Below are 144,179 nucleotides of genomic sequence, written 5' to 3' on the forward strand. Positions count from 1 at the left end.
TCACCCAATAATACACCACCTGTCTCGCTCACGTCACAGTTGATCAGCAGAATTTTAATCATTTTGTTTTGTATGGGGAAAGGCATTTTCCATGTTAATTCTCATCTTGTTAAAAATGAGGATTGACTAAGGGGCACTCCGATGGAGGTACGCCAAGGGCGCCATGAAGTCACGCTACGGCTTTGGCAGTATACTGTCCATAATGGAGAAGTGTCCCATATGGAAAAGTAAGCATTTAGAAAACACCGTTCAAAGTTTGAAGGGTGTTTTCTCATACAACCGCGCAGGTACAGTTATGTTCAGAATACAGTCGACTTTCCACATCTCGATATCGAAAGGACCATCGAGATAGTGAGAGATTCCATTCCGTTACCAGGAAAATTAAAAAAAATAAATAGACGTAATTTCGTATTAGGAAATTATTTTAAATCACTAAAATCTAGTCTAGTAACCTTTGATAATAGGCATATCGACATACGAAGAGATAATCTGGAATGCAAATCACATCGAGATGTGGAGATATCGAGATATGGAGAATATCGAAATATGAAGAGTGAAAATGTATGCATAATGAAGGGACCGGGTAAATAATCGACATAGGAAGAGATATGTTATGCTTTTATGGGCAGTGCACGCAGCCATCAAAAACAGCAGAAAACAATAGTTAGGGTAAAAGCACCGCTTTGGCCAGCACGGAGAAAACGTTTTTTCAAACTCAAAATTAAGTAGACAGTGGAACTCAAGAAATGGGTGATTTCCATTCTGCAAATACGTAAATTTAATCCAACTTTTGAATTGGCTCATGGATTCTTCCCATTTCTTATGGAAGTAACTAATGGGTAGTATCCACTTCGTAAGTACTGTGCAAAAGGATAGGACAAGTAATACTTCAGCTGTCCAAATTCGCGATGACGGAGGCAATTACCACAGTTGACCCTATGCGTGAAGCTCCGATTTCTTTACATGGCAAAGCATAGGAAGTCAATTTTCAAATGCTCCTAAAAATTTCAAAACTAAATTTAATTAAATACTGTTAAGTGTACGGGGTTAGATATATGATAAGCTATAGATTCCGCAGAATATTGAGGAAAAAATATAAAAATCAAAATAATGTGTCTATAATGTAGCCCATCAATAGTCTATCAACATGTACTGAAAAGAATTTAAATAGCTATTGTGGTTAATTTTATATAAGCATTTGAAATTTCACTTCCTATACCTTGCCGGGTTAAATTTTCGACGCTTCACGCATAGAGTAAACTTTTTCCAGATGGCAGCACCGTACCTACGTTAGAGCGGATTACTTGAGCTGTATCCAGTTGACAAGTAGAGCGAATGTTCGTAACGTTTCATAACGCCTGCCGTGCAAATCAAATAGAGCTGTCATTTTTCCGTACGGAAGAATGTTCCGCTCAATTATTCCGCAAGGAAAATAGTGACAGTTCGCTCATACTGGATCGACTGTCAAAATTACTTTGGTAATTGGCAACAAATTGTACTTGACCGCTCTACTTAGGATGTGGATACCAGACTTAAATTGGGAATACGCTGGCTAAATTAGGTATATGAGAGCTTCAATTTTATAAAAACAAACTTATTTTTATTAATGGATCATTAAAATAACCAAAACGGCCTTTATGGAAAGCATAGATAGCGCCACCGTAGCCTTGCGTGTTTGACAGAACAGCAATCATGTCACAATGTTAAATCCAATATACAGTGGCGCCTTTGTTTTGATGCGGTGAAAAACACTACATTCAATGATCCATTTTTGGATTTTTGACGTTGGATAACGTCTTACGGCAACATACTGGGGTACAATTTCGAAAAACGAAAAATCGCTCGCGTCACGAAAAGTAATTAGATTTTGACTGTTAATAACTTACTAATGCCCGGATAGATTTTCTAGATTCTTGCACCAATCGATTGGAAATTTTTCTACGAATCTACTCCAACAATGAAAACTATTGATTCTCATGGCTAAACTATTGGAAAATTGAGAAATATCGAAGCATGTCTTATTTTTCAAAGAAAAGCACATTTTTCCTGTGTATTCCTGACACAGACATCATTGAGAGATATCTTAGCCACTTTCGTCATTCGAAGGGAAACGCCCCTTTCGGTCTTCTTCTTACTTCTCTTTATTATCTCGTGTTCAGTCAAAGCCAATCAAATTCCACTTCACGCGCACGCGCACGACCGCATTTTAATTCAATCGTCTTCGGTAATCTTTTGGTGTGTTTCTGTCTAAGAATGGAATGAAAACCCAGTTCGATCGATTGTGACTACCACCAACCGTCCTTATCAGGACGACAATTTAATTTTGAAAGAGAGTTATGAGAATTTTACACCGTGAAGAGCGACATTACTGGTGAATGGATGTGATGGATTCATATTTCGGTCAGTCATTTGCCACATGCATGCCAAAGCAATCAGTATAAACTTGTCGAATTGAAAGCTAAAACTTATCAGCAACAGCTTTGTTGATGATTTGATTTGGTAAGAAATTGTCGATCGAAACCAAATAAGCGCACAGAGAAAACTGCAATAATGCTACCGCCGCCCGACGGGAACCTAGGTAAAACTTTGTTTGCCGTTGGAAAACTAATCATCCGAAATTTAAATTGGCAATTAAATAAATTAATTAATTAATAATAGGTGAAATATCTTAAGCCGTAACTCTTTTACGTGGAATACATTGTTGTGGCTCTGAAAAGGGCCGTTTTGCTTGAAATTGCGTCCTAATTCAATTCAAACTCGTTCGCCACGGATATGACGAGCCAGCTAGAAGGCCTTCGGCATGATGGTGACACGGACCAGGCGCTGGAAATACAAGTTGTCGATCAGCAGCTCCGTAGAATTCTGGTAGCGACGGATCTCACGCAGAGCGACCGTTCCTGGCCGATAGCGATACGGCTTCTTGACTCCTCCGGTGGCTGGGGCGCTCTTGCGAGCGACTTTCGTGACCGGCTGCTTGCGAGGGGCTGCTTTCCAGCCATTGTCGTAGTAGTGTTCTCTGGACGGATTGAAACAAACGAATGATTGAATTTGCGCGGCTGCCGGTCCCTTTTATGACCTTCTCTTGCGAGCGAGCGAGACGAACAGTGAACAGCGAGCGAGCAAGAAGAATTCATCCATCGCGTACAGCATAAAAGCAGCCGAGCCGGCGGCCGAGCATCAGTTTTGTTACAATCGTTGCCGAAGTTAGACCGGCCTCGGAAAAGGAAGCTCCAAGCGTGACAACATCCATTGCATCATCACCAAGCCCGCCATCCGCCGTCTGGCTCGCCGTGGCGACGTCAATCGTACCTCCGGTCTCATCTACGAGGAAACCCGCGGTGTGCTGAAGTCATCCAGAATTCTGTCGGCTACGCTCTGAAGTGGCAGGGCCATACGCTGTACAGATTTGGAGGCTAAATCGTCCCCATCACCGACAGCAAAACTACCACTGAATTCACAAAACCTGAGCATGAAATGGCGAACCGTCCTTTTCAGGACGACAATTTAATTTTGAAAGAGTTTCGAAAATATTTCACGCAACATTATTGGCAATAGTCACAGCAACAGAACTGTCGGTGAATCAAAAATAATAGTTTTGGTGAAATTTTTAGTGATTTGCGGTAAACATTTTACCAAAATCAGTAAAATTCCAACAATATCTACAAATTTTGTTTACCGAATGTTCCGCTGCTGAGTTATTATCAAAATTCGTAACTCACCCTTAGTGTGTGGACAAGAAAACCAGCATCAATAATTTACAAGTGAATGAATGTCCGCGTTACTCGATTCTCACAGTTCAATCGGCCCTTTTCAGTGCCAACAAATGTGTCCTAAAGAGTTATTTGTGTAATATTTGCTAATGTGTTTACCATATTCTTACATTTATTCATCTCGTAGCATCATACAATATCTGATTAGTTATGAATAATAATTATTGACAAAACAACAAATCGAGAATGTTTCCGAGTCGTGCTGTCGGAATGCAATAAATATATTTTCTATTGTTAAGGAATGATTCAAATATTACATAACCCAAAATGTGCCAGTTCTAGACCCCCTCCTTCCCCACGTAACAACTTTTGTATGGAAGATTTAAATTGTGTATAAGGGCTGTAACACTATGGAAGACCCTCTCCCTCCCTCTGTGACGGAACGATATATTTGAACGATAAGGCCTGATGTCGTCACTGCGTTCGCATGTTTTCCAATCTCCGTTGTGATGCGCCGTCATTGCCAAAGCCAAGATAAAATTTTCCTCAGTACCGCCAGATGCAATTTCTTCTTAGCAGACGCAAAAGTTATCTTCATTTGACGTTGGATAACGTCTTACGGCAACATACTGGGGTACAATTTCGAAAAACGAAAAATCGCTCGCGTCACGAAAAGTGGTTAGATTTTGACTGTTAATAACTTACTAACGCCCGGATAGATTTTCAAGATTCTTGCACCAATCGATTGGAAATCTTTCTATGAATCTACTCAAACAATGAAAACTATTGATTATCATGACTAAACTATTGATAAATTGGGAAATATCGAAGCATGTCTTATTTTTCATAGAAAAGCACATTTTTCTTGTGTATTCCTGACACAGACATCATTGCGCGATATCTTAGCCACTTTCGTCATTCGAAGGTAAACGCCCCTTTCGGTCTTCTTCTTACTTCTCTTTATTATCTCGTGTTCAGTCGAAGCCAACCAAACTCGACTTCACGCGCGCATCAGTCAATCGTTGACCAGCAACCGGAGAAGGACTCATATCGGAATAAAATTTACACGTTCGTCGCTGCTGCTTCTGTTTATTCCCAAGCTGCGGGTTCCATGTAATCGCTCATCGTGGCCCTTGGCATCCAGCTAGCCCATCGAATTCGTGGAGAATGCGTCCAGAAACCTTGATAATTACCGTCGGAGGAGTGAGCAAACCATCGAATACAAGGATGGACAAGAAAGCACAAAATTACCGACCGCATTTTAATTTAATCGTCTTCGGTGATCTTTTGGTGTGTTTCTGTCTAACAATGGAATGAAAACCCAGTTTGATCGACGGTGACTACCACCAACCGTCCTTTTCAGGACGACAATTTCATTTTAAAAGAGTTGTGAGAATTTTCCACCGTGAAGAGCGACATTACTGATGATTGGATGTGATTGATTCAGATTTTGGTCAGTCATTTGCACGCAACCATAAAGGTCAAAAATGGCATGCAACAAATAGTGTGAAAATTGATTAGAAGAGCACTTATTTTCGACCTACAAGAATTCTGTGCCCATTTTCGGATTTTAATACAGAATAGGCCAAAACCGTATCGAAAATCGGTCGAAAATTAGTGTTGGGTCGAAAATTGGTGCTGTTCTCTCAGAAATCTTTCATAAGTTCGTGACGGTCTCAAGCCAGGAAATAGAAGATGCTAATGTTATCCAACGTCACTTTGGCGGTCGTATCTCGGAAACAACCTCTTACTTTTTTTCTATGGAATCTATGTAGCAGATTTATGATGTGAATATGGTCCATTAAGGACACATCCCCATGAGCACCAAAATGGCCTCTAATATGGCACCTTACTTCCCCCTTCACTTTCCGCTCCCTCCTCCCACGCTTCTCACAGTGTTTTCGAGAGCGATCACAAAAAAATGATTATTTGAAGTTACTAACCTTATTGTAGAGGAGTGGTTTCTTAACCGAAAGCATTCCATAATATGTTTTTCACAAATCACCAGTTTTTGAATGCAAATACGTAGTTATTGCTGTGATTTGTGTTGTAAAATACCACGCACTTCCGAATCACTTCTTCACGCACCGAGATATTGTTTGCTGGCTTTTCGGTGCCCGTTCTAAAACTCACTTTTAATCGTATTTCTACACACCGTAGCAATTCAAAATTGTAATGCGATACGTAAAACATTTTAATTTTTCTCGCGCCGTGCTCCTGGGAGCAATAAATCACTCAAATTTATCGATTTGTGCTCGAAAAACTACACCGGAACGCGAATTCATTGAGCTAACATTGTTTTTGAATCGGATGCGCAGCTCTCACTGACTGGAAGTGATGTCAGTTTTTATGTTTGGAACTAAAATTGTTTGGATATTGATACACTTGCTACAACCACGTATTTTACAATAGACCATTTCCGTCAGACCTTACCCCCTGTTTTTATATTTTTCTTCGAAAGACGATTATTTTTAATGATTATTGTCGCTTTCAAATCTAATTTATATGCACTCCCGATTTTATTATGATTTTTTGAAAACTTGAGAATTCACCACATTTTGAGTAGTGCGGCACAGTTGTTTCAACCCTGTGGGTGAACAAAGTGGAGATTTTTCCACAACTTTCAATCTCACCCCTGTGTTGAGTGTTTGTAGACATAACGAAATGTCAATGTCTAATCAAGCACGTGACGACCAAAGTTCTGGATTTACTCAGGTGGCACAGATCATTGATGCGTGCCACTCGTTCTCTCTTTTACACTCCCGCTGTTCTTTTGCAGAGCAAATAGTGACGTCACTATTTGCGCTGCATAAGAACAGCGGGAGAATAAAAGAGAGAACTAGTGGCACGCATCAATGATCTGTGCCATCTGAGTAAGATCAATAACATTGCACGACAAAACGGAGAAACCTTACACAACGGATAGGGATGGTACACAAATTATGTCACGCTAAATTTCAAAATTTTCGACTCCCTCTCCCCCCTTTGTCACACTTTTTGTATGAGTCCTCTGAAAATTTTGCAAGACTTGTCACGCTTGGCTCGACACCTCCCCCCCCCCCCTTGGAGCGTGACGTAATTTGTGCATGACCCCATAGCAAATGAGCCTCTGTACGTGCCATCAATTCTTTTGTTCTTATGACTTTTACTATGCGCCGTGTGTTGGTGCTGTCTCACTCTCTCTCACGGGCAACTTGAACACAGGGCGCACAGTAAAACTCAAACGTTTTATGGCATGCATAGGCTCATACCGTTTGCTGCTTGTATCGTCTAACTGTTCCGACACCATATGGCCAATGGAGTATACATGCTTCACCCTTTCACTACTCTAATAAATCTCCCCAGAAAATCCTCCACGACCACCACAAATATCCCCTTCATCTTCCCGCCGGAAGCCTCTGCCGTGCTCTGCTATAGTCTTCGAAAAAGGTTCTGCTCCCGGTGGCAAACCCGCCGTTGTCGTGAAAGATTTCTTCGTACTGCACGGTTAAAAAATATTATACTGGAACGATTAAAGGTCATACTAAAACCATATTCGGTCTATTCACTCATCGGAGTGAATATCTTAGCAATATGCCTTCAAAGTATAAACAGCTTTTAATAATCATAATGCTTATTACGATCATATTTTTTATGCAGCCGATACAGTTTTGTTTACCTCGAAATCAGAACCAGAATTATCAGAAAAATGCAACCATAATCGAAGACAAAATGAGCAACAAAACCGTTATTCTGTTTATTTTATCCACATGTCTACCATAAATACAGCATATTATTTAATTGCATCACAATCAAGATCATCAATAACTCTTGCTATTCGATCCCAATGTTGAACCGCAATGCTCCGTTTGGTCGCTCATAGTACATGCCCCTGCTTGGTCACTTCCCATTCTTCCGGCAGAGCTTCAGGATCTTTTCCAAAGCCGTAAAGTGTTCCGTTGTGTAGTATTGTTGAAGTCTCGTTTGGTGTTCGCTCCTCGAAGGCAGATTTGTCGAACGAGGTTGAATCGGGTGCTGTGCAGACAAAATCTCCTGAAAAAGTTCAACCAGAAAAGTTTTTGGTATTCGATCGGAAAACATATCATCGAACTTACCTTAGATCTGGTTGTTATTCAGATTTTATATTCGGTTGATTTCTCGCGCGCTCGTGGTTACATTTACACGGAGAAAAACGAATATACTAGTTAGTGTACGTTATATTATTTTCTCAATATTATCCGTTTTTAATCTTTGAGAAGCTTATTATTTTATACCTTGCCAAGCTTATCCGTGATTTATTTTTCGTCGTGCTTATATAGTGAAATACGCTAATCTTGGGACTTTTCAAAATATAATTTCATTTTGTTCGGTTCGGTATCGAAATCACATTGTGTTATGAAGCTTTTTTTTCGAATGATACGCGCTAAAGCAATATATTTTGCAATCCAATTTTTATTTAAATACAGTTTTCTGTGTCTTGAAGTGATGCCTAAAAAGAATAACTAATATATGGAGAAGAAAATGCCCGAAGCCATAAAAATAGTTTTCAGCAGTTGTGGCGTGCTCAGCCCTCATCAGAGGACGCCATCATCAAGGGACATTTGTCTCAGGGAGCTTACCGCAGGAGGAGATTAGAAGTTACGAATTTGGTGAAATTGGATTAAATAATTACGATAAGGTTAGTTCATTTCATCATAATCATATCGGTATTTCATCATCATTCAAACTTTTCCAGATTATATTGTGGGAGAGTATCAATCCGGTCGTCGTGAGCGATTCGTAAACAACTGCTTCAAGTATGTAGGAAGATTATTGTGATCAACGCTGGACAGATTGGAAGAAACCTTAACCATGAGTAGCAGACACATACACCACATATTAATGAAATGGAAATAAATGCGTTGCTTTAAAAAATCAACTTTCTTACATTTTCATTTCGTTTGTTTACAGAAATTGAAAAAAAATGGCTTATTTTATTCATTGTAAATGATTTTAAAACTTTAAGCATTATATGCATAATTTTCGAAAAATCATTTACTGATATAAAATTTGTTCATACTAAGCAATGCTTAAATCATTGAAATGCATTTGAATGAGTGAATAGACCGAATATGGTTTTAGAATGGTATTTAAGCAATCTAGTATATATATTTTTAAGCGTGTAGAACTCTTTTCTTCACATATTAACAGATGTTTCTCACTTTCAGATCCGCGGCCATTATGGAATTAGCAAAATTTGCACTGAGCAGCACAAATGCACAGGAAATAATAATTCCTAAATATGCGTGGCTTAGTATAAATTTATATCATTTGCAAATATTAAACACCTCAAATGAATTGCAAGCAATAAATAGCAATCTAATTAGTATTTTTCATTTTCACCGTGTGGATCTCTTCTACATATTAAAATACCGGTGGTGGAACCGCAGTTAAAAACATTGCCGACCAGCAGCAGCACCAAGATGGTTTCCGGGATGGTTTTGATGATTTCAGCCATCGTGGAAGTGGCGGATGAAAACATAAATAAAGGGAACTGTCATGATTGATTAGAAACAGCTGATCAAATATTCACCACAACGTGGAGACAAAAATCATAGGAGAAAAAGGGGTCCGATAAGAATCGGAGAGAAATAAATTGTAGGGAACCGTGGGGTGTACTGTCGTGCCGCCAGTTTTTCATTGTTTTTCAATAGTTAGAGTCTTCAAAACACATGGGTTCCTTGGGAAAGTTTGTTCAGTAAATTAATAGAAAGCATATGAGCCATTAAAAAAATTTCACGGAAATGGTCTATTTCATAACACTCAAAAGGTGTACAATGTCACAAATGTTGCAAAACATTTTTATGCTTGAGAAAAACAATGTACGACGCAATTTAACAGCAAAAGTGAATATAAGATATTATACAGTACAACTGACTGTAGAATTCAAATGCATACTGATGGCAACTTTCTCCGTCCGTGAGAAGCGAGAGTAGAGAGGAGAAAACTGCCAAAAAAAAGTAAACAACACACGCATGGTGTGAAAAATGCTTATAATTTTGGTCAAAAAACATGTTTTTACTACCAAATGAAATAAATTGTGATTTTGAGCTTTTACGAAGTTGCTGATGAATTCATATCGACAATAATACCTTTGTATGGAACGTGTGCAAGTAATACTGCCTACATAATTCTGTGGGTGGAGGTATACATGGAATATGATGATTTATATTTGACCGACGCTATAACATTGTGCTCCGCCTTGTTGGGTGGCTCGAGAGGGTGATTAAGCGGGTGGCTTGAGTGGGTGGCAACATTATGTTTACGTGCGCAATGAACTTTCACTTTAAAAACGAAATGATTTATGCTGATTTCCTTCATTGAATTGCGTCTAATCCACTGTGGCAACTGCCGGTGCAATGGCTAAAACCAGTATTTCTACTATATCAGCGTGTTTATGAGTATCATTGCAGCCAATCGACGATGCTTCGTGTGGATCAGTAATGATTTGAGCCTGTACGGAGTTCAGATTTTGACAATCACTGGAAAAAAGTGCATCACATGGCGTGGTGATTACTGCGAAAGCACGTGGCATTTGTACTGCGGGTAAATTTTGACCATCTTAGGCTGTGCACCGTTTCACCAGTTCGTTTAACTATTAGTTAAAATTTGACATTTCGATAGTTATTTTCCCCTCAAATGGTTAAATTGAACTTCGCAGTCGACCCATTTGAGCTTTGACAGTCGAGTAGTTATTTCAGAACAAAGTTGACAGATGGTTTTTATTCTCAAATTCACGGGAGCAGAAAATAACTTTCGCACTGTCAAGTTTAACCATGCTCCAGAGCAGGGTTATTTATAACCGGAGGGGAAATAACCATCGAGCTGTCAAATATAAACTAAAAGTTAAACGAATCGGTGAAACGGTTCACAGCCTTAGGGAACTCTGGAAGAAAGTTACATTAATAATTCTAGAAAGATTCGCGAATCAGGCGAAACTGACAAAATGTACACAATTTAAGAAAATATAGCGTTGAAATTGTAGCTCGATTGTCTATTCACTGCACTTGAACTTTTCCCCTATCGATAATTTAACTATTCAAAAAACGCAAATTTGTAGAAGACGAAACTTCACCTCATGCCAAACCACACACTTTATTGATTACGCCTGTGTTTTTGTTTAACAAAGTGATGGGCGCATCTGAAATCGAAATCAAAACACGGCGAGAGTAAACGGCGACACTGCAAACAAAAAATAAACAAGGCGTACATGGTGGGCTTACTTGGAACCAGAAGGTAAACACGGCGCAAAAGTAATGGGCGACACTGAAAATAATATCGATTACAGGCTCATAACATTGGGCGATACTGGAATTCTCGAGTACGTTTTAGGCGAAACCTTTAAAGATATTTTGAGTACGAAATAGCTAGGGGAATTGTAGGAGATGTGTGTGGTATTAATGAGGATTTTAAAACTAGGTTTATGAAATGTGTATTAAAGTGAAAAGGTTAAAGTTTGAGTATATTTTATCCAATTGGGATTTGAAATTGCACATGAGAATTTCATTGATCATTTTCTCATTGTTATTGATTTGTCAGATAGGCCCTTATCGCGAATCCCTCTCGAATTCATGAAATTCTCATTAAATTTCTTGTTTCCAATCCCTGAATCTTTCTTCTTTCTATCGTCAACGCAACGACTGGCGAACACAAGAAACCTGCATTTTTGCCCCTTCTCCTGTTTGACTGTTCATGCGCACGGCACATGTGTCAAATATTTTGTTTTGATTAAATCAAAAATTTTGCGGTGAGTGTTGGTGCTGGATCAATCAAGCGCAGCAAACAGCTGATTGTGATAAAACTGCAGTACAAATTGTCGAAAGTTTGTTTTATTTGTGTCGGAAATAAAGTTTTGAATTACATATTGATATTTATCTCGTCCACTCAGAGGCTTCGCAATCCACATGTCCAGTGCCGCACACAAGATGAAAGTGTTGTCCCTCTACAAGCAGCTGCTGCGTGAATCGCAAAAATTCAGCTCCTACAATTTCCGGTATGGTGCATTCGATGGCTATCCTTTTTACATTGGTATGTTGTATTCATGTATGCATTTATTTTTTTCAGCAACTATGCACTTCGGCGGGTGCGGGACGCTTTCCGTGAGAATAAGGCACTCACCGATTCGTCCAAGATTCAATCCGAGATGGATTATGCCCGGAAGAATTTGGAAATCATCAAGCGGCAGGTAAGAACACGAAAGCCATGCTTGTGGTGAGCTCTGTTTACTTATGATGTAATCCACGGTTATCTAGGTGTAATGTATGTAGTTCACACTCAGAGTATATCGTCCCCTTAATGCTACAACTGGATAACTCGAAAATCGAGGTTTGAACTTTGAAAATTTGACCATTTTTCAAGTACATGGCTCTCCGTTCCTAAGTGTATTTCAGTTTGTATGTCATGAAGTATACGTTAATTAACAACAAATTAACTCATTCTCTTTCCTATTGTGTGCAAATTTAAGCTTTAGTATTGTTTTGAACCGAGAAAAAAATCATTATTTGAAAAAAGTTGCCTAGTTGTAGCATGCACTATCATTCAACAATCTCTATATATTTCGAGATACCTAGTTTAAGCCAATGTATAAAAATAACTCAAATGCTACATAATTGTTAGTTTTTTATGATTTGCAATACTAGAATGTTTACTATTATTAAAAGAAATATTTATACACACCGGATACCTTCCTGTATCAAGCAATGTTTAAACATATTTTTTTAATGTGCTGAATTAGAAAAAAATGTTTTAATGAGCATCGTTTGCGTGGAATAACACATATTTAAACTGTGCACGAATTTTCAAAATACAAAGGTTTGGAATTGTGGAACATTGACATTATGTCATATTTTTATACATAAATAGCAATATTCACGTTCAAAATTGATTTGAATCAAAAATAATCAAAATTTGGTAAAATGAATGTGTTTTGCAGCTTATTTAAAATGAATGTGGGAAAAATATGGTTTAAGTCTTGCTTGATATGTGCTCAAGTCCATGTTTTAATGATATAATGCAGGAAATCATACTTAATTTCATACTAGTGTCCAAAAATGCTCCAAATTTTCTTTGTTTTAGAAGATTATACCATCATACATGCAATGAAATAGAAATATTGATCGTTAAGAACAGCACGCAAATTACCCGCGAGCATGTTAAAAGCGCTAAACTTCACATGTAGAAAAGCCTGAAAAAAATATTATTTCTTCGATACACTTCTAGACTGTGTACGGAATTGAAGGTTATTTTTCAAAATTGCTTTATTCTGTTTTACAAGAGATTTTCAAAATGCAATTAAAAAAAGTTCTTATCAATACTTTCAAATCTATTTTAGTATGAATAGACATGATTGTACTTCTCATAAATGAGTGATAAGCTATTAATAAATTAAGAAACGTCAAATAGAAATGTGTTCACTGTATTCTATTCAACAACTGAAAATATTTTTTTAATGCTGACACAAAAATATTAGAAGAAATCCAGGATACTTGAATCACCTCCAAAATAAGTCATCCTAAGTTCATCCTCAATTTTATGCTAAACTTTAAAAAATATTATTTATGAGAAATTTTAACAATATACAAAAAAATGTTTCATTGAATCTTCAAACTTGTTATATTCACCAGCTGGAGGTGACCAATCGATTAGGTTTTCAGCTCAAACGGATGTTTGGTTTTCCAGATCCGTGCACTTGAAAATTTGAAATTTGGCTTCGATTCATCTTCACTTTAAGATTCGGCAGAAAACTGGAGCAGGATTTAGAGGCAGAAATATAAAGAAATTTCGCGTTACTTGCCTGCAGTTGCAGGTTGAGAGACTCCTAGTCCCTCTCCAACCATGCTACCACGACGACGGATGACTATGATGAATGCACTTCCGATGCAGATGCGGAGATGAGTTGGTGTAGGTTGAAGTGAGTAGGGGCTCTCAAAGTGCCGGCTCACACTATTGTTCATTATTAGAGGAGCGACAGATTGCAGCGGATTTTCGAAAAAGGAATTTGGCGAGTTTGTTCTGACCAGAAGCGCATAATCACAATGCATAAATACTAAGCATTTGTCGGCCAGAACGTCTACCGAACGTATCCTATGGCACTACCCTTTCCATCAACAATCCACAACATTCCGTAACACCTATGAGAGGTCGTACAGTTCTCTGCATCTTTCTTAAGTAGGTGTTCAATCAATCATCCTTTCCCATTCCCCAGCTTTCGCAAGGACGTGGCCAGGACAGCTCTCGATTATTGGAGGATGCGTCAATCTTGTCTAAGAGTTAGAGGTTAGTCCCAAATCTCTGACTTTGGTAACGGACGGGAAGGAGAATAAAAATATTAGATTTAGAACGCTAGAGGCGCTGTTAATTCCATACATGGCTGTGATGGGGATGAATCAGCCATAGTAGCCTTGATTTTCTTCAAATGAGAGGGAAAGGTGGAGTGAACCGATACTACACACGAAATATAAGACAACGTTATTTTGAACTGCAAGATAACTCCAGCTTACCAACAACAATCAAGGCAGGCTTCGAGAAAATCGGTAGTTTCCTTTTGTTGTGCACCTTCGATCTTTCCTGACAAACATGAAAAAAGGGCCACAGTTTTCTATGCACTAAATATTCATTTTCATTGGAAAAAGTAGAACGATGCATTTTTCAACGCTTTATGTTCAATCAGATTAAATGGTGCTCACGTGACATTACTTGCGTTGTGTGCATGAATTGATTTTCATTCGATTTTTATCACTTGAAGAAATACGAAAATGTGTTTTAATCAGTTACGCGCTTTTTTCATGTTAGTCCAATGTTTGAGATCTGGGCTCACAGTGACAGTTCGTGACAGCGGAATCTCGGCTCACTATGACGTACAGAAATTTTGTATTGGTTTCTCCCTCCCAGATAAAGATTAGAGTCGCTGTCCGACATGCTGCATCCGGAATGGGCCTTACATGGAACCTTTGAGTTACTCATCGATGTTATGAAATAGTCTTGGAAATACTAATATGAAACGAGTAAAACCTTTTTTATAATGAGTGGTATGAAGTCGTAAATTGTATATGGAAGATTGGAAATTTCAATAAAATTACGTTTATTTCTCATTGTGCTCAAAACATACTTCCAATGATTCTTAAAACGATTTGAATTTTTCCCGGTCAGCTACAGGTCAATTCAGTTGAATCACTTGAATTCCGTGTCAATGCAGTCACATTATATTTGCAATTCCATAACATATTATGACATGGCATGAAGACCTGTAGAAAGAATTATGAAAAGCTGTTTAGAATATGATGCAATCAATGAACAATAAGAAGCTATTTACTGATTCCGATTATGAACACCTTTCAACTTCATGGTTTCTATTTACGTCGAAGTTCCAAGTTTCCTCAAACACGGTTGAACCGCTATTCTGAAATCGTTTTCTACTAATATCTTGATGAAAGGTACTGGGAACAAAAGCTTCAAATTTATTTCATATTTTGGAAAGCACACCATCCCTTTTGAGGCCACCACTCCATGTATTTGTATGGTCATCTATACAAATAAAGTTCATTTTTGGAACACCATACCTAGTCGGCACCTGGGAGGGAGGCACAGATACTACACACGAAATATGACACAACACTTTTCCAAATTGCAAGATAATTCCCGACCACCAACGACAATCAAGGCAGGCTTGCGAAGAATCGCTAGTTTTCTTTTGTTGTGTACCTTCGATCTTTCTGGACAAACTTGGGAAAAGAGCCATTGTTTTATGTGCATCCAATTTTAATTTTGATTGGAAAAGCGTGTTTCAATACTTTATATTCGATCAAATTAAAAGGTGCTATCGTGGCATTGGTTTAAGGTGTGCAGGAATTACTTTTCAATCAATTGTTGTCAACTTTGTTGAAATGCAAAAATATGTTTTGATCAATTACGCGCTTTTCTCATGTTTGTCCATTCTTTAAGATCTGGGCTCACAGTGATAGTTAGTGACAGCAGAATCTCGGCTCACTATGACGTACATAAATTTTGTATCGGTTTCTCCCTCCCAGGTCGGCATAATTTTTTGCATGTACAGTAGAAGCTCTTCAAAGTCCATTGCTTAAACAGAACAGACCTCGCGCTCGCGATGGCAGGAATGTGGCAGAGTGAATGTTTTGATATTGAAAGCTGGTTACTATGGTTACATTTGACACTTTGTGTACCGCCTCCAAAATGCGCGTACTAGATGTTGGTCACACAATTAGCAGCGACATTAGCGGTCTAATTTCTTATACGTCTATTGGAAGGAGGCAACCCTCATACAATGGTCTAGGACTGTAACACCCACGAATTTGTGCGAAATGCTTAATGCTAATGCTAATGCTAATATTATTCAAAAAGGTATTTCCACGAAATTTTTACTGAAAATCGCGAAAAAAAATATTGTTATGGGGGTTTAGGTAGAAAATTACAATTTTAGCACCAAATGAAAGGGCTCACCCCTTCTAGCCTTTATTTGGTGTGAGTTTCAAGGAGGCGTATTTTTAAAAATTATGTTTTCTCCCTTGAAGAATTAAAAAAAATCTGGGTAAACTCATGATAGATATACTGGAGCTTTTGAAGCATTTTTGTATTGGAATCTTAGTGCTAATCCCTAGAGAAATGCGTCGAGTAATCCCTGAATGAACCTGTGGAGGGTTTCTTGGATAAATGTTAAGGGAAAACTATGTATAATTTTTCTCAAGTTTTGGGAAAAAATCCCGCAGGATTTTTTGAAGTTATCTCTCGATTCCCTAACCTCAAATCTACCTGTTCTACGAATAGAAATTGTTAGCGCAAATGGTTTAAATAGTTGAATCTAATCATTTTTATTCAACACCAGTGGTCCCGGCAAACTTTGTCTTACCATGAAGTAGGCTGTTGAAAAACGCTATGGATCATCCCATACAAAATGACAGTTTCGTTCGCGCTTGATTTTCCGACGTTCCCAGTGAATATTCTGGGGTTTTTTACACACAAACACGTCGAAACCCTTGACTAACAAAACGGAGAAAGAATCATTCAAATCTGTTGACCCGTTCATGAGCCATTTCGTGACATACAAACACCATTCCATTTTAGTCCATAAATTAGTCAAAATATCAATCTCTAATAAAGTTGAAACGGGCAGAAAGTGAGGTTGTGAGTCGCCCCTGCTTTGGACAAGTTCTTGCAGAAATCACAAAAAAAATTGATGCAGTTCTACAAGAAATTCCTCGATGAAAATATTGAAGCATCCTCTTAATATTCTGGAAAAAATTCTTTGGAGAGTTCGTGACTTTTTTGTGAAGCTTTTCATAAAGATATTACCCGAGGAACCCCTGAACAATTTATCGGAGAAGGTTTTAGGGATACGCTTGTTGAAATTATTGATGAATTCCTTGTGAAACTGCTGAAGGAATTTCTGGAATCATTTCTTGGAGAATTCTTCCAGGAATCTTTTGGGGAATTTTTGAAGGACATAATTATGGAATCTTTGTAGGATTTCATGGATTACAAACTAGAAATTGGAATAATTATAAAATCATGGTGGAAACCAAGTAATCATTTCTGGAGGATTATTATTCATTTATTCGCGGAAACGAAAACTAGGCGAATCCCTTCTAGAATTTCTAGACATTACTGAATGTGAATATTAAAAACGAATTCAGTATGTAGGCTCAATGCCATTTAAAATCATATATAGAAATGAAAGCTCGCTGCAAATTTGCCGAGGGATGACTCAAAAGTAATTCTCATACAAATATCAAACACATTGGAAAAGAAGTATCAGGACAGGATACCAACAATTTTGAAAACTTGTATTCTTATTAGTTGCTCAACGTTAAATCATGACCTGTAAAAAAAACTAAAAACAAATAAAAAAGCGAGCAAAATAGAAACCGTGGATCCTTATGGCTCAAAATGGCGAGAAAATCATTTGAATCTGAGAGAGTTTTTCAAAACACAGATAGTAATCGATAACCCACTTTTTATCTTATTTTTACTTTCAGGCCCTTATCAGTCAGATGTTCCGAGCGGATAAACTTGTCATTGAAAAATGAATCACAAAGCTCTTTTTGCTTTCGGAGCCACGGAGATGCGAACGCTTAGTTAAGCAATTCGGGATATGCAGTTAAAATCACATGATTTAGTGTTAGTTTTGCAACAGCAAGAATTTGTGTGTTCTTCTCTTGTTTGGATGTATGGAAGGCGGCAAATTGCAAGTTTTGTATTCAGTATGTGAGGGACAATAGCATGTACATACCGACTGTCACAGGATGTAAAGACATAGAAAAATAAACGCCAAGTTGCACAAGGTACAATATAACTGGAATATTTATTCATCGCTGGTTAATTTTTCAAATTGGAATGTAGAATGCTCAAACCATCAGTTAGATATCACTTTATAGGGATTAAGAATGCCGTTGGGATCCATAAAGGCCTTTATCTGCTGCATCAATCGTATTGATTCGTTTGTTTTGGAATACTTCAGATATTTGGGTTTCAAAAGACCAATTCCGTGTTCGGCACTAACGCTTCCTCTGAGTTTTGACGTGAACTCGTAAACGTAAGGATCCACGAGCTGTCGAATTTCGGGTGTTAATTCGTCTCCAGCAATGTTGAGATGGATGTTAGAATCGCCTGAAAGGGAAGAGTTTAAAACATCTTTCGTATACTTTCATTCCTAATCGTTACCTATATGTCCAAAGCCGCAGACCACTTTTACCAAATGTCCAACGCGTGTTTTCATTGCCGGCACAATATCGTAGAAGTTACCCAGGGGCAGCGACAAGTCATACGTGAGGCAAAAGTTATTACTGAATGTTCCGTCCGGTATACGTTCCCTCAGTTGCCAAAGATCCTAGAGAATATGAGCAGACGAGGTCAGCCAAATACACTTAGAATATTTCGATGACTTCGGTGATGTTCTACCAACAAAAAAACAAAATTGAATCTGCTGAGTGGTCAGAAATTATGTTTACCATATTTTGTTTAATTGACAGAACTATTATTTAAGTCAATGTGAGTATACGGACTGGACTAGCGAATTCGAACTCGGCGCGTGGAAAAGCAAATCTCAAGTGCATCGGAAATATGTGCATACTCTGCAAAGTACTAAAGGTCAACAGAATCGAAATTGTAAGTTTGCAAGAGGTGTGTTATACACAGAGGCGACTGGTTATACAAGATCAATGGTGCGAACGTTTAGAAGAAGTTTGGGACGAATGACCTTCGGGTTAAAGTCCCTCTCGAACAACAACATTTAGAAGAAATTGTATCATCTATCGAAGCTTCGGGCACATATTTGAGCTTTGATTGTGATGGACAATACGCAGAGGAGTGTGATCGATTGGCGGCTGACGTGGAAAGGCAGGTTCAACGGCTGAGCACGATTTTCAACAGATCCAGTCAATTTGTTTGCTTCGCGGATAATATGGACATTGTCTGCCGAACAATCGAATTGGCGGCAGATTGTAACCCGGCTCAAACACGAGGCAGCAAAAGTCGGACTGATGGTGAATGTCTCAAAAACAAATTACACGCTAGCACACACACTTAATATTTAACGGATTCCTGTAAAATCTCAACAGCTGAACAGTTCGGTGAAAAAATTAACGGAGTACGGTAAATTTTTACAGTATTCCGTGAAAAATCACCGGAATCCCTAAAATTTCGACGGAATTACGGTGTTTTATTTCACCGAACTGTTCAGCTGTTGTGATTACGGTGAAATTCACCGTATGAGCTTAGTGTGCAGTAATTATTCTGCCGATTTCGTGATCCAAATAGAATAGCGTCTAAAACGTTGATTCAAAGAAGTTTCTTGATTTGTAAAAGTGTTTCTTCTGGCACTTCATCATTTCATATGAGGCAATTAGCATTTGATACGTTACGCTAATATTTAGTATTTTTTTTTATTTATTTCCTCATCTACGTAAAGCATATTGTATGGAAATGTGTGTTGTTTTTATTTTTGTTTGATAGATAGAAATTTTGTCTCTTAGACGAAGTGTCTTGAATTAAAATGTGCTACAACTCTGCTGAAGACACAAATCGTCTATAGCAAACAAGTGATTTTTTTTTATCTCACTGTAAGTGATTTAATCACCTGGCCGCTAGTGTCAAAAGAAGCGCTTTTACAAATAAAGAAACATCTCTGAGCAAACTTTTCCCCTAAAATCAATGGTGTAAGCCTGATTTGCTGCTGAAAAATATTTCCTTGGCCTATCATAATACATGGGAAATTCCTGCAAATAATCGATCAAGAAAACGCTTTTTTCTGATCGCATGACGCATTTGAAATATCAGTTCAAACGAGAATCGCTATAAAAAAAAATCTGCAAGAAATCGGCGGTAAATTTCTTTAGCGATTCCTTTTCAGCAACAAATCAGGCTTTAAGACTGAGCTTTCTTGATCGATTTCTTGGAGGAATTTCCCATGCATCGAGAGAGGTCAAGAAATTACTTTTCAACAGAGAACCAGGCTTTAGACGCTACATATTCCATTTCGATCACGAAATCGGCAAAAAAAAATCATTGTGGCTAGTAGGCGGAGACGAGGTGGTCGATGCGTTCCTTGCTAGCATGCTTCACGTCAATCCAAAGATGGCCGTCACAATTGCCGACTTGTGACCCTACTCGCGTTTTGCAACAAGTGTTCCACCCCCCGGAAAAAGCCCATTTTTTTTATGAATCTTAGGTATCGCTTCACGTTATATGTCTCATATTTCCCTTGGAACACATAGCAAACCTAGTGGCATCGTATAGGGCCCATTCAAAAATTTCATAACGCTGGAGGGGGTGGGTGAGTGTCTTCGAAATGTTACATCTCATAGAAAATTTATAGAACATTCATGCAAAAAAAAAAACGTTACGAGGGGGGTTGGTGAGTGTCAGAAATAGCTATTTTCAGTGTTATGAAATTTGTAAACAAACCTATAGAGGAAGGATATAACTTTAATCTGACATTTAACAAGATTTTGCAGCCATTTTGAATTTGACCGCCATCTTGAATTTTATTAGAAAAACCGTTCTTTCACCATTTACCGCACCGTTCGTTTAGAATTCTGAGGTCACCATCTGAAAGCTGAGAAAAACTGAGTAAGATAGGCTACAAAAAACAGGTGAGCAATTGTATTTACCCTATGAAATAAACAATTTTCTAAATCATGTTTTACGATTTTGACGTATATGGCGAGTGCAATCAATGAGAACATTTTTTTTTTGTACAACAAAGAAACAAGTTTTCAATCGTTGGTGTTTTCTTCGAGTCGAGTGGAGAAAAAGAGTATTAAGTGAAACATTATGGTGGCCATCTTGGATTTTGACGCCATCTTGATTTAAAGAAGTAGAATGAGTTTTTTATTTTTACTCTTAGGGAAATCTGCACGTAAAGAAACACCTGAGATTTATCAAAAAAATGGGCTTTTTCGCAAATTGTTTAGCTGACGTACGAAGGGTCCACCAATTTGAGACCCTTTAATTTTAGCATATACTAGCAATCAGTGACATAAAATTGGAATTCTAACGATGGGTGACGATGGTGGCCTGGTTTCAGCGAGAATTGCTCAGCACTGGAGATGATGCTGCAGCAATGTACCCGTCAAAATGTGGAACGATACAAACAAGAGCAGAGGCAGCCTGCTAGAGTTGGAGTGAGAAGCGATGGAACAGCTGTATCGTTCTCAGGATACGCGTAAGTTCTACAAGAAGCTCAATGCGGGACGCATGCTTTGTGCCGGGGCATGGGGATATCTTGACGGACAAACGTGAGGTGATTGAAAGGTGGAAGCAGCACTACGATGAACACCTGAATGACGCAGAGGCGGAAGACCAAGGCAGCATGAGGAATGGCTTCATGGGTACGGCGTATGGCGGATGAGGGAGTTGTGCCAACTCCCACAATAAGTATCGGCAAAGAGAGACATTTTTTTTAGAGGACTCATACAAAAAGCGTGAAAAAGAGAAGAGGAGATGTTCGAAATTAGCGTGACATAATTTGTGTACCATCTCTTATAACATTAAGGACATTATAAAGCGAAGCCAAATATGGCGCCTGACATGGCACCTACTGCACCTCTTCCCACTTTCACCCCCTTTGCCACGCAACTGGCTAGGGCGATCGAATGCAAAGATATTATGCGAATTAAATCCTCATTACCTACCTGGTTGTGGCGTAAATTGATTTCAGCTGGCCCGTGCGTATATATTGTATCTGCCAAAGCTCCTTTTTTCGCGAGATTTCATTAGAAACACTAAACTCGTGCATTTTTATCATCCTGCAAAAATATGTTTCTTCCAACTTCTGTTTTTATTCTTCTTCGCACAACTAGCGCAACATATTTTTACACGGCACATTCCCACTCTTCACAAAACATTCACTAACAAAAATATATTCACTTGAATCGTGGATTTATCAATTTTCCGTAACTACAGTTAAACTCACTATTTAATGTTTAAAACCACGAGGAAGTGCTTAAATATTTTCGCTTCCAATTTTACTCCTACGAAATGTAAACAATCATGACGGCAACCATTTGCTATCGTGTTGTTTTGTAGTATTGGTGGCATCTTTAGTAGAGACAGTTTGGTTTTACGATTGTATTTATGATATGCTTTCTCCCTCACAAACACTATCACTGTTTGAAAAAATTGGTAGTTTAACAAATACTGATGCAGTATTTTATTTGGCTTCCTTTTATAATGTCCTTAATACTTATTGTTGTAGGTACTTCAAATATTTAAAGAAGATCTTTTTTATATCGTTCAAATCACTCCCGGCCACTCCCTACGGAGATTTACTGCTTCGCGTCGAAAAATGGGTTAACTTTCATCGTGGGCATCATGGGCACTATTGAGAATCAAGTTGCGATGCGGCAAAGTTGGTTAAACATCAAACTTCGCACGTTGGTTAACCCGTTTTTCAACGCGAAGCAGTATATCTTGCTCAAACGCGCGTTTAAGACTAAGGAATCGATTGAAGAAAAATCGTCTTGCCTAAGTTTGCCTAAACGTTAGTTGTCAGAAAAAGTTGAGAGCTAAAAAACGTATGAAAAATAGCATTTTTGTTAGAATTTTGTTCTATGAGAACCAAAAAATTTTACCTATGCCCAAATTAGAGTCTTCAACCCTAAATCATGTTCCAAGACACTTGTAGTTGCTAAAATATGATTTTTTTTTAAACTGGACCACTGTGCGACGGTACTTAGGGTATTTAACAATGGAAATGATATGGAAATTCAAGAAACGTTTACAATCATTATATAAACTAGTGTAAAATTGATCTGCTTGGCAGAATGTATCAACTGTTTGGAGTTTGGAATTGGAAAACTCTTGAATCATTAATGTGAAAGCGATTGGAAACACCAAGAAGGCTCTATTCCGATTTGGTCGTAAGGCCAAACAGAAAAAGAAGCATATAAGGAGATTTATATTCAGTTCTGTGCGAACAATCATGCTATTCAAGGCGTCACACGACAACTGCACAAGAAGTGCCAAAAGTGGCCATTCGAAGCCTTGTCGGAACCTGTCACCGGAAGTCGGAAAACGATCAGAACCACTTCATAATTCATGACAAGCTATTTATTCACTTCCGGGAAGACCAGAATAATCTCCAAATTGAAACAGGTGATACATTCTGTCCAGTAAATCAATGTTATATTGATTGTTTAAAGTTTTTAACCTTCGGGCTGTCGCGCTGTTGTTGTTGTACCAAACCAAAATGTATTCCTCAAGAATCTTCTTAAGAACAATACTCGACAGTTTTTATTTACAGTATGACCCTTTATAATACGGTAAAATCAACAATTGTACCTGGAAGTCGCATAATAATAAACGCACTATATACGGTTCAAGCAGGTCCGTCCCACTCGGGCTCAGATTGGGTACCACTTCTAGTACTGCATTTGGTCCCTCGGTAGTGCAAAAGGTACCCAAATTTGACAGATCGCAGTACACTTTTCACGGCATTCTAGATTACCTTATGAGCCATAAAATTTTGGGCAACTTCAAGGGACATGGGGGTCTTTAATTTGTCTTTGGTTCAAGGAAACCACAGTTCCCAATCGTTATATCTCAAATCCAGATAATATAGAAACTTGGGGTCTTTTGTAAAGTTGTTCTGCAGTTGAAGCGCTATTTGATGGTACCTCATTTAATTCGGAATTTGACCGCTAGGTGGCACTAGAGGGCATGGAAGTTTTACTTTTGTTTTGCAGATATCTCAGGAGCCAGTCCATTTAGAAAGATGATGTCTTCGGCAAAGTTGTTTAGTTTGTTAAGGACTATCATTGTTCAAGCTAGTTAATTCAAAATGTTGCCACTAGGCGGCACTAGTGAGCATGAAACTTTTGTTTGCAGACATCTCAGGAACCTGACCACTTAGAAAGATAGTGTCTTCGGCAAAATAGTTCAGTGGCTCAAAGGCTATCATTATTTGAACCAAAAAATAGGATATTTTGCCACCAGGCGGCGCTAGTTAGTATGAAATTTTTGTTTTACGGATACTGCAGGATCTTGACAAGCACCTTCGGCAAAGTTGTACAGAAGCTCATGGATTATCTTTATTTTACAAAATCTCGAACTTTAAGGATCAATTAAAGAAATAATTTGAGCTACTGAACAACTCTGCCGAAGACGCCATCTTTCTAAGTGATCAGGCTCCTGAGATATTTGCGAAACAAATAGTTTATGCGCACTAGCACTGCCTGGTGGCGAAATTTTGAATCAATTAGCTCAAACAATGATAGTCCTTGAGTTACCGAACAACTTTGAAGAAGACGCCATCTTTCTAAGTGGTCAGGATCCTGAGATCTGAGAAACAAAAGTTTCATGCTCACTAGCGCCGCCTAGCGGCAAAATCCCGAATTTCATGGCTCAAATAATGATAGCCCTTGAGTTACTGAATAATTTTGCCGAAGACGTCATCTTTCTAAGTGTTCATACTCCTGGGATGTTCGCAAAACCAAGGGTGTTGTACAAAGTACAACGCGCGACTACTCGCGTTACAAAAATTCGCGCGACGACCGAAAGGTTAACAAGGATTCATGTTTTTTTTCATTATGAAATATCCTAGGTACTCCAACAATTTGGACCTTATCCCAAAACCATCACCAAATTCAAAACTTTCAATGCTTGAATCAAACATATAACTCATTTGTGATTTTCCCTGAAAATTGCATCAAGAAAGGTCGAACTATTATGAAGTTACAGTGTTTTGAATCTTTGGAGATAAAGTCCCAAATAGTTGTGACGTGGATGTCGTACTAATACTCTTTACTGTTGCATTCGTATAGCTAAACTGATATACATAAATTTAGATAATTCGTTTATTATATTGTTGGTTTTCCACTATCAAAGTTATCCGCATTATTAAATATTTCTCGATTCACGGTATCATAAAACGATTAATCCTTACCTTTACTTTCGAAGGCTCATTCGCAACAACTCCATCCGCAACGATTCCAGAAGATAAAACTTGCTTCAGAAAATCATTCACCTTCTGCTCATCGTGTTCAACATTCCGACCCGTGGTTTCAATTAGCATATAGAAAGGATATTCTTCTATCGGTGATGATCGCTTCAAATGCTCTATACAACACTGCAACGCATCCTTATCGATCAGTTCACACGAGGTTAAAATTTCCCCAAGTCGTTTTTTACATTCGATGAAAGTTTTCAGTACCGATTCGTAGTTCTGGACGCCCAAAAATAGCACGTTCTGTGTGGTTGGGGCTGGCGGGCAAGCAATTGCAACTCGTGTCATCACACCCAAGGTTCCTTCCGATCCGATGAATATGTTCTTCAAATGATACCCCGTGTTATCCTTACGGAAACGAGACATCAAATCCAATACCGTCCCATCCGCTTTGACTGCTTCCAATCCGAGAACTGACCCTTGTAAATTACCGTATCGCATCAGACGTATTCCACCAGCATTGGTAGCCACGTTGCCTCCGATGTGGCAGGAATTTTTCGAACCCAGATCAAGTGGCATGATCAATCCCTTCTGGCTAAGCTTCTCCTCCAACACCCCTAGAATGCATCCCGCTTCGCATTGTAAAACCCCGGAATACTCATCAATGGATTCTATGCCGTTCATTAGCTCCATCGATAGAACTATTTCATCGAAAACTGGTATCGATCCGCCACAAACGCCCGTATTGCCACCGTACACCGAAACAGCCAATTTGCGACGGTTGCAGTGCTGCAAAATGGCACTCACCTGGGCGGTAGTTCGCGGTCTCAGAACCACTTCGCCCAATCCTAGTACGTAATTGAAGTAGTCTCGATTGTAGCCGGCTGTTTCATCTAATCCCAGTAAAATTTGATTTCCGTTTGGCAGTATATTTTCAAAGTGTTTGATGTCTGCATCTCCTACAGTTGCGTATGAGCCTCGTTTGATTTGGAAGTTATCCTATAGAAGTGATAAATTTTATTTTCTATGTTGGAGAAAATAATATAGGTACACAGCAAAAAACATCATTGCGATATCACATCGGTTTTCGCTGCACATCATTCGCATCTTGATTATTGCGTAAAATTGCATTCCAATAGAGGGAAATCTTCCATTACCGGACATCCAAGCAGTGGCGTAGCTAGAGTTTACGGGACCCGGTGCGAAGTTAAATATGGAGGCCACCAAAAAAGGGTAGACCCCCGAGTTACTAGTTTATCATTCGACCTAAATTTTACATTGTCATTCGTGAAGCTCTTTCAATCAAAATAATAACAAGTAGTCATTAAGCTATTCGAATTTGCAGGGACGGTCAAGTTGATTCTCTTTGGTCAGCTCATAAGCTGCAGTAGGATAACGCCAGAAGTCTCTTATAAATGATTGCGAAGTCCTGATGTGTAAAGTAAGGCAAGTTGATTGAAAATTTTCGAGAAAAATGCATAAAATTATTCATGAAAGTTAGATTTTATTTTAAGTTTGCTGTCGACAGCTCTCTCTCTTCTTGGCATTAACGTCCTCACTGGGACAGAACCTGCTTCTCAGCTTAGTATTCTTATGAGCATTTCCACAGTTATTAACTGAGAGCTTTCTTTGCCAAAGTTGCCATTTTCGCATTCGTATATCGTGTGGCTGGTACGATTATACTCTATGCCCAGGGAAGTCAAGGAAATTTCCATTACGAAAAGATCCTGGACCGACTGGGAATCGAACCCAGACACCTTCAGCATGGCTTAGCTTTGTAGCCGCGGACTCTAACCACTCGGCTAAGGAAGGCCTGCTGTCGACAGCTATAATTCGTAAATAGATTCGAATTGATATTCCAAACAATTTGAGAACTTTAGAAATTTCACATGTAATGTTATAATGCATTAGAGTAGAGACATGTCCCTACTTTTGATGAATTTATTCTAAACCTCTTAACATTCTTAAGAATAAAAAATTTGTAATATTCAATAACACTCTTCTAGTATAACCACAGACAAACAAACGTATAGTAATTTCAGATGAAGGTGAAGATGAATCGAAGCCAAACCTCAAATTTTCAAGAGCACAAATCTGGAGAACCAAACATCCGATTAAACTGAAAACTTAATCGATTGGTCACTAACTGGTTGAGGTTTGGCTTCGATTCATCTTCACCTTAACCCTCTAATACCCAAATTTTTATTATCAATCTAAATATCATTTTTAGTTATCTAAAATCGTTCTAAACACGTTTTGGGCAATGATTTATTTTTATTCGCAAATCTATGAATTTTTGGTTTTTGATTTTCATAATTTTTATTTTTGAACATCCATATCCTTTTTCATTTTTTCTTGAAGCCTCTTCTGGTTACTGATTTTTGGCAATAATAAAAAATCAAGTTTTCACAGTACTTTAACAGTGTAATTAACGGAAAAACAGGTTTGAAATTATTTTAATACCACCAAGCTCTTCTTCTGTGATAGGTTGATTGTAGAAAAATATAAAAGGTACGATTTTTCATATAACACGTTAAATGAACCCCAGGCATTTGTAGGTTATATAAGAATACAATTTTTCAAACCATTTTTTAAAAATACAAAAACGTTTTAAAAGTCATAAAAAACTGTTCTTATATGCGTGTTATGAGTCAAGGTTTAAACCAAAAATAAAATCATTTTGATTTTCGAGCTGCGAAAAAATACACAAAATTCCAAAGTGTACCCCGTCTAAAGGCGGGGTTGGGTATTAGAGGGTTAATATGCAAAATATAACACCTGTTTAATCACATGCTCACAAGGCATATTGCCGAGAACAGGCCTCATTTGTTAATGAAAGTCGGTTCCTCGTGGTGTCGCATTACGCTGGAATGAGTCACTTGTTATCATGTATTTAGTTTTTTGGCATTGTCAACTTTATAGAAAACAGTCCAGAAAAAAAACCTGAAAAATGATCTACTTGATGTTATGACATTCATTTTGAAACTTTACCATACATACGGTAAATAAAAGCAGTTGCATTTCGTAACGCGAAATCATCGCTGAAATGCACTTTTCCAAATATTACTATATAATCGCCTATAGCTGCTCTGCTATAATTCTTACAATCCGGCGGGTTTGTTCTAGGCAATCCTTCTCTGTATTGATAAGAACCAGAGTGTGACTTCAAACTGGAAGGAAATATTAAACAATTACAGAATCTCATTGATTTCATTTAATGAGCGCCGCGTTACGTTTATATTTCAACAGGGTTCTGTAAATGGTGTCGTGTTACGTCAAATCACAATTTTAATTTTATTTGACCAAATCGATAATGTTGCTTTTAGGGGCCCTATTTTATAAGTCGAGTCGACCAAAATAACTCAACTGGAGTCGCTGTCGACCAAAACAATTCGCTCGACTCGGCTATGTCACTCGAGTTTATCGACAGTTGTTGGAAAGAGAAGGGTGCGATAGCCTTATGTGATTGGATTAGCTACTGTTGGAGTCGACCGATGACATCTAAAATATCCATGCTCACTTTGATCGACAGTGAATACAAACGAGTCACATGAATCTGCTCGATTTACAAAATAGACCCATAGGTTTCGGAAAAAAGTATATATAGTATAGTTTTTTTTGTTTAATACTTCAATGCTTCACAGTGGAGTAATTTGATTTAATACTGGCCAAAATAATTAACTGTTTCCGTGAAGATTGTCGTGCTTAGCAATAGCGCAAATGGCGCTTGGTGTCACCATAGAAATGTGATTTAATAGTAGAGTAGATCGTAGAGTAGAGTGATCGAATTTGATTGTAGAATAAAATTAGTAAACCTTTCAACAATGTACTTTGAAAAGTATACTTTCGGCCAAGACGACATGCAGACGTTTATGGTTGTCAGAACTCCCAGGTCAGAACCTGAGGGGTCTATTTCATAAACCGAGCAGATTCATGTGATTCGCCTGTGGTCACTGTCGATCAAAGCAAGCAGCCATATTTTAGATGTCACCTGTCGACTCCCATGAACTAATTTACAATGACGTCACGCTGCTTCTTCCACCGGGAAGAACACCTTTTACTGCGGGCCGTGTTTACAAAAAATGAACGATTTCGTTGTGCATTCATCCACTTCATGTTCATCGGGTGAACATTCGTCGTCCGGATGTTGGTCCGGATGTCATTTTATGTAAACATTGCCCGCATTTAGAGCAGAAAGAAAAAGAAAATTGATGATAAAAGAAGACCGTGGATAAGTCCATAGTAATCCAGTCACATAGAGGGACAACTGTCGAAAAACTCGAGTGACAGAGCTGAGTCGAGTGATTTTTTTGGTCGACAGTGACTCCAGTTGAGTCATTTTGATCGACTCGACTTATAAAATAGGGCCCTGAGACGAGACTCGCGAATACGGTCTTCTTTTTCTGTGATTGCTGAGTTTTTTCTTATTCCACTCTGTGTTTTCATCAATCATGCGCAAGCCGTTCAAACTCTCACATGAACAGCTCAGCAAAAACATATTGCGTTTGCTTCACACCGAAGCATAAATAGCCTTTTGAGTGGAATTTCATGCCAGAACACGTAGCAGACATTAGAAATAACAAGCCTTGTGAATAGATTTGTCTGCATCTTTGGAAATACTGCTCGGCTGACTGAGGATTTTAATAACAGTTTATTTTGAATACAATACTTTCGACTTTTTAGCCATGAAAACGACGGGCTGCATTTGACGTTTCGTGACAGCGGAATCTGGGCTGCATATGACGTTGATATTTTTCCTCTTCGCGAGTCTCTCTCGGGTCAGAACTATCCAAAATTCAATAACAAAGTGGAGCTAATGGATCTGAAAAATTGGTAGAATTATTCAAAAGATTATATAAAGTATTTTAAGAATATTGTTTCAGAAATTTGTAGAAAACCATAATAGTTTCAAAATGGTGGATCGAAAAATCTGTAGAGCTGTTGTACAGTGGGGTAATTGCATTTAGTTTTAGGGTTAAATTTGTTAACCGTCCCTTTGATAATTTTGAAGGTGATGTTTCTGACTACGTTATAGAGAACATTTAGAGTGTAGGTGTTTAGGATCTAAATGATACACTGAAATGAATTTTATTGTAGACTACTGAATTCATGGTAAAATTAAAAACTGCATCAACGATTTTCAACCGACTACATTAATCTGTTAACTCTACCAAACCATAGTCAACATCACTACACGGAGAAACATGAAAATACTAGTTAGAGTGATATTTGTTACTTCTACCACATTTGTGATTTTTAATCCTTGCAAATCATATTACTTTATACTTTCTTTGGCATTTTCGTAAATTATTTCTGACGGTGCATTTACGTTGACTGATGCTGCTTTTGTAGATCACCTGCCACCGCCATTGTATCATTCTATCAGCGAGTGTATTGTATATCCAGCTCTTGTCTGAAAGAACTTTATTGGAAGAATTTTAATCCCAGGGAAGCAGAAATAACAAAATATGAAATAATTGGTGAAAAATGGATGCGATAAGGTAAGCTCGTTTTAGTATTCATATCGATTTTTCATCATGTATAACTTTTTCAGTTCATTTTGCTAGAGGAGCACCATTTCAAACAGCGTGAGCAAATCGGAAGTAACTGCGGCAAGGACTTGGATAACAGATCTTAATCGATGCGGGAAAGGATCGGAAGAAGCATTAACAATAGGCGGCAAAGGAACCTTGTTAAGAATTATATACAACATTGATTTCAAATGAAAATAAACACTTAACATGCGGTTTCACTTCCTCACGTTTTCCTTGCTTTTGTTTACAGTTATTTAATTAAAATGATTGATTCTATGCAATTTTATTCAATATAAAGAATTAAAGATTTTTATGCCTTGAATACATAATATCAAAAAAATCATTCATCGATATAAAACCCGTTTATACTAGCCAATGCTTAATGCGCAAAAATGCATCGCAATGAGTGAATAGACCGAATATGGTTTTAGTATGATATTTAAGCAATCTAGTGTAACATTTTTTAAGCGTGTACCCAAGAAAATACACAGCTAAAAATATGTTGTAAATTTAAGTTTATTTTCATGCACATATTTGGATCATCAACATAAACGTAAATTTCAACGACCAATCCATTATGTTTCAATTGAATTCACTTTAAATTTATGTAATATTCAACCATTTTTAGTTGAATATCAACATATTTATATTATTATACATTCAATATTCAACTAAAAATGGTTGAATATTACATAAATTTAAAGTGAATTCAATTGAAACATAATGGATTGGTCGTTGAAATTTACGTTTATGTTGATGCTCCAAATATGTGCATGAAAATAAACTTAAATTTACAACATATTTTTAGCTGTGTATTTTCTTGGGTAGTGATGTTAACTATGGTTTAGTAGAGTTAACAGATTAATGTAGTCGGTTGAAAATCGTTGATATTCAACTAAGTACATGATACTCTAATAACACACGAATTTGGTTTATTTTTACAGTAGACTTCAGTTTACATCACACTGAAATTAAATATTTTTTTCTGTGATCTTCGGTTTATTTAACCACAGTTGCAGTATTTATGATTAGAAACATTCTAAATCTGACCAGTTTGGGTGTCGCGGATTGAAATACAATGCTTTGTAGTGCATACTACTATGGACATGGTCACATTTACTGCACTGCTCAGTGATTAGTACCAGATTATAGTAAACTTAACAGATTTTTGTAGTCGGTTGAAAATTGTTGGTGCAGTTCTTAATTCTAGCATGGATTCGATAGATTATACAACAACATTTGTTTGCGTGTACAGAATTTTGCCGCACATGGGTGTAATTAAACCTGGTATTAGGCCAACAATTTTTTAATTTTTTAGAACGTGAATTATTTTTTACTTATTAAGTGAAGTGCAGACTTTATAGAAAAAATCACTTTCAAAAGTGTTTTCAGTCAAAACAAAGACGACAAATACCATTATGTAGGGTGTCCTAGAAGGTTTAGATCTGAAAAAATATATTTATCATTTCCGATACGATGAATGATCGGACTATCACATATTTTATTAGAAACTATAAACTTAAATATCCGAAATGTTAATAGAAACTAAAAATTAGATTTCAGCTGTGGTCGATTTTTAAAAGGGTCAAAACCAAGTCAAAGGAATCCAATAAAACATGTGGAAATCTAAAATTTTTGTTGCCTATCCAAAAGTATAGATATTTGACATGAGTAAATTTGAAATAAGGATTTTGTCGTGCCCATAAATCCTTCGATGTGCTGAGCTCAAGTAGTTTGTATGTAAGACGTCCTACAAGAATTTTTGTTTAAAATCTTATTTGGCTTTGCTAGAAAACATTTGAAAAAATGATAAAATTCTAAAAAATCGCTTGTTTCTCTCTCCACATACGATAACTTCACGAAATTTTAGCTTTCCAGGTATTTTCAATATAAATAAAATTTTCTTAATTCAAATTTACTCATGTCAAATATCTATACTTTTGAATATGCAACAAAAATTTTAGATTTTCACATGTTTTATTGGATTCCTTTGACTTGGTTTTGACCCTTTTAAATATCGACCACAGCTGAAATCGAATTTTTAGTTTCTATAAACATTTCGGATATTTAAGTTTATAGTTTCCAATAAAATAAGTGATAGTCCGATCATTCATCGTATCGGCAAAAATAAATATATTTTTTCAGATCTAAATTGTACGTACTTTATGACCCAGCACAAATTTCTTACAACAAAGTTGCTCAGAAATAACGCGATTTGTACAAAACTGATAACAAGAGCTTACAGAAACGTAATGTCATCAACAAACAGGTAGTGAAAATATTGCTCAAGATTCAAACTCTTGATAAGTTAAAGAATAAAATGTGTGAAAATCATATTTGTATCTGCATTAGTCTTGAAATGACAGTATGTTAAAGTCGTGCCAATACTTTCTAGGAGACCCTATAATTTGATGATAATTTGTACAAAATTATATGTTTATAAATCAATTAAAAATTCTGTTTCAACATTAAATTAACCATAAATCTTTTGTTTTTGAAAAATAAATTAGTATATTTCGAATTAAATTGAATGGATTATGTTAAGCATATAGAGCGTTGCATACCTCTAGGTGTTTAACGTTATATACAAATTTATGACTTTGACTACAAAAATGGATCCATATTGAAATCTCAGATTTTCTTACGGATATCTCAAAATAAATTTCTAAATATTTAAATTTATGTAGCAGAGACAAAACTGTTTACCCTGCACGCGTTCAGCTGGGCAGTGTTTCGTTAAAGCCCAAGCAGAAGATAAAGATGTATCGAAGCCGGATCTCAAGTTGCCAGGAGCACGGGTCTGGAGAGCCGGCCAGCGGATTGGGCTGAGGGCGTGATTGAATGATCACTCGTTAGTGGTACCAATCAATCAGGTTTTCAGCTTGAACCGCTGTCTGGTTCTCTAGATTGGAGCGTTTTAGTTTGCACGCGATCTGAGTGCAATCGAATTCAGATTCTCTCGTCGCCGGAGTGACATTTTGCTTTTAGCTCAATTTGATGAGCTCGTTTCATGCTTTTATGTTAAATGTGCAATATATTATGAGAACTATTTTTATCATGACATCGGTCTTACTTAAATGAATTGATTTAACAAAATATGAATAGTTCGTCACTGTAAGTTGTAGTATTATAGAGTAAATTAGAAAATAAAAATAATTCTATCGTAAGGAAACAAAATTATTAAGTTTGTCGCTAAAAGAAAACTTTGCATATTTCAATCTCTAGAACATTTCGTTCAGTGTAATCGTAAGTTTTGCATTCGCTTCCAGCGCAAGTGAACAGAACACGAGAATGTATGCGAACGATGCGAAGAACGAGAACGGAAGCGGAGAGTCTCCGCTCCGAGACAGAGGGGTTGAGCTGAATGGATGCGGAAGAGAAATACGTCGATTGACACTATGACTGGCACTGGTACTGAATGGAATGGAATGATGCGAAGTGAAGGAGGAAAAGAGACAGGGGTGTGTGACGCAGTAAGACTGATCGATGTCGTTGCGCATGCTCCTCAGTCTAATAACGATTTTTGACGCGGACGGTTGAGTACAGTTCGCGCGAGGTGAAAAAAAAATAATTTGGAAAAAATACATATATTACTTGGTGACGCCATGAAAAAAGTGTTTGATTTTGAAAGAATACGACATGGCGCAGTCGTTAGTGTTGTTTGTGACTAACTTCAATCGGCAATATAATTGTGCACTATTTTATTGATTATTGTGTGAATTTCAAATGTGATTATTTTTCTACGATAGGAATGCTATAAGACGGATGTGAAAAAAGCAGAGGAGTAGATCGGATACATGGCGTTTGAAATGTTGAGGTAGGATGTTTAGTGAGAACGGTGGAGAAGTATTTGGTAATCAAAGGTAAAAGTGAACATGGCGGTTGAAATTTCGAGGTAAGATTTTCAGTGGGAACAATGGAGAAGTATCAAGAAATCGAAGGTAAAATTGCAAAAATTTTGCAAATTGATTTTTATTTACGAAATTTAAAATCTAAATTTTTACATAGTTAAAGGATATTCGGGGTGGTCATGCCGCAGCTGAAACGGAAGCAAGATAAAATATTATTCTGCTTGTTCTTATATTTCTGCTGAAAAGACGGATTTGAATGTCATGAATCGTGATATATTTTATGAGAATACTCCTTTATAATCGTAAAAAAAATATATAAATATATATCAAAAAATACCAATCATAAGCTGCCTATCGCCTTTGAATTCTTTGCATTATGTGAAAGGGCAGAACTATCATTGACGAAGAATACTTCAGCAATTTTTTTGAGAATGTCTTTGAGAAAACACTGTAAAAAAAAGTAATTTGTTAGAGAGCGAGAGTTGGAATAAATAATTGAATCAGCAGAGCGAGTGGGCTACTGCTAGCACTGCAGATGAGCGGATTCCTGCATGATGCTTAATAATAGAGCGAAAGTTGGAATAAATAATTGAATCAGCAGAGCGAGTGGGCTACTGCTAGCGCTGCAGATGAGCGGATTCCTGCATGATGCTTAATAATAGAGCGAGAGTTTTAATAAATAATTGAATCAGCAGAGCGAGTGGGCTACTGCTAGCCAGGGTTGCCAGTACATTTTGGAAAATGTCTGGCGAGCTCAAAATAAAAAGTCTTGCAAAATCTGGCAGACACCTTTTTTTCAGAAATTCTAGTAGATGAAAAATTACCACGAAACAAAAATAATACGCCATTAACTGAAAATGAACTAAAAGTTACCCTAATTTCACTTCAATCAGAATTTTAGTGAAGAAAACACTGAAACTTGAGCTTGGCCTTTTTTTAAATACATAAGGCTGTATTGGAAAACATTCTAGTATATAACCTTTGGTATTTATCAAATGAGTCCTTTATGTTTGATTTAGATACTGGTACTTGGATTCTCATGATTGTAAAAGTTTAGATCAAACGATGGAACCATCAAAAAGTTTCGCCATGCGTCTGTTTACAAAAATCTTAATCGCTTTATGAATGAGAACTGCGCTCCAAAATTTATCTGAAAATAGTTCGAACTACTAACCGTCAAGTTGTGAATGAGCAGTAGTGTGTACAAAAAAATGAGTTTTAAATGCCAATATATCAACGTATAATAATGAAAAGCAGCTAAATTAAACAAAAATACAAATCTTATTGAATATTGCTGTTCGTTTACAATACCAGCATATTTATTTCCTAGTTTGTACACCGCTCTTGTAAGTGTTTAGAGTGCCATATTTTTCAGGATATTCCTAAAAAAATGTTTACTGCTTCAAAGTCTGGCTTCATTGGGAAAGGTCTGGCAAATTGAGCAGTTTGTCTTTTTGTCTTTTCCTCGATGAAAAGTCTGGCAGTGCCAGATTAATCTGGCATATTGGCAACCCAGCTGCTAGCGCTGCAGATGAGCGGATTCCTGCATGATGCTTAATAAGGCAGCGAGAGAGTTAAAATAAAGAATTGAATCAGCAAAGCGAGTAGGCTACTGTTAACATTTCAAATTAGGTGATTTCTGTATATGCTAGACGAAAAAAAATGAGATTTGAAGGAAATAATTAAAATGCAAAGCGAGTGGGCTACTGCCACCAAGAAGTAGATTTGAAGCGTTTGTAAATATAACTATGAATGAAGAGAGAGGTTAAGACTCAAAAGAAAAAATGCGTGGGACTTTATTTTTTCAACTTGCTGTTGTTTATTATATGGTGTCCTGCAAGAAAAACTACAGATAAATGAATTGCGCGTTACCGTAGGGCGTAGACCATGTTACACTTGTTTGTTTTAAAAGTTGATTGGAAAGTTTCTGGTTTTGCATTATAGATTTTCAAGAGTATGGTTAACCGTATCAAAGAGAAGTGCTAGAAATCAGATAGTATGGCTTGATGAGAGATAGAACATGCTAAATTCGTTTGTTGAGATATTGATTTGGAAGTTTTCTGATTTTGTTGACGGATCTAAGAGAAGTGATGAAAAACAGCTTGGATTATTTATTGAAAATTTTGAAATTGTTTTATTTTACGTAAATTGATTGTAACTTCTCTGGTTTTGTTACTTGACGGGTTTTTCAAAATCCTGGTCAGCTCCATAAAAGAGAAGTGATCAAAATCAGCTAGTATTATTTATTGAGATATAGGACATGTAAAATTTGTTCGTTGAAAAAAAAACAGGTAATTGGAAGTTTACTAGTTTTGTAACTTGACGGTATTTTTCAGAGGTCTGGTCAGCTCCATCCAAGAGAAGTGATCAAAATCAGCTAGTATTACTTATATAGAACATATAAAATCCGTTTGTTGAGAAAATTGATTGAAAGTTTCCTGGTTTTGTTACTTAACGAATTTATTCAGGAGCCTGGTCAGCTCCATTCAAAAGAAGTGATGGAAATCGATATTTCTTTTGAAAAATAGAACTTAAAATTTCGTTTGCTGCTAGATAGATTTTTCAGGTGTCCGGTCAGCTTCACACAAGAGAATTGATGAAAACCACCCAGTATTGCATATTAAAATATAGAACATGTAAAATTCGTTTGTTGAAAAAATGATTAGAATTTTGTTCTGTTTTTTTTTCAGGAGCCTGGTAAGCTCCATCCAAAGGAAGTGTTGAAAACCAGCTAGTATTTCCTATTTAAATATAGAACATGTAAAATTGGTTGTTGAGAAAACTGATCAAAAAAACTTTTTGGTTTTATTACTTGGCGGAATTTTTCAGGAGCCTGGTGAGCTCCATCCAAAAGAAGTGATGAAAACCAGTAAGTATTACCTTTTTAAATGTATAACATGTAAAATTTGTTTGTTGAGACAACTGATTAGAAATTTTCTGGTTTTGTTACTTGACGGAATTTCTCAGAAGCCTGGTCAGCTCCATCCAGAGAAGTGATGAAAACCAGCTAGTATTACCTATTAAAATATAGAGCATGTAAAATCGTTTGTTGAGAAAACTAATCAAAAACATTTTTGGTTTTATTACTTGACGGAATTTTTCAGGAGCCTGGTCAGCTCCATCAAAAAAAAAGTGATGAAAACCAGATAGTATTACCTTTTTAAATGTATAACATGTAAAATTCGTTTGTTGAGACAACTGATTAGACATTTTTTGGTTTTGTTACTTGACGGAATTTCTCAGAAGCCTGGTCAGCTCCATCCAGAGAAGTGATGAAAACCAGCTAGTATTACCTATTTAAATATAGAACATGTAAAATCGTTTGTTGAGAAAACTGATCAAAAAAACTTTTTTGGTTTTATTACTTGACGGAATTTTTCAGGAGCCTGGTCAGCTCCATCCAAAAAGAAGTGATAAAAACCAGAGAGTATAACCTTTTGAATGTATAACATGTAAAATTCGTTTGTTGAGACAACTGATTAGAAATTGTTTGGTTTTGTTACTTGACGGAATTTCTCAGGAGCCTGGTCAGCTCCATCCAAAAGAAGTGATGAAAATCAGATAGTATTACCTTTTTAAATGTATAACATGTAAAATTCGTTTGTTGAGACAACTGATTAGAAATTTTCTGGTTTTGTTACTTGACGGAATTTTTCAGGAGCCTGGTCAGCTCCATCCAGAGAAGTGATGAAAACCAGCTAGTATTACCTATTTAAATATAGAACATGTAAAATCGTTTATTGAGAAAACTGATCAAAAAAACTTTTTTGGTTTTATTACTTGACGGAATTTTTCAGGAGCCTGGTCAGCTCCATCCAAAAAGAAGTGATGAAAACCAGAGAGTATTACCTTTTGAATGTATAACATGTAAAATTCGTTTGTTGAGACAACTGATTAGAATTTTTTTGGTTTTGTTACTTGGCGGAATTTCTCAGGAGCCTGGTCAGCTCCATCCAAAAGAAGTGATGAAAACCAGATAGTATTACCTTTTTAAATGTATAACATGTAAAATTTGTTTGTTGAGACAACTGTTTAGAAATTTTCTGGTTTTGTTACTTGACGGAATTTCTCAGGAGCCTGGTCAGTCCCATCCAAGAGAAGTGATGAAAACCAGCTAGTATTACCTATTTAAACATAGAACATGTAAAATCGTTTGTTAAGAAAACTGATCAAAAACTTTTTTGGTTTTATTACCTGATGGAATTTTCCAGGAGCCTGGTCAGCTCCATCCAGAGAAGTTATGAAAACCAGCTAGTATTAACTATTAAAATATTGAACATGTAAAATTTGTTTGGTGAATAAAAATGATCATTTTTTTTTTTTTTTGGTTTTATTACTTGACGGAATTTTTCAAGAGCCTGGTCAGCTCCATCTAAGAGAAGTGATGAAAACCAGCTAGTATTACTTATTGAGGTATAGAACATGTAACATATGTTTGTTGAGAAAGTTGATTGCAGGTTGTCTGGCTGTGTAACTGGATGGATTTTTAGGAGCCTGGTTAGCTGCATCCAAAAGAAGTGATCAAAATCAAACAGAACCTATTGAGAAATAGAACATAAAAAAAACCTTTTATCTAGAAAATTGATAAGAATTTGAAAAAAATTGAAATTTTTTCAAAAATTTCGTCAGTAAAAAAAAAAAATATGAAAACCAGCTAGTATTACCTCGAAATGTAGAACATGGAAAATTCGTTTGTTGTGAAACTAGGTTCGAAGTTTTCTGGTTATGTTACTTGATGGATATTTCGGGAGTCTGGTCAGCTCCATTCGAAAGAAGTAATGAAAATCAGCTAGTTTGTGAGATTTAGAACATTTAAAACTCATTTGTCGCGAAAATTTATCATAAGTCAAGAGTAGTGATGAAAATCAGTTAGTAATACTTATTTGTATTTTGAACCTGTAAAATTTGTTGTTCTGGTTTGGTTACTAGACGGATTTTCAGGAGCGTGGTCAGCTCCATCTAAGAGAAGTGATGAAAACTAGCTAGTATTGTGATATAGAAAATGTAAAATTTGTATAAATTTGAAAGTAAATTAACTGTTTTTACTGGATAGATTTTTCAGGGGCTTCTTAAGATATAGAACATGAAAATTCATTCAATGAGTAGGTTATTGGAAATTATCTGGCTTATTATTCGTAAATTTGATAAATATTATTAAAAAAATATATGACAAGAAATATGATACATATTATAAGAACAGAAAATGTATTATGGAAATGAAGGGTGGGAAACTCTTAAATGTTTAATGTGCAAAAAAAAAATGGTTTTTGAACTTCTTCGGAAATCACAGTAATATTGAATAGCAAAAAAAAAAAACGGATGTTTTAAAATTCGAAGGTGATACATTTAAGTGCTCAAAATTCATAAAGTGAATAAACTACTCCGATAATAATGTACCAGTGTTCGTTTAACAAAAACAAATGATTCCTCGAGGTTTAATCTGAGTTTGAAACATATTATTACGATGTATAGAAATGTTGGTAAAAAAGTTGTCTTCATAAAAAAAACACTAAAGAAATTCTCATTAAAATATGTTATTGAAAACGTTCATTGTTAAGAATATTGAGATGAATCGAATTATGTAATAATCTAGTATTTATTGTGAAAATATTATCAAAGGTTAATTTGAAAAATAAAAAATATACGAAGCATTAAAAACAACTCTATATATAAATACCTACATAGAAAATAAATCATGAATTTTTGATCTTGTCTTTTCTTTTATCAAAACTAAAGGTCAATGTTTACTACAGAGTTAAAACATTATACTGAACAATATTATATTTTGTATTTAAAAATTGAATAGTTATATTTATGCAGTTAATTTCAGTTAAGTTACACAGGTACGAAAAAAAAGCCACAGTTGTTTTCACGAAAATAGGAACTTGACCAAAATTGTAAGATAAAAAAAATAAAACATTAAAAAAAGCAAAACAGTGTTGTGTAACATAATATTAAATTGTTTTAAATTGTATTTAAATTGTATTTCAATGATTTTCAGTCGATGAAAGATTGATTAAATTTGATTGTAGCAAAATGTGAAAATAATAAAAAAAAAAACACGGAAATCACAATATAATGCGGAAGACGATATTATTTTGGCAATAATGGTTTTATAAGATGAACTAATGATGATACTTTTCGATGAGTATGTTTTGTTTAGTTGAATTTATATAATAACAAATAAAAGTCTGATATAAATAGGACAGTTTTGCTGATGCATATTATGATGATCATGTTTCTCATAGTATTTTCATCAAATATTCGAATAAATAATTATTAATGTAATCGATTTTTGCAGTTAAATAAATTATGAAACATAGTAATAAGGTATTACAATTGAATTAAATAAGTTCACGTAAGGACAGTTTCAAACATCAATAATGTCTATAAAATTACCAAATCTTGACAATAATAAAAGTCAAAGATGCAACAATTGACAAGATAAAACGAAGAGTTTAAGACTTATAATAGATACAAATAATTAGAATGAATGAATTTCAAATTTTATGTTCTGATTGTACACGATTGAACAATTATTATCGTTCACGCAATTTTTCTTGAAAATAGTTAAATCCATATGTATCCACATGTATTTATGTATATATTTGGAGCAAGATTTTGTAACAAAACGTTGGGATACTGCATGCGTTTCATTCGTATAGAATGATTGTTTTGTTAATTATTGTTTAAATCAAATAATAAGTTTAAAATGAAGGAGATATATAAAAAACATATATATTAACACTTTTGTAGCAGAGATATATGACAGCAGTTTATGTATCAATCATATGAAGAGTATAGAAGAGAGCGAATGTAGTATTATAGAGTAAATTAGAAAATAAAAATAATTCTATCGTAAGGAAACAAAATTATTAAGTTTGTCGCTAAAAGAAAACTTTGCATATTTCAATCTCTAGAACATTTCGTTCAGTGTAATCGTAAGTTTTGCATTCGCTTTCAGCGCAAGTGAACAGAACACGAGAATGTATGCGAACGATGCGAAGAACGAGAACGGAAGCGGAGAGTCTCCGCTCCGAGACAGAGGGGTTGAGCTGAATGGATGCGGAAGAGAAATACGTCGATTGACACTATGACTGGCACTGGTACTGAATGGAATGGAATGATGCGAAGTGAAGGAGGAAAAGAGACAGGGGTGTGTGACGCAGTAAGACTGATCGATGTCGTTGCGCATGCTCCTCAGTCTAATAACGATTTTTGACGCGGACGCTTGAGTACAGTTCGCGCGAGGTGAAAAAAAAAAATAATTTGGAAAAAATACATATATTACTTGGTGACGCCATGAAAAAAGTGTTTGATTTTGAAAGAATACGACATAAGTGTCGACATAGACTCTTGTACATTAACATTCAAAACCCCATACCTTTCCTTTTACCTGATTTTTATCATTTTAATAAATAACCTTTGAACCTATGTTCACGTTGTCTTTAGAGTACTGTTAGGTGATTTTTTGCACTGAGGTTGCATAAATCGCGTCACTTACCAAGGTGAATCCTGATCATGCAGCTATGATCCCTCCCCACGAACAAAACTCCTTCCCATGACAACCATGGAGATGCAGAGGTGATCTCGGTCTCTAGTAACAATGGATGTCACACTTACATTCCATCCCTTCCCCGATGGCCGTATGGACGTGGCCGGCGCCGTTATTGACTTTTTAATATATGGAGTCCTCGAAAGTGTATATTGAAGATGGAAAGCTACAAGCAAACTACATCTCTTGATTCCCTGTGCAACTTCGATTATTCTGGTCAATCACAGAGTAGCAATTACGAATTGCACGGTCATCAATGCTCATGCTTATGACTATTTTTGCTCTCAACTCAAATATAATTCACTCTCGACAAAATCTCAACGTAAATTATTCTTTAATTTCTAATAATTTACTCTTGAATTATTTTTGACTGATTATCGATTAATTTTAACTCAATTTTTGTTAAATTCTGTCCATTTTGCATTTCTTCGAAATCGTTTTGAAGCACGTCTAACTTAAAGTTGAAACTCCTTTGGTAACTTAGTCAACGCGCATCTATAAAACAAGACCATACAGAATGCGACTGGGTTCGAATTCCGTCCCAGTTAAGGATCTTTTTGAGTTGTGTATTTTCTCGACCATCCTAACAATAAAGCATCATTGTGTCATACATTAACACAGGATATACAAAAAAATGGAACAACTTTCAGATTCAAACAGTGAAAATATTCATAAATCATTATATCTTCCTATTATACCTTGTCCATTGGGAGTTTAATGTCAAGAATAAGAAAAATATTTCATTTTCAATTCGCTCTCGAGTAGTTCTTGACTATTTCTCTTAGCTTCTTCCTCTAAACACTTTTATTTTGCACTTAAATTAACATTTTCATTTTCCACCGTTCCCTACATGTTTTTACTAACATTTGAATGCATTTTAGGCAATAATTACGACGTAAGTTATGTGCAGTGAAAACGACGTGATTTTAAAATGTATTTTATTGTGTTCGATATTGTGCAATAAGTCATAATGCGTTTTGTATAATATTTTTAGGAGTATTACTGTTTCAAATATTTTTAATTGCCTGATTCATAATAAGATTCACAAATCAACGTTTTTTACAAGGATTCTGGTATGGGTTTTTTTTATTAGTACAGTAATTTGTATCTTACCTTCGAATATGGAATTACGGTACGAATCGTCCTTATGCGTCTGGCAGTAATATCAAAATGATGAAAACTTTTCATTCCTAATATTCGCAGCATTTTACAACTTCTCTGAAACTGAAAGTTATTTGAAAAATATAGTTTTACCTAACAATTACCATCAGTGCACCAGTATCCACTCATGTCCCTATTTCCGCTCACTAGTGTAAAAATTGATGTTTTGTGTTCAAAACCAACATTGTTCGCTCGGATATATTCTGGCAATATTAACAACATTCATATGACGTCGTCTGACATTATTTTCATTTGATAAAACAATTATTTATCCAGCTTTTTACGAGCACTATAGGCCGCCACAATTCAGGCTCGCTTTCTAGCAGGGATCAAACGATCTGACATTTGGGTAGGGTCGTTTGACAGCTAATCGATAAGTTTATGATCGATCTTATCGATGTGCTATCAAACGACCCAAGCCAAATGTCAGATCGCCTAGTCCGTACAAGAAAGCGAGCTTCTTTGTGGCGGCCATTAGCGCTCGTAAAAAGCTGGATATTGAAAGCACAAGACCTCGTGAGCGGCTATTGGATCACTCGGTATTTTTGTGTGCTCCAATAACCGCTTATGTAAAAAAATTGAGAAAATTTTAAAGAAATGTCGATATTAGTATACAGATCCCTTTATTGCAGTATTAGCTATGGTTTGACCATAAACATATCAGGATAAATAAGGACATTCGAGATAATACATATTTTGTAAGTTCGTCATGAAATCTGTTTATCGTTAGCGGAAATAGGAACACTTAGATGCATTAACAAATGCAATCAAATATTGTTTTATGAAAGTTTTTCGATTTCCTTTTATTTTGCCGCTGATCAACTATACTTGAAGCTACATTGTGTTATAAAAATAGTATTGATCAAAACAATAGTTATTTTATAATAAACATTTGAACTCATAACTTGAGTGGAATGTGGTGCACTAATGGTATGTACTTAGTTTATGCATATTGCTTCAGGGGTTCATGCGGGAAGTATGTCACGCACGTGGGAGGAGGAGAAGAAAGGGAAGAGTACCCAAGTAATTAAGCCTGAATAATAAGCTTTATATTAGTATAACAGCATAAGCTATAGCATTTACATGACATATAAACATCACAAGGGAACGTTACTTACACTAGACAACGAATACAAACAACACCCAGTGGAATACGGAGAATTTGTCCTATGTAGAAAACAAATTATAAATAATTTCTTAGACATTTGTTCCAATGATTCGACATCGGATATTCTGTGTAATTCATCAGTACTATACCAAGGAGTGAGCTCCAAAATAATTTTCAAAATTTTATTTTGAATCCGCTGCAGGAATTTCTGGTCTGGTATTACAACAGCTAGTCCATATTGGTACAGCATACAACATGGCTGGCTTGAAAATTTGTTTAAAGAGCAAAAGCTTGCTCTAGAGACAAAGTTTCAATTTTCTAGTTATAAGTGGATACATACAGGGGCCCAGATAGCCGTAGCGGTAAACGCGCAGCTATTCAGCAAGACCAAGCTGAGGGTCGTGGGTTCGAATCCCACCAGTCGAGGATCTTTTCGGGTTGGAAATTTTCTCGACTTCCCAGGGCATAGAGTATCTTCGTACCTGCCACACGATATACGCATGCAAAAATGGTCATTGGCACAGTAAGCTCTCAGTTAATAACTGTGGAAGTGCTCATAAGAACACAGCTGAGAAGCAGGCTTTGTCCCAGTGGGGACGTAACGCCAGAAAGAAGAAGAAGTGGATACAGACATTTTATATAATTGTTACATTTGGTTTGAATGCCTTCAATGGAATTAAAAGTTAAATTAATGTTAAATTTTTATCTACCATAAGTCCTAAATATTTAACATCTGACTAATCGTCACAAAATGTTTCATTGGGGGTTTCAAACAAAGAGTTTTCGGCATATGCGATGAACTTGCTGCCCAGAGTATGGCAAAGGCAAATAGACAGCTATGCATGAATATTTACCAAGCTACGTTTCAACAGAAGCACCCAAAGTGATTCTATACCATTACCCGGAAAAACCATTTACCGGAATGTACCATTTACCGGAATACACCATTACCCGGAAAGCCACCTCTTCCATTTTCGACGACCTTTCGTTGATGCGCAGCACAAATTATGTCACGCTAACCATGGGACATTCTCGACTCCCTCGGTTGCCATAAACACTATTTCAAAAGACATCTCCAAACAGCTATGGACCAAATATGTTGTTCTTCTTGCCGGCGTTACGGCTCAACTGGGACAAAACCTGCTTCTCAGCTGTTCTAAGAGTATTTCTACAGTTAATAGCTGAGAGCCTATGTCAACCGACAGTTTTTGCATTCGTTCATAGTTTGACAAGTATGTAAGTACTCTAGCTCTAAACGTTGTCAAATTTTCATCCAGAAATAATTTTGAACCGGCGGTATTCAATTCTACCAACCTCAGCTTGATCTTTCTGAATAACTTCACTTTGCCGCAACGTAAGATTTAAACTGTGAACGAATATCACGATACCAATATTTGATTGAACATGTAATTTTATTGGCGACCTAATAAGAAAAAAATCGCCTGATATTGATCGAAAAACTATGTCTTCAATTTTAGGCTGTAAAACTAAATATTACAGGCAAGGATAGAAAGAATGATAAGAATTATTGATTTTCTTTTATATCCGAGACCACTTGGAAGGTACCATCATTATAAATCGAAATCGAAAAAAGCATAACAAATAAGTTAGGTTGCATTTGAGTAAATTGAACATCTCAGCATTTAAAAATGTTTGGAGTTATCATGGTTTTCTTATTCCTCTACGTTAAAACAGATCATAATCCAATTTTAAAATTGTATCAAAATATAAAAAAAAACACTTATCTTGCGAGGGAAGCAACATACATCAGTTCAATTCTCATGTCAGCTTTGTGGTTTGGGGAAAGCTAAAAAAATCAAGTCGAAAACTTAGAGTGCCTTGGTGATTGAGAGTAGGGACACTATTCGCCATTGTAACGTCCATCTTTGGAACTTCAATAGATCTACTTTTCCTTTGAATTTGATTGATTGTGCTATTTTTCTCCGAATGTCATTATTCTGAATGTCGGTACCCCGAATTCAATTCTTCTTCTTGACATTAACGTCCCCACTGGGACAGAGCCGGCTACTCAGCTTAGTGTTCTTATGAGCACTTCCACAGTTATTAACTGAGAGCTTTCTTTGCCAAAGTTGTCATTTTCGCATTCGTATATCGTGTGGCAGGTACGATGATACTCTAGTCCCAGGGAAGTCAAGGAAAATTCCATTACAAAAAGATCCTGGACCGACCGGGAATCGAACCCAGACACCTTCAGCATGGCTTTGCTTAGTAGCCGCGGACTCTAACCACTCGGCTAAGGAAGGCCCCTTACCCCGAATTCAATGCCAGTGTAATAAACTAGAAAGAACAATAGGCAATCAAAATAATAAGATATTTGGTCATTTTTTACTAAACACATTTTGCCAAAAATGCCGAGATCGGTGGAACTCGAAAGAACCGCCAACTAAATAAAGAAGGGTGAATATCAGATGATCCGAAATGGGTTATTCTAGAAAAAGGAAAATACGGGGTATTTAAAATCGATTGATTGTCGTTTGCGGAAACGGCATTCGGCGAATTGACACTCGGCGAAAAGCATTAAAAATTCTAATCTTTGCTAATTAATTAACATTTGGACGCTTGGAGAATCGACGGTCGAATATTAAACGTAAAGTTACATAGTTGTAGTCAAATTAAGACAAGCTGAAAAGATAAGTTGAAAGAACAGCTTATTTTTAAAAGAAGGGTGAATCATTTATGAAATGCAAATATATGAAGATGGTGCATACTGACATGATCAAGAATAAAGATATATTAGACCTCTCTGGTGCTTATGTATTTTGAACTAAGAATCTTAAACTTGGTGGTCATTTTAAATATTGTTAAGTCAACACACTGACATGAATGACCATAAAACGGTTTAAAGGACGTTAATGAAAAATGTCGAGAAATGGAGATATATTTTTCCGGTAAATGGTCCTTCCGGGTAATGGTTTTCCGGTAAATGGTTCATTCCGGTAAATGGTTTTCCGGGTAATGGTCTTCCGGTTAATTGCATTCCGGGTAATGGTTTTCCGGGTAATGTCGGAGAACCCCCAAAGTTTCAGAAATTTTGGTTTCAAATGTATAAAAGGTGATTTTTATGTGCTTATAATTGTTGATAGTAACTTCACCACATTCTCCATCCAGGGGATCATTTCGATTAACAAAAAAGTTTGAATATCTTTCAATTTTGATTGAGGTTTCAAATAAGCTTTAGTAATAACTGCTACCGTGATGCTTCTTATTGCCGGACATGGACATGTTTCGAAAGCCAGACTCCAGTTTTTTATCACGGTGATTTTGGACTAAGTTTCGATTTTTTTCGTTCCAGATGTCGAGTTGTCTAAATAATATATGTTGGGTCTTGGAAATTGAAATCTACACGGAGTTATTGTTTCGATGTGAAATTTCTCTTGTTAAGATATAAGCAAAAAATAAAAACAAAAGGGTAAAAAAGATAAACACATAGATATTACTCCAAAACAAATATATTTATGCATAGAAAATTACACTCTCCAGACAAACATTAAACCTGAGGTAAGACTTTATACGGATTCAAAATTCCATTGGGATCCATCAATTGCTTCATCTGTTGCATCAACATCAGCGATTCCGGCCGCTTCGAATATTTTAAATATTTCGTCTTCAGAAACCCTATTCCATGCTCGGCGCTGACACTGCCCCGGACGTTACTCGTGTATTCGTACACGAACGGTTCCAACAGCTTGTAGATCTCTGGAGTGAACTTCGCACAGGAGACGTTCAAATGCAGATTAGAATCACCTATGTGTCCATAGCCGGTTACTTTGGTTGCCAGGGGCCCTACGCGATCCCGCACTGCCAGCACAATGTCGTAAAAGTTGTCCAACGGAAGCGAGATATCGTACTTGAAGCAGTAACCATCATTGATCAGACTGTCGGCAATCAGCTCACGCAGTTTCCAGATGTTCTGAAAATAGAATTGATGTTTACGCACGTGACGCATGAGATAGGTAGCAGTTGGGCTTACTCTCATTTTAGTTGGTTCGTTGGTAACGGTTCCATCCAGTACGAGCCCGTTTTCCATAGAACTTTCCAAAAAGTTTGTGAGTTTCTCCTCGTCATGCGCCATATTGCTTCCAGAAGTTTCTATTAGCATATAAAATGGATATTTCTCAATTGGAGACCTGAAAAGAATAAGCTTTTATGGTAGATTTCTTCAGTACATATAACTTGTAACCTTTGCGTACCCTAAGACTGATTTTAAGGATCTCCAAATCTTTAATTAACTGTTGAAAACTAATTTTCTACCCGATTTGTTCATAGTAAATTGCTTCTAATCCAATCTGTTTACCAATTTTCAAGGGTCACATTATCGGTTCTGGATTCCGTTGAAGTCAACCTGCTATGTGCCAAATCATTTTACTTATTGACTTATTATCCTCGATATTTTTTGTTAATGAAACGTTCTCTACGTGTACAATACTCTAAAATTAAGTATATGTGACTCGATAATTCGATCTTTTGCACCGAGAACTACGGGTGGTCTTTCTTACAATGCTATGAAATATATCTGTTTGACATCTCCAAATTAATTATTCATCAGAAAATGAAAGGATGCTCAATAGGACGTCCCTTATTTTTTATAGGTTTTTACTTATTTTTCAAATAAGCGAAATGTTATAAGTTCGTCATTGTAAAGTGCTCGTTTTGGTAAAAATTTGAAATCCGTACGTGGGCGCTAAGTGGTCCCCCAACGGCCCTGAAGGTATTAGGCGCAGATGACCCCGTGCGGAAAATCGAGCTCGCTGCTCTAGTGCACGCAGCATGAGTACGAATGTCACCAGTAACAAATTCATAATCAGCATAGAATTTTAAGTAAAATAATACAGTTAACTCTCCCTTACTCGATGTTCCGTATCTCGATATCGAGTTAGAGAACCATAGTAAAAGTTGGTTTTCATAGCTCGATGGCCCCTTAGATCGCAGTTGCACTGGTTTTGTGTTCTGTAACTCGATACCTCCCTAACTCAATGGTCCCTTCAATATCGAGTAAGAGAAAGTTGACTGTATTTTATCTTCTTCTATCTGGCGTTACGTCCCAACTGGGACAAAGCCTGCTTCTCAGCTTAGTGTTCTTATGAGCACTTCCACAGTTATTAACTGAGAGATTTCTATGCCAATTGACCATTTTTGCATGTGTATATCGTGTGGCAGGTACGAAGATACTCTATGCCCTGGGAATCGAGAAAATTTCCTTTACGAAAAGATCCTCGACCAGCGGGATTCGAACCCACGACCCTCAGCATGGTCATGCTGAATAGCTGCGCGTTTACCGCTACGGCTATCTGGGCCCCTGACTGTATTTTATACTGTGGATATTTTCATAACACTGCAAATATAATGCTCAACCAAAGACGAAATAAACACCTCCATGTTCCTTGCAGTTGCCCAAAAGTTTATGGCACATAAGATAATAGATCAAAAACTATAATGCCGTGTAAAGTGTACTGCAATCTATCAAACTTGGGTACCTTTTGCAGTACCAAAAGATCAAATGCAGTACTAGAAGTGATACCCATTCTATGTACTACTATGTCTTTTTTCGTCTCTGGTTCAACGTGCTTTCAGGATTAACCAGTTACATCGGATATATTCCAAATACCCCGGTGGAAGTGGAATGCTTTAGAAATCATCCATGCAATGCATTAAGCTTCATGATTTGTTGAAACAAGAATGGAAATAGGTTTTTTGTAGCTTAATGAACATTCAGAACCAACCTTAGCTCACTTATAATTTTTCAAAATCATTCGTGTGGCACTTCAAACTTCATGATTCGACAAGTAATGAGTAGAAATGGCCATTACAAAGTCTAACAATTGTCTTCGAATGATGCCGATCTACCGTTATGTGCATATTTATCTCACGGTATTTTTCTTCCCTTTTGGCTGCTTGCCGTTAAACAATTTACTTTTACGTATAGTTTTAGAAAATATTTACAGGAAATTACCTTATTTCAAACATTTCACTAAAAGCAAACCAAGTCAATCATTGATGATTTTCCACGCATAACCGTTCCGCTGGTATATTTCTACGTATAACTGACACACTATGTAACTCAAAGCGCTAATATCGAACAAATTATGTGGTAAGGTACCCCGGGGCAAGTGAGAATCCGGGGTAAGTGGGGCGTTTTGTCATAGCTCAACTAGGAAAAGTTTTTCATGGGGGTATTCTTCTAGAAAGTTGAAGATACAATGACAAGGAATGTATTTAGTACTAAACATATTGTTATTTTTATAACCATGTGGTTCATGTAGCAGTTGTCAGTTCAGCGCCATTTTCAACTTGCATGACAAATTGTGACACGTTTCACGTCTTGCATTGACTCGCAAAAAATAAATGTGTTTTAAATCGAATTTCCACCAGTAAGCTATAATTTTTAGTATTTTAACAAGCCGCTAACGATAAACCAGTATTTTATTTTCATTTCATATGAAATTTTCGATGGTCTATCTTACCCCAAAATATATTTGTACCTGGGGTAAGTGGGACCTATCAAAACAAAAACCAGAATCAAAACTTTTCGTACACGTTTCATACATTTTGCTAGAGAGTAGCACTAAAACATTCAAACAAATGATTTTTATCAAAAAAGATCAACCTCAAATTACGTAATTGCATAAGAGGGAGAAGAAAAGTGTTATTATTCTTTATTTTTTAATTAATTTTTTATTTTTGAAATACGACTTCAAAGTTGAACAAACACACAGCTGAAATTTGAAATGCATCATGAGAACGATTGCTTTTCTATGTCATTTGAACTTTATTTGTTATTTCTACCAAATTAAGTAGTGGTGGAAAACAATTCCATCCCATAAGGTGGATTTTTGCCATGCATATAAATAATAACAACACATATTGATAATTTCGTTAATTATTGATTGTTTATGTGCTACATTTTAATTAACAACTTATAAATTATATATTTTGAACATGTTTAATTCCTCTTTACGCTTTTTTGAGGAATTTTCAGTTAATATTATATGTGAGGTGACATACTATTAAATAAAGGGTTTCTTCCTAAAACGTAACGTATTTTATGGTTGATCCCTTATGTACATCAAATATCTACTTAAAATTAAAAGTCTATGACTTATCAATCCTATTATTGTAATGGTTGACTTACTGATGTGGATTAACGCATGAAACTGGATGTGTCCTACTTGCCCCGCTTAGCAAGGTAACTGCGTCCATTGGCTTATTCTAAAAATTTCTTCCAAGGTTTTCACAATTTCGAAATTATTCGATTAGTTTCATGCACACACCAGCAAATATGTTGCCAAAACGTGATTGTGTTGTTGGATTTGAAAAATATTGACATTTGAAAATTTCATTGAACAATTTGTTTGAACTATTGTTTTTTTTCGTTCCCACTTGCCCCGCGGTACCTTACGCCGTTTTTATAGTTCGTGACTTAGGAAAAATCATTATGGAAATCTTCTTCTCACCTTGATTTTACACTCCATAGAACATAATCTGTTCTACGTGTATACTATGGGGGTATTTAGGTACGTACCCTAACGTCAAATTTGATTGAAATTTCTAATATAATAATTTTATTTCTAATTCATATTTCATCGAATTTCCGTCAAATTTTGAAGGCCGATAGCAGAATTATTCTGGTTTTTGGAACCTCGATGCGAATCGATGCGAAATCCACAGTAGTTTCAAATTTATCTCTGAGGTAACCCACTGTGACTTGAAGATTCATTAATCATTTTTATCGAGTCCCAAACATGGCTTGCGGAGTTTCTCAAACTGGCGAAAAACGCTCAGTAATAGTAAATTGCAATAGCAAACAACACTTTTGTTGTTTACTTGACAGTGGCGCAACCAGGGGGAAGATTTGGGGGTTAAAAAGAGCTAGAGCCCAGACTGATTAGACTGATTCGCGCAACGTTGGAAGGATCGAAATCAAGTATACGGGTTGCGGATGAGATTCCAACATCCTTCGTAACCTTAGACGGATTGAAGCAGGGCGATGCACTTTCAAACCTATTGTTCAACATAGCGTTAGAAGGAGCAATAAGGAGAGCTTGCGTGCATAGGAATGGCACTTTTATCACACGTTCGTATATGCTCTTTGGTTTTGCGGACGATACCGACATAATCGGGATTGACCGCCGAGCCGTGGAAGAGGCATACGTACCTTTTGAAAGGGAGACAACGCGAATTATTAATTATTAATACCACAAAGATAAAGTACATGGTCGCTGGTAGACATCGTGGGCCCATAGGTGATGTTGGTAGTGAGGTGGTGATATTTTTGAAGTAGTTGAAGAATTTGTGTACCTTGGAACTCTAGTGACTTGCGATAATGATGTTATTGATATTGTCAAGCGTATAAAACACGGCAGGCTGCGGTGGGCTGGGCATGTAGCTCGCATGTCGGAGGAATTTTAAGCTAAACAAATATTCAGCAGAGAACCAGGGAGAGGCCGTCGCCTCCGTGGAAGGCCGCGCACCAGATGGCTTTTTGCAGTTTAGGAGGATTTAAGGTCGCTTAACGTTCAGGGCGACTGGAAGCGATTGGCCCTGGACCGGGTCCAATGTAGAAGGCTTCTTCATTCAGCGTAGATTCAACGTAATAGCAAGAAATTGTTGCCCATCAAGTAAGTAAGTTCTAAGGAGAAATTTTGAAAAATGTTCCAAACACGTTAGTACTGGAATGTATGTACAAATTTATCATCCCATAGTAAAAACTCATTCAACTTCAAACCATAATAAAAAAATGCTGAAGAGAGCAATTTAATCCGACGGATAGGAGAAGATATATTCATGATTTCGTTTGCTATTATTTAGCTTGATATTGCAAACATCTACATAAATCCCAAACAAAATTAGTTCAAAAGGTATCTGTTTCTTCAGCAACATATAAATAAATGCACTGAATTATGCACACTGAAAAAGATAATGGCCAATCCCAGTAAAATTTCTAGTTGATTCTTTGTGCATCTTCACTGGCTTCGGTCAATATTGACTACACATATCTAAGCTAAGCTAGCTAAGCTAAGCTCTCTCTTTGGGGCTCTCGTTTACTGCTCCTGCTTATCAGACTAGTTACAACTTGCGATACATTGTCGATCATGGACCACAACAGATAGGATGTTTTCTTCGCTCGCTTCGATCGTGCTTCAAAATCAAATGAAGGCGAATTCTGTAACGTCTGGCTATACTTAATTTTTTGTTGGTTTTCAAACATCTCTACTTTTCCCAAAAGGCGTGCATATTACAAGGAGGTGTTATTCTGCACAAACACTGGTCTAATAGCATTCTTTTCTTTCAGTACACCATCTTAGTTGGACCACGATTTCTCTATTTTTGACGATGACCGATATTAGGTGCTATCCGATACTGGGGCGATCTCCCCTATAACATTTCCCAAATTTCACTTCAATTTGTCCATCTAATCCAATTGCAAAATATATGTGATGTTTAGTTTAACGGTAGTTGTTCGAACTTCCACTCGGCTGGTTAGCCGTAAACGATAAATCATAATTAAAAAGCATAGATACCCACTTGATTTTCAAAAGCTGACCAAAGATTTGAGTACGCAAAGGTTAACACAATCACTTACTGTAGATTGAAATGGTACGTGCTGCTCTCCAGAGAAGCCTCATCGATCATTTCGCACGATGAAAGAATTTCTCCCAATCCTCTTTTGGCTGCCAGGAACGTATTCTTAACAGCATCGTAGCTTTCTAAACCCAGAAAGGCTACGTTCACTGATTTTGAAGCTGTGGGGCAGAAAATTGACAGTTTCGTAATGATTCCCAAAGTTCCTTCAGACCCTATGAAGAGGTGCTTAAGATGGTATCCTGTATTGTCTTTTTTGAAGTTGGACATCAGATCCATGACTCGGCCTTCTGCTGTAACCTGAAAAATGATAGTTCTTTGTCAATCTAGTTTGAGCAGATTATCAAATTAATCTTACAGCTTCAACGCCGAGCACTGATCCATGCAGGTTTCCATAGCGCACCAATCGCAATCCACCGGCATTCGTTGAAACGTTTCCTCCGATATGGCAAGAGCCCTTAGCGCCCAAATCCAGCGGCATCACCAATCCCTTTTCATTGACCTTCTCCTCCAAAGTGCCCAAAACGCATCCAGATTGGCAAACCAGAATCCCAGAGTACTCGTCTATCTGCTCAATTTTGTCCATCAGTTGCAGCGATAGGACGACTTCATCGAACACCGGTACCGATCCTCCAACCAGACCAGTATTTCCTCCCTGGGGACACACCGCCAGTTTCCTTTCGTTACAGTACTTCATAATATCCGCCACTTCTTCGGTGCTTTTCGGCTTGAGCACAACTCTGCTGTATCCACGAACACTGCCCAGATAGTCGATGTTGTATCCCTGAGTGTCCTCTGCCTGTGTCAAAACCCGACTGCTTCCACCGAGGATCGATTCGAATTTTGTCACATCCCTATCGGTAACTTCGGAATATTGACCTCGTTTCACCGGGTAGCGTTCTTTGGTGAGAGCGGGAATTTCGCGATGACTGGAAGCCAACCGGCGGCATAAATTTGGAAGAACGTTTTTCTGGGAAAGCGATGCCTTGAGGGGCATTGACCGAAGAAGGAACATTTTCGCGGATTAACCAATTCTGGAGGAAAGATATGAGAATGTTTTCTAATTACTCGGGCATAATTTGGGTAGTGAGGTAATAATGATTATTTGTATATACTATTTTTAAATTTAGTTTATGACTAATCCAAGTTCTGTTTTGCAAATTTCAACGGATAATAACCGTAGTCGGTTCACATATTTTACAAATCAAAGCCAAAGCCGCTTAAAATCCAAGTCATGTTAATGAAAAAAAACTTTTTAAATTTCACTTCCACGTTAATGGTTACTACCCGGGTAAAAAAGTGAATTTCTGGGTGCAAGAATAAAATGGATAATGTTGAAATACTTATTTATGCGACAAGTTGCAAAACCATTATTTTTTCAGCACGAGGCTCGCCAACATTTTTTGCAAAAACGAAAAATGCCTTTAAAGTCGGATTATTTTCTGGGGATATCACAAGAAAATACAAATGGGCATTAGGGCGATTCCAATCTGACTCGATTCGGTTCGTCAAATGTATCATAGAAACCATGAGCCTCTGCATGCTATAAAACGTTTGACTTTTACTGTGCGCCCTGTTTTCAAGTTGTCCATGAGATAGAGCGAGGCAGCACCAACACACGGCGCACAGTAAAAGTCATGAGAACAAAATAATTTAAGGCACGTACAGAGGCTCATTGTATATACACTCAAGTTTCAAATGAAGCATTTCAGGTTTTTTAATGCATTTTCAATAGAAACACATCAATTTCAAGTTGACCAATTTTCACGCGTTTCTATCTTTATAGTTTTTATATGAAAAATAATCTACGCCTTCGGATTGTTGCTTTTTTACTTTTCACGTCATATTTAAAGCACATTAGAGAAAAATATTAGAATTTCCAGAAAATCTCTCAAAGCACAAAGAATTAAATTAAATTACCGATCGAAATACATGTGGAGAAAAAAGTTCAATTTTTTTTTAAATCGGTGAATATGCGTATATGTTTTTGAAAGAAAAAGTTTTTACAATAAAACATGGTAATGTATGTAGTTGAAAACATGCAACACCACCAATTGAAGTATTTTTAGGAAATAAATTGTGCAGAAGCGTAAAATTGTAAGGGATTTGGGCGTAATCTTAGAATTCAAACTCACTTTTGTAGAACATTAAAATTCCATAATAAACAAAGCAAACAGCATGCTTGGCTTCATTAAGAGGTTCAGTAACAACTTTCAAGACCCATATACTATTAAACTAATGTATTAGAGTGTCCATTTCCCGTCCAATTGGTTCGTCCCGGGATTCGGGACCAAAATCGAAGCTTTTCCCGGGAAATCCCGGGATCCCAGGTTTTCTCAGATTTTCAATAAATAAATTGGAGGCAAAGAATCAGTAATACAATGTTTTTACTGTGAATAAAAAAACAGAGAATGTGAGTTTCCAAGATGAAATGTTACTCATAACATAGTATTTTAGATATGTCTTTTTTTATTCTGAGTAAGTAATTCAACAAAAATTGCCATTTCTTCACACGAACACATCGGAACGCTTGACGAACGAAACGGAGAAAGAATCATTCAAATTCGTTTACCCGTTCCTAAAAGTTAATTACTGAAAATTATCGACTTAATTATAGGTGTACTTTCAGATTGGCTTTCTCAGCTTAGGCTTATAAAAACGGCTTATGATGAAGATGAAAGCAATACATAACCTTTGCAACTAGACGCATTGAAATATACTTTACTTATTTGGTGATTTTGTATTTTAATGACAATAATTACGTATTTATTCTGTTTTCTCCATGATGCCTTTCTATGTGAACGAATTTTCAATTTAGGATCATCAAACTAACCGAACAAGAATAGAGTCTGAGAAAAAATGTCATTGTTTTACATTGAAACTATTTGGTTTTCATCAAATTTTACGTTAATTTCGGGAATCCCGGGATTCCCGGGACGTCACAATTTAAATCCCGGGGAACGGGAAATCCCTAAATTTGTCTAATCCCAGGATTTTTTGTCCCGGGATGTTCCGGGATGGACACTCTATAATGTAAGACCAATTCTGGAATACTGTTACTTAGTATGGAACCCGTGCCATGTCTTGCACGAAGAACGCATATAATCAATATAGAAGCAATTCCTTTTATACGCCCTTCGGAAATTGAGTTGGACTGCACTACCACTTCCGTCATATGAAACACGCTGCATGCTCATCAACTTGGAAACACTTAAGCAACGCCGGGAATTCGCAATGATTCTCTTCATCAACAACATTATTTCGAACCGTGTAGACACAGTTGCACTTATTTCTCAATTAAATTTCTACACACCTTCTCGGCATTTAAAAACAAGAAAATTATTTGCAGAAAACTATACAGAACGAATTATGCTCAAAACGAACCAATTAACCGTATGATGCGTTACCATAATGCACATTGCGAATTCATTGGCATTACTATGCCCAAACAGCAGCTTAAAAAACGACTTAAGGACAATAGCAGTAATCCATAGTATGTAAGAAATTTTTGTAATTATTGTATATAGTCTATTAATGCTTGACGAAATAAATAAATAAATAAATAAATAAAACGACCATAAAGAGTATAATTTACTTTTTAGAATGAGCCTTTGTATGTGCCATAAATTCTTTTGTTCTTTGACTTTTACTGTGCGCCGTGTGTTGGTGCTCTCTCGCTCACTCTCACGGGCAACTTGAAAACAGGGCGCACAGTAAAAGGCAAACCTTTTATAGCATGCATTGGCTCATGCGCTTTAAACTCATGATTTAGATCTCAATTATACAAATATAGTTTCTTTAGTAATCTTTACTAATTTTGAATACGCTTTTGACTCTAATATTTTGCTAGGAATGAAAGGATGGTATTTCAGCGAATTTGGACATAAACGGATAAATCAGTAGAGTGACCTAGTGCCAAACAGAGACTTTGTTTATATAGAGAAGCGCGAATTCTGAAACCAAAGGTTTCAATTGAACCGTCAAACGTGGTTTCAATCGAGCAAATTCAATGAGACTCAAAAAGATGTTACGCAAAAGAGACGATGTATTTGTGTTAGTGAAAAGCGATGCGTAAGTGACGTCATTGATAAGCTTGGTTTCCAATTGTGCCTGACAGGATGACACACACTCTAAAATATTGTTTGAATGACCTAGATTATTGATAGTCATTGCAAATGTTGTTTATAAATAAAGTCTCCGCGTTTCTCTAGTATAATCATATTCTCTGGTGCCAAAGAATCTGCGGTTTTAAAGCTTCAGTCGAATAGCAAAGGATAACAATTTACAGTTTATTTGTGAAAATAAGTGTATTTGTAATTCTAAAAATTACGTATATTTTTGAACAATTGTTTTTTTAAGAGTTCATGAAAAAACTATTTTGTGCCTCAGCAATATATTTTCAAAACATTGTAGAACAGTAGTTGAACGATGCACATAAAACTGATTATAATTAAAACAGATATAGCGTGAAAAAGTTGTCTACCGTATAAAATTCTTTGTTGATAGGCTGACCATAAGCTAATCGGATAAAAAGGGGACAATCATAAAAGACGAAGATAATGCTCACCTAGAAAAATTCCTTCATGATTCATTAAAAAATATATATTATGGAAACTGTTTAGAAATATGTTGAATGATTTCTGGAAAATATATATCTTTTTAAGTTTAACTTTAGAATTCGTTATAATTTTCAATACCAATTATTGTTCTAATACAGTGGTTCTCAACCTTTTTATAGATGCGACCCCCTTAGAAGTTTTACAAACATCCTGCGGACCCCAAAAATGGATCTTCTTCAAATCAATGTTTATGCAATTTTTTTTTAAAGAAATACTTGCCACTAGGTAGGTACACTAAAAATAACGTTTTTAGTCAACCGTAACATGCAAAAATCTGCTATATTTCTCTATAGAAGTTTTTGTTTGGGCTTTAAATTAAGAGTTCTCCAAATATCTTTCCAATAATCCGGAATCAATTTTTTGAAAGGATCGTGTTTAAATCATACAAAAAGTGATGCAGATATGGACGTAGAAAAAAGCACTAACATGGGGGATTAGCTCGGAACAATTACCTAAAAGCCTTCCTTAAAATGCACAGAAAAATGTGTTGCAAAACATAAGTCTAGTAACTTTCAGAAAACCTTCCGCTGAAGTGAGTTCAAAGTGCTGGGAAAAAAATACATCTCTGTGATTGGAAACACTCCAACAAAAAATCGCACTAGTAATTGGACAAAAATATTCATAAGGATTAATCAACGATTTCCTGGAGATTTTTACATACAAATTTTCACAAGATTTAGAGGTATCCCGAAGAATGCGAAATCCACGAAAAATTTGCCCAACAATTTGTATTGTAAGGAATCTACCAAGCACCACTTTTAGATGCTTTAGACCAGCTATCGGTCTTGGGAAAAAATCTTTTGAATTTCTCCAGGAACTCTTAGAAAATTTTATTATATATCCGTCAAGAATTTTTGCAGAAATTCGCAGAAGATAACAATAGAGATCAGTTTGCTTTCATCTGCTGTCGCGAACGGTTGCAGCAAAACAAGCCTCTCTTTGCCGCTGTTCAAAGTGTGCTTCGATATGGTCGAAGTCAAGAACACTATGAGGTTTGCATTTCCTCCGGGATCTGCACGGCCATCATATGAAGAGATCGCCAAATTTATGAAATCTTTGGATGTCAGTATCGTCGAAATGGATACGCTGTATAGACGAGCAGAAAATCACAGCGTTTACCTGAAATTAGGTCCTAAAATTTTTAATGAAATGTTGTTTTTATTTAATAACACGAAAAAGCATGTTACTGTAACTACTTTAGCAATTTTTCTCGCTCAAATAATGGCTATATCACGTTTAAACTTTAATTTAAAAATTTGGTCCATAAATGAACCTTGACACTTAAGATCATATTTGAAGTTCGCTTAGTCGACAAAAACACCACAGGGGTTTTAGTTCGACCACTGGGGTTGTTCCTATCTGACATTTCGTAAGGGACACGGAAAACAAAATACACCCAAAATTTGAGTTCAAGAAGTGAAACGAATTGTACGAGAGAAGTTCCCTGTTGGTCTTGGGTTGGATATATTCAACGGCGTTCGTGGAGTGTATATGAACGTGAAGCATGAGATACCACCGGCGCTTTATTTCCTTAATTGGAGAGGTAATGTCTTTTACATTGGGAATAAGGAAAAATGTTTTATTTGTGCCCAAGAAGGACACAAAATGAGCGACTGTCCCAGGAAAAAGATTCAACGCCCTAATATGGATGAGGAAAGGACCTATGCTGGAGTGGTGAAGCTGAATACAACGGTGGATAAGGAAAATGAAACGGAACTTTTGGAGATCGAGGTATTAGAAACGGAAAGCATTCAATCGGAAGAAGTATGTTCGGAAATGCAGGAAGCTGCGGAAGTAGTGGATCCCAAGCCTGAACCGGTACCGATAAGATTTTGGAGGTCCAATGGAAAAACATATACGCAGTATGCAGGGATTGCAAAGATTAGAGTGGAAGACGAAACGACACCGCAGAAAAAACGGGACTTGGAGGCCAAGGCATCAAGGAGTTCAACACCATCCAAAGAAAAAAAGCAGAGAAGTTCTTCCCGACTATCTTCTATCGGTTCAAAGTCCGATATATCTGATTAGCTCACCTGTTAGTTTTATTATAGTTTTTTTTTTATTAAATTGTATAAAAACAATATAATTGAAAAGACAATTGGCTCCGTAAACAGGGTGTCGACTACCTGGAAAAACCTGGAAAGTCAGGGAATGTCAGGGAATTCAATTTTTAACCTGGAAAGTCAGGGAAAGTCAGGGAATTTCACTTGAGGTCAGGGAAAAAATATAAATACTATAACATCGAACGAGGTGATTGTCTGAAAATTTATTGTTCAGGCTAAGTTAGCAATACGATATATGAAATAAATAGATTAATCAATCTTTAAAAATAGCAGTTAACCATTGAGGAAATGCTCTTATGCATAATAGAGTAAACTTTACTCTACTGCTTGTATTTATCCTCAAAATTTCTGAATTAAAAAGCATCAACAGTACTCTCCGAACAACTTCTTCGAAATTTTCGTAGATCGCTTAAAAAATATTTTGTTGTTAAGTTTCCTACAGCAACTCATTGCCTAGTTTGGCGCATTTTGCTCAAAATCTTAAAGCACTCCATCATATTACGTCAATCCTTACAAGTTTGCTCAAAATATCCAAGTAGAAGTGGTGAAACTAAGTATAGAGAAAAACCAATAAGGATTCTCGTATTTAAGTGATGATGAATAGAAACCGTATCTCAAAATTCCAAGAGCATAAATCTGGTGAATCAAACAATAACTTATTAAAAAAAAATTCAGCTCCTAACACTGTTTGGTTTACTAGATTTGCGCTCCTGATGATGGTATAATTTTTCGATTTAATGTTCTGAACAGTTTTACTCTTATTATATTTGATGCAAAATTGCAGCATGAGAAAATCAATAATAAAATAAAATGTTGTCGAAAATACGTATGTTTCAGATATCAGGATATGGACAGGATATTTCTTGTTCTTTTAAGTTGTTTCTGAAAATAGTTTGTTCAGATAATACCGCCTTTCTTCAGGATTTTTATCATCAGCTTTCTTGTAGATATGACCATTTTTTTTTTTTTTGAATATACCCAGGACATTCTCCAGAAACTCTGAGGATGCCTCTCAAAATTTATCGATTCATTTTAATCCAGAACATTATTGAAAAGCAGAAATTTCAGGAGTTTTGTTTGAAATATGCTATTCAATAAGCTGTTGACATTTTGTGAGATTACTTGGAGATACTCATAAAAGATTTCTTAGAGGAGTTCCTCGGACCGTTGCTGTAGGCACAACAAATTCAAGAGGAGCATCAGAGCACTTATTATAGCGCATAATTCAATCCTGGAATGCATTCCGTTAAGATGATTATAATACAGTAATCTCTCCCTTACTCGATATTGAAGGGACCATCGAGTTAGGGAGGTAACGAGTTACAGAACACAAAACCAATGCAACTACGATCCAAGGGACCATCGAGTTAGCAATGAAAACAAACCTTTACTATGGTTCTTTAACTCGATATCGAGATACGGAATATCGAGTAAGGAAGAGTTAACTGTACGAAGCCATACCTCGAAATTTCAAGAGCACTAGTCTAGAGAACCAAACAGCGCTCTGAATTGGAAATTTGATCGTTTGATCATTCCAGAATGCAATCAACCCATCAAATTTTCAATGCGAACGGTTGTCAGGTTCTCTATATCTGTGAGCTTGAAAATTCGAAATTTGGCGTTGTTTATAATCACCTTAAATTGAAGATACAACGAAGCCGCACCTCAAGTTTTCAAGAGCATAAATCTAGTGAACCAAGTAATATTTCGCTCTGAGAATTAGATCGATCGATCATCATCAGCGTATGACCAATCGATCAAGTTTGGAGCATGAACAGTTATTTGGTTCTCTAGATTTGTGCTTTTGAATATTTTAGGCGTGGTTTCGTTGCAGCTTCATCTTAAGAATATTTAAATAAACTCCTTGAGGAGAAAACCTAGGCGTTATTCATATCGGAATCCTAAATATTAACTAAAATAAATTACCTGTAACTAATCACCGTGAAGCATTTTTGAAAATATTCTAAGAAAAAACAAATGAAAATATTTTGGGAAAAACTCTATGCGATTTCTGACAATTATCTTTAGACGTATTCTTGAAATAATCCTAAAAAATCAAAATTCTATTCTCGCAGAAATTCAAGATTGAAAGAAATACTCTAACAATTTTTAGAAAACCCTGGAGATAAGGAGCTTTTAGGGGAAAACGTCAAGGAGAAGTGTTGAAGGAATATCTGTAATAATATGTTTAAGAATTTTAAGAGGAATTTCTAAGAAATCTATGTGGAATTTCTTCGGCAATGGCTAGAATTTCACCTAGAAAAAGTAATAGCCGAATTTCAGGATAAATTTTTTACACTTAAAAAGCATTGTGGATGATCGTAATAGTGTTGCTTCTTATTTAAAAAAGTTGTAGTCAGGTATAATCATGAAGGGGTCCAAAATTGTCGTTTATGCCTGAAATTTGTGAAATTATATTTGAGGTAGTTCAGTGGCCGAGCACATATTTGTTCAATTACTCAGTTTTATTATATAAACTTGAATAAACGCTATAAAATGATATCTGCCAAATATATTTCAGTAAAGTAATAGCTTTTGTTCGGTTGATTCATACGACCTATAGCATAAACTTTACATCATGCAAATTATATATTTCGTTTCAAATTAGTCAATTGAGTGGCCTGGATTTTTTCTGGAAAACGACTGGAAGGTCAGGGAAAGTCAGGGAATTTTATTTTCAAAATTGAGTCGACACCCTGGTTGGTGTTATACACGTATGAGCCCAATAAATAAACAATTAGAAAAAAACAATAGAGATAGATTGCAGAAGATTCCGCGAGTGGTTTTGATGGGAACACTGATGGGAATTTCAAATTTCTCTAATCCTGCTGATAACTGACAGGGTCACAAAGCATTTTTTTTTAAGATTTTGTAAGAAAGCTGGCAAGATTTCAACTGCAAATGGCAGTTTGTGAAAAAAAGTGTCTATTTCGGAAATGAAACGGTTAATTCTGCACGCGCTCTGCTGGGCAGTGTTTTGTCAAAGCCCACGCAGAAGGTAAAGATGCATAGAAGCCGAACCTTAAGTTTTCAGGAGCACCGGTCTGGAGAGCGGATCGGGCTGAGGACTTGATCGAATGGTCACTCGCTGGTGGTTACCAATCGTTAAGATTTTCAGCTTAAACTACTGACAACCAGACGTTTGTGCTCTTGAGTGTTTGAGATTTAGCTCCCCCCACTAACAAAACTCCTTCCCATGACAACCATGGAGATGCAGATGTGATCCCGGTCCATTATTTCCCTTCCCCGATGACCGTAAGTAAATACGTGGCCGGCGCCGTTATTGACTTTTTAATGTTTGGAGTTCTCGAAAGAATACATTGAAGATTGAAAGCTACATCTCTTAGTTCCTTGTGCAACTTCGATTATTCTGGTCAATTATGGAGTAGCAACTACAAATTGTACGGTCATCAATACTTATACTACATAAAATCTGACAAGAATTCAACCGCAAATATTCCAAACTTTCCTATGGATGTCTCTAAAAATAATTTCAAAAATATAGAGATAAAGATATTTCATATACATAGCAAAAGTTTGTAAAGGTTGAAAAAAGCTCTCTTGTAACAAACTGACTAGGAGATTCCTCACATTCATTCATTATCAAGAAAAAACAAATTCTAGTTCTCAATGGCTTCGCGGACCCCCTAGAGAGTTGTCACGGCCCCCAGGGGTCCGCGGACCACCGGTTGAGAAACCCTGTTCTAATAGTTCATGATGTGATTTAAAAAATACACTTTTTTTAAATAATTGCATTTCAATGTTAAAAGTATCTCTACATGATTTATAAAAAATAAATTGCTTCAAATATCCAAAATTATCAGTAGTAACTTCGACTAGGATGCGCTAATTACCCTTCTAGAACAGCGCTACATTCGCAATTTAATATTTGCGTTAGGTCACGAAAAGGTATTACACTAAACAAATCAAAGATTGATTATCTTAAAAGTTTGTTACAGTTTTCACTGCAAAAAAAAATGATTCTGGGTTAGTAGAGTTTGCTTGTTTAGGTGTATCCAGTTTTTTACATATTCTGAATCTATCTGAACAACAAACCAAAGTTTCAAATTTGTCCATGCCCTGGAACTATTTCTTGAATGGTTTTGTTTTTTTTTTTCAATTAGTATGCCCGTCACTTTTGAATCATCCCTAGACAAATTTTACTAAATGATGAGCTGTCATTGTGTGAATTGAAATGTCATTGAGTCTACAGATTGAAATTTGTTTCAATCATTTATGATATTAAACTTAAAATAATGAAGCGCATTAAAATTGTGTTATACTAAATCAATAAATTACCCATTTTTATCAATTTTATGTTTGTTTTTCAAGTGTTCTTCTAATTAAATATAATTAAATGCATCTCAATGGTAAAAGTAGAATTGTTGTTCAATATAATTCACAATGTTTGTTAGATATAGTGTACCTATGGGGCTTAGAAGATTGATTTGAAATATGTATTAAATACAGATAACTTCGTCTTTTGTTCCAATATTTACTCTTCTAAGTTTATTTGCAAGACTTAAGTAATACATTATACCGATGAATGACCTGGAATTTTGGTCGATAATATAAATACCGTTTCAAGAAAAACACATTTTTGTTTAAAAGAAGGATATTGAAAAATGGTTCGATCGCTGACCTCATCTTCAAAATATGTCTACCCAAGTTCAGCTTCAATTCTAGGCTTGTTTTTTTTTGAAAATTTTGCTGTTTCATATGAGGTTTGAACAAAATAAAAATGTTTTATCGAATCTGGATTCTTGAAACGTATTATATTTTTATATAAATAAAAATAACTAAATGACAGCCAGCTATGTTTTGAAAATCTGGCATAAAACACAAAAAGTCAACCTGAAAACAACCTGAACTTTTAATCACATCCAGTTTTAGTTTGACCAAATTTTGACGGTTTTTCACGCTCTGCCCTTCGAATGTGCGGTTTTCCAGTGACAGTTGATGACAGGTTCCCTTGACTTTTAGGAGCTCGGAATCTAAGCCAGCTATATCCTCTCTCCCAGACTTAAACGCTTCTTCTTCTTCTTCTTTCTGGCGTTACGTCCCCACTGGGACAGAGCCTGCTTCTCAGCTTAGTGTTCTTATGAGCACTTCCACAGTTATTAACTGAGAGCTTACTATGCCGATGACCATTTTTGCATGTGTATATCGTGTGGCAGGTACGAAGATACTCTATGCCCTGGGAAGTCGAGAAAATTTCCAACCCGAAAAGATCCTCGACCGGTGGGATTCGAACCCACGACCCTCAGCTTGGTCATGCTGAATAGCTGCGCGTTTACCGTTACGCCTATCTGGGCCCCAATCGCCACCTCGCATAAGAAACCAATGCAAATGGCAAATTCAGGAAAGAAATTATAGACATAAACTGCCTACTAAACAAAGATTGAAGCTTTCGTTGAACGTATTAAATCTACTAATTAACCATTACATTTTTGTTAAGGTGGATCCGTAATTGTGACAAACAATCAGTCCCTGTCCCATAGTTTGGATCACTAGCTGGAACTGCTAATATTCAGTATTTTGAATCAATAGTAAAGAAAAATGTATTCCAAAGGTGAATTCATACTCAATCTAACCTAACGAGCAGTTTTTCTGCATTCACATTAAAATTTTATCATCTATGGGAGCTTGTGAATGCTAATGGCACTTCTTACAAAAAACGATAATAGTAGCTTTGTAATACCAATTCAACAATTGTGAAAAAAAACACCAATATTTTACGCCAAACAGTAGGGTCGATGTACCAATAGCCGCATAGCTAAGAACAAATATTCGTATAAAATCGAAAAATAAAGCCTGCGGGATTATTTTTAGACATCTGAAAGCTTTTTATCTTGGCTTTGTGGAAAAATTATGAAACATAAGAAAACTCATGTTTTTGTATTTATTATCGCCTGTGCCACTATAGGAACACATGTGCCTATAGTAGCACTATTCCTAATTTCTGTTCCTATAGTAGCACTAGCCTCACGGAATAGACAAAACACAAATCAAAACCGTATTTTTACAAAACTTTTATATTTTTCCTTTGAGGTGTGGATCAAAAGCGTTCGATTGATGTAAATAAGTTCCTAATTTATCAACTATTTTGTTTAATAACAAAATAGTTTCTCTTAGTAGTGCTACTATAGGAATAATAGGTTAACTATAGGTGCAAGAGAGCTAAAATTTTAAGCAAAACTATTTATTTCGATCATTTTTTGAACAAAATCGAGCTGTGTGTCAATGGTAGTTAGATAAATAGCTACTGATCTTCATGTCAAAAATTATTTTGCTACGATTACCAGTGAAACGGCCGTAAAACGCCACTAGTGCGACTATAGGGGACCGTCCACTAAGGGAACATCCACCCTACAAATGATAGAAACCAAGTAGTACACGCAAACAAATTTTGTTGTATAATCTACCGAATCCATGGTAGCATTAAGAACTGCACCAACGATTTTCAACCGACTACAAAAATCTGTTAAGTTTACTATAATCTGGTGAAAATCACTGAGCAGTGCAGTAAATTTGACTATGTCCATAGTAGCATCCACTACAAGGCATTGTATTTCAATCCGTGACACCCACCGTACAACACAGTGTGGTCAAAAGTATGATGCTAAACTTCTCAAATCAAGAATGTTTCTAGTCAAAAATACTACAACTCTGGTTAAATCAACAGAAGAAATTTTCTTGTGTAGTGATGTTGACTATGTTTTGGTAGAATTAACAGATTAATGTAGTCGGTTAAAAATCGTTGGTGCAGTTCTTAATTTTACCATGGATTCAGTAGTTTCTACAATAAAATTCTTTTCAGTGTATGACTTGCCAAAAATATGTATTAGGGGAAATAGGGGCATAATGGACACGTTAAGCAAATTTTCGTTTTAAGACCATAAAATGGCAACGTTTTTAATTTACCCCCGGCTAGTTTTCAAGTTAGATGGTAGTACGACATGCTACATTCATTCATGATGATAAAAATCATATCATATGTCAGAAAAGCGAGACAGAAAATTGGGTCGAAAACAGGGCTGGTAAAAAGGTATCGGGGCGAAATGAACACCTGCATGAAATTTAGTGATTCCCTTATATTTAATTACTGTCAATCGTTCCGATATGTAAAAGAGCTTTCCCTCAATCATAATAGCTAAAAAGAACCATTCTGGGTTCGTTACTTTGCTCAAAAATTAGATTCTTCCACGGCCTTGCTTATATGCCAATTTGAAACAGAAAAAAATTTAAGTCTGATTTTGAAGGACAATTGAAGCAAAAAATAAACTTTTATACCGTCAAACATTTCAAGTGCAATACATATTTCATGAAGTGAATGAACTTTTGATGAAGTGTACATCTTCTCAGATATTGAGGGGGTGTTCATTTCGCCCCGTATGTTCATTATGCCCCTAATCCCCCTACGTCAACGTTTATGTTTTGAGCTAGTTATGCTATGTTGATCGCCAAAGTGACCCGTAATTGTGTGGGCAATTATGTGGGACACAATTCAGATTCTCCAAATCACTTTTTGGATAGCATTTGGGACCCACATTAGCTGTGCAAAATTTTAGCTAGATCGGGGAAACTTCATTTATTGAAAACCGATTGGGAAGATGACGTTGATTAACACGTAAAGGAACAACAATAACAACAAAATTTGAGAAAATTTTCGAATACCTAGTCAATGATTAATAACTTTTTTCGCAACCATGGTATTGCTTTGCGGTCTTCAACAACGTTTTTTATTGTAAAAATACCTATCGAGTTCTGTGTTCAGTTTTTTTTCATAGAGATTAATGGGTGACCTCTGGCGATTCTTCTTTGCAAAAATAAGTTTTCCTATAGTAAATCCCATACCAATTTTGAACAGCTGACGCTAAAACATAGTTTGACCGATCGAGCTGAAATTTTGTACAGCTGTTATATGGCCCAAATGACACCCAAATAATGTATTGGAGCAAATTTTAATATAAATTGTCCTAGGCTAGTGGCATGATATGTCGTTTAGAAAGGTTGAGCAAGCAATCAATTCTCCAAAATTCACCAGCAAATTATTTTGCGTATAGATTTTGTATCTGGCCGAGAGCATGATTCGCGGAAAGCAACCGAAGCAACCAGCCGGGAAGCCAACGTCATTCAACGTGAAAATTGCTCGCTTCGTATTCGCACATTCTGCGCTCCAATGCGAATGACGCCAACGCTCTTCATAGCTTCTTTAGCCAGTCCAAGTGCCCCGTTGCGGAGTGATGATTCGAGCGCCAGCATTTGATTCGATGACGCGCTTGAAACGTTCATGTTCTCCGGGTAGCTGCGCTGGCGAAAGCACTCGCTTATTTGGTCGCTTTGTTTCGCTTTCCCGTGGTGGGCGACCAATTGCAGCCGGCTCTCGCTGGGGGAGAAGGAGAGTGCCCTAATCGATTGGCGTGCGGCCACTCATTGGCTGCCAGTTCCGGTGAATCATCGGGGCAGCGATGTGACGATTGGCGATAAGCGAATCATTTGCGGCTGAGTCAGATTGGACGATGATAGGTGATTACATTAGTTATGATTTGTTGAAATGATAAAGCACACACCTTTATCATAATAAACATCTTAGAAGAGACTGATGTCATGGCTGATTAATCACGATCAAAGCGATAATGCGTTTTGACGTGATTTCAAGCATTATAGGCAACGTAACAACGACTGCTCTTCGCTTTGGACACCTATAAAACATTGAAGAACAAGTTTTCAAAAACTGTAAGCGTGGATGCAAAAGTAAAAGGTTTTTGTCCATGGATGTCTTTTGACGTCTGGAAATTGATGAAAATTAAAGAAAATTTGTTAAAGAACCGTAGAAGGAACCCAAATAACTCACGTTGCAAAGAGTTGTTGGGTCATGTTTCTAAAAAACTGCAACGGGCAAAGTATCACGCTAAACAACAACACTTCAAAAATGTGTTTGCCAATGCAAACACACAGGAATACCTGGAGGAACATCAACAAAATCCTAGGCAGAGATAAGTAAGTTGCTGACACAGTGAAATTAACAATGAATGGGAAAACCATTACCCATGGCCCAACCGTGGCGAACGCATTTAATGAATTTTTCTGCTCAATTGGACCCCAGCTTGCCTCTTCAATCCGTAGTGATCGAGATATCAACAAATTCAACACTTTGACTCCCTTGAGAAACTCGATCTATCTGGAGCCAGCAACAGAGCATGAAGTCATCCTAGTTATTAAAGAGCTGATCAGTGATAAAAGTTGCGGACCAGATGGAATCTCAGCTGATTTCATTAAACGTCATCTCAACATTTTTGCTGTGCTCCTTCGCGATGTTTTCAATGAGTGTGTTTCAAAGGGTACTTATCCCGAGTTTTTGAAAGTTGCACGAGTGATCCCTATCCACAAAGGAGGAAACAAATTGGATGTTAACAATTACCGCCCTATTTCAATACTCTCAGTTTTGAGTAAAGTATTAGAAAAAATGCTGGTATCCAGGGTTATAAATTTTCTACGGCGAAACGATGTCCTATACAATCGGCAATATGGATTTAGAGAAGGTTCAAGCACATGGACTGTGACTTGTGAATTAGTAGACGAGATCTACGGGGCTCTGGACAGTCGAAATATAGAAGGAGTCCTGTTTATCGATCTAAAGAAGGCTTTCGATACAATCGATCATAATGTGTTACTGCAGAAACTGGATTATAATGGGATTAGAGGAGTTGCATATAGTTTATTCGAGAGCTATCTGACTGGGAGGAAACAATATGTATCAATTAATGGAGCTAACAGTATTGAGCGAGATATAACTGTGGGGGTCCCCCAAGGAAGTAATGTGGGTCCCCTCTTGTTTCTCCTCTATATCAATGATCTGGCAAACTTGAGACTTAATGGAAAACCACGAATGTTTGCAGATGATACGTCCCTTTCTTATCGAAACGTAAATCCTGACACTATCGTTCATGAAATGCAAGAGGACTTAACGGTTCTTCAAAGCTACTTTGCGGAAAATATTTTGTCTTTGAACCTTTCGAAAACCAAATTTATGCTCTTCCATTCAAATCGCTTAAAAGTCCCTTGTCATATGGATCTCATAGTGAATTCAATCAAAATTGAAAAAGTTACAACTTTTAAGTACCTTGGTCTTACCTTTGACTCAAACCTACAATGGAGTAAACATATTTCCTTGCTACAGCGTGAATTGAGTGCAATATGTGGAATACTTTGGAAGGTGGCAAAGTTTATGCCCAAAAAGGAGCTCCTGGTGGTGTACTATGCGTTTGTTCAATCAAAACTACAATATTTAGTGTCCATTTGGGGCGCTGTGACGAAAACTACATTGAGGGCGTTGCAAACTACTCAAAATCGGTGCTTGAAAATAATATATAAACGGCAAAGGCTGTACTCTACTTTGAGATTATACAAAGAATCCGCAGAAGCAATTCTACTAATTGCTGCTCTGCGAGAGAAAGAATGCCTAGTTAAAATGCATACTATGCTGACCAATCCACGTACCTTGCACAATCAGCCTTTACGTCATACATCACACCGATACCCACTGCGAAATCAAGCTGTCCTAACTGTTAGTCGACCAATTACGGAAGATGCACAAAACATTGAATGCTTCAAGAAAAGGATTTCATCTCTAATGAAAAGCCGACTCGACACTTTTATATGATAACTATCAATGAAGATGAATCGTGTTAACATAACACCGGTCAGGAAGCGGCGTCAGTTACTTGCTCAGTTTAACCACCTGCTGTTAATCAACTCGAATTTACGTAATCATTGTCGACGACCAGATTGATCTGACTCGGTCAGAAGTAGAGCTATTTGCTTTTCTAGGTAATGACTGGTATATGTCTGGCCGAAGCCAGGGATACTGCGAGCATTCAAGTATGTCTACGATTACAGTACTGCAGATCTTTGTAATTCGATATCCTGGAGCTTAAAATCGAAGTAACCGCGTTGTCTGTGATGTTCCATCTTCAATGAAGATGTCCAACTGAGCTACACCGTCGCTAAACATCACTTACCAGAGCCCTCATAAGGAGTTGCATCAATTACATGTGCAGGTAATACGAATAGTATATGCCTGGTCGAAGCCGACGATACTGCGCGCGTTCAAGTTCGTCTTCGTTTACAGTTCTACAAATTTCCGTTGCGAGCAAAATATTGAAAATCTCATCTGTACCGTCGACATACTGGGCTTTGAAGCACTTGAGGCCTTGAGCAACTGAATAGCAAACATGATTCAGCTTCCTATGTTTGCGCAACATTATTTCTGATCCATTCATCCGTTTTCGTCCCCATTTATTGCATAAGACTACTTCAAACTGGTTACCCAGTCAGGAAGCAGCATCATGTTCTTTTCAGGTAACATGAATAGTATATGCCTGGCCGAAGCCAGCGATACTGCGCTCACTGATGTTCGCCAATGATTGCAGCTTGGGATACGAATACAGAATATTGCCTTCCTTCCGTTATCAACTGACATGCAGTCCGTATTTTCACTGATGTCAGCCCGTACTACGACTCTACATGCCTCCATCCGTCCATCGATGACACGAGTTCTGAATGAGAAAGTCTTCTGTTCATTTGGCCAGCGAGTAACGCCAGTTAATTTTCCAAGTAACATGAATAGTAAATGTCTGGCCGAAGCCAATGCTACTGCGTGCGTTTAAAGTAGATCAATGCTTACAGCCTTGCCGTCTATACCATCAACGACGAATCTTATGATCTCTTAAGACATCGTATCCGTTCCGACCCACGTCGCATTAAAAACGCCAAGGTCTTCATCAATGATGAAGACCTTGGCGTTTTTAATGCGACGTGGGTCGGAACGGATACGATGTCTTAAGAGATCATAAGATTCGTCGTTGATGGTATACTACCCATAAATGCATGTCAGTCCCATGTTTGCTGGGTTTCCTATTCACATGGGACAATTATGCGTATATGGGCAGTATAGACGGCAAGGCTGTAACATCATTATGCCAGTCTTCTAAGATCATCCTTCTGCTCCAAGATTTAAACAAGCATGCGTTGAATTCATCCCAAAGATCAGGATCCTTAGAAATCCTGATTTTTCAATCTCAGCGTGCGTGATTCGTGCAAGGATTTAATGCTAGGATTGAATCCCTGTCATTGAGCATACATAGCCAAGCTAATGATCCCCATCTAGAATATGATTGTTTGTCGTTCAATTGAGGATAAGGACAAACCAAGTGGGGGGTGGGGGTTTGTTACCTTACCGAAGGGAGAGGCGAAGTAGTATGGAAGACACTAACATGTGCATCGTAAGTACTATCTTAAAATTACTTCAAACTACTGCAAGTTAGTCCTAATGTTGATCATTACCACTCATGATAAAGCGAATAGAGTAAAAGCTTTGACCATCACAGCACTATTTTTGCCAAATCAAGCCATGCTTACACTAAATTAAAATAGTGACTCTGAACTCCCTAGTTTTACTCCGATTGTCAATGACCTGAAAGAAATCTATCCAAAATTGTCGCAAGGCTTCCAAACCAGGAACCAACCGTGCTGGCTGACATCATTCATATTCATCCTAAGTGTCCTGTCAGACAGAATTTTTCAATAAACTCTCAAGAAATATCAATGCTAACTCGATTCATTTCTACTAGCTAACAATCGATCAAGGATTGAATCCTAGGATTCAATCCTCTCACACACGTGGCAGGATTCATTGCATGCCTGGATTAAAACAAAACAGGCGCGCGAAATAAATCTTGCTCCGGTGGTTTTGAATCTTAGCAGCTCTTGGAGTGGGATTTTTTGAAGACTGCATTATGCTGTTGAACGCTTCATGCCGATTCACGTCACCATTGTCACCAAACTGTGTTCCTCTCTCTCATCAACATCAAAGCAACGTTTTCAAATTCAAAATACTTCCTAGTTTTTAAGTCATTCTTTGAATTGTTTTTCTTTTGTAAATGTTATTCCTCATAAGTTTGCACTTAATTGTTAATGAATTAGTTTTACTACACTTCCTTAAAAGAGATTTTTTTCTCACTGGAAGTGTGCTCTTATTGTACATACTGAGAAGAAAAGAAGAGCAGGTTTTATGCCTCTGGGAGAAGAGGTTCGAAAGGGACCTCACTCCCAAGAGCTTTTCCCTGTTCCAAAAAAAAAAAAATAAAACAAAAAAAAACAGGCCTAACGATGTTGCCTCAAATCAGTGCGCATCGTACCTTCGTGCTGTGCGTACACAAATTCCCTCTGCTCTTGGAAGTTTTTAAAATTACCTAAAGCAATAATAGAGTACTTTTCAGTGCTCCAATAACAGTACTTTACAGTACTGTAGTATATTATTTTTATTATAGTATTTTTTACTATAGTTATATATTTTTTCTACTATTGATACCTGAGTTTTCAAACGATCACCAAACGTGTCAAGAATGGAAGAAAGGATGTTTCTCCGGCATGCGCGCTTGAAATGGTTTGGCGAAGTAGGCCGTCATTGAAATTTCTACGCGTCGTTAATGATTGTTGCTAATTCATCTCACGATTTCGAATCAAAGAAAATCAGTTAGTTTTGCACTGACACAGCTGAAAAAGTATCAGCATACTTTATGCATGTTAGCGCGTACAGTGATACTTTTCAAAGTCAATGTAAACTATCAAGAGTTTTATCACTTTGAAATGCAAGCTGAAAAGTCATCATTGATGCCAAAACGAATAACGGGCTACTTAGCCTTAAGGCGAAGTAGGTCGTCATTGAAATTTGTACTGGGCATCGATGATTGTGGGTCTTCAAAAAATCTCACTCCAAGAGCTGCTGAGATTCAAATTCGCCAGAGCAAGATTCGTTTCACGCGCATTTTCTGTTCAAATCCCAGCATGCAATGAATCATGCCACGTGTATGAGAGGATTTAATCCCAGGATTCAATCCTTGATCGATCATTTTCCGGTGAATTGAATCGAGTTAGCATCGATATTTTCTTCAGATTCGATTGAAAATGTATGACACATGGGAAGTTTCTAAAAGTTGCCAATGATTCCAGTGAGCGGAATGTCTTGCGACAAATTTTGGTAGCATTTTGACCTGTATGTAATGACTCCTCAGTTAGCAAGAACTATTAGAATGCTTCATCTAAAACAAAGAATGATTGAGATGCAATCAGGAGTTTTGAAAAAGATTAACGAAAAACCATATCTAGATAGCAAAAATAGTGCTGTGACGGTCAAGTTTTTAACTCAATTTACTTCAACATGAGTGGTAATAACTGACAGTAGTGCCAAAATTGCAGTGCAATGTTTGGTTGGATACAATTTTCAGATATCTCACGCAACGGATCTACCGTTAAGTCACCAGTCACCGTGCGGCCTCCATTCACCGTGCACATATACAAATTCCTACAGAATATTAATACAATTTTCACAAATTATCATTTTGCCAGCAAAATAAGATAAAACTGATAGAAAGAAGTAGTTCTTGTCACTAAGCATTTTGGAAAACCTAGTTTATGTAGTCAAAAAATAGAAATATTAGTAGTAGAACGCTAGAAACGCTGTTCTCACAAAACTGATTTTAATAATTATTACCTTTAATTATGGTTTTTTATTGTTTGTTCAATACCATGTCGTTGTTTTGATTTTTATAATTAATTTGACACTTTGATGCCCGGTACTCACGCTGTCAGTTCGTGGCAAACACGAACAGCAGCGACATTAGCATTCTTAGGTTAATGCTTCTACTAGTCAAAATCATGTGAATTCTGTTTGATAATGAGATTTTCAACACTCTTAGTAGAAACGCCAAAAACTCACATTTTTTATTTTAACGATAGAGTATGAATTTTTTCAAAATTTCGACAAGTTTTTACTGTGGATACTATAAGTAAGATGTACTTTATCGTATGAGCAATAAGATTTTATGCAAATTAGTAATTTTTATTGTGTTTCAGTCGAAACCCAAATGCACGTCATTAAACTACTTCATATTTAGTTTTTGAGTGAATATGGAATGGTTTGGATAATACAGTCAAACCTCCTATAACGATTTTAATGACTAAATAATTATTTATTCAATTTTTAAACTTTTTATTGTTTTTATTGTAAATGAAGACTTAAAAATGAGTGCGCACACTACTAGCAACATAGTTGCTTCATCAACAATGGTTCTTCAAGATATAAAATAAAATCATGACGAAAACTATACGCACGGTGAATGGTGCACTAGTGTGCATGGTAAATGGTGACATAGAACGGTACGAGGCGACCTTAACATGACATTTTCAAACATAATTTTCGAGTAATTTTTTGTTAGGCATCACTAGTTTTAGATTTTTCCCTGGTTTACTATATAATTGCACGCTACGTAGTGGTATTCTAGTACGCTTTAAATTATTTGGAAAAGTTATATAATTTTTTGAAGTGCAATTTTTTCTTAAATGCACGGTGAATGATAGCTTGACGGTAATTTCATTGCCTTCCTTTCTGCTTTGCCTCCCGTTCAGCAGGTTTCGTTTGTTATAATATCCTATGAAATGTCGAATGTTCATATTCGAAATGAGGAGCATTTTATTTTCACTCGAATGATTGGCTATGAGCTCAATGACAGGGATTCAATCCTAGCACAAATCACGCACGCTGAGATTTAAAAATAACGATTTATAACGATCCCGCTCATTAAGATGGATTCAAAGCAGGCGTTGCAGAATTCGCTCTCATTTGAGAATGAAGCACGATCAAAGCAAGCAAAGAAAAACATCCCATCTGTTGCGGTCCACGATCGTCATTGTATCGCAAGGTGTAACAAGTCTGATAAATGGAAGCAGCGAGCGAGAGCCCCAACGAGAGAGCGATGATAAAATCCATTTTTCTCGCTTGTTTACCGTTGGGGATAGGCGTTTTTCTTCACTGGTACGATAAACAATCCACGAACTTCCAATAACAACAGTGTCCCCCAGGCGTGGAGCATGTTTAGAGGAGTTTTATCATGCACTACTATCCCCCCAATCTGATCAAACTTGTAGCAGTATACGATAAACAGTCTCTCATAATGTGCAGCATGTTATGATAGTTACAGAGAGCGATACGTGAGAGATTCTCTCAATTTTCTCAAGATTCAATCCCTGATTCAAAGCATGCTTGTTTAAATCTGGGAGCAGAAGGATGCTCTTAGAAGAATTTGTGGCTGATTCGTCCCACGATTGCGAGTTAAAGAAAGTCATTCGGTTTTGCACTGACATAGCTGAAGAAGTATCAGCATACTTTCTGCATGTAAGCGCAAATAGTGATACTTTTCTGAATCAATATTACTTAAGATGACTGAGTTTTGTCACTTTGAAATTGATAGCTGCGAAATCAACATGGTTGCCAAAACGAATGATTAGCCTTAATGTTGATATTATCATCGAAATGAGCTATCAGTTTGATACTTTAGACAAATTTTTTGAACACCAAATCGAAGCAGCCTCTAGCGCAGGCTCTTTGATTAAAGTGAAGAAACAAAGATTGCCGCCTCGTGGTCAGTTGTTTCGAATTTGGAGGATTTATGCATGAGATCTTGAACTCCATTAGCAGAATCAAGGTTTCTTTCCAAATCCCAAATAAACGAGACTGTTGAGTTTTGTCGGAAACTCTTAAAAATCGCGAACTTCTTCTCAAATATCTTGATGAGAAGAAGCATATTTTTTTACTAATGACGACAAAACTGTAAGTTTGTTAAAGAACGTCTTGAAAGGTCTCGATGTCCGTGTGATAAGGGAACATTTCCAGAACCCTGGAACCCCCCTCAGTGCTGTCGGTGCCCAAAGTGGGGTCATGGTAAAAAAACACTGCAGCATGGATGCTAAATGCATGATTTGCGGAGGTTCTTCTCACGCAGATGTGAAGGAAGATACCAAAAAGTTTGTATGCGCAAATTGCATGGGCAATTTTAAATCTAACTTAAGGGATTGTCCTTTGCGTAAGTGAGTCTTTGAGGCTCGTATCAAGAAGATGAACGGTAACGTTTCTCGTTCCCGGAATTCTCCAGGCAGAATCTCCAACAATGGTCATTTTTCAAATTACTTATCTCATTACGCGTGGTAAAGTTGGATTAATGATGGGATTTCAACACTAAATAAATCGCTCCCGCTCTGCGCGCGTGTGTAGTATATAATTAAGCATTCAGTACCGAAATCCAAGGGGGTAAATTAATCACGAACTGAACAGTTTGCAAACGAGTAAAAATTCCTATTAACCTTCCTTGGGCATTGGGGTCATTCTTGGCCAATCGGCACGGTAAAAGAGCTGAACTTTGAAGAGAAAAGAGATGAAAACGAAAATTTTTGTGCTGAAAGGAGCTTTCAGCGACTTCTAGGAGCGGCGCTTCAAAAAAAGTGACACGATATGCATTAAGGGTAAAAAATGACCCATGACTATGGAACGCCCTTTAAAATCAATTTATAAACCGATATTTCTTCTTTTAGCTTTATATGAAAAATAAGGAACCCTAGAATGGAACTCTGGATTTATTTTAATATGGGCATTCTGGGCACAAGGACACAAGGGTACCTGGAACCTATTTCAGAAGGAATTCGCACATATTTTATAGCCATACGCATGTCTGGTACCGCAAACCAGGGGCAAATTGATCACTGCTGTACAACTTTTTGTTATGTTTAGAGTTACATATTTATCAGGAGCGCTACGGCTCGCCATCGGTATCCAAGTTGTGAAACAACTGCTTAGTAACGAAAAGCTTCTACAACTATTTTCGCCTCATTATGCAACTGTCTACCGTGATGAATCAAATTCCGGACGGTACCAATATCCGGACACTCTGGTAATATTTATTAATTAAAGCTAGATTTGAATGCTATTCTGTTTGGATTTTATTCAAATTATGTATTTTTACCGTTGTAGAACATTGTACTATCATTTTAAATCTAGTTACCACTGCCAAAAAAATTGATATAAATAATAACAAATAAGTAGTTCCTGTTGAAAGTCATTTCGTCGTGGTCCATGTAGATTCAAGTTCAAAAATCTATAGACGCGCAAGCCAAAACACGAACAACGTAATGTGGAAGAAAAAGTGTGGGAGTTTTTTTTATGCAGTGTTTTGAATAAAATTGTTTATATGAAGCTTTTTTAAAAGTTTGGTAACAAACAAATATGTATTTTTCGGTGTGTTGAAAGACTGTCCGGGATTACGAGTCAGTGGTTTCAAATCCGGACATCAATTGTAAAGCCAAATTTTAACTTGCGAAAGTGAATTTTTATGAGGAAATTAGAGAAGAATTATAAAAAAAAACAATATATGAAAAGCGGTGTTAGTTATCAGAATACGATAAAACGTGAGATAAACTGCATAAATCTTCCGTGATTGACACTCAAGTCGCATGCATTTCAGTGCGAGCTGCAAGCGCTCCAGTTAACGTTCAACGCTCCGTCATCATAATCATCGTCATCATCGAAACTTCAAAAGCAGTTTTTTTGTTCAAAATTAAAAATTATTCGTTGAAAATGTGTTTACTGTGTTTCTGTTGGATAATAGAATGCAGTGAACACATTTTCCTGTAAATTTTCTTGATTTTAAACGAAAAAACTGCTTTTAAAAATCCCAAAATCAATGACGGATCCTGCCCCCCTAAGGTAACCAAAACATTAATATTGCTTACGTGCAACATTGTAAGGGAAGTACTTATATTGATTCTGTCGAAGAGCGATACTTTATTGAGTTTGACATGATTTCCATAAGTGATATTCAAATAACATGATCTAACACAGATGTACGGATTTTGATCCAACAGTGTCCGGATATACAAACATCTTTTGCATCCAATGTCCGGATTTGAGAATAAGGTAAACATCAATATTTCAATAATTTTCTTGTTTAAATAATGGTTGATACCGGATATTTCATCACTTTTATGAAGATTTGATTTGTAAGAATGTGTTGAACAACAACATTTTAAGAATATTCCAACAAAACATACTTAAATAAGAGTTTGTACTTGTGTGTCGTCTTATGCGTCCGGGTATTGATTCATCACGGTAGATGGTATACAAAATATGGTCGAAAGCTCGCGATCCGAGAGTTACAATTTCCACGTTGACAAATTTTGTCATCACTTCAATTATTGCGCTAAATTTTAAACAGCACATGAGACCGCATAATTTAGTAAAACAAATTTAAGATTTTATTAACATTTTGTTAACAACATATTTCATTTCATTTGCCGTAGCAGTTCAGTTTTTTTACAAGTGAGTTGATTTCACCTGCTTATAAGTAAAAATAAAACACGTTTTGAATTTACTTAACCTAACTTAACCTAAACATAAAGCGCATTAATCGTGGCAATAGAAGATTGTAACGATTTTTGCCTGAAATTATCTATTATTTTATTTGACATTTGTTCTAATGTTTCAACATTCTATGTTGTAACATATTCTATGTATCTCATTGGTACTATACCAGGGAGGAAGCTTCAGAATCATTATCAAGATTTTATTTTGAATTTTCTGCAGAGCTAGTCCATATTGGTACAGCATACAACATGGCTGGCCTGAAAATTTGTTTGAATATCAAAAGCTTGTTCTTAAGACAAAGTTTTGATTTTCTATTAATTTTCTAACATTTTACATATTTATTACATTTGGCTTGAATGCCCTCAATGTGATTTTTGAAAGTTAAATTCTTATCTAGCATGAGCCCTAGAAACTTAACTTCATCTGACCAATTTATTGGAATCCCTCTCATCGTGACAACGTGTCTACTTGAAGGTTTCAAATAAAGAACTTTTGGTTTATGTGGGAATATTATTAGTTGAGTTTTGGAAGCATTAGGAGGAATCTTCTATTTTTGCAAGTATGAAGATAAAATATCCAAACTTTTTTGCAATCGACTACAGATGACTCACAGAATGACATACAGTGTCATCCGCAAACAAGGATTTTTGACATCCCTGAGGTAACTCAGGTAAGTCAGATGTGAAAATATTATATAATATTGGTCCCAAAATGCTGCCTTGAGGAACATCAGCTCTTACAGGAAGTTCTTCAGACCTGGAGTTCAGATAATTAACCTGAAGTGTACGATTTGACAGATATACTTCTACAGTTATTCACTGAAAAATTCCATTATAGATTGACCATTTTTGCACGTGTATATCGTGTAGCAGGTACGAAGATATTCTATCCTCTGATAAGTCGAGAACATTTCCAATCCAAAAAGATTACCGCTATGACTACATGGAACACAAAAAAGTTACACAAGGAATTCCCATTTTTCGACAAGTCATAATTCATGTTTTACTTTTCTATAAGTCATATTTTGTTGTTGATGAACTTATCACAGAAATTGCAATTATGTGACCAGTTCAAATGGGGATCCAGGAAAACCTTCAGAGATTTCTTCAAGAATAACTCTCAAAATATCTTCAATAACTCTTCGAGAGATTTCTTTCGTTGATTCCTCCAGAGAGTTTACCAGGAATTCCTCCGAGATAGTCTCTACCGTAATCCTTACAGCGATTTCTCTAGGATTCCACTAGGGCTTTCGCTATTGATTCCTCCAGGTACAACTTTTGTTCGTAATGAGACATTTCAGATTGGTTCTGATATGGCTCCAGAAATACTTTCAGCAATTCCTCCTGGAGTTCCTTTAGGGATTCGATAAGGGATTCCGCTACGGATTCCTGCAAGAAAACATCTACTTTTTTGTGCGTACGAAAACATCTACATTCCTTTAGGATTTCCTGCAGAAATGTCTCCAGTAATTCTTCCAGTAAAATCTTTACTGGGATTATTTCAAGAAATTCTCTGATGACTCCTCCTAGAACTGTTTCAGGAATTCTTCCAGGAATACTCCGGATTTTTTTCGGAGGTTTCTCCAGGGATATTTGAAACGATTTCTTTTGGCATTCCTTCAGAGATTCCCATAGAAAATCTTCAGTAGGATTTCCCTTGGAAAATCTTAAAAAAATTTAGCTGGAATTTCTGGAGAAAACCATATTTTCAAGGCTTTTTCCAGGAATTCTACCAGGCGTTACACTAGGACAATCTCTGAGGATTCCTCCAAGGATATCTAAAAGTAGTCCTCTTGAGATTCGCCCAGGAATTATGCCGGAGATTTCCCGGGATTACCCCACGGATCGTTCCAGGACAGTGTTGTTAGCAATCACGGTAGTCGACACGTTTTCGATGACTTTCGAAAGCCTTTGCCTTTAATTGAATGCAGCTGATCGCGATGGCGTCACAAGAAAACGATATGGTTTTCTTTATTTCTATAATTTTCCGATAGGGGGGGAGCTCCCGTGGAGTAGTTGAATACACGTTCGATTCCTCTGTCCAAAATTGTCCAAAAAGTCATTAGGGGAAACGCACCATATATTACGTCAGAAATACTATCAGATAACATTCAAGGGATTCCCATTAATGTATTCTTTTGGTATTTTTTTTGAACAATATGTTCTTCGTACTACTTCGAATAATTATTAGACATTCCGCTGAAAATTCCTACATGAATGTCATCATATGTACACCTCAAATTTAGGCTGAAAACCTTCAAAGATTAATTACCAAGTTTTCCTTGTCATATAAAATATTTTCCAGTATGGTACCGTAATTTCGGATGAAATTGATCACTTTTCACGGTTTTCCATGTCTGTTTTCTATGATGTTGCCAATTCCAAACAACTTAATGCAGGAAAACAAGTACGACGGTGAGCCTCATTGGTTTATATACTCAAATTTTCATACAGTTGTGATTTTAGTGCTGAAAATCGTCTCTAAAATAAAAAATCAAGGAATTCCATTTCGGGGTGAAATTGATCACCTGTCAAAACAATTACTGTTAGTTTTGAAAACAACTTTACTTATTTAATTTGGGCCTCCTGAATCCAAATATGCTTGCCAAATTCTTAACAATGCAAAATTTGTGGAAATAATAAACAATCAATTTTCAATAATACCGCAGAAAACGCCTAAATGTAGGCAATTTCCGAAGGAATCTTCTGATATCTATAAAAAATTCAATTATTACAACAAAATGAACAAATTGGTACGAATTTTGAAAATAAAATTCGTTTTGGGGATATATTTCAAGCATCCTTACAAATTTCCAGGTTGACACCATGTCCAAATCTTTGTTTAAAACTATAAGTTTATTGATGTCTACCAATACCACACAGAACACGATTATGGAATTTTCTATTATTTTCATAGAAATAAACATTTCTTAACACAAAAAGCTTCACAACATGCAATTCGACAATAGTTTAGACAAACAACGTTAATTTACATAGGTTGCATTGATATCTGTGCTCTTTTAGAGGGAAATAAAATTGTGTGACACAGTGATCAATTTCACCCTACTGATCAATTTCACCCGAATTTACGGTACTAGCATATAAAAAATTTCATGCATAGTTAAAATAGTTAAATTTTGTCGAGTACAATATTATTGGAAGTTTTTATTGAAAATAAGTAAATTTCTTGTTGAACATACAATCGAAAAGTGAATGAATTGTATAATTGTGAAGCACAAATTAGTTTTCTCCTGTTTTTCGGACTATTCCGGAGACATTCCATAACTTGATCTACGCACTAACACGTCGCAACCCTTCAACTGTGAAAGAACCGTCGAGCCGTTCTCAAGCCATTTCGTGACATACAAACACCACTCCATGTTTATTTATATATATTATTTTATTCATTTCCTTTAGAATCCTCTGCAGAAATTTATTAAAAAATTTGCTTTAAACCGATGAAACATTTCAGACTTGAGACTAGAATAAAGCCAAATTTTTGAATATATTCATGTTAATATTTGAAAAGACCTTTCTTGAGATATTTTTGGAATAATTCTTTGAGTGTTTTAGATGCAGAATATTTTTAATTTATCCTTTGTATATCCTTGATATTTTTGATATCTTTGATATTTCGTCAACATCTTAACCCGTATATGCCTGAGTGAATTTTTTTATCATTTTTTATCAGTTAACTGGCCCACATATCTGATTTCTAGAAGTGGCCGGAGGAACTCCGAAATATTCCTGTGGCCGGAGTTATTCCGGTGGGTCACTGGGTCAAGTCGGGTAAAAAAGGGCTATTTTTTGGGACATGCCAAGTTGCCTTTATTTATTTGCAATGACAATCATTTCAATTTGCATAAATCATTAAGATCTGATATTCAACATTATAAATGAAGAGTTTGGTGCCGTTTAAAATATATCGGATGTGGCCATTCGGATGTAAGCTTGGTACAGATGTTCAGATACGAATTGGCCACTTTATCGTATGTTTGAGGCGTCCCGGGACCCGATAATTGCCATTTGTAGGATTAATCAAATGCAAAACTCATAGTTATACAATTCAGGTTTACACTGATGCAATTTTCTTAAAACTCCGTCATGTAGTGGCCACATTATAACCGATTCAGAAAATTATCTGTGACTTGAAATTTGCCTTCCTCCAGGGGCACAGACGCACAGTACCCTTCTCACCCGACCTGACCCAGTGATCCACCGGAATAACTCCGACCATATCCACGTTCCTCTGTCCACTTCTAGAAACTAGATAGGTGTGCCAGTATACTGACAAAAAATCATTTGAACCCATTAAAAATTCGCTGAGCGATGAGGGTTTTAGAATTTTTGCTTTCACTCAGGACTATACGGATTAAGATAGAGTTCTGGTGCAATTTTTTCACGAAAATCCCTGCGTTTCCAGTAAATGTTAGAGATAAAATTATTGAATAAGGTTATTCACAATTTCTGAAAGATATTCTAGTGAATATTTCTAAGGAGTGCATTGGGAAAGTCCCCATACAATTTTAGTATAATGCATTCAAGTTTAATTAATCAAGAAATACTTGTAAAATTACTTTAAAGAAGTATTTCAATTTATATAAAAAATAAATCTAAGAATTCAACAATCCTACTTTATAACATGTATTTTGGAAGAAGTCAAAAATCATTTCCTTCAAAAAGGTTAGGTTCAAAAACTAATCGAGGAACACCATCAGAAATTTCGCTATATCTTCAGAAATGCTGAAAACTACTCCCGTGCTTATGTCACTGATAACTGAGCTATTTATTTTACTGAACGAAACAAAAAAGGCTTGAGATCAATTGTCATTGGGATAAGAACTTCACCCGTTGACTGAAGTAGTTAATAAATAAATAAGCTCTTTTTGGCGATCCCTCAAAATTTCTTCTTGATGTTCAGTAGGAAAGCTGTTTTCAAATATGCGTTAGATATTAATATTGAAATGAATTTGTTCGACAATTTATTGATTCAATTATAATGCAGAATTTTACCAAAAATGCTTCATCGTTAATAAATTCCGTTAAATATCTTCTATCATTTTGACTGCAGTATATCATATTTCAAATCCATTGATGTTGCTCTAGCAATTTTGTTTATACCGTTAGGTACTTTTCTAAAAAAATGATTTAAAAAAAAATCTGGAAAATTCTCTGAAGAAACCATAAAAAAAATCCAGAAGTAAAGTAAAGTAAAGAATTCTAACTGTTTTCCTGGAAAATGAATTCCTGAAGAGTATTATAAAAATAATCGAAAAAGATATGAAAAATCCAGAGGCGTCAATGAGCATTTTGAGAATATTTTTTGGAGAAATTTCGGAAAGTTTATGAGGAAATGGATGGATTTAGAATGGGAAAACTGCTAATGGATTTTCAGATAAAATTTATGGAACATGTCACGATTAAATTGCGAAATTCAAAGTTAATTTATAATGAAAATTCAGGATGAACCTTGAAAGAATCCTCAGTGTTCATTCAAGAAAAAAACACTTGAAAAAGTATTTGATAAATCTATGTTTGAGTTTGAAGAAGAATCCTCTAACGGAAAGAAACCTGACATAATTTTCGGAAAAACGTTTAATACAATGCTTATAGTATTTTTTCATTCTATTTTTTAATATTTTAATATTAAAGGAGGAATATCTAAAAAACTTTAGTGATCAAGGCCATAATATAGTTTGAGGGGAATGCAATAGAAAAATATGCAACGGAAATCATTCCACAGTCTGGAGAATGCTATAAGAAATATTAGGAAGAATATCTAGATTATTCCTAAAGAATTCTAAATCTACTGGAAAATCCGCTCCTGGAGACTTTTTCAAATAATGTGTATTAAAAATTCATGAGGAATTACCGAAGGTCCAAGCCAACCGTGACAAGCCATACACTAATTTTATAGGTCTTATACAAAAAGCGTGAAAAAGGGGGAAGATCGGAAAAGCTAAAAAAACATTTATGATTATTTGTGCACCATCTCTGTCTGCTAGATTTTGACACAACAAATCAGCACACCGCTGTTTTGAAATTTGTTAATTAGGTACTATGGTTTCATTTCTGTAAAATTTATTTTTTTCGATATGATGGCCTCAATCTAATGACTGGTTTTAGTAATTGCGACTTGCTTGAAAGAATTGTCTTCCCTTTTTCCTTATGTTATTTTAGTTATATTATCATGTTGATTTCTCGCGGAACATTACTAAAGGACCTATGTACAAATGAGAGTTTCTCTCCTCTCTCGTTCTCTTTCGATTATAACAGTGGAATACTAAAGATTTTGGGAAGTTTTTCACTACACTGAAATCAAATCTCCATTATATTTTATGTGCAGAAATCAGATAGATGCAAATTTTTTACCTCGCAGTAGATTTTATGTGCCGCATATCAATCTTATTTGATACCAATGAAATAAAATGTTCATGCACATATTTTTCACTTGCATTGTAATGCATTTTGAAGGTCACGTTGTTACAACCTATTAAGGTTGCAAATTGAATTCAAGAATAGAAACTCGTAGAGCAACGGACACAACAATATGACGCCTTCTTGTTGGAGGCTGGTTGGAGGTAATCCCATTTTTATTATAAGTTACTAAGCATTTATGGTTCCCGTTTTTCAACAGATTCCGAGAAGTAATAGGACTGCATCGGATTAAACTCTACGATGGTGAATGCCATGAACTGCCATGGAATCAGTGCCACGTTCCTAAGAATTAACAAGATTCTGCGACTCGGGACAAATTCTAGCGCAAACACCTATCGCTAATCCCACCTACAGCATACAGTTCATTTCATCACTATTAAGATCACAAAAATGCAGCCGAGAGTTCAATAAACGCAAATGAGCCTTCTATTAGCTTTTGATTTATTTTTTTATCTAAAGAAATGGTGAAAAATAAACATTTTGGTCACAGATTATTTATATTGGCGTGATTACTTAAAATTATGTGCAATCGCATTTATTTTATAAAGGCACTGCATTTAAAAGCTAAGCGTTACCGAGTCGTAACTTTTATGTGCAGAATTAATAAAGTGCAAATGCGAAGCTTGATTGCAAAAATATATGTGCGCGGCACATACAATCTAGATGCAGTTTCAGCTCAGTGTATAGATCGAAAGTCAATTTCCTTGACTAGCGTTTCATACAAAAAAACGCATCCGAAGAGATTAATGTGACTCAGTTATTAATGAAAGAGAAAGTAAACAAAGCCTCTCAATGTTAGATAGGTCCTTTAGTAATGTTCCGCGAGATTTTTTTTTTCGCTGGCCACCAAATTTGAAGAACTGTTAAACCCGAAATATCGGAAAGAGAGCTCGTATGATTCCCATTAGGATGGTCAAGTAATCAACAACATAGATTTCGTATAGTTGCTAATGGCTGCGGATTTTGACTTTTTTTTATAACCAATTAAGAATAATGGCTGACAAGCGTGGTTCCGACATTTATACAGATATGCATCCATCGCTGCCATAACTTTTCCGCTTTGCAGTAGTAACCGAACCACGCTCTGCAAAAGTGGCAACGCAGCACGGTGTTAAAACTGCTTCAAGACGCTCTTGTTCTCGGAAGCAGACACAGCTACCGATCGACCGACTCGTCGTTTCTCGACTTCATTTTCAATGCGCAATCGCAATTCCGTATTCCACTCGTATTTTAACTCAACAACCATTCGTCGCCAACTCGCGCATATCAATTTTCTTTTGTTTGCTTTACGATTGTGAAGTTACGGTGGTGTGTAAAACGATACGAGCAGCTTTCAATGGTAGAGTATGCAGACAAACAGTTTCCGTCGGTGGGAAAGATTCAGTATTTGAAGCAATTGAATACATAACCTACATCCCCTCCACAGTACGAAATACAACGAAGCAAACAACGCAGAAGCAGGCAATCCAAGGAGGCATCATAAGCCACGCCCCTGGACGCCTTCGAATTCGGAACCCGTACCCCTCCTAAATGAGCAATTCGGTTTAGAGCGAGCGAAACAAGGACAGCAATAGGCAACCGAGAGAACAGGGCAACCCGTTTGAAGGCAGGGGTTCGGGCCTAGAGTGGGAGGTGTAGAAACGGCCACGCATCTGCGGGAAAAACATGTCCAACAGTGGCAACGTTTCCGTAGCTACGATCTAGTAACCCGTCGGTCCCCGTACGAAAGTGACTGTGTGCGCGCACTGTTCGGCTTCATTGTGTGCTTTCTTTGGACAGGTTCGTCGTTGCCTAGGCGTTGTGCGGGTTTTGACGGACGAAGAGGAAGTGATAGGTGAGGGGAATAACGAGTGCGAGAGAACAGGGAGTAGCGACACAAAAAACGGTGCTTCGCCCGCAGCGCGTGTGTGGCAAGCTGTAAATGTCAAAATTGTTGTTTGCTAGTGTGATGTGGAGAGTGAGAAATCTGACATGAATTCTGTAATTTGACCATATTTAGTGAATATTGTTAGTGAAAAGTTATTCCTAAAGATTTTTCGTAAAGTTAATGAAGGTAAGTACAACTTCGATTCAACTTCATCGAGCCGAACGTAAATTACCAAGCGTACAGTAATATTTTTTATAAAATTTATTCTAATTCTGGTTTATGGGGCACTGGTGTTTGTGCAATCGAAACTCTTTTAGTGTGTGTGTGATTGCATGGAATTTACATTAACATTGAATGCATGCTACGACACTAACACTAATAAATTGCGTCGGCTGTCTTGTCAAATGTTTTGGTTGATTTGAGCAAGACGATCCAAATTACATTGCTATTTATTGTTTTCATGATTTTGCAATTTTATGGCCTATTTTTATCGCTTTGAATTGCGTTTTGTAGCGCAGTTAGTCAAAATGTTACCTTTAAGTTACTTTCAGCTTGAAAGATTTACTAGATATTGATATGAAGTTGGCTTCAAACAGAAAAGATGTTCTCGTTTAACTACTCTTTCGCTTTAGGAGAACACTATAATAGAACGACATACCTACAAATGAGTCAAATAAATGAGCACTTCAGAACATCAGGTTTGCGTTTCAGAAAATCAAGTTTAAATATCTGGGTTGAGCGTACACTTGAAATTTTAGTTGGTATCGCGCTACGGTTTCTAGTTGCTCACAGTTAATCGAACGGAATAGTGTTGGACACAATTCCACAATAAGGTCCGATTTGTAAGTTTAGCGAAATTCCTTGCTTGATTTATTATCATTCTGGTTTCGTTTTACGAAAATTGAAATGTTTAAATTTTTCGTATAAATAGTGGTGTTTACTTTCTTCATCGTCTGTCGAATGTATGTGTGATGTTTTCCCACACTATGTATTACTGTGTTTGTTCTAATGTTAGTACCATCATGATTTCACTACTACATGAGCAGTTTGGACACAGTCGAGGCTCATAATTAGCTACTCATGATGAATGTTCTGTTTATGCTTTGTTTTGTTTTCGTTTGATGGCCTATTAAAACGTCTGGTGGGTAATGCAAGGGAAATTAATGATTGTTCATAGATTGGCTGATACCACACTTAACGATTGTTGGGCGCCAATCCGAGAGGTTTACAAGGGCGCATACGTATGGTTTTATACCTTCTGAAGCTACAAAAAAGAATTTTTGAGAAATATTTCATGCATTCTACACTCGACTAACCATTTGACTAAAAATTCCACTTCAGTTCAGAGTAAAAAAAAAAATTGTTAATGTTTTTTGAGGAATCACTTTTAAAGCATTTCCTTCAAAATTCATTCATTTCTTTTCTTTAAATAGCTTCAAAATAACCTGAACTTGTTGGAGGATTCTGCCAAACTGGTTTCTGCTACTACCATGAAGAACTTCTCCATGGTTCTGGAATTCATCATGAGCAAAATATATCGCAGGATCCAAGTTTTTTTCAAAATGTGATTCCAAAATAAGTCCAGAAACTCTCTAAAGGGTTTGTCCAGGATCTTTTTAGGACCATCCTTTCCAGTAATTCCTGTTGTTACTATTTGCAGAATAACCTTTTGGACCAATTTGGACATTTTTGAAGGGTTCTTAGAACTCCTGAGTAGAAGTATACTTGGATAAATACCAGTGGAAGTAATCTCTTAGCAATCCTTAAAAAATCTCTTGAAATTCTTGAAGAATATGTGTAAGAAATTCTTATGTATTCTTAGAAGTCCGTAGCAATAAACACACAGCTGAAGGTCGTGTTTTTGAACCCGCTGGTTGCTGGGATCCAATGTTTATATCACATTGGCTGGGATCATCTTCTTAGGATATACAGTGGTTCAATTTCATATTCATGCAGGAGACTGTTTTCACTCAAGTTGGTAAAAACTATTAAATAATATGTTGAGCTTAAAATACTTTATCAAGAATGAAGATCATATGTGTATTAAAAACTATTAGAAGTTTGTAGTAAAAATTATTAGAAAGAGTGTTATTTCACATAATTTTTCTTATGATTCATATATATTCACATATAAATTGTCCAAATGTACTCTATTACACCTGAACAATGTAACGAAGGACTTGAGCAAAAAGAGTTTAAACAATAGTTTAAAATTATGTATGTCTGAATTTTGATTGGTGAATAGGGATTGGACCGATATTAGAAACACATTCAATTTTTTTCGATTACCTATTCCAAAGATAAATGTCAATGCAAAGATTTTATGATTTTCAAATAATAGGGAACAGCTTCATTATTGAAAAAGTATTGAAAAATCCATCTAACTTTTTATTGTTTTTCAACAACTTGATGTAAAAACGTGCCCTGTATGAATATGAAATTGGGCCACTGTAAATAACCACACAAGCTAATAAGCTTGCATGCAAGTTAGTCTAAATCAATAAATAATGCCAAATAATGAACAACCATTATCTCAAAAATTCGAATGTTATATTTTTTCAAATGGCAACAATCCTTTTTCTTGTTCTTGGCATTACGTCCCTATATGAACATAGTCGGCTGCTCTGTTTAGTGTTCAATGAGTACACAGTTATGACCTGAGAGCTTTCTTTGCCAAAGTTGCCATTTTTTGCATTCATATATCGTACGGCAGGTACACCGATACGGAATATCGAGTAAGGGAGAGTTAACTGTAAAACATACATATACATTTTCGAAGAAATTGGTGGGAGAGCTTCTAGGAGAATGGATTTGAATGATGGAATAATCAATCCATAAAACATACCGGAGGTATCGCTGAGAACTCATTTGCGAAATTTGAAGTACATACTTTTTTTTTATAAATATACCCTTGAAGAGTATTATAATTTGTAAGAAAATAATTCACATAATTAACATTAAAGTATTATAATTTATAAGTACACAATTTTCTCTTTTTGATATATACAAATATTGCAGGATTTAAATGAGATGTTTTTTTTCAAACAATCATGCAAATATATTGTGGCTATTAATAGCAGATTGATGTAACATACGAAGCTTCAACAGTCTTTTATTTGTCTCAAACATTTAGACAACCTTCAAGGTACGTGAACTCTTGGAGAAGCAATTCTTAAGTTTACAATGACTACGAATAGAATCCTAGAAAAAGTTAAAGGCGGTTCCGTTTCTTACCTGAAAAATCACTACTTTTCGTCTGGGAAAGTTTTGAAACCTGCAACGCTGCTTTCCCTACGACTAATCAAAATCGCATCGTTTCCTAGTGCAAACTAATGCGATGAAAAATTATTCTCATCGTTGAAAAAACTAGAATACGTTTTTGAGAACAAAATACTCGAAGAGTGATAGAATGCTTCTACGCTAAAGCATGTGCATTCAAGTACAACTGTATGTTTTGGATGAACCTTTAAACAAACCAGGAAGAATAAAGATTGAATCAGAATATTTAAATTTCGAATAATCTTTTGTAAACATTTAACTAAACTAAAGTTTAAATATGTTGCTTCGCCCTTTTTGAATGTAAGTCTAGAAATACATTTTAATTTTTGCCCTTTCTATTCCCGTTCTACTTTCCAAATCCCTTCTAGAGCTCAATCCTGGTTGCGCTACTGGTTTGGACGATATCGTTTAGGAGCCTAAGATAATGCTGTAAAGCCCTGTCCCAATTTGAGTGCCAAGCGCTTAAGTTTAGGCCAAAAACACATGTTTACTCGTTGTTTTTTTAAATGTTTTTCGTTTGTTTTAATCCAAAAAACATTTTTTATGTTTTTTTTAGATTTCTTCACACCCCTTGGCTTTAACTCAAATTTTGGGTGTATTTTGTTTTCCGTGTCTTTTCCAAAATGTCAGATAGGAACAACCCCAGTGTTTAAACTAAAACCCCTGTGGTGTTTTTGTCGAATAATCGAACGTCAAACATGATCAAAGATGTCAAGGTTCATTTATGGCCCCAATTTTTTAAATTAAAGTTTAAATTGGTAATCTAACGCAAAGCTTAAAAGCATAGATGGCGATCTTTTAGAATAGGGATTAGTGCATGTTTAAAAAAACCACTATCTTTTAACTGACAAGATTTTTGCAATTTAAGGCACAGTAAACCGTATATATTCATTTCAATTTGTAAAACTTTCGCAACCTAATCTCACTTTTGATCGGCAATATGATGAAGCCGTTATTTGAGCGGGAAAAATTGCAAAAGTAGTTGCAGTAAGATTTAATTAAACATATTAGGACCCTATTCACAAGTCTCAGGACAAGCGTTAGCAATTCCCAAATTTCACAGGGAACCTATTCAGCATTCTCAAGATATTACTAAAAATACTCAAAATACATCTAGAAATCCACAATTTTCTGCTAGGAAATCACTGGACGCCCCAAAAATCTCTTAAATCCACTAGGAATCGTCAGATTTTGCGCGGCATTCCCAATAACTAACTATACATTCTCAGTATTCCGCAAGAAACCCATAATGTTCGCTAGGAAAACTATGGCCTTTTCCCAAGTTTGTCCAGGAAGTTCGAAGATGCACAACAATTGAAAACTAGCGATTTTCCATAAGCCTGCCTTGATTGTTGTTGGTGAGCTGGAGTTATCCTGCAGTTTAGGAAAATGTTGTTTCATATTTCGTGTGTAGTATCTGTGCCTCCCTCCCAGGTATTGACCATACTTCCACCTATATTCTAAATTCGAGGACGGTCCTGATAAGACTCAGCTTGCAGTTTTCAGCTAGGTATTGTATGGTTATTCATCATGTTTCAAATTATCTTCAAGAACCGTTTAAGAATTGCCTTCAAGAACATAAAGTAAAGCTTTAAACATATTGGGATTGATTCTTCTGCTTAAGGGTGGCATTACAAATTACCTAGTATGGCTCATTGAGCTCGCCTGGGTCGGTTACGAATCATCCAATAGATGTAAAATCAGAGAAAGAAGTATAGGGTAGTTCTAAGAATTTCAATGGATTCAGATCTCTAGTTTACGATTTCAAAAAAGTACTGAAAAGTGCTGCTTATCAGCACCATTAGTAGCACTTCTCAGCAATGTTTTCACTGATAGCAAAGGTGGATCATTATGTAGTTCATCTTCTTAATGAAAAATAGGCTTATATGCAACGGAATTTATAAGAAAACACATTTTGAAACTTTCCAAAAATTTATACAGAAACAAATGCATATAGAATACAAACGCATTTCTTCACATGTAACTCTGCATCGTTTGCAAATTTAAATGGTCTTCAATGTCTTTTGTTGCTATCGCGCAACACCGGTAGCAGCTGATTTGACAGGTTACTCATCACACGTTTCTCGCCGTCCCTGTTTGATATTATAGTTGCATGTGAGAATTTCAAGCATCACGTTCTGTTCACACATTCCACGTTCTCCTCGACTGACCAAAACCTCTACTTTGGATGTGTACGAAGAAGAACCAATCAACCGGTTTCAACAGGCCAGCGATGTGCGTTGGATATCAACGATTAAAGATGCGTTTACTTTACTTGCTCAAGCCTCAAGCCAAAAACGAAGAAACGAACGGATGATAATAGGGACGGGAAATAATAACAATAATATGGCATCATTAATTATGGAAGCCTATATTGGAGGCTACTGTACAAAATGCAGGGCTTCTTCTTCTTCTTATTCTTTCTGGCGTTACGTCCCCACTGGGACAGAGCCTGCCTCTCAGCTTAGTGTTCTTATGAGCACTTCCACAGTTATTAATTGAGAGCTTACTATGCCAATGACCATTTTTGCATGCGTACGAAGATACTCTATGCCCTGGGAAGTCGAGAAAATTTCCAACCCGAAAAGACCCTCGACCGGTGGGATTCGAACCCACGACCCTCAGCTTGGTCTTGCTGAAAAGCTGCGCGTTTACCGCTACGGCTATCTGGGCCCATGCAGGGCATGATTTACATTAAATTGTTTGAAGGCAGCATATTTTATGAAAGGCTGTAAATAACATTTTCATTATCTTTCGATGTAATTTTTGACATTCTTATTTATCACCTGGCATGGGACATAATCTGCTTTTATTTTTTTTTATTTCTTTATTAGTATTATTTCAAACATTACTTTTATTTCTTATGCGTTTATTAACAACACATCACATTTCATTTGCCGTGGAAGTTCAGATTTTTTGCTGTTGAATTGATTTTACCTGGTTATAAGAGAAAAAAAAAACGCTTCTAATTAACTCAAATTAAATACACAACGCATTATTCGTGGCAATAGAAGATTGCAACGATTTTAGTCGAAAAATATTAATAATTTTATTTGAAATTTGTTCCAGTCTGAATATCCTGAAGAACACTCATCAAATAAAATTCTATCATTGGAATTACACTGTGAATTATTCCATGAACGATGTTTGGCATTTAAGTCACCGAAGGCAATTTTGTTTTTAACTAATTGCGAGTCAGTTTGGAGCAAATTAACTTGCATTGAAAGGGAATTGAATAGACAGTTTTGAATGTATATTTACCGCTGTGCTTCAACAAAAACGCCCAAAGTATCAAAAACTTCAGTTTCAAATGACAAAAAAGTTGCTGTTTTATACGCCTATAAATGATGATTGCAACTATCCCACATGCTTCGTCCTGCCGTTCATTACGATGAACAAAAAGGTTTGGATTTTTTTTGAGTTTGGATTCAGGTTTCAAATAAATTTCAGTAATAACTGCTATATGTATGTTATTAGCTGTTAGAAAATTAAACAGCTTGTCCTCTTTACCATTCAAAGAACGAGCATTCCAATTTGAAACCTATAAGAGAGTATTTTGATCCATTAGAGAAACGCAATCCAATAAAAAAATATTAGTAAATGTTACGCAAAAACAGACTTATTGTTAGCATCTATCGCTCTTTAATTTAAGCGCATCGACACTCAGCTTTCATCCAGAACTAGACGAACCAGCAGTAGTTAGGTACTCTTTAACTGTCGTACTCCCACACTCAAACCCTCGGCGGCAACACCAGCGCGGGAAATCTCTTTCCACCGTCTAGCGGAGAGCTCTGTTCCAAACATTCTCTTTCGCTCGGCTGCTGTCGTTTTATCTCCCACGAGAAGCGTCATCATTACACACCTCCTCCTCCCCGGATGTTGCCATGTACCTCTCTAGATATACTTAATTCACTGGGCAACCGATGTGATGCTACGAAAGGACCGTGCTTGCCGGAGCATACCATGACTGTTGCTGTCGGTCGAGAAGGACAAAATTCAGGTGCAGAGGCTAGATCACTCAAACGAAGGAGAGTGAGGAAAATTGTTATAAATTTTTAACACACTTTTTTCGGTCTGAAATCGAGTGAAATGTGATTTCTACTGTTTAGAGAGGCACGGTGTGTTTCGTAAAACAAGTTTATTACAAAAAAATAGGTAAGTCTGAAACTTCTCCACTATAAAGTCTAGGTTTTTCGCGTTCATTTGCTGCTAAAACCAAAATAATCGGTCGGGGGGTCCAGAGTAATTTTTTTTGTTTGATTTCGAGAGACTTGCACATAGTCCGCTTTTTGGATTGCATTTGGGTCCCATAACAACTGTGCAAAATTTCAGCTCGATCGGTGAAACTATATTTTAGCGCCAGCCGTTCAAAGTTTGTATGGGATTTACTATGGGAAAACTTACTTTTGCAAACAAAAATCGCCAGAGGTCGCCCATTGACCTCTATAAAAATTCTGAACGCAGACCTCAATAGGTGTTTTTACGATGAACAACATTGTCGCAGACCGCAAAACAATCCGATGCTTGTGAAAAAAGTTATTAAGCATCCACTATTCGGAAATTTTGCCCAATTTTGTTATTATTGTTATTCCTTTACGTGTTAATCAACGTCACCTTGCCAATAGGTTTTCATTGAATAACTTTCTTCACAAGTGTCGGATTGTTTCGCGGTCTTCGGCAATATTCTTCGTGGTAAAATTACCTATCGAGGTCTGCGTTCGAAATTTTTATAGAGGTCAATGGGCAACCTCTGGCGATTTTTCAAAAATAAAGTCAGGCAAAAGTAAGTTTTCCCATAGTAACCATACAAACTTTGCACGGCTGGCGCTAAAATATAGTTTCACCGATCGAGCTGAAATTTTGCATAGTTGTTATGGGACCCAAATGCAATCTCAAAAGTGGACTGGAACGAGAATCTAAATTTTGTCCCACGCCACTGTGTATATCCCCTATATTCAATATTACTGTGCCATTATATGTCATAATATTTTGAACCTTTCAAAATAATGAGCATATGTTTTAAAAAGTGGCACGCAGCTCGAAAAGATCCAAATCGTAAAACATTGCACAGGTGGCTGATTTTTTTTACAGTAATGAGCAATTCTCACTGAGACCGGCCCACTATTTACACTTAGTCTTTCAAAATGTGTAAAATTATGCTCATTCGAAAACTCCTTTTGAGTAACTAAAGGAACTGCATTCGGTTGGTCAACTTGATGGACCCCTCGGTAGTTATAATCAAAACAGTTATTGAGGACCCCTCGATTTTTGACAATTCTTGCCTCACTAAATCTGCCATAACTCGAAAATAAATTTCTTCAACATTTTCTTACGGTTAATAACGTGCATATAGCAGTTATTACCGAAACGTATTTAAAACCTGGATCTAAACTCAAAAGAGATCCTAACTTTTTTGTTTATCGTAATGATCGACTTGATGGGGCATGTGGGGGAGTTGCAATCATCATTCATAGGCGTATAAAACATCAACTGTTTTCATCATTTGAAACTAAAGTTTTTGAAACTTTAGGTGTTTCTGTTGAAACACAGTTTGGTAAATATACTTTTATAGCTGCCTATTTGCCTTTTCAATGCTCTGGGCAGCAAGTTAATTTGCTCCAAACTGACTTGCGTAAATTGACTCGCAATAAGTCAAAATTTTTTGTCATTGGTGACTTTAATGCCAAACATCGGTCATGGAATAATTCTCAAAGTAATTCCAACGGCAGAATTTTATTTGATGAGTGCTCTTCAGGATATTTCTCAATTCAATACCCTGATAGCCCCACATGTTTTTCCTCTTCTAGAAATCCATCTACGATTGATTTGGTCTTAACCGACTCTAGTCATCTTTGTAGTCAACTGATTACTCATGCTGATTTTGATTCTGATCATGTCCCTGTTACATTTCAAATATCTCAAGAAGCGATTCTCAATCCTATCAGCTCCACTTTCAATTATTTACGAGCCGACTGGAATATATATAAAACGTATGTTGACTCTAATCTTGATGTTAACATTTCTTTAGAAACTAAACTTGATATTAACAATGCTCTTGAAACTTTAACAAATTCCATTGTTGAAGCCCGGAGCATTGCAATTCCAAAATGTGAAGTAAAATTTGAATCCGTGATTATAGACGATAATCTTAAACTCTTGATCCGTCTTAAAAACGTGAGGAGAAGGAAATTTCAACGCACTCGCGATCCTGTTATGAAAATTATATGGCAGGATTTGCAGAAAGAAATCAAGAAATGTTTTGCTCAATTAAGAAACAAAAATTTTGAAAATAAAATTTCTCAATTGGACCCTGGCTCTAAGCCCTTTTGGAAATTATCTAAAATTTTGAAAAAACCTCAGAAGCCAATACCGGCATTGAAGGAGGAAAACAAATTATTACTAACTAATTGCGAAAAAGCTCAAAAACTTGCTATGCAGTTTGAAAGTGCGCACAATTTTAATGTAGGACTTACTAGTCCAATTGAAAATCAAGTTACTCAGGAGTTCGAACATATTCTCAATCAAGAGAACGTTTTCGAAAATGCCTGGGAGACTGATTTGGAAGAAGTGAGAACTATTATAAAAAAATTCAAAAATATGAAAGCTCCTGGCGATGATGGAATTTTCTACATCCTCATCAAGAATCTTCCAGAAAGTAGCTTATCATTCTTAGTTGATATATTTAATAAATGTTTTCAATTAGCATATTTTCCTGGCAAATGGAAAAATGCTGAGGTTGTACCAATTTTAAAACCAGACAAAAATCCTGCAGAAGCTTCTAGCTATCGTCCAATCAGTTTGCTTTCCTCCATCAGTAAACTTTTTGAAAAGGTTATTTTGAACAGAATGATGGATCACATCAACGAAAATTCAATTTTTGCCAATGAACAGTTCGGATTCCGCCATGGACATTCGACCACTCATCAACGTTCACGTGTAACAAATTTGATCCGTTCCAACAAATCTGAAGGCTATTCTACTGGTCTTGCTCTTCTAGACATAGAAAAAGCATTCGACAGTGTTTGGCATGAAGGTTTGATTGTAAAATTAAAAAACTTTAATTTTCCAACATACATTGTTAGAATAATTCAAAGTTATCTGTCAAATCGTACACTTCAGGTTAATTATCAGAACTCCAGATCTGAAAGACTTCCTGTAAGAGCTGGTGTTCCTCAAGGCAGTATTTTGGGACCAATATTATACAATATTTTCACATCTGACTTACCTGAGCTACCTCAGGGATGTCAAAAATCTTTGTTTGCGGATGACACCGGCCTCTCCGCCAAAGGACGAAGCCTGCGTGTCATCTGTAGTCGATTGCAAGGATATTTTTTCTTCATACTTGCAAAAATGGAAGATTTCTCCTAATGCTTCCAAAACTCAACTAATAATATTCCCACATAAACCAAAAGCTCTTTATTTGAAACCTTCAAGTAGACATGTTGTCACAATGAGAGGGGTTCCAATAAATTGGTCAGATGAAGTTAAGTATCTAGGGCTCATGCTATATAAGAATTTAACTTTCAAAAATCACATTGAGGGCATTCAAGCCAAATGTAACAAATATGTAAAATGTCTCTATCCCCTTATTAATAGAAAATCAAAACTTTGTCTTAAGAACAAGCTTTTGATATTCAAACAAATTTTCAGGCCAGCCATGTTGTATGCTGTACCAATATGGACTAGCTGTTGTAATACCAGGAAGAAAGCTCTGCAGAGAATTCAAAATAAAATTTTGAAAATGATTCTGAGGCTTCCTCCGTGGTATAGTACCAATGAGTTACATAGAATATCCAATGTTGAAACATTGGAACAAATGTAAAATACAATCATTAATAATTTCAGGCAAAAATCGTTACAATCTTCTATTGCCACGATTAATGCGTTATATGTTTAGGTTAAGTTAGGTTAAGTATATTAAAAACGTTTTTTTTTTCTCTTATAAGCAGGTGAAATCAACTCACCTGTAAAAAAAAAACTGAACTGCTACGGCAAATGAAATGTAATATGTTGTTAACAAAATGTTAATTAATTCTTAAATTTGTTTTACCAAATTAGGATGATAGTGTTGTCTAATAACACAGAACACCTAGATATAAGAAATGAATGTAATGTTTGGAATGATACTAATAAAGAAATAAAAAAAAAAAATCTTAAACAACCCCTTCACAATATCATGGTAAGAGCTTCATATGTAAAAATTAAAATATTTGGCGGTCATATTTAATTTGGATTTGGCATATTGGATTTTATCAGAAAAACTGAATTTTCATGGTGTGTACAACCACCGATTTTAAAAGTTTCATCACTGGAAAGCTGAGCTAGTGTTACAGAAAGTATGAAAAAATCGGAGGTGTATGTTTTTTTGATTTAAAGTTGTGTGCCCATTTCCTATCGCGCTGGTATAACGGTGCGGTAGCGCTTTACGCTTGCTGTGATGTATTTGAAATGTGAAAAAATATCTTTATAATGCTTAAGGGAGGATGAATCGAAGCCAAACCTCACATTTTCAAGAGCACGAATCTGGAGAACTGAACATCCGTTCAGGCTGAAAACTTAATCGATTGATCACTAGTTGGAGGTGACCAATCGATTAAGTATTCAGGTCAAATGGGTGTTTTGTTCTCCAGATCCGTGCTATTGAAAGATTGAAGTTTGGCTTCGATTCATCTTCACCTTAACATGTGATATTATACGCATTGGTGCTAGAAAGTAGGGGTACAAAGAGAGGGAGGGTGTCAATATAGGAGACCCCCTCCCACCTAGTATGGAAATATAGTTTCTCTTGATTGATCTAATGATTGTTTAATTCGGTATCGCACATACCTTGTTGTTCTCAGTCTAGATAATTTATAGGGGACATACACAAATCATGCCATGCTACAAGGGGTAGTGAAGGTCAGACAAAACGTGACAAGCTTGAAAAAATCTTCGGAGATCTTTTACAAAAGACGTTTTAAAAAGGGGTGGGATAGGCGGTCAAAGATATCCTAATTTAGGGTGATTTTATGGGGCCTTCTTAGGACTAGTGGAACAAGCATCTTGAATGATGCTAATTTCTTTTTGATACAGTCCTTACAACGCAAGCCATGCAACTTTTCGTTCGTTTTGTCTCATTCGGCGAATTTTTCCCGTTCAAGTTTTTTTTTTGTTTCGCTTACACCTTGAATTAATTTCTTGAGAACGTGTTCGCACAAATGTGACACCCGGGAGTGAGAATAAATGGACGGATCAAATTTCGCAGACGGTGCTGCTGGCTGCGGTGGAGATGTTTTATCCGGAATGGTCGTATTCGGAAAGGCGAACAACAGAAATGGGCCTCACTTTGATGTGCCAAGTGCCTGTTATGGACGGCGTGAGAATCAATTCAACATAATAAATATAAGCAATCTTTATTTTTGTAGATAAACTGAATGACCGAAAAATGGGTACTTTTTATATATTTTTCGAGCATTTACGGTAATCGTTAACGATGCTTGTTAACTAGAGTTAAGTTACAGGCTGTGAAGCTACCCGAGCAAAGTTGGTTAACAAAAAGATAACAAATTGTGTTATCCGATAACAAGCATTTGATAACTTAGATTTTTTTTTTCATTTTGATTGAGTAAACAGGTAATATAACAAACGTGACAACAAAAGTTTATACTAAAGATATCATATAAATATAAGATTGTGTTATCATTTGAAACAGATAGATAACAAGTTTTGCTATACAGCCAATATCCCTCATTGATAACTAATTATGTTATTAATTAGTTATAAATATCGAATTGTGATAACAAATATTTGACGTCATTCACCCGTCGATGGCATCCTCAATCTGACAGCTCAAAATTCGTTGATAACAAGAGTCTTCGTATTGAAAACAAAACATAACAAATTGAATTCATGATGTATATCTTGTTATCGTTATGTTATGTGGTTGTTATTCCACTTTGCTTGGGTAAACAGCTGAAGATTAATCTGATATCAAATTATGTTATCAAAAACATAGAGTAAGGTGGGGCAAAAGTTATACCTTAGTGGTATAATCAAAGTTTCTAGAAAACAATATCAGTTGATACAAAACAAATACCATACAGTGAACCTTCAACATATGGGCTATAATTTTGCTGAACAAACTTGTGTCAAAATATTTACCCATTTTTAGTTATAACAGTTTCAAAATTGATTGTCTTAAACAAACTTTTGCCCCACCGGTGGGGCAAGAGTTCGAATCTAGTGTGGGGCAAAAGTTCGCTAGCTAAAACACAAAATATCGGTACTTTTATGACAGACATACTTTAAACCAGACGTAAACTTAAGTTTGTCGAAAAATACACACTAAATTTTCATCAAAAAATTGCCTAAAACAGGGTTATTTATAATATACTCAAAAATAGAAGTTTTTCGCAAAACTAAGTGGAAATGTTAAATTTTGTGACATTTTTCGCACGATCAGGCAAATTTTGCTAAATTTAAAAAAGAAATACTACGATTTTAGACAATTTGCAATTTTACATCCAGCAAACCAAGCAAAAAAGAAACAATATCCAAACCCTCTCCAAAATCTTCTGTTGTATACCTGAGGTCAATAAATGGCGGAATAAATTATAAAAATTTAACTCAATGCTGAATGAAACGACAATTCGGTTACATGTCGAAGTGTTGCAAGTTTCACCCCTGTTGCAAGTTACCCCGTTTGACGGTACTTGATATTCCGGTTCTCGGTTAGAGTTCAAGTTAGAGAGTTAGAGAAAGTTGATATCCATGGCTACCTCGATGGTACCTTGGATTGCAGTTGCACTTGTTTTGTGCTCTGTAACTCGATACCTCCCTGAATCGATGGTCCCTTCAATATCGAGTTATGGAGAGTTGCAGCTAGGTGTTCAATGAGCGCTTCCACAGATATGACCTGAGAGCTTTTTTTTGCTAAAGTTGCTATTTTTGCATTCGTATATCGTTTGGGAAAAGCACTAATTTTTGACTTACAAGAATTATGTGCCAATCTTCGGATTTTCATACAAAGTAGGCCAAAATCGTATGAATGGGTCGAAAATTGGTGCTTTTCCCCTAAGGCAGACACAATGATACTTTTTGTCCAGGAAAGTCAAAGAAATGTTTAACCCAAGAAGATCCTGGACCAACCGGGAATCAATCCCAGACACCTTCAGCATGATTTTGCTTTGTGGCCGCGGACGTTACCACGTTATGTTGAGAAGGTGGGAAAAACTTTGCAAACCGATGTTTTCCACATCCATGAACAAAACCCCATTAAACTGTAGAGATGATCCATAGATGTGTGATGGATAACTTTTAAAATTTCATCAGAAAACGACATACTGGTAAAAAACCGCAAATTTTGAAGCATGTTCCTAAAACACCTATTTTCCGCAGTTTCAGGGACGTAATTTTGTTTTGTACAGGGTGTCGGCATATTATCCGCACAAACTTTGAAGACATGCCTCTATGTAGCCAAGCTGCGTTAATTTATTATTCCTTCATGGTTTAATATCTTAACCAATTATTTCAGCAGCGGATTAAGCGAACACTTTTTGCGGACTTTATGACGGGAGAGGAATTAATTATTTGGTGTTTGGAATCATCTCTATCATCAGTAACAGCCTTTGAGAATAACGTCTTCAAAAAATTTTAAAGTGCTTATCCCAGTACGAGGCAGGCATTTTGAAACTATTTGTAATTCTATTTTCTTTGATCATATAGATCAGTGATTCCCAAGGTGGGCAAATTCGCCCCCCTGGGGGCGATTTTCGGGCTCAAGGGGGCGAAAATTTGTAAAACAGAATTTGGGGGGCGAAAAATCCACAAAGGGGGCGAAAAAGCATTTGCAAATAATTACTCATAACCTTTGAAGGAGACACATCTGAAGGTTAATCAATTCCAAACTTAACTAATTCCAGGAATATTTTACTTTAGATCGTTATATCTCAAATCATGGTTGATAATTGTCAAACAAAAAATGTTTGTGTCATGCTTTCAGGATTTTTAACATCAAATGAGTTTTAAGAATGGTAGGTATTTGAAATTTTTTGTATGGGAATTTTGGAGCCTTTGGTACGGAAATTTTGAGGTTAGTAAGCTAATATTTTTTTCATTGGCATCCAGCTTTTTACGGAAAAAATCTACCGCACCTATTTTGAAAATTCGGTTGCACTCATTTAGAAAAAATAGCAAACAAATGTCTTTTTTTTTTAAAATAAAAAAATAAAATAAAGTACAAATGTCGGTTACAACGATAAATCGCTTGATGCCACAGACTAAGAAGACTTTAAAAATAGATTTGAAAAAATATCATAGATACGTCGGATTTGAACCTTCACAACCTCCGAAATAAATCAAAAACTTGGTGTCAACAAATATTCTTTTAATATATGGCACTGAAACATAAGTTGAAAAGCATTCTGGATTTTCATATATTTTTTTATTGTTTTTGGATTGAATAAAAAACGGCCCCAGAAACTTAAAAAAAAACTGCAATTTCTGAAAATTATTGCAGTAATTTTAGAAATAGCACATAAGTAAGTATGAAATTACAATTAAGGAATCACATTATATATACACGCCAACTGGTGACGAGTTTGAGGAGACGAGCCCACCTGAAAACGCAACAAAATTAATGCAGTACACCCAAATATGACATATTTAAGTGAAAAGAAGTGCGTTTGTACGGAAACCATTGCATTTGGTTCAATTTTGGAGAGTTTAGCCTCCAACTACGTCACAAGTTGGCGCCTATGCATACTGATACGAAAAGTTATTTAGTAGCTTGTAATGCACCCAAAATATTGTTAAAATTGCTATTATAAATTACTGTGTAGTAAATCATTCCTTGTAATTGTTAGTTATCGATATTTAAAAAAATATTTTTGAATGTACATAATAGTTATTGTATTGTGACTCTATGAATATGCGATTCGAAGTTATTTTTTGTCGATGCTAATTAAAATAATTAAAACATTTGAATCACCTATCAGGGGGGCGATTCCAGATGAATATTGGCCTCAAGGGGGCGAAAGTTGAAAAAGTTTGGGAAGCACTGATATAGATGTATTGAAAAAAAAAGTGTACGTAGATTATTTTTCTATTGTTTTAACGAGAGATAATCTTTCCCATGTTCTGTTGTTCGGATAATATAAGAACACAACGTACATCGTCATCATGATTTTTAATCATATTTTATTCTGAAAGTGGCCCTAAATTTATTTCTACCTATGCACAGTGGTTCGATCTAGAAGAAAAGTCGACCAAAACCAACTCTTTTTGAAATGGCTTAAATTATATATTTGGCATTTTCTACGCCACATTAAAGCATTACGGACTTTCATTTTCAAATGTATCTGTTTAGGGTTCATTCAAATATTACGTAACGCAAAATTTTCCAATTTTAAACCCCCTCCCTCCCCCAAGTAACAGCTTTTGTATGGAAAATTTTAAATTTGTGTATGGACCGTAACACTATGTAAGACCCCCTCCCTCCCCCTGTTACGTTACGTAATATTTGAACGATCCCTTATGGACTGATAATTAGGATGTACAGTTTTGGATAATACTGTGGTGAATCAAAATCCAGACAGTACCAATATCCGTACTCTCTACTGATATTCATCAATTACAGGAAAAATTAAGTGTTAAAGTGAAGATGAATCGGAACCACCGGAACCAGTTATACATTAAAACTGCAAGCTTTATCAATGGATGTGACCATTTGATTAAATTTTCAGGGTTATTGCTTTTCTGGTTCTTCAGATTCGTGCTCTTGAGAATTTTGTTTTTGCCTTCGATTCATATTCACCTTAATATGTTCATTTAGATTGAACATTTTTTACTATGAACAGAGCTGATTATTGAACATTCATTTTTAATCTAGTTACCATTGCTCAAATATAAAAACATAGAGGCAAATATGATGCGCCACCATCATAGAGGTCGCTGGGGAAGAATAAAAGAAATGTCACTGAAAATGATTGTTTACGTCCAAAATTCGGCCATTTTACTTGTCCTGGGATTCGGGACAAACATTAAAGCTTATCTGGTAAAATATCGGGATCCCGGGATTTTTTTTTTATTTTTCAAGAAAACGAGTATTTTTGTTGAAATGGAAGGTTAAAGTTTCAACATTACAATGTTTTAACACTGAAATATTTAAAAGACACGGACATCGTTTTCAGCCATTTGGCTGCACAGACTTCAACTCAAAACAAGACAACGCACAAGCATCCTCCAATAGCATAGTCAAGAATTATTCCTGACGAAAATTTTCAATGGCTGAAGCGGAAATCGATCCCACACCTCATGATACGATGTATTTACTACCTGATAACACTAACCGCTCGGTCATGAAGCCCATTAATATAAAGAAAAAGAAAGCTTATTAAGATAATAAATAATGTTAAGGAAGATTGACTGGACTTTGATGATGATAATTGGATTTCGGTTTTCAGTCACGAATTAAGCGTTGATTATTTCATATCATTGCCAACGTTTCGATCCATTTCCTACGAAATTTCGTGGCTGAAAAGCGAAATCCGATAATAAATAAGTTTTTAATTATTTTTAAGGCTGGTTTGCTACTAACAAGAAAAATAATTGCCTTTCACGATGCGGGGAAAATTTCTTTCAAGAAATGGTCCAGAAAATCACGGTTTTTCTGATCGCCGTACGTAGTTGAGAAGAAATGTCATTTTAAAGGGAGCTCTCTGTAGGAAATTTCTTGACCCGTTCAATCAAGGAGTTTCTTTACTTTTCTTGAGCGACACAGCATATTTAGCTTCATTGCATTAAAGTAACTAAACACAAATCAAAGTTTACTTTATTTAAAAGTTTACTGGGATTTTTTCATGTCTTCTAGTAGTACGACATACATTAAGGTCATAATATAGAACAATTTTATCAGACTTCTGGAAAATTATCAAAACTTTGAATAACAAAGAAAACGTTTTAATATCATTATTGGTGTTGTAGTAGACTATGCTAATAGTTAATTACTAAAAATTATCGACTGAAGTTTAGATGTTCTTTCAGATTGGCCTTCTAAGATTAAACTTATAAAAACGGTTATGGTAAAGAGAAATGCCATAAATAATCTTTGCAACTAGACTACTGCCATTATACGCATAATTGTCCCATGCTACTTTTTGTGCATTTTGACTTTTTGCTATTAAACAGTTTATTTTTACGTAAAGTTTAAAAAAAAACACTTACAAAAAATTAACTTTGTTCGGAAATTCTATGAAAAGCAAACCAAGTCAATTTGCCCCATCGCTGTATTTCCACGCATAACTGTCACACCATACGAATCGCTGTGCTAATCTCGAACAAAATATTCAGTACGCAGTTTTTAACTGGCCGCGGTTTTAGGAAACCGTTTTGAATATCTTCTTCTTTCGTTGGCTTTACATCCCATGTAGAAAACAACCTGGAATATGTCTTTGTTTTCTAGGGGTGGATACATTCTTGCGTGCCTGACGCCCGATTTGATTAAAATTTGCAAATTCCAAATATTATCTCTCATCTGTTTTTCAATGAATTTTCGTCGAAATGTCAGGGTTGATCGCCAAATTCTTCTTGTTTTTGGAACCACAGTCATCATTTCGAAAGTAAGGTAATTCCGGATTTATCACGAGACTCAGTACTTCTCGTAATCTCACTTAAAGAATCAGTAACCACTTTAAATTCGAGTCTATTGATCACATGCCAGGTTGTTTTGGATATCCTGTTTCCCAGGGAAAGTAGCCATTATATTATTTTGTTATCGCTATATCGATCATGAGACTCAAAGGTAAAGGGTCTTGTTTCCATCGGTTCTATCCCGTTAGGCAAATTGCCATAGCCATCGGCCTAGCGACATTTGGCCTAACTGCATTCGGCCTAACGGCCTGCTCCTTTTTTCGCTCTCTTGCGACGCCTATCCATTCTTTTTATTTCATTATTTGTAAAAATCTTCTACATACTCCTTTTACCTTTGAGTCACATGACCGATATAGCCATAACAAATAATTAATTGTTGGGGAGCGCCAATTAATTACAAAACATTGTTAAATGAAGGGGGATTTAGGGAAATATGACGATCCTTACAAATGTTTTGATAACGTAATATTAAAGGTGTGATATAGTAAAGTATGTTTCAAATGGTTGAGTTTAACGTGATTTAAATATTTAACATTTACTGGTTCAAATCGAACACTTCGCATCACATGCCATCCATGACTATTCTACGATTGTAATGCACGTATTAGCACATCAAGGGGCTATTATTCAATTTAAAATGCGCTCCGCAAACCTTAAAATGTGTTCAAAGTGGTCTACCGCAAATTTTCGCGAAAAAAATTGTGCCCAACTTGAATGCTCTTGTTTCAACTTATTTTCATCGTGGGCATTCATACTTTAAAAAAAAGTATGGTTTCGGAAGATTTTTTTTCTTTTATATACTTTATATTATTTTAATGAAAAATTGTATTCAACCATTGTTGATACCATTGCGGTTCGAGCACAGACGAAATAAAGACCTCCATGTTCCTTGCAGTCGCCTAAAAATGTATGGTACATAAGCTAATGGAGCAAAATCTAGAATGCCGCGAAAAGTGTACGGCGATCTGTTAAATTTGGGTACCTTTTGCAGTACCAAGGTTCCAAACTGCCATAAATTGCAAGTCAGTCCCATCTGTAAAAAGTATTTCCATTCGAATATTCAAAAAATCCCAGAGGATTGAAACATGATCAAATCCTAAAGAAACTTTCACTATTTGCTTTTCACTTCTATATCTTTCCGAGAAAAATATAGATGATCAAATCACGGTTCTTTTTTGTGTTACACGGACTTGAGGTTTTCCTTGCTATATTTTCCGAACAAATCATATTATCTTATTAGTGCAGCTGAAAGAGCATTGGAAGGTATGTTGAAAACTGAACTCAACTGAATTTTGACGTGGGACTGACTTGCGATTCGCGGCAGCAAATGCAGTACTCGAAGTGGTCCCCATTCTGAACCCGACTACTGTGTCTCTATTCGTCTCTCGTTTAAGTTCGCTTTGAATTCATAAATAGCTGATGAATTATAGATAACAATTATAAAGGAGATTGGGCAAATCTGGGCCCGGAATGTACACAGATGACTCATATGTCATTTGAAAGATCTGAATGATACAAGAAAAAGTTGGTATGGGGTCAAAAATATCCGTCGTGGGAGAAAAAAGTTATTCCGCATGGTTTGAGATGGATTTTCTATGTATTTTATTATATTTTTGCTATATTTTTTATCGATTAAAAATGAAAACATATATTTTTCTGCATCTATATGATGATTAGATATTCTATGTTTTAAAGAAGTGAATTAGGACTTTGATGCAAAGATGAAAAACATTACATGTTAGACCGTAATAACATTAAAAATCATTTTAAAATACATATGTTTATTCAGTAAAGTTTTCTGCCAGACCCTGCTATCCACATTATACTAATCACAATTCCTAACTGTTTTTTAACCGACCTATACGATATTTTTTGTTCGTAATAAGGTAATATTACAACTAGTATTCTAAAAAAAGTCAGCCTCGTTCGATGAAAAGTAATTGGGAAACAGTGGTGAAAGAAAAGTGTGTGGTGTCTTATAAAAGAACTGACTGTTTTCTTTTTGCTGAAGTAAATATTTCTCCAGGAAGAATTTTACGAAGAGATCAATAAAACCATCAGCTCAACCCACTCAACCTAAATGAACAACATCATCAGCATCAAAAAACGTTAAATGTGAGTTTAAATGCTCATTGCTAAATGCTACGCATTAACATATGCGTAGTTTTAGGATTTCATGTGTTTAAATCAATGACAATCTAGTTCACTAGTATAAACCATCTCGCGCTGTATACCGCATACGTGGATGTTTGGTATCACCTGAGCTCCTACATTATTCAACCAGTCTCAAGTTAAAGTGTCAATCATTATCGTTTTACGAATTGGTATACGAATGCTGTGGAGTCCAATGAACTTATTTTTTTTTTCTAATGAGTGCATATCTTATATTATCTCCTATCTCTCTCCGTCTGTTACCCTCCAGTAACTTGTGTACAAGCCCTTGACAATTTTTATGTAAGTTTTACAGTTAGAAGAAAAGACAGATGGATAAGCACTACCGTTTTCTGTAGGCAGAGTATTTAACCCCTTGGCTCTACTCTTCTTGCAGATGTTATAACTGCCAGGTTCTTAAGAATAGTAATTAATATCAGCCGAAGCAGACAAGCGATCAACTTTTTCGGAATCATCTTGATGAGTTCCACTCATATACCATCCTCAACAATTGCTGTGTTATTCTTGAGCTGTTGAACGTCATCCTTAACTTCACTCAAAGTGGGATCTGGTTGGCTGCTTTCGTCCAACATTCGAACGTTGAAATGCTCTCCTTTGCCTTGAACCTCCGGTCCTGTGTCATCAATACAAGTCTGCTGCTTCCGCTTCTGTGTATGGTGCTTCACGTTTTTTTCCTCTAGAATAATTCTAAACTCTTCAGCAAACCAATCGTACCATAGACTACGTTCAACGCACAATGACTCCACCTGTGAGTTGATGGCTATTTTTACTGTAGTACAATAGCCAAGAAGGGTTTCAGCAAGCAAAACCTATTCCGGTTACACTTGCTAGAGATGTAGAACGATGCTGTGGGGACATCCGTGTAATTCAGACGCTGAAGGTCATGCTGAGGCGGGCGTCGGTACCGTTCTTTGTTAACGACAGGAAGTTTGAAGCGCATTTTTATAATTATCAGGTAGTGGGTAGAATATTAGCACCACGATAGATTTTGACGTTGATTATGTCGGAGATGTGCAATACCTGACCGATTCGAGATTTCATTTGCTGTGGATAACTAGCGATCACCATTGGTACGGAAGGTTATCTTGGAAGTAGGTGCTACACCATAATGACCATATTCTTAGAGGCGGCAAAACAGTCAAGCATTGGACATTTATGTTTGCCAGTCCGACAGCACTGATCTTCCCAATCGTCCATCTCAATTCCTTATCTTGGCGTTTTAATCTCCTACAATGTTCTTAACGTGGAAATATGGGTGGTGGTGCTACTTGCGTTCCAGCTGCGTCTTTGTCGTTGATCGACCGTTGATCCTCAACATGCACACTCTTTTGTTGATTGACCACTATCCGATCTCATGTTTTTGCATGTCGTTTATCACGATGAAAGCTGTTCCCAGCTCAAGTGTGTCGCGCAGCTCTGGAAGATGGTATGATTACTTCTAAACATTCACATTATTGACATCCTCATGAGTATTTAGCGTTCTTAGCGAAGCATTTGTGGAGCCACATGTGCTCAGGCGTCGCCAATGGAGCTGACATTGATAGCAAACCGAAATGGTTCTGCTCGAATAATTGGCAGTTTGTTCACAGCAAACAGTCAAACACTACAGTTACTACTAGTTCAAATGATCTCCTTCTCTGAGAAACAATAGCATGCTAGTATAATGTTATTGATATCAAAGATATTAGTGAGGTAACTGACGCGCGGATTTCCAGCACGCTGAAGCTGTGTACGAGAAGCGAGGTATTTCTTCCAGTGTAGTACAGAATACAACAACACAACCACTGTAATGATAAAACGGATATAGTCTGGAAAATTCTTCCTGAGTAAACCGCCGTTTTAAACAAACATATTGCTAGAACACTGAAATAGGATAATACGATTTGATATTTGTGTCCAACTGTTACCTAAAGTGGCGTGTTTGTGAAACGCTAATACCTATATCTTTATATTTTTTATCACCGTATGTTTTAAGCATTCACATTTCAGCAACTCAAAACCGTTCTGAAATCTGTGTCAAATCACAACATTTTTAAAATATTTACAATTAAGATAAAAACATACCTAAGCACATGCATAGGCACGAATTCAAAACATTTGCGCAAGTAAATATTATTCAATAGGAACTGTCCAAAACATACCTCTTCTTACACCATTCCAGCACACATAACTTTTTTCTCCCACGACGAATATTTTTGGCCCCATATCAACTTTTTTTTGTCTCATTTAGATCTTTCAAATGATATATAAGTCATCCGTGTACATTCCGGGACCAAACTCCATACATTTTTGCCCAATCTCCTTTTCTTGTAATCATGTCTATGATTCACTCAAAGAGTTGTATGAAATTCAAAATCCAATGAATCTACTTCAAACTTTGAATTTTAATCACAAAGGTGTTAAGTAAGACGGGAAAAATTATTACTGTTCGCAGTACCTTGTTTTTTTTGTGGTGTAAAAGGTTTTTTTTGTTGCGATATTGCAAATCTGTTTGATGAGAAATTCTGTTTTTTATCCAACTTTGATCTTCATCTGTGGATCACACATAACTGTGGAATGGTATATTCAACAGAACTGTGAGCCGACGGTATTTCAGTTTTTTTTTGTAAATTATGGCTGTTTGCTTACACTGCTGAATTTAAGCAGCTCAACACTTTTGACACCTAGAAAAATCAATCTGGCTTGTCTAATCAACAATTAAGGCCTCAGAGAGTTTACTTGCATATCGCTATATCATATAAACATTTCAATCGTGTTAAATGTTTTTTTAACAGATTGATCATTTATTTAAACATTTGACAAACTATTCCAGTAGAATTGTAGTTAGCAATCCTATGTGGTTAATACATTTTCAGAAGACTAGAGCATCGTTTTAAACTAGTTAATATGTTAACTTTTTTATTTAGTCAGGCAACCCAAAGATGTCTGTTGAATCTACATTGAAGAACAAAGCGTCCTAGCCACGTCGATGCAAATCTTCTTTCACAAAAATCACCGTCGGGTCAGCAGTCTCCTTTAAAATCGCTAATGGATTATGCCATCCATAACATCTATTGGTTCGCATTCCATTCGTCATTTCTACGGTCAATTCCATCTCCGGCAACACACTCTTCATCAACTGTCGGGCTCGGGTCAGACTCCCAAACAAACAGGAAGCCATTTACCAAATTGCACATGTTGCTAATGCCGAACTTCCTTCGAAGCCAAACCAAAGAAACCGACGGAAAAACGCCAAATCCCAAACGGTTACACCACCGAGAAAGGTTCATTAAACTCGCACAAAGTAAGCCCCGAAATGCTGCACACGGCTGCCGGCGCAACGCCTTCATTCACTCCGGTCAGGTATTTCCCGTAGCATTCTCTTTCTCTGGGTACGACGTCAACCAGCAGCAGCGGTACCATCCTCGATTTCCAGCCAAACTTGCTCCCGACAGACATTGACCACCGTCTGTCGTAAACGATAAAGACCGTTCCGTATTCAGCTTGCACTGCATTTGCCTACTTCAATCTCACAAACACTCGCTCTTCGCCGTTTCTGTCTCAACGCCTGCTTTGGTTCTCGGTTTACCATCGTTACGGTTTCACGAGTTGTTCAGAAATGATTGGAACTCAGTAGGCAGAGGAAATTTAATTTCTTTTCGCTGACTTTCCATACCACTGCATGTTGATGTTTCGAGAGATATACAAACACTGATATGGTCTTGATAACACACTCACTGATGTAATTTTTTTTGTTTTAATAACACACACATATAAAGCTTCACAAATAATGACTTACGACATAGCGCTGTCAGAGGAAAATGTTAGGTTATTTTTCCTCTAGCAGTGTTTCCGAAGCGTCGGCTTTAAGTACCAAGGTCAAGGAAACCCATTTCCCTTTCCCTCTACCCGCAAAAATGTTCCAATTTGGCCCTTGACAGACAGAGACGTGTCTGTAATCTGCCAATCGATCACACTTAACCTACATTTGTCGGTACAATGATAATCAATACCGTTTTTTTTTGCATTCAATGATGGTACTTACGAAACTTTTCCGAACAGCTGGATATTTTCGACTAATTATAGGTCTGGTGACAAATACCGCTCCGTAAGAACTTTTTCGTACCCCGAATAGAAAGGCGACTTTACCGGCGACAGATGATGCGAGAGACTGACTTAACCTTGATGTTTTCGTTTTGCTATCAGTTTGTTGCCACGAAAGACCGTGCAAAATAAAGAAACAGAAATAATCCCAATCGCACACAAACGGTGCGGAGCGGACTTTATCTGAGAGTATTTCGTTGAAGGTGGACGCAAGCAAAAATGCTAATATTATTGTTTTCAATCGTAGGAAAAGATGTAGGCACAGATAAACAAACGAAACAGCCAGAACAATAATCAATACACTGAAATTAATTTTAATGTAGAAACTACTGCATCCATGGTAAAATTAAGTAGTACTATGATTGGCCAATCGCAAACTAGTTGGCGGTAGTTTGCATACGTCAAAATTGAACAATAGCGATACGAGCGCCACGAGTGAGTCGGAGGAAAACTACCGAATATAAGAATTGGGCATCATTTACAATTTATATGCTACGTCTGTTTGTCTGTGATCTAGGCATTGAATTCGGGACTACGAAGCTGCTGATGTTTTCTTCGGTTTTCTGTGAGAAAAACAAGGAGAGATATATTTTTTGCTTTTTTTTCACGCACACGGTGACAGTTCCTTACGAGGTTTTCCATAAGTGCGAGTGCTTTGTAAATCTCTTTTTGTTTCGTAGTCGCGAATAAGGAGAATGATTTAGCGGGGTCGTCCAGCGCAGTCGGTGTCGAATGCCACATACGCCAAGCAACAAAATTTACCAAATATTTGCCTAGCACTCAAACACCGATGCGAATATAAGGATGATAGGCATAAAGAGGAACGAAGATTGGGTAAACAAACAGAAAATATGGCACAACTCAATTGAAGCGCACAATATGTCATGATAAAGAAATTGTCTGTCATTTGCATTTGCGTCCAAAGGCAGAAACCGTATACGAGCGATACGAACTGGGTATGGGAAGATTTGGCGACCGAATGACAGGAGGACAGATAGGTTATGTTCGAGGAGGGCTACCAGACGAGGCTACTATCAAGGGCCCGGATTTCGTGCGTGACATGCAAGTGTGCGCCGTCAGGCCAGGTCGCAAGCTATGGAGGAAGGGTGTCGTTCCAGTTTCGGTCTGGTTCATTGTTTATTCGTGTCGTAATATGGTTATTTATTTTGGCTTCCCATGACGTTCTTCCATGTTCCATCATTCGTGCACGCATATGTTGGTGGACGTGGTTGTGGTATGAGTAAAAACGACCAACGCAAAGCAAAGCGGGGATGTAAACAAAAATGAAACCATACAAGAGGTGCCTACGGCGCTGGGATGAATGCGAACGATCGACAAGTGAAGGGAGAACCGCTGCATGAGGCGAAGAGTCGGGTTTGGATTACGGAGTTGAGGACTGCCGGTTCTGTTGTCATGTATGCAGGTGTGTTTGTAAAGCGAATACGGAAGTATTAGTGGGGTTAACGTTCAGTTCGGCAAGTGCTATCATAATCGTCAAATGACTTTTTTTTGGGGTGTTTATTATTTGATTTACAGATTCTTCGTTCAAAACAGACTTTAAAACCAAATTTTTATTGAACTTTAAGCCTCGAAAATATTGAAAAATATCCCAACATTTTAATTTTATTTTATGAATCTGGATGCGGTAGCTCCTCAATAGTTGCAAATTAGATTGAAAATTTCATCCATTTTCGCTTAGACAACGAATTCATTTCTTATGAAAAGTATGGTCACAGAGAACAGACATCGAGGCTCGAACAAAATTCCATCAAAATCATGTGTAAAGGTTAGAGTCAATCATCAGCGCCGCCAACGCAGACAGCGTGACATACAAACTCGTTTCGACCACACGGCACTAGCGAACGTCAACATACCCCATTACCCCGAATCCCATTAACCCGAACGCCATTACCCCGAATTCCAGAACCCGAAAGACCCATCACCCCGAATGACATTACCCCGAATTCCAATGTCATGGGGAAATGTCATCAATATTATCATGTCAAGCTAATTGTTAATTCGGGGAAATCGCATTCGGGGTAATGGAATTCGGGGTAATGGCATTTGGGGAAATGGCATTCGGGGAAATGGCATTCGGTATAATGGGGTAGAATCACCAGTACAAAGCTTTAGACTTGGTGACGATTCAATGAACGCCTGTTCTCTGTGGTATGGTTGGGATCAATAGATTTTACCATATTTTTGCTGTGTAGTATGGGCACTTGGATTGTTGTTTATGGTGAAGATGAATCGAAGCCAAACCTCAAATTTTCAAGAGCACGAATCTGGAGAACCAAACATCCATTTAAACTGAAAACTTAATCGATTGGTTACTCGCTGGTGGTGACCAAGCGATTAAGTTTTGAGCTCAAACGGGTGTTTGGTTCTCCAGATCCGTGCTGTTGAAAATTTGAGGTTTGGCTTCGATTCATCTTCACCTTATATCCGTCGGAATAATCAGACCGTTTATTGTTTGCAAATCTGGTAACATTGATCAAAATTAGTTATCTTAAAAATATATCGTCTTGCTCAAACCTCATCATCAACATACTCAAAAATTCCAACTATCGCCTCTGCTCTGGATTAATGCAACGAGCTCACTAACTGACGTTAGAGCGGTGTCGTATTCACCAAATTTCATGGCCACATAAATAACACGGTTTCGCTCAAACGTCAAATAACGAACTCGTGCATAAGGCAATCTGACGTTTAATAACTTTTCTTTTTTCTGCACACGCACGTTTTCATAGTTATCATATGGAAACCGTTTCCGTATGAAAACAACAAACAAACATCCCATATGATCTTGTTGCTGGAAAGAGAAGAGAGCGAGAGCCTTATTGGTCCATTCGTAAACAAACTGTGCACGAAAAACCAAAACCACTCAGTTATTGATCCGTCATTCAATTTATTATTTTTTATGTCTTTAGATTTTAATGTGCGAAAATTCGGAAAAAAATACTGTTATGCTCAGAGAACGCTAAGCTACGATGTGGGTAAAAACATTTGACAACCATTTTGATCATGTTGTTGCCTTTTCATACGGCGCAAGTCTTCCTTTTTACCATTAGGCAAGGAAATTCCTTATGAAGATCATTAGGTTTTGAGGACTTTTTTCAATCGACTGACTTCACTAACATTGAAATCTGTTATCATAGTAAGCAATGAATTATAATCATAATAGAGTCTCAAACGCAATGTTAGCGGAATATTAAGGGGGCAGGATCCGTCATTGATTTCTGAATTTTCAAAAGCAGTTTTTTTTGTTCAAAATCAAGAAAATTTACAGGAAAATGCGTTCACTGTATTCTGTTTTCCAACCGAAACACAGTGAACAAGAACAAGAAAAACTGCTTTTGAAGTTTCAATGATGACGATGACGGATCGTTGATCGTTAAAGGAAAGCGGAATAAGTTCGCCAGCATGAATCACATCAAAATTTGATATATTTGTTGTGGGGGGAAGTTTCCCAAACTCTTTTGAGCAAACCGTTTTGTATGTGGGTAAGCTAAAAGCTAAATTTTATTTCATTAGAATAATGAATTCAATAATTTTGCAATCACTTACAATTTTTGGTGACCTTCAGACGGTTGGGTCTTACCACGGTGACTCGGGCTTAATAGTTTTGTAGATATACTAAGGATTAGAAACTCTCAATTATCAAATTCGAACCAAAAACAATAATACTTACAGCTAGTTAGGATTTTCAATTGCTCAACCTCGTCTAGGACTTGGTAGATGATTAGCGGTTTCTATATATAACGAATTCATTTTAGGTTATAAATTCAACGTACTTTTAAGAAGTATTTCCCTTACCTCGGTACTATAGATTTTAAGCCAATTTTTCACGAACTAGAACTAAGTTAAACTAGAGTTTAGATTTTGGTTCCTCACTACCTTTTAGCTTTAAATTAACGGAAAAATGCGCGGAATAGTAGATAAAACTTTTGAAATGCTCATTTGCATGACTTTGTAGAGTTGTTCCAATTTTGTTTTGGTTCTGAACTCCTACATACATCGAAAAGCGCCTTTATCCTCTCTTTTACGCTCGGTTAATCGACCGCTGTATTGGTCAAGCTTAGTTGACCACTTGAATGGCCACAGTGAATCGACCACAGTAGATTTGTAGCAGGGGGGTGACGTGACAATATTATTTAATATATTTGATTATTTAATTTATAATGTTAACAATATCGTTCACTTCCAATTATCCCACACACAAATTTGGAGACCCGTTAAGCATTAACCCGTTAAGCACCATCTGTTGACGAAAAAGGTGATTAAACCCTGGGAGGGAGAAATCAATACGAAATTTATGCACGTCAAGGTGTGCCGAGATTCTGCTGTCACTAACTGCCACTGTGAGCCCGAATCTCAAACAATGGACACACATGGTAAGAGCGCGTAATTGGTTAAAACATATTTTTGCATTTCATCAAAAGTGACAAAAATCGATTGAGAATCAATTCATGCATATTCAAACACGCAAACAAATTTTGTTGTATAATCTACTGAATCCATGGTAGAATTAAGAACTGCACCAACGATTTTCAACCGACTACATTAATCTGTTAACTCTACCAAAACATAGTCAACATCACTACACAAGAAAATTTCTTCTGTTGATTTAACCAGAGTTGTAGTATTTTTGACTAAAAACATTCTAGATTTGAGAAGTTTAGCATACTTTTGACCACACTGTGTTGTACGGTGGGTGTCACGGATTGAAATACAATGCTTTGTAGTGGATGCTACTATGGACATTGTCAAATTTACTGCACTGCTCAGTGATTTTCACCACATTATAGTAAACTTAACAGATTTTTGTAGTCGATTGAAAATCATTGGTGCAGTTCTTAATTCTACCATGGATTCGGTAGATTATACAACAAAATTTGTTTGCGTGAAAGTAATCGGTGTGTTTGGCCGATGGCCGATGGTGGTAGTGTGTAAACGTCAAACGCGACCAAAAATGATGCGTGCGCTGCGGGTGGTGGATAGACCACTTACGATATATTTGAATCGACCGTTAAAAAGGTGGTCGATGGACAATGATAAGAGTGTGACGTCTCTTTGTCTGTGGTATTCGCATCATTTCACTTTTTCTCATAAAAATGAAAATGAAATGCATAGAAAACTTTGGCCCTTTTTCCATGTTTGTCCCGTTTGTCCGGAAAGATCGAAGGTACACAACAAAAGAAAACTAGCGATTTTCATCAAGTCTGCCTTGATTGTCGTTGACAAGCTGGAGTTTTCTTTCAGTATGAAATAAAATATGTCCCATATAATATGAGTCTTATTTCGTATGCAGTATGGATTTATTCCCAAATTTCATAATGCCAAAAATGGTATTTTTTTAGATCCATCCACCCCATCGTAACGCATTTTGTATGAAGATTTTTGAAATTTTGCATGAGCTGTAACATCTTTACACTGAGGCAAAAATACTTAGGTTTTCCATAAATCATGACTTATGAACCAGCCAAATTATGGTTTCATTGAACGCTTAACCATTTCGAAAAAAGTTTCATAAGTGAGAGTTTTGAAATATTTAAGAACCATTACTTGAAATAATTTTCATAGCAATCGCTAGAAAAACTACTCCGCTTTCGATGTTGGGTACAAGTTATTAAAACATGTCAATATTTGAGCATGCCTGATATAAAAGGCAACCGTTATTCGTGATTGATAATTTTAATTAGCAATTAACATTGCGCTTAGTACTTCGCTTAGTACTTAGTACTTAGTTGTGGCGCCAAATCATTATTGTTCCTTAAGAAATTATTAAGTTTTTTTGCCTCAGTGTAGAACATTCACCTACCCCCTTTAGCGGTATAAAATTTGTGAATGGGCCCTATAGAACAATATACAGTCACGAAGAAAAAATACGGCGGACGCTATAAAGGCCAAGATATTATAAGACTTCAAGCTTTCGAGCTAGCGTAAAGAGTAGAAGACGTTGTCCAATAAGGCGTGATGTGCTATAAATGCCAGCGGTTGGGGCACTACTCTGCGGAATGTCCAATGAAAAATGAGAAGAGAAGATTCAAATGCGATACACATGCTGCGTTTATTGTAAGCGAGTCATCCTACAAATGCAAGGATAGTTGGATTCTCAATTCAAGGGCTATGTCGCGCTTGTGCAACGGTGGAGTTACACTGGAACGAGGCGAATAATGCTGTGTCGAAGGAAGAAGCCGTTGGTAATGTGAATCTCAAAAAGGATATCAGGGATGGCACGTTCAGTGTTTATTTGTCCAACGTGCTGCGCAGAATGGTCTTGTGGCATCGTCGAATGGGGCATTTGAAAACACACGGCCTGGAGATGCTTCGATCCATAGCCAAGGGAATCGTTTTCAAGGTTGCAGATGTTTTTTTTTTATTATAGTGGGGTATCAAAAAAATTCAAAAACTTGGCCTGTAGATAATTGGCACTGTGTAGGATTCACTTGCGTGTCTATTCTATTCTATTCTATTCTAAGCGCTTGCACAGCCAATATTGAAAAGCATACTGGAAATAGCTATTTTTTCAGATATTTTCTTGTCAGTATTAATATTTGCAGAATATCAGCAATATGATACAAATATTAAAATGGCCAGACCCACTGTGCAGACTTTGGGGTTCAAGACAATTGAAAAAATCATGACGATTAGGTTATTCACGCATGAATAAACTAATAGACAAAAACATTTCAATTCAAGGAAAGAAAAAACGAAGACAACCGTACCAACCGTTTCGATTCAGGGTTATAGGTAATATCGTTGGGAGTGGCGTTGCTAAGAAAGTTAATGCACACTAATTGTTGTTCTCCTGGGTTGGGACATAGGTATTTCTTCCTCATGTCCTGGCTCAAGAGCCTTGGTTTAAGCGCCTTTGCTCGCTCTCTGAAACGAGATGAAAACTTTTTGACCCTTTCCCGCAATAAAGGAAGCAAAACTGTTTCCCATAAATCATAAAAACATTTGTGCAAAATAATAAACATGATACCAAGAATCTTAGTTCAAAATGTAGATACAAAAATAGATTAGGATATGAACACTTGATTCATTTTACCAAATATGTGTGCAATTTGATCATAAATTGTAACACTGAGTATTAAAAACGATCTCACCAAATTTCAGTGGTCTGGTGTGTTTGTACTCCTGGATTGTGGATCCCGCTGTTACCACCAATGACTCTGTATTGCGGCACTCAACAGTAGCTTTGTAGTGGTCAGCAAAAACAGTATTTTTCACTTCTAGGAGCATTGGTCTATTGGTGCATTTTTCCGTCTGCTACGTATGTACTCGGACGCTAAGATTCACACTAAATTTTGCTTCTTGTTGATCCACAAAGCCAACGCAACTTCCTCCAACTGAATCGGCTCGCACATTGATGGAAGTTCGGCAGCAGAAAAAACAGGAGCGCTTGATAAATCTGCTTGATGCACACACTTCAAAATTGAACTTGACAACGTCATAAATGTAACAAATAATCAAATATTTTTTATTCTCAATTCACTTATATTTTAATTGGAAGCTCATTTCGCCATTGGGCATCACTTGAGCGAGGATCAATTGAAATGTTGTACTAGAGCACAACGCCTAAATTCACACTATTTTATTACCTAATTCTATTTTTAGATCTGATGCTGCGCTGTCTCTTTGTGCTCTCTACTTTTTGCAGGTAGATCGAATAGCACGCAGGGATGCTTTCTCAGTCCAAGAGAGGTCCATTTGTTCATAGCCGTTTTTGTCGATTGCCGTGTATCCAGGTGCAGTTGAGCATTCGCTCAGAGAAGGATCAGATGTCAGTCCGCTTTCAGACAGCCGTGATGTTGCACGGATGGCTCGTGTTGTTCTTGAGCGGACTGACGAAGGTTTTTGTTGAGAGGGCTGGGAATCAAACCCTTGACCATCCGCTTATAAAACGAACGTGTAGCCAACTACGCCACGTTTCCCCCTAATAATCAAATATTAAACATTACAAAAATATAAAAAAATCTTGAATTTGACGGACGAAAATTTTTTCACGTCCTTTTTAGGATTCACTTGCGTGTCTATCAACTAAAACTAGTCCTTATTGACAGTGGTAGCCTGGATTTCCGGTTTATTAGCGCCTGATGACCCGATGCCAGGCACTGCTCTCTGCCTCTCGTTTCGCTGCTCTTCCCGCCAGTTTCTCTGTAAGATCGACGTTATCTCCACCATCAGATTCCAAAGGTTAGGATCGCTTACCATTATTTATGCATTGAAATCCTGTTCGCCGCCGCGCTTCGTTCCATGTTGAACCTATCGCAATCGAAGACAAGATGTTCCGGCGTTTCCTCTCTCTCACTACACACTACACAGAACGGTCGAACCGATGCAAATATTGTTTGAAGCAACCGTGGCCCAGGTCGACACATTCGAGATCAGTCTGTGGGTCCACCTACCTTTCTCAGAGGCATCCCATTCTTACTGCCACTTGACCAGCGACCCGATACTCGCCAATTTCCTCGCCTGTTTAGTGCCTCTCCACTAGATCTTGATGTCTTCTCCCAGGGTGATGCAAATCGGAATCATCCCTGTGATCACACATATTTACTGACTCCGACGATATTGTTGTGTATGCGCTTGCTGCTCTCATGGCCATGAGCCCGAACGTGCTGTTTTGTACCGATGGCGCTTGTTACTCGGTACTCCGTGGAAAACGAAACCGGCAAATGGATCAAACGTTCCGATAATGACATAGAATATTTGAACGGCGGGAAAGGGATTTTTATTCGCAAATCCAGAATACATCTCAAGTTAATGGTAACATACAATCTAGAGCAAAACTGTACCGCTGAGAGAGCGAATCGTACGATAGTCGAACGCGCGATGCCTGCTGTTCGATGCCAATTTAGAAAAGCGTTTTTGGTTAAAGCTGTTTCAACTGCTGTATACCTGATCAACCGATCAAAAGGTTTGCTCATGACACCGGGGAAACGATTCGGTGGTAAACGGCTGCACATGTCGGAGCTCCGTCTGTTTGGCGCAAAAGTGATATGTCTCGTGGCAAAAGCTAAACGATTGAAATGGGATCCTATACTCGAACCGAGCATTCCCAACAAATATTTCGAACGTTCGAAAGGGGCTTCCAGTTTTCAACACTAAAACTGACGAAGTATCGTGTCTCGGAACGTCATTTTTCCTGAGCAAAGCTAGCGAAAATGCCATGAAATTCGAGATCGTGACGAAATTGTTGAAGGTGATGAAATATCCGGATCGCCCACGATTTTAGCCGGAAGTTTAGATTTAGAGAACGAGATAAATTACGATAGTCCATGCAGCGATTCTCTCGCGATAAGACGATCAGCAATATGCTGTGAGGTGGACCAGACGGGAGCGCTGTAGCCCAGGCAAGTATCTTAATTTCGATGTGACGTATAGTGTACTTCCTGAAACGTTCGTTGCATACCGGGTGATCGACGAGCATGAGCAAACGAATGATCCGTGAGGCCATTGAAGACGACGACCGTGAGCTGTGGCGTGAGGCCATGGAAGCAGAAATGCAGGCGTTTAAAATTAATGAAACGTGGAAGTTGAACAGGCTGCCACCAGGAAGAAAGACACAGATGGCTCTTCAAGTGCAAGCTGAACCGGATGGATCTAACGAGAGGTACAAGTCAAAGCTTGTTATTGAAGGATTCCCCAACTAATGGGAGTTGATTTCAACGAAGCCTTCTCGTCGGTACTGAGGTACGCAGACATTGTTTTATTATTAGCCTAGACGGCACAGCCTGGCATGCACATATACCAAATGGATGTGGTAACGGCGTTTCTTGAAAGATATTTGTTAGCTGAAGAAATCTATATGGAGCAGCCGGAGGGATTCGTCGACAAGAAGTCTCGATAGAAAGCGTGCTGATTGTTGAAGGCGCTATACGGCTTAAAACTAGCAAGCCGTGTCTGGAACCCGAAATTTGACGCGGAATTGAAACGTATGGATTCAAACGATTTAGGTATGATCCGTTCGTTTTTTCGAAATTGATGGTGATACACCGTCTAAGTAGATGATTTTTTGAAGTGATTGTTTGAGCGGAAACCGTTCGACAATTGTGCATTTCCGCGTTATAGGAAAAGGGATCGGTCAGGATTAATTATTGATTTCAAGCAGTAATGTTACTTGCTCGTGTGCACACTGTCAAGTTCGAAAACAGAGAGGAACTATTTCTATGGTGCGATGCCGGTCGCAGCCTACTTATGTGATGTTTGAATATCTGTTGGTCAAGGTTACCTTGTGCGTTGATTACCTTGACCGAAGCTCGAGGTCGATAAAGCAGAAGTCTGTGTATTCGGCGGACTACACTCAGAAACACGGGTAGCCACAGAATGACTAAATTTTAGTAATTAATGACTATTTTCTATCTGCCTCTCTTTCATTCTGCAGGGAATTTTATTCCTATTTGTCAATTCGCCTGGGTTGAAGCAGGTCCGACCCACTCGGGCTCAGATTGGGTACCACTTCTAGTACTGCATTTGGTCCCTCGTTAGTGCAAAAGGTACCCAAGTTTGACAGATCACAGTACACTTTTCGCGGCATTCTAGATTACCTTAGGAGCCATAAAATTTTGGGCAACTGTAAGGGACATGGAGGTCTTTAATTTGTCTTTGGTTGAAGCATTGCTAAGCTTGAACCCAGATGAAATGACATTTAGTGTAGAAATTCATAGCAGAATGAAAGAGAGGCAGATAGAAAGTAGTCATTAATGCATAAACTTTAGTAATTCTGTGACTATTTTTATTTCTGAGTGTACACACAATCAAACAATCATATCTGGCAACGCTGTTTTGCGAACCAATCAGGGGGTAATCCGTTTTATTTCCAAATTGAGATGCATATTGTCGAGTCTCTGTCTCAGTTACTAAAATAAGATGCTTCAAAACGGTGCATTTATCTAGTCCCTTTACCCGATTCAGTGTGAGCATAGTTGCCAAACTTGGCTACTCTGGATCCCACCAATACCAAACCGCAAAACCCACACAACCGCTGTTGCCATATTTCGCTGTTCTTGTCTTTCGGTGTCTATCCATCTATAAATATGAACTTTTTTCTTGATAGGTCTGATTGCTTTCTGGCTTCAGCATAATCAGTATTGGAATCGTTATTCATGCAACAGACGCTGTCCAACAGCAGCTTGTTCGGTTTTCATTTCCGGGAACTGTGGCGCTTGTCTGCATGTCTCTCAGGGTTTACCTCCACTCTGTTGTTACTCCCTTCCAACTACCTACGGTGAACTGCGAAGATACGACCACGTGCTGTAGTGAAAAACCGTGCTCACCGATTGCGTTGTCGTCGTTCCGCTGCACTGCACTCGAGTCCACATTGCTTTCCTTCTTTCTCCTCTTCTGTGGCTTCTGCTTTTACGTTATTTGTTATACGGCTGGCTGAAGAGGTACACCATTACTGCTGCGGTGGGTACGGGGGTTGCGGTGAGGAGGCCCGTAACAATAGCAACAACTAATGGTGTGCGATGGTGATGCTTTTTCTCTTCGGATGCGATTCGGTTTTGCCGTGGCCTTCTGGTAGGTATGCGCTCCTGGTACCCGACCGCTTCCAACTGCCGACGGCACGACGGTTCTCGTTTTTGGAAAATTTCGATTATTCAAAATTATTGGAATAATTTTAAAATATCATTATGATTTCAGCAGTTTCTTAGATTCGAAATGCATCTTAGTTTTAATAATTATGCCATAAAATTATTTATGATTAGTTACAGTTTTGTAATTTTACAGTTTATACTAGTTCTGCAAATTTTTGATTTGAAAAATCTGAAAATACGAAAATTTAAATATGTTAAGTTCAACAGTTCTATTTTTCAAATTATTTTTCAATACTATTATTTTTTTGTGAATTTATACAGCAACAATTGAGAAAACTTGTTTACTTTGTCAAAAGATTGAAATCATTCCAAGAAATGAATTAGGAATGCCGTCGGTTTTTTGAAGACCTCTGTCAAACTTTCCTTTTCAATGAATGTTCATGAACATAAATTTATTCATATATACTTGCAGCAATAGTTAACCTAGTCAAATGAAATAATTTTGTATAGATTAGTAAACGATATTAAATTTTTGCACTTATGCAAAAATCAATCCTATTATTCCAACATGGCGACATGACAGATGACGCAAGCAAATCAACTCTCAGTAGGCCGCGACTCGGCCGACGCATAAAAAGAAAGATGAACGAACAATCGGCTCATACAAATCGCTTCGTCGCTCACTGGTGGCATTTTAATAGAGGAGGTAACCCAACACTACTAAATATTGTGCCACTAATAATAACTCTCCGCCGCTGATCAACTTGACTTGTGCGAAAAAAAAAAAAAATAAACCGGTCAAGCTAGCATTCGAATACGAGTGGTAGTGGAGAGTTATGCGAAGCGCAATCAAATGAGCTCTTCCTCTTTTTTTCTCGGCACCTCTCGTTATTGAATAAATTTGGTTTTATCGCTACTCAGACCATTAATTTACATATTCTTCACCCTACTCTTGTTCCCGGGCTTCCTCTTCCCTCCTTTGTGGTTGTGCCGAACTTGAATGCGGCATTTGTTCGAATAGCAAAATATGACAACCGCGCGAACGAAGTAAGTCAAAGTCGTAAATTATTCGATCCCCTTGATATCACTATCGCTCAAACGGTACAGTAATAGTGAATGAAAGAGATGAAGCTGAACTGAGTATGCATGAGTGAACGAGATGCATGAAGTGTGTCAATGGTAGGGGCTATATATTGAACGGGTCATCCCCACTCTGCGCCATTTTCAAACTTATAGATGGGAGGGACAACTTTCTTTGTGTGCGAGGAACTTCCCCTCATTTGGCGTTGAGGAAGTGTTTGTTAGATAAGAACTTAATTTCGACGTATTTGTGACTTGGTATTATTGAGAGGGGTTTATTGGGCAAGTGAGATAGCCTAAGCCACTTTTAACATGTTTGCATGGGACAGACATATTGCAAGTATATAACGCTACCAATACATTGAGAGTAAAGTTTCAATTTCAGTGTATGTGAAGAATGAAATGGCATCATAAGACTCTCTTTGAGTTAGAATGAGACAAAAGATCATTCGACAGCTCTGCGCATGCTCCTCACGAAACCAGTTCAAAATAGCACTATATAAGCATTTGCAACAGTATTGGTGCATTCGTTTCGCCGTGATGTTATTTGGTATTGGTGAGCGCAATAATCTCTTTGTTCGAGCCGATGAAGCCAACGCTCGGTCGATCTTCTTCTCCCGTACCTGTGCTTATTGTTCGCGTCTACGTTGGTCGTTCACCAACATTTTTTTTCCTTTCAATTTGGAATGGCTTTAAAATTCAAAGACTTCATTCCAATCTTTCTGGTTTTTATTGCCTTCATTTTTCTTTTCCCCACCGCTTGCTTTGTCTGGTTGCTGGCCGACATGGATCGACTTGCGAGCTTGGCAGCCTTTCGACGTTTTCTTTATTGCTGCCAGGCGTCATTTTTTCTCCCTCTCAAATTTTATTGTCCATTGCTCAACCATGGCACGCAATTTTAGCATCTGCGTTCAAATGTAAGATGAAGGATTTTGAGTTGGGAATAATGTCGTCGGTTTTAAAAACCAATTGATATGAGCAATATTGAGCCTTCAATGAACTAATATAAAACAATACAATGGTTGCGTGATTCATTGATCACAAAATTATTTTATTTTTACATATTATTGAATTTTATCTATCAGCAATTCTGACAATTAAATTGTTGAACAGGTTGGGCTTGCTGTTTAGTCATTGTACCGATCTCAGACAATACTAGATATTTGCTGTATGGTTATATTCAGTTTTGTGACAGCAATGTTATGAGCTCCTGTGCTTGCATCTGTTGCAAACTTTACGAATTTCCGAAAACAGGGGCTGCTGCTGAACGTGTTATGGTCACGGAAAGCTATATTCAATATTAGGATCAAAATGTCATGAAAATCATAAATTTGTGTAGTTATACAATTATGACAATAATCCATGATTAAATCATGATATTTTCATGAACAATAATAAAATTGATTTCCGTTCATCAAAGTACCTGAAAAACCTGTTCTCTACAGTTTTTGTTCTACAAGATTATCAATCTCATGCCTAATCATGAAAGTTGAACCGTAGTATTATTCATTTGACTTTTCTGGAGATTATTGTAGTATATCATTTTCGTACCCGAATTGCTCATTTCACGGCATCAAGGACTGCTGCCAAATGGTCAAACGCTATTGCTCGCATAGTATAAAATCGAACAAAGTTGCTTTGCTCATATGATGGATGATGATTGAAGCAAACATCAAACAAATGTCGATTTAAAAAAATACTGGCTGATACTTGCCCTACAAATTGTCCATATATGCAACATATCGAAAAAAAAATGGCCAATAACCAAGCGTATATCTAAAGACTGGACTCGGAAAAATGAAACAAACAAAAATGAACACCAAAAACTCATATCAAATAGGGTACTTTTCAAATTTTCAAGGATTAAATAACTATATGTTAGCTATGTTTTGGAATAATTTATTTATTGAATTTCCTCCGCTAAGCTGAATGTTCGTACATTTATTTTAACACTGCTCATGAGATCTTGGGCGACGCTTTGCCCATTTATCTTACACAATTTCTCCGAGTTTTGCTTCAAAGCTTCATCGGTTTTTACATGCTAACTCACTTTTATTCAACTTCTTCTTCATTATCGCCCAAAACTTTTCGATCGGATGAAGCTCTGGTGTATTTAGCGGATTCGTCTCCTTCGGGACCACATTAACGCCCTTCGCATCGTACCAACCCATTACAAGCTGAAGGTGGAAGCGGAGAAAGGGCAAGCGCTTCTGCAAGCATTCCTCTCGATAAATCTGCCCGTTTATGGCGCCAGTTGTAACGAACGGCTTGCTGTACCGTCCGCACTCGCACATCGCCTGCCACAACAGGTACTTCTTTGCGAATTTGTCCATCTTTCTTTTCCGGAACCTCCGTGCGGAACATACCGACAAAAAAACTCGAGGCCGGGGATTTATTTGGTGTCCGCCTTTATGTATGTCTCGTCGTCCATGACGAGACAGCCTAGCTTGACCATTGACTCACGGTACAGCTTCTGCGCACGCAATTTGGCCACCGTGTTTTGCTTGCCAGTCTGGTTTGGCGCCATCCTGACCTTAAAAACACGTAGCCTGCTGGACGTGGTCTGCTGGACGAATTACATCAACAAATTGACCTTTTTGAGCACGTCTCGGGTTGAAAGGTTCGGGATATTCTTAAAGTACTGCCTTATCTCGCGCGCCTTCTATGGGTTTTCCGTTTTCGGTTTTCCGCTTCCAGCGCGCTGCTCGATGGCCTTCGTCTCCTGGAACAGCTTTACATCGTGGGACACGGTGGAATGGTGGATTCCAAGCCTTTCGCCGATCTATCTGGGTCTGATCTTATGACCAGGATGATCGATCACCGCGCCCACGATTTGATAGCGTAGCTCTTCTTGTTTCGAAAGCATCTTGAAAACTACTTGACAGATCACGAATTTCGCACACATAAACATAACACTCTAAACTAGTATTACCCAAAATTTCATAATTTTTACCCACGCGATGAAAAAGTTACACCCAAAACTAAATGTCGCATTTTTTCCGAGTCCATTTTTTAAGAAACAAGTCAAACAATTCATTCGCTAAATTAGGGTTTCACCGATCGAGCTGAAATTGTGCATAGTTATTATGGGATCCAAATGCAATCCAAAAAGTGGGCTTGAGCGAGAATCTGAATTTTGTCGTACACGAAAGACGACAAGTCGGATTTTGTAAACTTCTGAGCAATCACCAGTCTAAATGCGCTTTACCTATCTAAGTTCATCTCTTGTTGTCAGTCAGTGAAGGAGTTCGTGGGAAGTTATCGAGAGTCGGTTTCGTTACAGGTTCATTGAACCATATCTTTACTTTGTTATGCGGCGAGCCGGGGTAAATTTTAAAATGATTCACTCAATTTGTTTGCTTCGTGAATTATATGGAAATAGTCGACCGAATGTATGAAAAAGTCGGACTGGTGGTGAATGCGTAAACGACCAAATACATGCTAGTAGTGCGATATATTCGAGGTGGTTGATAAGTTCGTCTACCTCAGATTCTTGATGACAATTGATAGTAACGTTAACTTTGAAATAAGAAGCTGTAGATTCTGTGAAATACTCGGTAGAAAAATATTCGTCCCGCATCAAATTTACCTACTCTCTCAGTTAGATATTATATTTGCGCTGACATCAAATTCGCTTTGGAAACTTTGAAAAAAACTCGCATGATTTTCATAAGATCACACTAATGAATGCGTTTTTTATTATTTTTTTATTGGTTCGTAAGACACTTGTGTATTTCATACGACGAAATTGTGATTCATACGACTAGTGTAATTTTTTTTCGTAACTAACAATTGTCAATGTCACATGAATCCCATTGCTCACTATTGTGAAAAACCACGTGAGGTAAATTTTCTCGGTACAGGCATTTCACTATCAGAAATTCAATATGGCTGAATCAAATTGACGTGTTTGCTGATTTGTTGCTGGCTGAGTTCGTTTCTAATGCATCAAAGGGTGAATATTTTATATTTACCATCAATTTCGCTGTAACTAACACTTTCTTTCGATCAGATTGTGGAATTACATCTGAACAATACGATTTTTGAATGAAAATTGAAAACAATTTGTATGACGCGTAAGAAATCATAAACCCCCCTCATCCATTAATTCCTTCGTAATTCATGGATCGCCCTTAACGTATTTAAACCTGCACCAATTGAAGCGTTCTTCACAACTTGATTTACTGCTTTGCGTTAAAAATAGGTTGGCCAACACGAGAAAATTTAATTTTCATCAATTTTGTCGTATCGAAACTCGATTCTAATGCTTACAGTTAAGTGCTTTCACGGTGCTCCCCTGACCGTTATTATCAGAAAAAAATCTTCATCAAATCTGTGCTCACCAGTCGTTTTTTATAGCTAAGCTGCATGTCTGGGCAAAATTTGAAAAAAGTCATAGCCGTTTTGAAGCTACGCCATTTTCATTGTATATGTCCACAAATTCAAAGGAAATCTGAGATATTTAAACGAATTTTTGTTGGCCTTGATTATCAGAAGAAATAAACCATCAAAAGTTGATACAAAGTAGGTGGTTTTAATTATTTGTAACCACTGGGCGGAGTTTTGAATGAGAAGATAGATGACATTTTGAGTTACGCCCTTTTTGAAGTGTTACTATTAAAATCACTAATTTTCAATAGATTAATTAGGTATTCTAATACCGGTAAGCATGTTTTGATGAGTTCAATGACACATTGCACTTACATGCAGTCAAAGTCTTACACAATTGACTGAATTTTCATAGGCTCAAGTGAGGCATTACGGAGCCAATTTCATATTGTTATTATAAGTAATAATATTTTGTTATAATCCAACTAGCTTCCTCCGGCTGTTCTGACTACCTTGTACTACCCAAAAACTTAAACCGCATTTGCTGAGTAAATGCACTATTGACCAAACTATGGCACTCTATCTCACTATTAATACTATTGTGATCATTTGCAGTATGCATTACAACATTTGGATTTTTCACAAAATTATAATTTTACTATGGATTTCCCAGTCTTTTCGATCTCACAAATACGTAAGAGCCGTGGATAAATACAATAGCGAAAAAATTGTATAAAGCAATCAACAAATTCTCAAGCCTACTCGAAAAGAGTAAGCCTCAATACTTAAAATATGTTTAGGAAATGTAAGAAATATTCGGTATTGTATGGAATCATTGTTTTTTAAATCATAATACTTTTAGAGGTTCATTTCAAATGTCTTCCTAAAATTCAATACTCAAATCAAACCTCTCTTGAAAAGATTCTACCCCATAACCCCGAATATAAATTCTCTGAGTGTCATTAACCCGAGAGACATCACCCTGAACGCATCATTATGCTGAATGCTCTTGTCCCGAATTTATAATTACCTTGAATATCATTGTCCCATGATAATGTCATTCGAAGTAATGCCATTCTTGGAACTGGAACTCGAGGTTATGGTACCCCGAATGTCATGAACCTGAACATGACATTCGGGGTAGTGGAATTCAGAGGGATATTTGCATTATTTTGTATCGCTACTTTCTACATTGTTAATTTCATTTCATTCCATACCCTGCTACTCATAACCAGGGATTGAATACTGAGAAAATTGAGAGAATATCTCATGTATCGCTCTCTGTAACTATCATAACATGCTGCACATTATGAGAGACTGTTTATCGTATACTGCTACAACTTTGATCAGATTGGGGAGATAGTAGTGCATGATAAAACCACTCTAAACATGCTCCAAACCTGGGGGATACTATTGCTATTGGAAATTCGTGGATTGATTATCGTGCCATTAAAGAAAAACACCTATCCCCAGCGGTAAACAAGCGAGAAAAATGGATTTTATCATCGCTCTCTCTTTGGGGCTCTCGCTCGTTGCTTCCATTTATCAGACTTGTTACACCTTGCGATACAATGACGATCGTGGACCGCAACAGATGGGATGTTTTTCTTTGCTTGCTTTGATCGTGCTTCATACTCAAATGAGAGCAAATTCTGCAATGCCTGCTCATAACCGAAAACTCAAGTCCGATAACAACCCAAGTAACCACGAAGCTATATATGAATACTTTATGTTTGCTCTATAGTATGCTATCAGATTTTGTTTTAAAGTGACATAACCTTTAAGAGCTTTATAAAGCATAATTAAAGTGGGAAAGGGCCCCACAACAACCAAATTAATGCAATACTTGGTAAAGCAGTTTTAATGCACAAGCCCTACTAAAGCATTTATGTTTGTATATTTAGGGTTCATGACGTATATTAGCTTAAAATAATGTATGTTTAGGGCTTGCGTTCAAAATAAACAAAACAATGAATCCATTGGCTACCTTCCAATGGTTTTCTTTACCATCTGAATGATTTTATTTTGTTGGAATCAGGATTCGAACCCACAACTAGGATGATGGTGTGCTGGATGCCTGGCGCGTTGGTGTCCTGTGCTAAAGCTGCTGATGTAATAAGGTAGGATAAAAGTTCCTTATAAACGAAGCCACTGTGTGTGTTAACATTACTATTCGCCCAGTTATTACGAATAGAAAGAATTCTCTTCGGCGATTGATTTCCTTTCCTCACCAAATGAAACATCAATAGAAATAATTTGATCACCATTCTTTCTCGTAGAGGAAAAAACAAAACGTAACCCACAAAACAAAGCCCTAGCGCATTAAACAGATTTCGGGGGGAGAGAAATTGATCGACATTTCCTCTCACTCCTTATGAATAAAAGAGTCTCATAGATAAAATACAACAATTTTGAATGAATACATATATCCTTAGATCATGGAATGCGGGTTCGAGATGAAAGAAAGTCATTTCATTATTCTTCCATATCCCACAAAACGCAATGAGCGAGTGCGAACGTGCTCGATCGTCTTACTTATTTATTACAGATTCGAGTGCGTTTAATGACTGTAGCATAACTGTATATTCACTCTAAACGCTTAGCATAATGCTATATTAAAATAATGCTACAAAGCATTTACAATGTTACTCAAATGCATCATTGCTTGACAGTTATTGAATAAATGCATGATAACATTATTAATGCAAAAAATGTTGACTTTAGACCAAATTAATGCAATGGTATAATGCTTGTGGTTACTTGGGAATTCTTTGACGTCAACTTGCGCTTCGATTGTACAATACAAATAATCTGAATCATGAGTTCACGGCTTCACCAAACTATCCAGAATATTTTGTGTAAAAACTATTAAGGTTTCATGATGAAATTGGCTCCGTAATATAAGGCGCTTGAATAATCAGTCAATTGTGAATGACTTTGACGGCATGTAAGTGAAATGTGTCATCAAAATCATTTGAACATGCAGCTTAACTATAGAAAATGACTGGTGAGCACAGATTTAATGGAGATATTTTTCTGATAATAACGGTCAGGGGAGCACCGTGGCTTTAATCGAATTGCGGTTTGACAAAATGGATGAAAATTTGATTTTCCAAAGTTGGTTAACCTATTTTCCAACGCGGATTAGTATAATTAATTTGTTGAAATTTATAATCTAAAGTTCAAATTACACAAAACAGTCTTATGGAACCACCCGGATAAAAATGTACAATATAACGTATTGTATACAATACAGCGTATTCTAATTGAATGTCAAAGCAACGTTGACATAACAATTTAATAAATTGTAGCAGAACACTGTATTGGATTTAAATGGTTTTATACCTTACAATATTGACCAAATCCTTATTTTCGTGTTAAACAACGGTTACTCTTTTCTGTGTAGCTTGATTGATAGAAGTAAACAATAAAAGTGCAGAGAGCAAGATATATCGGGTGAAAAATACTTGAAAAGTAAAAATATTTAGTTTTGTAAATATAAGTGATTTCATGATGATGAATGCAACAATGCCAAGGGGGATGGCGCCATTTATAAGCCGGAAAATCAAAATATCCGTTTACTAGGCGGTATAAAGCGCACTAAGAATCACAAAACTTGCTCCTATTCTACCAGCTTAGAAGACGGCTATAAGGGATTTTGCAGCTTAGAAACGGAATCGCCACTGTTACTGTTACAATACGTTATATTGTTTTTGTATTGTATTTTTTATTCGGGCAAGAATGGATTAAAACGTAATTTATAAGACTATCTATGGATTTTGTTATCATGTCACAGCTGATTCATAAGATCATCTTACGAAATTCCTTCGAGGTGTATTATGGAATCCCAAAAGCAAATCTTATGACAGTCTTACGTTTGCTTTCCTCAGTGTACGCAAACAAGTTAGGGGCGATCCATTAATTACGTAAGACATTTTTGGCGGTTTTTCAACCCCCTCCCTCCATGGTAAGATTTTTTGTATGAAAATTAAAAAAAAACCTTTATCGATTTACACCAACAGAGTTGTCAAAAATTTTTAAGGAATATTTTTACAACGCTTCGAATTTTTCATGCCATTGCACAAGGGTCCGATTCGATGATGTATCGTCAGTTCGCGGAATTAAGAAGTCCACTCCTGGAGTAGTGTTTCGTCATTCGATTCTGTTGTTTCTCCTACGGGAAGCAGGAGACGGAGTCGGTGTTCGGTTTCGTTTTATACGGATACGAATACGCATCGCCTAGTTCATCAGTTGTGTTTGGTTATTCGATTCAGGCGAAAGACGATGTCAATGATCAGTCGGTTGCTTGTTACAAAGTTGGCCATGCATAAAGGATTTTTTGTCTCGGGCCGCTCGATTTGTAGGTGTTTTCTCTGTTCTCGTAGATTTTAGACGTATGGTGTCTTTAGAGAAGTTGTTTGTAATTGAGTTCCGCATCTTCTAAGAAAAAAGTTAAATAAGGTGGCTCTCATTTAGGATTTCATTTTGACTCAAACTTTTTTGTTTGCGGAAATTTGTGGTTAAGCACTTCTGAGAACTTTTAGTAAACGTTTTTATAAACAACTTTGTCGAATACACCTGTGATCCAACTCTTCATTTGAGCTAAGTAAACTGATTTTGAAAGTTTTAAATTAGGATAGTCCCGAAAAATCAGATATTTTGGTCTTACTATTTTGTTTTAAATTTTACGTGAATGTGGTCTTCAGAAAAGTTGTAGGCGAAAAAATGATACACATTTTCGCTGACCATTGTCATTATTATTGTGATTTTGAGTAGGTCTAAGAACTCGAAATTCGCATGTAACTCACAATATTTTAAACTTATCAGCGTGCTGCTCTCAGCAAAGTTGTAGATCGTAGCTAGATTTACAACTTTTCCATACAATACTTTTTGGGAAAATGTTTCGAGTTTTTAGGCCAATTTTTGAAGTGAGTTTATCCAAATTACAAAAATTTTGTTCTTACAGTTTTTGCAGCAAAAGTTGCCCAATATATAGCCATTCGAATGTTGATTAAAGAAAAATTAAATAGAACCAACTTCACGATTTATGGTCATCTAAAGATTTCATAGTTTGTCACTTAAACTTGTTTATAACTTCAAAATCACAAGAATTACAATTTGGCAATATCGAGCAAAAATGTGTATCATTACTTCCTCTATAAGTCATTTGAAGACCACCATCACGTTAAATAGAGAACAAAAAAGTTAAACAAAAAAAAAAACAGATTTCGCGGGTCTACCATAAGTTAAAACTTTCGGAATCAGTTTATTTCGCTCAAATGAAGAGTTAAGGTAAAAATGTGTAATACGCCTCCCCTTAAGCAAAAACTGCTCTATCGCAGTAGCAAATGCATCACTTCTAAAGTTTTCTATGTCAATGTGTTGCTTACTTAGTTGGCCATACTCTGCACGCAACTTTCTCTTTCCAGGTTGCTTCAAAAAAGTGTACACGATGTTTTTTTTGTGAACAGTCCCAATGTTTACGTTTCAAAACAACCCGGGCAATATGCCCCTCCCATAGAAAAAAGGTCCACAGCGTTGTAGAAACGTTTCCAACAAGGATTCCATCACATGCTAATCTTAAAAGGGTCCATTAGCAGTCGTCTTCCGGTAAAAGTTTTTGTATTAAGTACAATAGTAAAGAATGGGCTTCATCTTTTCTGAGGCTTGCTTATCGAAAGCAAAATTTTAAACCAAAAACCTGAATTTCGATATTTTTAGAATTTCTATTGATTGTTTATACTTTTCAAAGAACATATATGCGCAACAACCTTTTTTCGCGAATATTTAAGATATGTAATCATATTTACGTGTGAAAGAACCCTCAATCCCGTGAAATTGAAGAGAGGCGTATTGTCCCGTTGGGGCGTATTACACCGAGTTACCCTAGATCAAAATGTATTCGACAAAGTTGTTCAAAATTTTACATTTTCTAAAAGTTTGCCGAAGAACAAAGCAACAAATTAGCAAATTTCCGCAACCAAAAAAGGTTGAGTAAAAATATAAACTTAAATAAGGGCAACCCCATTCGACTTTTTTCTAAGAAGATGCAAAACTCAATTACGTATAGTTTCTCTAAATACACCAATGGTAAAATGGGGCAGAAGTTCGAGTGGAGCAAAAGTTTCTTTTTATGATTTCTTGCTCAATTCAGAATAAATGTTATAAATGTCATGGTGCTTTGAATGTAATTCACTCCAAGTATTATAGAAATCGATTGAGATTAGAACAAGTTATGGCTATCCCAAGTAACCATAAGCACTAATAATAGGCCCTTAATCAGCATTATAGATGCGTACATGCATTATAATAGCACCACAAATGCTTACACACCTTATAACAGCACTTCCGCTGCATAGAAACCCTATTACAGCATCATTAATGCTTCTAAGCCTGATGCATACAGGCAATAAATATGCACTATATTGGCTTTATATTCGCATACAGGACATGTTTAAATGCCATCCAGTGTTTTGACAGATATACCACGTGCTTTGTGTTTGCATATAGTGGTAAGAGGGAGTCAAACATAAATCTTCTCACTATTACAGTTGCAGGTTTTATGACGGGGAAAAGTGATGGTTTAAATTGGTCACTTTTCTTTCCAATACTATTCATCTTATGTGGCCGTAGGAGCAAAGGAGCAGGACAACAACTCAACAATACGGGTGTCGCAGGTTCAGGACGCAAAATGAGGAATTTCATCATTATAAAACGAGGATCAAGTCCTCAAAAGGATGAAAACTACCAAAACGAATATGTGTGATACGGAAAAGTACTATCTGTATCATTTTATTACATTTTTTGCATACTATTAGAGGTTTCCGTTTTCATTCATTCATTTATTTACCTCGTGTACCAGTTGCTTGGCCGCATACGCAAAAGCTCTCTGGCTGCGTACGCGAAAGCACAAAATATTTGCCCTAAAAACCTGGCGAAAACAACTGACGTTTCTCACGTGGTCTTATATCAGCATTAGTGGTGCAGAGAAGCACGGTTATATCTTGGCACTATAATGGCACGCTATTTCGCCTTTTCTGGCATTATAATAGCATTAAATGCGTATATAAAACTGACATGCATCAAATGATTACCCTATATGCGCATATAATGCTGTTACCGTGCCGCATTATGGTGCTTACTGGTTACTTGGGATTTGTAGGTTTGAGACATAAGAATGGTAATTTTCGTTAGAAATTCCATTGCATGGAACAAAATGACAATAATACCTTATTATTTTTTTATGTAAGGGCGTCGCTAGGTTTATCATAAGGATAGTTTGAGGTGTATTAGTTTGGCCCATAGTGGGGCAAAAGTTCGAGACATATGTATATACTGCCCATAAAAGCATAACTGTCCCATATGGAATTAGAAGGTATGAGAAAATAGCGCTCAAAGTTTCAAGTTTCGTTTTCTCATACAAATGTTCATAATTTTCTAGTATATTTATTCATTTAGCATCATTTGTCAAAACTGAAAAAGGGAGTTTTCTTTTGATAGATCAACAAAGTAAGAGAAACAAGACCGTCCGTTCATTACAATTGTCAAATTGAAGAAATGGGCGTTTTTATTTTTCTAGAATTTTTGTTCGTTCGGTCTGCTGTTTCAATTTTGGTAAATGACCGATTCTAACTAGAACCTTAACCTCCACGGCTATTATGGCCTGTAGAAACATACAAATCCTACATTTACGAGCTTCAAAATGGGTATGACCGCATAAAAACGTTTCGCAAAAAGCAGTTTTTTGTTTGGCGGCCTTCCTTAGCCGAGTGGTTAGAGTCCGCGGCTACAAAGCAAAGCCATGCTGAAGATGTCTGGGTTCGAATCACGGTCGGTCCAGGATCTTTTCGTAAAGGAAATTTCCTTGACTACCCTTGGCATAGAGTATAGTCGTACCAGCCACACGATATACGAATGCAAAAATGGCAACTTTGGCAAAGAAAGCTCTCAGTTAATAACTGTAGAAGTGCTCATAAGAACACTAAGCTGAGAAGCAGGCTCTGTCCTAGTGATGACGTAATGCTAAGAAGAAGAAGAAGTTTTGTACGAGAACAGGTAGCATTTTAAAGAAAGCATATAATTCTCATTATGCCAAATGTCCATTATGCCAAACGTCCTCAAATGTCCTTATGTGCAGAATGGATTTAGATAATAGTGACATCATTGTCAAAATTGGAGCAGCGGCAAACTGTTATTTCCACCTGTCAAAATTGAAGCATGACGTCACTCTTGTTCACAAGCGCTCTAGTTATGCGATACGTCTTTATGCGAAATGTTCCACTTCCCTTCAAAATAGCTCATCTCTAACCCAATCATGACAAATATTGCCGCCTCTTTATAACTGACATGCAGATTGTCACTGTTCACAGTTTTCACGTAGGTAGGTTTCACCCTATCTCCTATCCTATCAAAGCATTGTCTTTCTATCGGTTGGTAGCACTTGACACCACACCACGGATTACCTATGCCGTTGAAACGCCTTTTCCTTTTCCAGTCGCCAAATTGAGTCCACCTCTGAATCGCACCTCACTCCAAAAAGCGCCAAACGGAGCAGCAGAAGAACCAACGGGAGACTGCGCATGCGTTTTATTTTCTTCTTTTTCCACCTGCTCCAGTACTCCTTCGATTTTTTTTTTCAGTTCTCCTCATGCAAAACTTGTTCCGCGGCTGCTTCTTGGAAAATGCCTACATTGTATGTTTTATTCATTATCATTATCGTCATCTCTTATTTTTATGTTTCCTTTTTCTCTTTCAGGTGGCAGCTCTTGGCTGACGCGTAGCCATTGTCATATCGCAGAAAGGGTTTCCTTGTGATTTGCACTATCGAATGCTATTAAAAGGTGAGGAACTTTTACATGATTTATTTGTATTGCTACGGTTCAGAATATTGTTGTAGTTTTTTTTATGGGATTTTTAAATGGATTTCCTTTAGAAGAAGAGTTTTAAATGTCTAATAATTATTTATGAAAGTCGTTCGGCTATTTCTCCTCTCTTTCAAGTACACATCTAAGAAATATTTTGGGAGCTTTATATCGAAATTTTTTTTGAGGGGCCCAGATAGCCGTAGCGGTAAATGCGCAGCTATTCAGCAAGACCAAGCTGAGGGTCGTGGGTTCGAATCCCACCAGTCGAGGATCTTTTCGGGTTGGAAATTTTTTCGACTTCCCAGGGCATAGAGTATCTTCGTACCTGCCACACGATATACGCATGCAAAAATGGTCATTGGCACAGTAAGCTCTCAGTTAATAAATGTGGAAGTGCTCATAAGAGCACTAAGCTGAGAAGCAGGCTCTGTCCCAGTAGGGATGTAATGCCAGAAAGAAGAAGAAAAAGATATCGAAATTTATGTAGAGGAAGATCCCTCAGTACCGGACACATAAGCCATTAACTTATAAACTTTATAATTATCCAACAACACAGTCACATTTTGGCAACATATTTGCTAGTGTGTGCATGAATTTAATTGAGTAATTTCTAAATTATAAAAACTTTCGAAGAAATTGTAAAATGAGCTATCTGACGCAGTTATCTCACTAAGCGGGGTAAGTTGGCCCCACCCAGTTTCATGCGTCAATCCACATCAGTAGTCAACCATTGCAATAATATGATTGATTAACCATAGATTTTGAATTCTGAGTACATTTTTGATGTACCTAAGGGATCACGTAACGATTTAGGAGGAAAACGTACATTTAATAGTATGTCACACCGCCCTTAATATTAACTGCAAATTCCTCACTAAAAGCGCAATGAGGAATAAAACATGTTCAAATTTCATCTCTGTCTTTGCTCAATTTTAAATTCGTATTTAAAAAAATAAGACAAAACAAAAAATATATAGAATTTTCATTTTATCTTCCTTTTAAATAATTAGGGGGAGATCCCCCAGTACCGGACACTTAAGCCACTAAATTCATAATTCGAAAAATATTGATTTTATGGGCTCGTGTTACCCATTTATGATAAATATTATCATTTTTATAGTGTACAAAAATAAATTTGAAAATATAAATATGAATTTTGACATTGCATTTTGATGATGTATTTTAGTACCAAATTGATCGATCTTGAAAGGTGGCACCCAATACCGGACACGATCTGGAAATACCTCTAATTCTGTAAATTTGAACATCATTGAATGTGTACACTATAGGAATAGTTTATAATTACCAATTCAATGCATTTGCAACATTTACAAGAATAATTTGAGTTTTTCTTAGTTTGCAAGATGCCTATTAAAAACCTCTTTCATATATGATGAAAAATAGCACATTTTACGATGTTGTTCTGAATGTTTATTCTTCTTAATTTTTTTGCATGTTTGATACCATGATCGACGGAACCCATGAAAAATGAAAGTATTTTGAGACACTCGTGCAATAATTACAAAGATATCATATAACAAATCAAGCTGTCCGAATCTGAGGGACAGGAGGTGCTTAACCAAAATTGTAATTTGTCCATATTTAGTTCAATTAAGGTACAAAATACATTCAAATATCAAATAAGGATTATGTTCGATCATGCTTGCGGGATCCAAAGTATTTTATCATTTTCAAAATAATTACTAAAGAGGCTCAAAATTAAGTAAGTACGTCAATTTTTTTAAAAATTTCAAACTTTTCTACTTTTTTAAAAAAGCATGCATTTTACAAGGATGTGTTATTCTACACAAACATTAGTCTACATAATAGCTTTCTTATCTACTAATACACCATCTTGATTGGACCATGATTTCTCAATGTTTCGACTTTGTCCGGTATTGGGTGCTGTCCGACACTGGGGGATCTCCCCCTACGTAGTTTGATATTGACCTTTTTTTGTTAAATATCATTTGTCTGAATATTTTTGTGCTACTCTCTAGGAAAATGATTGAAACGTGTAGGGACATTTTTGATTCTGGTGCTTGTTTTGATAGGTTTCCACTTACCACGGGTATAAACATATTTTGGGATAAGTTAGACCATAGACCAATTTTTCATATCAAATGAAAACAAAATACTTGTTTATCGTAAGTTGAAATTGTATCTTACACATAATTGTTTTTGCGAGCCAATGCAAGACGTGAAACGTGCCACAATTTATTATGTATGTTGAAAATGGCGCTGATTTGACAACTATTAGATGGACCACATGGTAATAAAAATATCAATATGTTTTGTACTCAATACATTCCGTATCATTGTATATTCAACTTTCTAGAAGAATACCCCCTTAAAAACTTTTCCTTAATGAGCTATGACGGAAGGTCCCACTTACCCCGGATTGCCTTATAAGATTTATGCAAGCTTGTTACTCATCATCATATGAGCATAGATGTATTATTGATATTCAAACGAATTTCAGCATTGTTTTATATTGATATATTTCAGTACCAAATTTGTCAATATTGGAAAGTTTTATACCGGATATTATCTTGAAACGTCTCGAAGTTATTGATATTGTGCTTATTTAAATGTTTCCACTTTTGCCCTCACGACACAAAACACAAATTTTTATTTTTTTTATCTAAACATCTAAACATTATTTTTTATTTTGAAAGCTCTTCTGAATCTTAGCAATGAGTAAGGATTAATGGTCATTTGCAATTTTTTAAATTTTGGTATTCGATTTTTCTAATATTATTCTAATTTAATCTTCTGGTTACCGATTTTTTGCATAATGAAAATTTAAGTTTTAAGGGTTCTTGTGACAATATATGTTTTTTGGAACATACATTGTTTTCAAAAAAAAAACAGGTCTGAAATAATTTTAATACCAACAGGCTCTTTTTGAATGAAGGGTTGTTTGCAGAAAAATATTAAACGTACGATGTTTTTTATAAAACAATAATTGGAGCTGTGGAAATTTTTCAAAATGCATTTGAAATTTTTCTCATATACGTATTAAGATTCAAGGTTTAAACCAAAACTATATTAGTTTGATTTCCGAGGTTCGAAAAATTTACAAAAACCCACAGTGTACCCCGACGAAAGGCGGGTTTGGGTTTTAGAGGGTTGATGTATGATAAAAAATTCGCTTTTTTCGTGCCCTTATTCTTCCGATTGTTTAGTTTTCTTTCATCTGTTGCCTTTTTTTATAACGATCATGAAAAACAATGAACATTTTATGTATTTTGAATTATACAATCAAATATTTTCTATAGAAACTAATTCAAAATTATTTTATACTTTCATAATATGGTTGGTCCGGTACGTTATCATAAACTAGTTCTGGAATCTTTCTTGTAATTCCTGCTAACATATCATGCCTCTCGAATATCTTGAGAAATTGTCTAACCATTTTTTTCCAAAAAATCCTCTAAAAAGTGCTTTATGTGTTTTTCAAGAAACCTTTCTCAGGAATTTCAAGAAAGTTCGCCAGACATTCCAGAATTTTCTTCATGGAAGGGGAAATTTGTGCTGGAAACACTTAAAAACTTTTTAAATGCTACTAAGTAAATCTCCTTCTATTCTGACGTAACGCGCTAGTCAGTCCCATCTGCACTCTATGAGCACCATTAAGAATTCTTGAAAAATCCTCATTAATGAAGAAATTCGCCCAAATTTACCTTCGGATATTTTTCCACGGATTTCGAGTCTTCTTAAAATTCTTCAGTGAAGTACTTAGGATGCAGTATTTTTGAAAAAAAACTCTTAATGCTAAATGTTTTTGAATTTCTGGATTTCTGGAATGTCTAAGAAATTTTTCAACCAAGCCATGAGAGATATGCTGTGACCATCGATGGAACTAGGCGAACTAAATGAAAGAGTTGCTAGAAGTGCAGCGGAGAAAAGTTTGTTAAACACTTTGGAAGAATTTTTGAGAAAATGAAATACCTGGAGGAATTTTGTGGCAACACCTGTGCCAAAGACGCCATCTTTTTAAGTGGTCAGGCTCCTGAGATATCTGTAAAATAAAAAAAATCATGTTCACTAGTTTTTTGGCCATTGCTATGCTCAATGTGCAATTTAGGAACATGATATGTTCAACAACGTTTTATATATTACAAAAATTAACTAATTTGCTGAATATACCAAAGCTGTGAAATCATGAAATCGATAGACATAATGAATTTATGGTAAAATTTATGTAATTTTGGACTATTTTTCTAGCAAAGTTTTGAATCTGCCCTTATCGGCAGCCGTAACTTAGTATACCCTGATGCCTCATTATATCAGTTTAAGCCTCATGGCAATAGAATGATCGGGTCTTACAGGGCACATTGATTTCAAACATTTTTTGACAAGCCTTGGAATTTCAATCTTCAATAGTTTTTTGAACTATTGTACGCTCACAGTGCAATCAATAAACTTGGAATAATCTGTATTTTTTTCACAGAACAACAGATTCAAGCAACACCTTTTTCATACTAAAACTGCTCAATTTTTAGCATCAAATCCAAGTAGTCGACGATAATTCGGCTTCGGTCACAATGAGTGAAAAATTTAAGAAGAAATCTTGAAAACTTATTCAAACAGACTCAAGTCAGAAAAGTTAACAAACTTACTTTATCAATCCAACGAAATTCTCTATGTTCCACTCTAGATTAGCTCGATTTTTCACTTTTAGAACGTTTAATTTAAGGATTAACAAAACGGCGAAAGTAAGGTTTTCAACTTTCGCAACCTAACCATTACTTTCGCCGCCCCGTTGTATGGAGAGACAAAGTGACTTAACCACGAATCAAAACAAAACACTACTTGAGTCGATTTTACACTGTTACAAAAACGTCGTAAGTAACTGAATGAAATGGCTTTTTATTTTGTCATACAATTTTTGCGGGAAACGATAGGAACTACCTAGTGTTTTAACGCGAGCTGATTGCATGCAAAATTTAAGCGATGTACACAGTAAACAAATGTTAAAAAGGGGATTCATTTTCAAACAGTTATAGAAGGCATGTTTTAAT

The 144,179-nt window shown here is 36.6% G+C and overlaps 2 protein-coding genes and 1 long non-coding RNA gene across 4 annotated transcripts; 2 read left to right on the forward strand and 1 right to left on the reverse strand.

Moving 5' to 3' along the window:
• The first annotated feature begins 7,875 nt into the window (after positions 1-7,875).
• Positions 7,876-8,607, forward strand: LOC110678511. Its single transcript, XR_002501669.1, has 2 exons — positions 7,876-8,367; positions 8,425-8,607. It is a non-coding gene; the product is annotated as an uncharacterized LOC110678511 (long non-coding RNA).
• Positions 8,608-11,426: 2,819 nt separating this feature from the next.
• Positions 11,427-18,030, forward strand: LOC5567260 (LYR motif-containing protein 4). The gene is made up of 4 exons (XM_011495006.2): positions 11,427-11,550; positions 11,617-11,721; positions 11,793-11,913; positions 17,717-18,030. Exons 2-4 carry the CDS (start codon positions 11,633-11,635, stop codon positions 17,765-17,767), a joined length of 261 nt encoding a protein of 86 aa, XP_011493308.1. The 5' UTR covers positions 11,427-11,550; positions 11,617-11,632; the 3' UTR covers positions 17,768-18,030.
• Positions 17,873-113,597, reverse strand: LOC5567262 (D-2-hydroxyglutarate dehydrogenase, mitochondrial). 2 transcript variants are annotated; one of them, XM_021848760.1, is made up of 5 exons: positions 113,275-113,597; positions 43,176-43,286; positions 25,123-26,121; positions 18,402-18,567; positions 17,873-18,347 (listed from the first exon to the last, which is right to left on the reverse strand). In XM_021848760.1, exons 2-5 carry the CDS (start codon positions 43,266-43,268, stop codon positions 18,094-18,096), a joined length of 1,512 nt encoding a protein of 503 aa, XP_021704452.1. In that variant the 5' UTR covers positions 43,269-43,286; positions 113,275-113,597; the 3' UTR covers positions 17,873-18,093. The 2 variants fall into 2 exon arrangements, with proteins under 2 accessions (XP_021704452.1, XP_001651707.1); XM_001651657.2 differs by lacking the exons at positions 17,873-18,347; positions 18,402-18,567; positions 25,123-26,121; positions 43,176-43,286 and adding exons at positions 47,784-48,262; positions 48,323-48,479; positions 53,933-54,231; positions 54,290-54,965 and having other exon boundaries at positions 113,275-113,535.
• Between the last annotated feature and the right edge of the window lie 30,582 nt (positions 113,598-144,179).

This window comes from Aedes aegypti, chromosome 3, assembly GCF_002204515.2.
Source record: "Aedes aegypti strain LVP_AGWG chromosome 3, AaegL5.0 Primary Assembly, whole genome shotgun sequence".
Taxonomy (NCBI): domain Eukaryota; kingdom Metazoa; phylum Arthropoda; class Insecta; order Diptera; family Culicidae; genus Aedes; species Aedes aegypti.

Bases quoted from the DNA above. Each gene is read 5' to 3' on its own strand.
- LOC5567262 (XM_001651657.2), bottom strand. From the start codon at position 54,946: ATGTTCCTTCTTCGGTCAATGCCCCTCAAGGCATCGCTTTCCCAGAAA. The intron at 54,232-54,289 runs GTAAGATTAATT...ATCATTTTTCAG, and splicing joins CAGTGCTCGGCGTTGAAGCT to GTTACAGCAGAAGGCCGAGT. The intron at 48,263-48,322 runs GTAAGCCCAACT...TTCTATTTTCAG, and splicing joins ACGAACCAACTAAAATGAGA to AACATCTGGAAACTGCGTGA.
- LOC5567260 (XM_011495006.2), top strand. From the start codon at position 11,633: ATGTCCAGTGCCGCACACAAGATGAAAGTGTTGTCCCTCTACAAGCAG. The intron at 11,722-11,792 runs GTATGGTGCATT...TATTTTTTTCAG, and splicing joins TTCAGCTCCTACAATTTCCG to CAACTATGCACTTCGGCGGG. The intron at 11,914-17,716 runs GTAAGAACACGA...TTTTACTTTCAG, and splicing joins TGGAAATCATCAAGCGGCAG to GCCCTTATCAGTCAGATGTT.